Genomic DNA, 133,995 nt, shown 5'->3' with positions numbered 1-133,995 from the left:
TTGGAAAACACAATAGAGCTAGATCGCCTACCTCATTCCCCGTGCTTGGCCTTATGAATATTTATCAAGCCATCACAAGTGTGATGTTTCAATTTGAGCATGTGCAGTACAACTGTCCTTCCCCAAAAGCTGGTGCATGGGACAAAAGCAAAAGGCCAAAAATTGTTGGCGGTTTTAGTTTAGTGATGAACAGCAGTTCTGAAGATCTACACTAAGCACAAGATGTTCCTGGCTTTCATATTTTTGTTCATCTCCTAAGTGGTCTCCTGTTGGCTGGAACAATCTTACTATAAGAGGAGAGAAGTTATCTCTATTCCTATTTCTCATTCTCTGTGCTCCTTATGGCCTTGATGCAAAGGGTTGTTCAATGCTTTGCTGCAGGATTTTCATTAGTGAGAGTAGGAGTGTGTGTCTGGAGAGGAATGGAAACTCTCACTCACTATACCACTTCCAGTCTCCACCTTACAATCTATCCTGTAGGTCCATAGATCCTGGGGTGGAAGAGCGAGATAGAAGGGAAAATGAGAAGAACATTATTTTTAGAGTTCGTCTAGCTGACTCATCCGACTACTACTGGCTTAGTAGTGATGCTTGAACATCTTAAAAACAGGACTAGTCTTAAAGTGTAAGTGGCCTAGATGAACTAATGCCATGCTGAAGCTACTCTGGGGTACATTTGCAGTGTAAGAAGGACATACAGCCCCACATGTACAGCTTCAGGGCTGAACTAGTACTCCTAGGGGTCATGGGGTCAGTCCTTCTAGCACACTGGACTATTTATACTGGTGATGTGTTGTTTAGCTTGTCGCCCTCAAACATGCCTGGAGGTTTAGTGTGTGTGCATGTGTGTAACTACTGAGCCGAGTGCCACATCAATTATTCAAGAGAGGTTCCAGAAAAGCAAGATGTTTAACTGCTGGACCTTACTGTGTCTCATTTGTAGGGCTGATATAGTGAACACAGATAAACTGGCACAAATGCACACTGGCCATGTGGTATCCCAAGGGAGGAAGAAGTTTTAGGAACCTTATAATCGTTTGTATTTCTGTCCCTATTCCAAGGGTGGTAGCATCTATGTTTCAGGCATTAGGGCAGTGTGGCAGACTCTCTCTCTCTCTCTTTCTCTCTCTCTCACTCTCTCTCCATTTGTATCTTAAGGTGGCATTTTCTAATTGCTGAGATGTTGTATTTTCACTGCCCTACATTCAGCACTGCCTCAGAAGACAAAGGGGAAAAGGGAAAGAAAATGGGGGCAGCCTTCTACCTACTTTGTGTTCTCTCTGTCTCTTCGAAACCCTCATGTGCAATTCAGCGGTATTTGTGTTATGTAAGAAGAACATTTGAAGTCCCTCTATACAGGCCTCCCTCTCTCATGGCAGCAGCCCATTATATTCCCCACTAGAATCTCAGCGAGAAAGACGTTTGATATGAGGCAAAGGAAATAGATTGGCCTTATTTCCTGTCTGACTGTAGCCGCACAGGCACCCGTGTTGCCAAGATGATGCAGTCAATTGACGCTCAATTTTGTTTGAAATCTCACGCCTCTGTGGCGTCATTATCAGGTTCCCCTGGTAATCCACAAAGCCGTCTGTTTAGTTCCTGACAATATGAGGAGTCGTGGAGTCTGTTACTCGATTACCAAGGCTTGTGGGATGGGAGGGAGAGTAGAAAGAGAGTAAACGGAATGAAAGGCAAGCAGGGAGAAAAAAGGGCCCATATTTCTGATAGCATGAAGAAAATGTGAGGTGAGGGTGCAGGGAAATGGAGATTATACCTGCCCTCCCTGCTACGCTGAACAAAAGACTCAAACATGGCTCAATGGTAAGAGAAAACAGGGGTGAGAGGTGATAAGGGACAAGCCCTAGTCCCTTCTACACTGAAGAGAATGGGGCCATCGACCCCAATGTATGACCTTCTCATTTCCAGGAGGTGGTGTAATGATAGAGACTTGCTGCTGCACCCTGGCTGTGTTCAATAAGAGGCAGATAATTGAGAGCATTAACGGCTGAGTTGAATGACTGGGCAGAACTGCAGAACCCCCCCAGCACCCTGCACTGACCTGCAACAAGGTCCTGGGCAACACCTGCCCTCACCATTTACCCTCAAACACCCTTGTCTTGGTGTGTGTGTGTGTGTGTGAGAGAGAGAGAGAGAGAGAGAGAGAGAGATTTTGGCACGTGTCAGTCTGCTCATTGTTTTATATGTTGCTCCCATGTGAAATAACCTGAGCGGGAAAGGTGAGCTGAGATTCTTCTGAGGAATGAGACTACCTTACAGCACTGGCCACTTCTGTCAGTCTCCATATGTGCAAGGCAGACACACAGTTATGTCGACACACACAGGATGTTTCGAAACACACTTCAAAAAGGTAAAAAAATACCCCAAAATATAGCTGTTTCTCTCTGGTACATGAACTGCAGGGAAAAGAAAGAGAATGGCTTATGTGCTCCTATATACCCGTATCAGAGGGGGGTTTCTGTGGGGGTATGGGGGGTGGTGGGTTGAGAGAATGTGGACAGACTCCTAATACTTCTTCTGGCAGTGATAATCAAAAATAATAGCACTGGTAAAAACATTCCAGAGCAAAGGTGCCTGCCTAGAGAAGAAAGGGGATTAATGAGGGGGAAAGATTAGGTGCTGCCTGAAAGTAAAAGCGCAAGAGGGTGAGAGAGAAGAAAAAAGGTATAGTCTTCTCTCTAAGGAGCTGAAAACTGGTAGTGCTAGTGTAGGTTAGCTTCGCTCGGTTGTTGCAAGAAGAAGGCCTCGTTCACACAGGTGTGTTGACGCCTGCGGCTGCCTTGGCCTCAGCCCATTCCATTCAGACTGATTTGAACAATAACTACCGTATATCTTAAAGCAGGGAGTGGGGGAGCGTCAAAAGGAGATGCCTGTGAGCTGTGTTGGGGCCAAGAAAAACCTCGGCGCAGTTGTCAGAGCTTGTTGATATAGCAAGAAAAAGCAGGAGAGGTTTTTCTCGCTCGGCCCCTTTCTTTCCGCTCCTCAACCCCCTATCAACTCGTCTCCAGCAGATTCGGCTGGTTTTGTGCCGCAGGACAGAATGGGGAAAGCAGAATTGGAAGAACAAAGTCGTGCTGTACGAACCAGCAGCTGCTGCTCACAGGATCAAAGGCGCGACAACCCGGGCTTCCTGGCCTGCGCCACCACACAAGGTGTTTGACAGACAGTTAACAGCTGGGCCCACTCCTTCCACACAGGGGTAGGCTTGGACTGTCCAGCAGACTGGGGGGTGACATCCCTCAACAGGGTATCCCCTACCTGTTCATGGGTTTGTATCTAAATGGGAATGTGCCACAGGTGCTGCAGCTCTACACTGCCTCCCAGTCAGGTTTATATCTGTGTAATTGCCATGAAAGGGAGAGTTATAGAGAAGTTCTCTTTTCTACAGTTCTGGCACTACATAGCTCATGGCTGAGTGGAAAGGTTCAGAGCCACATTTTTTTTTTTAACATGGAGCTTGACTCCTCTGATGAATGCCAATCTGGAATCTCTGAAATGGTTTCAGTCATCGCAGCATGTCTGGAGACAGAGCCAGAGTCATTGCTTTGCTCTGACTGCAGCATGATGCTCCAGAGAAACAGAATGAGAGAGAGAGAGAGACAGAGACTGAGAGAGAAAGACAGAGAGAGTGCCGCAGTGCTATTGATTTATTTTAATTAGCAGCTCATTAAAACGTGTCAGTTTGCAAAACAAATATATAATTCTTTGTCTGATTTTCCACTTGGATCTTAATGACTCCTGCTGACGAGAAACTGGCGCAGAAAAATAGCTCAGAGAGACAAAGAGTGAGAGAACGAGTACAAATTCTCTTCATATGTGACAGAGAGGAATGCAGCAGGAGTTGGGGGGAGAGCTGAAGCCTGTGGAAAAAAGTGGGAGAGGGAGAGGAATGGCAGGGCCAAGGGAGGAAATGAAGCGGTGAAATCTGCCAAGGTAAGAAAAGGTGAAGCACTTTTCCTTTCTAAGAGGAGCAGCGGAGAACTATGTAAACACCACAATGGTCTGAACACAGGCTCCCACAGCCCTCGTCCAAAAGAGACACGCACACACACACAATCCTGCTCAGCTTGCGCTCCCATCTGTACTGAATCAAGCGACAGGCTGAGGTAATGCTTGCCGCGTTATGTCTCCCGACTCCTGTTTTAAGTTAAAGAAGAGAGAGATCTCATGGGCTGAAGGCATCGTCTGCACACTCCTCCCCTTTCTTCCAGCGTCACTCACTTTTTCTCCGCCCCTCCTCTGCACTGGCTCTGAATAGATCCTCTCAGATAGTTTATGATAAATCCACAGATAGGCACAAGCTGGTGACCAGCTTAAATTGTTACTTTGTCTGTCCAGCAGGCCGATATGAAATCTGTATTTACCCCGTAGCAGATTAGAGGCTGCCGGTGGCCTGCAGACACATGCCTGACCCTGTTAGTGGGTGATAATTGGGACATGTTTGCTTTTATTAAACCCACACTTCCCAGGTTTAATCTGTGTACACTTCCCAGGTCAAAGTTGAAACTGAAGCGATTTTCCCCCTTAAGCCATTAAAAAAAATCTTACTCAACAGTGACTTATTTTCTCTTAGAAGTGAGATTTAATCGACAGCAGACAGCAATGCTGTCAGAAGTTTAGTCTGAGAATGCTGAATTTTGTTTGAGGAAAGATTTTTGCTAGTATATACACTATATCCCTTTCCAGCCATTTGGCTGGATTGATCTTTACTTAATGTCACTCGTTGAACACATTTGTGCATGCTTTTTGAAGCTTCTCAGTCTGAATGCTGCCCAGTTAAATCCTCAGCTCTCCACTCTAGCACCTCCAAGTATCTCCAGATTCCTTGAAGCAATGTGGTCTTGCTTGGTTTTTTTGCTCAGTCACTGTAAACTTGTCAAACAAGGTTCGACCCTGGTTCTGATTGGGTAGGCTGCCATGATTGATTGGGGCACAGTAAGAGGGTGTCTCTCTTGGCTGGGTTCCAGGACAAGATGGTTTGACATGGGGCTTTCTTACAGAACGAATACTGATGACATGAGTTAGTTACCAGGTGTGGCCATACCACTATAGAGCTTGTCTCTCAATCTCTCGCGCATAGCAGTAATCCATACATTGTGGCGTTCCAATGACTCAGCAAGGCAGCCATCGCTGCTTTCCGAAACTCACGTGTAGGATTACTGCATTACCCCATGTGATGTGACATAGCAAGGCGAAAATTTAGTCGAGAGTGCAGAAGCCTGCTGCATAGCCTGTTTAACACGCTTGCCTGCCTGGAAGCTCCCCTTGGGCTGTTTGAGTTGAGATTTCTGGTTGGACAGAGAGTGTTGATGCAGCTCCATGCTAGAGTGATGTGAAGTGGACTCCTGCAGCTCTGTCTCCATTATTCCTATTTGCACTGGCGGTGGTTTGTTTATGGTGGTGCTCTAAATCTTAGTGAAAGTGATCCACTGACAGAGCATCACATGAAGGAAGGAAAGACTAACTTGGTTCTTCTGTGGAAAGAAGCAATTGACTTGTTTTCCACATAACACCTGTCTAGCTACACAACACCCTGCCCATATAGTTATACCGTGGTATATATATATATATATATATATATATATATATATATATATATATATATATATATATATATATATATATATATGTATATATACACGTTCATGTTCCTATGTCTTTGTAAATACTGCTAAAGATGGCCTCATTCAATTTTCTTTTGGTCTTTCACTCCTCGATTGATTTGTAAAAGCTGCCAGCTTAGACATTAAACACAGCCAGAGTGCCAGGCTTTTTTTTATCTCCTGCTGTAATGTACACATTCTGTTGAGTATCCAGAGAAATGACCTTTCAGTGACCCCTTCACCTAGCCTTTAATTATTTGTTTGAAGACAGCATGGAGTTCCCATGCTGGGTGTAGGGGACAGGGGGAGGGGTGATAATACAAGTCAGTATGCTCAGAGGGGAATGTTCAGCAGTGTGTGTGTGTAAGAGAGAGAGAAAGAGAGAGAGAGAGAGCCGGCTAGTATATAATGTTATGCAGGCTCAGGCTATAATAAGTACTCTACCAGATGTAAATAATAAAAATGGTAGTAAGACTTTGGAAGTACCCTGTCCTCGTGGCCGGACTCTGTACACATTTGGGACTCACATAGGGAGGTAGCAGTTGCGGTTAGGTCCCCCTGGCCTGTGTGTGTGAGTCTGTGTGTGTTTCGGCAGGCCTCTGCTCCAGTGTGCCAGCTCAAGCTGCTTTTCTCTGGAGGCCTGGCATGGGTGTTGTTCTAAGCACACCCCATTAGCAGCTCATGGGAGGAGGGAAAACAGTGTTATCAAGCCCAGCTCTGATAATCTCAATTGGCTTTACTCAAACTGATAAAAGGCGCTTTGGGGGCAGAAGAGGGCCCTGGTCAGCCCCCGCTGTGTTACTGTGGCAACAGTTTGGAGAAGGAAAACAGACGCTGTGGTGTTTGTGTGTTGTATTGTGCAAAGATGTGTCCAGTGGGGACGGCACTGACATGAAGAGGTCAATCCCGGTGGCAGCTGTTTAAGAAATACATGAATAACTTTGAGAAAATGTGTGTTTTATGTGGAGCATGTTTGTTCAAGGGCAATTTTATCTAGCTCTCTTTGCCAAGAGGCAGATAATACAATATAATAATATACAAATACACTAATATAATATTGCATTTGGGTTTATTAAACAAAAACGATGTCTAGATAAAACCCTGCTAACTAGTGCGTATAATTATTTCTCTTCTTGGCTCAATATGCTCTGATAGAAAGTAGGCATTCTCCTCACCTGTGAGGAACATTCCTAACATTACGTGTTTATGGTCCAGTTCTGGGAGCATGGTGAAGGGGGAGGGTGCACATGGTTCTGATTTGAGCCTTTGAGAGCTTTAATGCAGCGAGTTAAAGCTCTGTAGAGCTTGGCAGGCCTCGTTTTTGCTGTCTGTCCAGAAAATCCTGACAGGGGGGATTTTTTTTCCTGTGTTTACATGCCAGAGATTAAATCTCGACCTCACTACAGGGATAGTGGCATTTTCTGACAACAAAGACAGCCCTTAGAGAGGACATGATGCATGACTTTGATTTCAATTATCTCTGGGGATCATTAGGAAGTCTGTGGTTTAAAAATAGATTTCAGTATCTAATATTAGAGATATATGTATATATATAACACACACACACACACACACACACACAGGTGTGCTTCAATTGCTGTGCTTCAGTACAATGGCCTTTGTGAATACCAACGGATTTTTTCTTCAGTCGCCATGCCGCTCATCTCTTGAAGTCAAAAAGAAACATTCATTGCACTCGGAGCAAATGAGCTGGACTTCTCTTTTCCCAGCTGTGTATTTTGTAAATTTAAGCCTGTCACTTTGAAAGCCCAGATTACGGGCATTTAAGTTAATAGGAGAAGGTAAGGGCAGGTATCAGGGGTTCATGAGGGATTAGGGGCCCAAATTGATTCCAGTTCTCCTTTGCATCTAATGACCATTCCTGTAGCATTGCTCTGGGTGCGTTAGGCTACGTCTCCCACTGCTGTGCATTTAGGATAGCCTAGCCATGATTGTAACCTCTCTTTAATATCAAACACATGTTGGTACCTGTAGCCCTAACATCTCTCTGCAGTCCGAGTATGTTAGAAGAGTACCTTTTCATTCGGCGTGGATTGGCATGTCTTTGACTTGACACGGCCTTGGGCGTCCCATTCTGCCAGAAAGAAAGGGCTTCCCTGGCTGGCACTAACCTTGTGGTGACCCTGCAGGCTTTACAGTGCAAAGCGGCAGGAGAGAGCAGGGCCAGGGTGGCTTTGTGGAACTGCACTTATTTGCCGCTGCGGTGGTGATAAAACTTCAGACAGCCTAATTGATGGGCTTGCTGACATAACAATACCTCGTGAAAGCACAGAGGGGCAGTGCCTGGTCCTCGTTTAAAGACATCTGGGAGGGGAGCAAAAGCCCCCTACAATGCAGCCAGAGAGGGGGGCATGGAGAAGGCCGGTGAAAGACTGAAAGGAACCATTTGTGTCTTGGCCCTCACAAACTTTTAACTTATTCTGAATTTCTAATGAGCGATAACCCACTAAGAGTAACGTTTATGTGCACGAGAGGACCGGTGTGAAGGTGCAGCGTGAGGAGCCCCAGAGTGTCAAATGCACAGTGGCCTCACCACAACTACATGCAATGCTTGTGGAATGTCTTTGGAGTAGCCATAGTTACCAAAAGTAATCAAAAGCTTTATTAAGCTGAAGGAATACATCATAAGGGACATTAAAAGGATACCACTTTGGGCTCCCAAGCCGGAGCACAATCGCTCCTTTGTTGTTGTTTCTCGGTTTTGATTGCTTTTCGAGGAGCTAGCCGCTAATGCAGCCATAAAGTCATGCAAATGGCTTTGTCTTGATTGTGCTCTGTAATGAATATTTGTCTCCTTTAATGGTAGGTGATTTAAAGTCTCTGTTCTTTCCCCCTGTCTTGTCTTTTCCCAGGTTCATTAATGCCAGAAGAAGAATAGTACAGCCCATGATTGACCAGTCAAATCGAGCAGGTAAAACCATCGCTCTCTCTTCCTCTGCTCCCTATTCCAATCAGGTCTTTGGCAGATAAACATTCACACACAGTCTGCCATTATGGGACGAAGTCCTCCTCCTTTTCCCATCCTCTGCTTTCCTGCGTCCTCAGTGGGACATGTGCCAATATGACCAAGCATGTTAGCTGATGGCTCTAATTAGATGTTCCCAATCTAGCTTGTTAGAGGTACATTAGCACACATTCTCTGTGAAATGCTAATTGGCCACGAGAGTACTTTAGAGGAATGTGTAGAGCATTTAACTGTCTCTGTAATATGCTTCATAATATGCTTCTTGTAATTCTTAGTAATTAATTCGTTTTGAAAATACGAAGCAAGAATCCAGAGGGTTCTGTGTTTATTGATTTAGTTCTGATTTCTGCCTCTGGCATGCAGGTATCGACAGAGCTGCTATTTTTGTAAAAGGATTAAAAAGACTACACACTGTAAATTGATTAGACAGACGATGATTTGCCATATCTTCTGGAAACCCAGATGATTAAAAAGCACAGCGTGATAAACTCCAAAATGGTCCAAAAGGAATAGCCTTAAAGATATTGGGGGATTTTATAGACGTAACATTTGGAAGACGTCCCTTGAATTGTGAAGGGAATTGTGTAAACGATGTGAAACTTTTACTGCATTTAGATGTTCTGAAATGAATGCTCCTCCTGGCACGGGGGCTGGATACGTTTTGAATGTTTGAATGCATGATGTCGCAATCAGCAAACTTTCCAAATACAGCATGACTAACCACTTTTCAGTGTGTTCTGGAGATAACACACAAGTGCTCATAATAACAGCATGAGATTTTAGTAATATAACAGAAACTAAAGATGTGTGGGATAGATGATCCTGTGTTTTATCAGACAAATCAGATGCTTTCTGTTTTCACTTCACTGGAGCGTGTGTTTAATTTGTCCTTCTCTTGTGAACATGTGCAAGTATGTCCTGGACTGGCTCTGCAAGTTCGCATACTAGATCTTTGACTCATGAATGTATCACAATGTCTTATAGTGTGTTTGGGCTAGAGCTGGAATATTTGCTCATTGTCTGGTATGTCTTCTCTTCTTTTCCCCTCCTGTCCACGTTTTGACTACAATCAGGTTTTCTTCTTGATCCTTCAGTGAGCCAGGGAGCAGCATACAGTCCAGAGGGTCAGCCCATGGGCAGCTTTGTGCTGGATGGCCAGCAACACATGGGAATCCGGCCAGCAGGTAAGCTCATATCTGACCTTACTATGCCCAGTTACTAACCACTGTCTCAACTGGATCACTACTCACTCCTGGGTTAGTTCTCGGTCTGCTCTGCTTCTTCATGCATGCTATTTCAGTCTCACTGTGCCTGCCGCCTGTTTAACCTCATTCATTATTAATCTTGGGCACAAATTTCAGTCAACAGGTGCTTTTCTTGGATGGGGTGGAATATCCTTCATCTTTCTATTGCTGTAGCTGTTTCTCTCTAGTGGTGGGCTCTGTCCTGACTATCTGTGTCTCATATCCCTCTCTGGTGTTTCTCTCCTCTTCCAGGGCCTATGAGCGGAATGGGGATGAATATGGGCATGGATGGGCAATGGCACTACATGTAACCCCCACCTTGTAAAACAAAACTCAATGAAAAGGGGGAAGTAAGTACACCGGTGCTTTTTCTCAGCTTTTCCTTCCGTGTTCTTTTTTTTTTTCACTCTTCGAACCTCCATGATACTGACCCTAAATAACAGCAAACACATTCCACACATAACCATCAAACCCCTGGTGCACAGTGTGTTGGATGAGCCTGCTATGGTTTTATTAGGAGAGAAGGAAGTATTGCGATGCCCACCCTGGAGGAGCGGACTTGTGGCGCCAGACGCCAGGGGAAGAAAAAGCAAAGGAGAAAAGCACTGGCCACAAATTTATTTATCACAACAGTGGCATTGCTCTCCCCATCTCCGGCAGCCAATGCAAATGTTGGACGTTTAGGGAAAAAATAACATCTCCAGGGGCAGGGGCTGACGGGGAGAAATTAAGCAGGCTCCAGTGAAGCGATAAAGAAGGAGAAGTGAAACTGTCCTCAGAGTGACATAAATCTGTCTGGGGAAGGATTGATGCCCAAATTATCTTATATGCAAAGCCGGGAACGCTGCAGTACATTATGGTCCCTGGGCGAGATATACGGGCCGAGGGTGACACGACCGATCCTTCACTGGGAGGAACCCGTGTGTTTTGATTATTTTTTACAGGGAAGAGGGGAGGGGGCACTGAATCCCAAACATAAGACCCAGAGACAGGAGAGATGCCGAGATAAATTCAAAGGGACGCAGACGTTAAAGAATGGCCGCATATAAAAGGGGGGATTTCTCTTCTCTCACTCTCTCGCTTTTTCTTTCTCTCCAAGGCTAAATGGCTGTTGCCTGATTAAGACACCCATTATACCTCCCGCCAGCACCGTGGCACTGACATTTGAGAAATCAAGACATATCACATCCCAAAGGCGCCAGGGCAGAGGAAATTTTATTTAACACCTAAACTCCTCTGCTCAATGAGGCACAATATAATAACACTTACCTTGATTAAAAGAACCCTTTATATGTAAATAGGCAGTGGATTTTCCAAAGGGTCACCATGACGATTCTTCCAACAGCCTATTCCAAAACCCCCCTCTACCACCATCACTACCACCAGCACCACCACACTGCTAATGGAGTCAAAAATGCAGAGAGCAATGTTCCCTAAAACAGCCACAGAGAGACAACATTTGCTCAGCTTGGATAATTCTTGATATAGGCTATATACTTTCTAGACTATTTAATTACATAACATATTTTATGCTTCATGACCAATTACATTAATAGCTTAATACAGAGGAATATTACCCTCTCTTGATTTGATTACGCAGCCACACAATATGGTATATTTGGTAGTTAATTATCATCAGCCATTGAGCAGACTGCTCTGCTGGAGCAAGCAGAGAGAGAGAGAGAGAGAGAGAGAGAGAGAAAGAGAAAGAGAGTAGGCCAGTCCAGGCGGCATTATTGTCCTCAGATGGTTTTTACCACTCCTGTTAATAAAGGATGGGGGGGGGGCACTGCACAGATCTACTTAACAGAATGACTGCAGCTTACAAGACTTGAGATTACCAGCTTACAGTGTCAAAAACATCTGCTGGGCCTTTTAACAGGAGCCGATCTAGGTTATATGGAGGCGAATGCACTCCTGCTGCCCTCTCTGCCTAGATTGATTTACTTTTTTTATGGCTACGATAGCGGGCTTTTAAAAGAGCGTCGTAACAAACATGTGCATTCGAATGAAATGAAGTAAGGTGGGAAGCCAGTATTCAAAAATGACACGTCTTTCAACCAACAAGATCGCTCATTAATCTCACCCTCAGCTGCTCTTCCCCCTTCGAGTCCTCCTGTGTAATTTCTTAATTGCAGGGTACCAAGGTAGAGGAATGCAGAGCGTGAGCATGCCTGGTGACCTTGGGGCGACCCCCACTTCCCCCGCCTTAACTGGCCGTTGCTAATCCCCTAGGGGTTCACATTACAAAGCAGTGCAGCCCAGGCCTCCGCTGTCCCCTGGCCTGCTCCACACCCATACCTGCAAACCCATAGTACAACACAACAAACCTAGCAACCTCCAACATCCAGCAAATTTACATACAAGCTTCAGGATTTTTATTTTATTTTTTTTAAACTTCCTGTACATATTTCTGTTTTGTTGAGGTGTCTTCACATCCTTCATACGCTCTACGCTCTACTCTGAGCCATTTCCACTACCATAGTTTCCAGTTTTCCTTCGCTTTTGTAAAAGGTTTCCTTAAGGGGAAAATATCTATTATGTTCAGTTCTCATGTTGTGATAGCTAACTGAACCCCAGAATTATTTAATACTTTACTTAAAGGGATTTAAATCAAATACGACCACTAAAATCAGCTGGGGATTGGATGTATATGCAGGTTCCTTTGCATCTTGCCAGTTTGCGATGTCAGTGGATGGATGTGCAGATCACTTTACAGCATGAGAAGTGAGCAGGAATGTATCGGGCTGACTATGTCCCACAAGGCGCTGAAATACTGCAGTGTAGTTTTTCATGTGTCCTACACACATAGAGAGCAAAAAGACTCAGTGATGTGGATTTACTCTGCGTTTGATCGAATATCCTGTTTAATGCTTAGTGTGCTATTTGGTATGGAAAAAACATAGAACACATATCAAACTCCTCCAGTGTCTATTTTATTCTATTCTGTATTACAATCAGGAGACACTAGCTTATGTATAGTGTTGTGAGTGTAAGCAGGATTTCTAACCCTTTGGTCTTGGTGTGTTTTTTGCAGGTCTGCAGGGCATGCCAGGGGAGTACGTACCTCAGAGTGGTCCTATGGGCATGAGCATGGCACAGCTACCTTATTCTCCTCCACCTCCTCCTCCTCCACAGATGCCACCACACCTTTCTCAGCTACGACACGGACCCCCGCTGCACTACGTTCCGGGCCACGTGCCTCCTCACCACGCCATGCTGATGCACGGAGGACCTCCTCCTCATCCCGCCATGAGCATGTCTGCACAGAGCCCCCCTATTCTCACCCCCATCGACCACAGCACTGGTGGACAAGGCCTGGACATCCACGCCCAGTAGTGTAAAGGGAACCAGACAAGAGCAAGCGAGAAAACAACTTCAAACTTTCCCCCTGCCCACTCCACTAAAGCGAATTTGTTTGTGATTATTTTTAAGAACAGAATGAAAATGGAACAGTTTTGACCAGAATTAGACACTCGAAATATGGAATTCCAGATGAGCTGTGATAATTTTTTAAATCTTGTCAAATTTGTTACTTTCATCGATGGAGGACCAAGCTGACAAGAACACTTTGTAAAGTCTTGGGCTTTTGTTAAAGATCAACAGAAGACATTTTGGACTTATTGCACAATAGTGCAAACTGAAATAAACACATACACACACACACACCACACATGTACACAACACTCACTGATCCATGCTCTCGTTTGAACCATTTTAAAGAAATAATTCTGGAAGATAAAAAAAAAAAGACAAGAGACTCCAAGAGTTACAACTACTGTAGTATAAAAGTATAGACACTAAGTTAAAACTTGTGCATTTTGGTTGATCACTCGATTTATGTTTCCAGACCTAGTGCTAGAATTAAAGGTTAACCCCCTGCTTTTCACACTGTGCGTGCTGTTCCCTGAGGGAGAGGTGGTCTCATTGCAGCAATAAAAAAAATAAAAATAAACAAAACAAAGAAATAAATAAAGGAAGAAACATCTCTGAAAAACATTGGCACTAACACTAAGACCTGAGCAGGCAGTGGACCCGTCCCGATAAGGACCAGAAGTAGCACTCTACAGAGAGGCTGCTGAGAAGCCTGCTCTCTCTGTCTGATTCAACACCAACCTTTATTTCAGGCCCCTCTTTTTTGGTTCATAAATGAATGTTTCCCTGTAGGTAAAGTTCTTAGTTTGAATTGCCCAAGCACTGGATTGTGTTGGTTTTATACATTTTTATTTTATTTTTATTATTTTTTTTTTTTTGTATCATGGACTCTATCATGGAAGAGCCTATTGAAGGAAGCATATCCGTTGAAAAGCAACATCCCACAATAGTTTCCATGCCTCTGGATCAACACGCGCACCATATGGACAGCACAAACACTATGGTGGATTCTTTGGCACTTAGAGAAGCTATTGGTGGTTGATGCACCAAAAAAAAAAAACTTTTAAAAAAAGAAGAGGAAAAAAGAACTTAAATTATGAACTCAAAGCTTGGAAGAAGAGCTAAGAGAATATTGTAACAAACTTCGTACAGAGTTCAGTCTATTAATTGTTTCCTGTTAGATATTCTATGTGTTTACCTCAATTGAAAAAAAGAATGTTTTTTGCTAGTTTCAGATCTGCTGTGGCATTGATATTGTATGTCCATGAATTCCTTCCTTTTTCAGCACGTGTTCCTCACTAGATGATAAAGATGCTGTCCCCCCCTTAAGCTTTGTCAAAAAAAAATACATTAAATACTTGTATGAGGACTGTGACGTAATGTTTCAAAGGTGTTCAGTCACAAATGCTGTAATAAATATTTCATTTTTGATTTTGTTAGATTCCAGTGTGCTCAAACGTGTGTTGAAACTACTGCATGCTTAAAAGCGAATATTATTATTATTATTATTATTATTATTATTATTATTATTATTATTATTATTATTATTATTATTATACAGACTGGAGATTCATGTTGTATTTTGGCCATCATGGCTTTTTCGAGAAAAAAAACACTTTTGTATTTAAAACATTATGAGCTAACAGTTTTGCTGTGATTTATTGATAGAGCTGAGGCGTTAAAATGTAAATGAGTAAGTAAGAGCACATATAGCTGTCTCATTAGCATTAGGCTAGTTTGTTTTATCGGGGCTTTAGCATTAGCTGAAACAATGGCTGTTTTCTCCTGTTGAGTGTGTGTGAGTGTGTGTGTGTGTGTGTTTGAATGTGTGAGTGTGTGTGTGTTTGAATGTGTGAGTTGCTCTGAGGCGCCCCCTGCTGCTGGCACTGAGCTCTCTGAGCTCTGTAAGTCTTCAGTGTCCTGAATGTTTACGCACCAATGTTTTCTCTCAGCTGCATCTCTCTCTCTCTCTCTCTCTCTCAGTCCAGCCTTATTGTTTCATTTTTACAACAAAAAAAAACTAAACCCGATAATTATTTGATTTTTTTTATTCAGTAGATGAGACGTGCTTTGTGCATTCCTATTTTACTCATATGCACAGATTATAACGATGTTATACACAGATTATTAACGATAGTATAACTATATATATATATATATATATATATATATATATATATATATATATATATATATATATATATATATATATATATATATATATATATATGTATATATATACATAGTTATGCTTCATTTTTAATAGTAGTCTATATAAATTCATAAATTCATAAACTACTACGAATACTGCCCTATAATAATAATAATAATAATAATAATAATAATAATAATAATAATAATAATAATAATAACAATAATAATAATAATGCAGATTTCAGCTTTATAAAAACTGAATCCAAAAAAATATAACATTTATAATTAATAATAACTAAGATAAGAATTCAATACTAACTCTAATGCTTTTTGTCCCCTGGTTCGTTGGTCACGTTCGTTGATCTTTACAGATGTTCGTTTTTATTATTATTATTATTATAAATATCATGTAGTTAATTTCGGTGTAGTTAAATCATTTCAGCTCAGAAGAAACAGAAATACCAAAAGTTCAATTTGCTAAATGGTCAGATTATAAATGCACAGGCTACTTGCTTTTGAGTCCTGCTCCCAAATGTTTCTGCATTAACTGCTAATGATTAATGATTAATCTCATGGCGAATTAAATGAATAAAAAGACGCAATTGTATGAAACTTCCCTTTGCTCCAAAAGCTCCAATGCAATCCGTTGTATATTTCGTTCAAACAAACAAACAAGCAACAACAAAAAAAGACGCAATCTATATTTTTATTTTCTACATTATTTATTTTGAACATTAAGACATTTCCACAATAATTACTATAAATAATGGAACGGTAAAATGAACGTTTCCAATTATTAAACAAGTCTGCGAAACAGACAGAAACCTGAGATTATAAGACGCGCAGAGGGAAAAAATGGATTATTGTGAGGAGGAGAATTTTAATATTAATAGTTTTTTTTCCCTTTCTCCTTTTCTTTTGTGGGCAGACAGGAGGTAGATTGCCTTTGCTGCCTCTCGTTGCCGATTCGGGGTGACAGGGATGATGGATGATCCAGGCGAGCCGAGCAACCCCAGCCCTCCATCTCCTCTGTGGAGCCCCCCCCCCCCCCCAACCCACTACACACACACACACACACACAGACACACACACAATAAACAAGCGGCACCGGGAGCGCACAAAGACGGCGCGTTAATCCACTGTTAACCCGGAGTGTGTGAGCGGATCAGCTTTTACATGTGCCATTACATGCGCTAAAACAGGATGCGAGATACAATCTCATCATTCGATCGAACTTAGTTTCATTTGCGATTATTCAGCCATCTTGTTGCTTTCCAAACATTTTCATTTTCATAAGCGAAAGCAAATCCATTTAGAGGATGAGGTTTATCATTAAAAGAAATACAAAAAGACCACACTGTAAATACAGCTAATGAAGAAGTGGTGCATGCTGAATTCCTTTCTTATTTCCACAAGCAATATTATTGTTGTTGTTGTTGTTGTTTTAAAGAAATGACCGATTTATTACCTACTAAAATTTATTATTGGAACATTCTGCATGTTCCAATGAAACAAATTTATTAGTTTAATCTCTATATTATTTAGGACTTGTTTTCTGAGAAATCCATCCAAAAAAAAAAGAAGCATTTTCACTCTCCTTCTGCCATGAGGTGTTTCTGTGCCGCCGTGTGTTGTGTGTGTGTGTGTGTGTGTAAAGGGTAGGGTGGGGGGATTCCTTAGAGAAAAGGCCACATTTCGGTGATCATTTATCACTGTCAGCCTCATAATGATTCCCCCTGCACTCCCCTATTGATGAGGATAATTACATTAGCTCAGAGTGACTGATCAATAAAGCGCGGGGGGAGAAAGAAATGCTTTATTATAAACCAACCTAAAGTCTCTCCACGACGGGAGGTTGTTGCTTTCTTTCTTCTCCCGTTTTCTTTTGTCATTACAAAACGAGCTCGGGGCTGAATTCAGCTCTGGAGTTATATGCTAAACCCAATTTCTTTTTTTTTCTTTTCTTTTTTTTTTTTTTTGCTGGTTGCATGTGCATTCAACAAGCCAGATGCTGCTGCTGTCCACTGAAGAGGTCAGCTTTCTCAGCACAAACACAGCCAAAGCGCTCAAATCAGCTCGGTTTAAATCATTTCAGCTTTTCCTCACACAGTCCACCACTTTCTGTAATGTGTTTTCAGTGTTGTCTCTCGCAGTCGGTGGTGGACTTGTGTTGCTTTTTCTTTTCCAGTTCAACACGTAACTATAGATTATAATGCAACCTGAAGTATTTAATCAGTCTGTAAAAAAAAGTGGGAGATTTGTATAAACGAAAGATGAGCTGGACTCGGCAGTAAACACTTCTTGTAATGATCTAATGAGCTCCAAAAATATGAGCCTCACACAAAGCAGGCGCAACGTGTGTGTTTTAATTGTCAACAATTTATTCCCTGCAGGAATGTTGCTAACGTTTTAATAATAATAATTTATGGCATAGTCTACCAGATATGCGAAATGAACAATGTTTTTTTGTTTTTTTAAGAAAAGCGTATTCATTAATTTGAATTAATGAACTATTATTAACTATTATTATTATTATTATTATTATTATTATTATTATTATTATTATTATTCATAATAATAATAATAATAAACAATAACATTATCAACAACAACAATAATTATTATTATTTTTATTATTATTACTACTAAAATATTACTACTATCGTTGTTGTGATTATTACATATATTATTACACGCATTATTATGATTATTATTAATGAATTATTAATGGTAACAATAATAAAATATTTATATTTTATATAATAATAATAATAATAATAATAATAATAATAATAATAATAATAATAATAATTATTATTATTATTATTATTATTATTATTATTATTATTATTATTATTATTATTATATTTGTAGGCCATTTTTAATTGCACAAAAAATATGCCGTGGAAGGAAAGCAAAATATCAAGGCTATAGGCTTTTCCTCTGTATTTCAGATGTCATGAATCTGAAGTTAACAGAATTAAGAGTTGTACAGTGTGCTGTTTTATTAGGAAATGCTCAGAGGGCTAGGGAGAAGACTAAAACTATGGGATATTCGTCTCTTTCTTGTAGCTGAACATCAGCTTCATAAAGTTAGCTTTATAACTAGTAGGCTCGTGGTGAGGAGCTGCTTTTTCTCCATTCAGCTTGATTTCATCACGCAGTCTGTCTCACTAAAAACACTGAGCGACTCCTTTCCTCTTTCCCAAGATGGAGAAATTTCTCCTGAGTTCAGCAGCGTCGCTCAAACCTTACACACTGACCCAGAGCTAGTTAAATGGCCAGTCAGCGTTTGAAACACAACAAGAAATGTTAAATGTGAAAGTAAATAAAGTGCGATTGAATACAGCAGAATACATCTGAGCTGAGTGAAGCCTCGAGGATGGTGAGTGGTTTTCTCAAATCAACTCAGATTAAGGGAATTAGCTGATAGTCCCTCATTAGGTGCACTCCTTAGGGTGGCTCTTAGACTACTTTATAAAACTCGGCCAACATCCAACAACAGGCAATAATCACAGTTTTAACTAATAACCAGGGAAATCTGCAATAACCAGTGAGACTAACAGATACATGTTGATCACTTGTACATTCCTGTTTTTTGTTTGTTTGTTTTTTTTCAATTAAAATGATCCTTTATTTCTACCTGAAAACAAGAGGGTTGAAAATATGTTGTAGAAAGCTCAGGCTGTAGGAAAGTGAGACATTTCGCAAGAAGTGTAAATAAGAGTAAATACTGGCAGAGAGAGAGAGAGAGAGAGAGAGAGAGAGAGTTTAACATTATGGCGACCCCTTCTGGAGGAGAATATAACTGTGTATATGCTTCACACATTTTGTAACAGAATTTGAAGTCTCTCTATAGTTTCTTCAATATTGTAAGAAAACCTTGTGCTAAACTGCACTAAAGTACTGTGCTAAATTCTACAATTGAACAAATATTAATCGGATTAAATAAAAATCCCTTGTACCTCAGACAACTGTCCTTAGAAACCGAAAGTCCTTTCCTAACAATCCTCATTTACTGCATATTTAATCACGATTTTTCGGTGTGATTATTCTGTCCATTATGTTTATTTAATTTTTTTTTTAAATACAGGTAGGCGAGAAAATAGAAGATATAGAAAAACAGAATATATATGTAGTAACAAAAACGCTCACTTGCTCACTGGCTATGTGTTTGAGTATAGGCTGCTTAGAATCCATAAGCACTTAAAGTAACGTGAAACGACGGGTATTAAAACTATATCCTAATTATTAATCAGCTGTCTGTTAATAAAGAAATTCTTCCATACTAGTGATCTGCAGTGTTTTGATGTGTTAAACATGTTCATATGAGTGGAAAAGCGATTTATCAGCCTGTGTTAGAAACACAAGTGTGAGTCATGCAGCAGGCAGCAGGGAGCTACAGTAAGGAGCTGGTCATTAATCTCGGCCCACTTGAACATTATGACTGAAAGAATGGGATCAGTAACCATTATCTTCTCGGATGGCAGGGAACACTACACTACTCTCCTGATTTTTCCCAAACAAAATAATGTTCAGAAGCCGGGAAAGGCTTGCATGCCTCACACCTTATTCCTTATTTAGGCTAGCATGGAGCCCAAAACATTATTATTATTATTATTATTATTATTATTATTATTATTATTATTATTATTATTATCAACAACAACAACAACAACAATAATAATAATAATATATATATATATATATATATATATATATATATATATATATATATATATATATATATATATATATATATATATATAATTATAAAGCAACAATATAAAATATACTAACTTCAGTAATAATTATTAAACAAAATATCATACATAATATACAATAAATAACGTCATTATAATATATAACAATAAAATGTGTCATTTAAATAATTAATAAATAAAAAATAAAGAATAATTAATAGACTATAGGACGATATTAAGTTACAAATAATTATTATCATTAGAAACATATTATAAAATAATATTTAACGCTAACACCAATAAGAATAAGAATCTTTATTGAATACTGCATGTCGCAGGAAATAAAATAAACAAAAAGCAATAGCACAAGCCCTAGAGGAAAGGCTGTTGCTCTGTTTTAATGCGTCTCACAATTCATTTAGCTTTTTGCTTAAAGCTTTCGATGTGGGAATTAGCAGGAAGACCGACAGTCCGAGGATTTTCGGAAGTTTATTTTTGCTGCTCAACGAGAAGAAAATAAAAGCTTCTTACAGACTTAACAACTCAGTGACCAGCTTTAATCCTGGAGATAATGCCTAAAAATACAAGGACACGATTTAAGCGTAAACGCCTGCATTGATCTCTATGCGTTTATGCAGAGTTAGAATAAACAAACAAAGAAAATCGTGAATAAATAAACCTAGTTCACCACGGATCATTAAAGGTACAGCTTGCATTAGCACTCAGTAAATATTATGATTTAGATTTAGGTATAGTGATTATGGAGAAAGTCCGGCTGAGGCTGAGCTCTGAGACTGAACACTTTTTCCTTGTCCAGGAACAGAAGTGAAGAGTAGAGGAGTGTATAGAAGTAGTGTACAGAGAGGTATAGAGCTGCACAGTGGGCTGTGTGTCACTGTTAGAACAGCACTGAGGTGGGCACACTGTTAGCAGGTGGGAATGCTGGTGTTGAAAACCAATAGCTGGTGTCAAGAGCTTTTTTAGCCTATCCGGACAGCTCATAGCAATAAATAGCAACAAGAGATGTCCAAACTATGACATAAGGCAGCTCACGAGTTCAGGCAAGAAGTATGGAGCATATCAGGACTCATCCATTCTCTGAAAACAGAGTGAATCACTAATTCAGCAGCTGCTTTCTCAACTCTGTGCATTTCACGAGGCATCATTAAAAGGCAGATAAGCTCACTTTAACTAGTAATGCTGCATATCTTATCTGTAAACAGGACTGTAATTAATGCAAGTCTAATGATAAAATGAGGGAGTGTGGTGTCTAGACCAGACACACCTGGAGACAGGAAGTAACCATAAAAAAGTTCAGTTGATTTATTGTAAAATCTTAATTATACCTTTCTCTTTGGGCTATTTTGTCAGTTTATCGGTCAGTTAATCAGTTATGGTCTTTATAAAATTCCGATATGGAACACTTTTAGCACACGTTGCAGGTTTTTACATTTTAGAAGAATCAGAATGAGGTTTATTGGCCAAGTATGGTTTTACACTCACAAGGAATTTGGTACTGGCTGTGGATGACCCTCAAAATAAAGATATAAAAATAACTACACTATACATTTCATTTACAAATGACATTAACTGTATAACTTCAAGTTAATGTAGTAGTTTTCATATGAATGTTTTTTAAGTGTATATTGATTGGTGACAACACTAGAAATTAATATGATAATATTAAAATAATATACTAATTCACACACACACACACTATATATATATATATATATATATATATATATATATATATATATATATATATATATATATATATATATATATATATATATATATATAAAATAGCAAAAGAAAGAAACATGCTTCCTACAGCCAGCTGCATGAAACTTTAGTTTTATTCAAGTTAACCAGATTTCTTTGCTACTGATGGATTTATAATGCAGCATTTTTTTTTTCAAAGTCATTTCTATAATCATGCAGTTGACAGAACGTTATTAAACTTGTTTCAGGTCCAGTGATTTGTTAAAATATTCCACTAAACGTACAAAAAAAGTGCTTGTGGTAATTTAGGAAAAGATAAGGCTTTCAGTAGAACATGTAATTACTCACCAGAACCAAACCCAAAAATGTTCATAAAGCAGAGGGGTGGCTCGACACCTACAACTTCATTCCCCTCCAAAATAAGCATGCCATCCTCCCCTGGCCATCATCACACAAAAAATATTATGTTGCCACTGGCAACAATTTAATGAAAGAAGTAATCTCCCTTCTTAAACATTTCTGAAACGTGGCAGTGGCCACATGTAATTCCACATTGTCTCATGTCTGTGTTGAGAACGATACAGGATTTATTTTATGATGATTAATGATCATTCGGCTTGTTTTGGGGAAAAAAAGGAGGATACTTTGAACGTCTGTCTGAGTAGCCTGCAGCGTTCTGATAGCTCTTTGCTATCAGCAGGATTGGTAGCTCTGGCTGTTTTGGAAAAAGCTGGGGTTAAGTGTGCAGACACACGCAAACATGCAGACACAAACAAAGCATCACTATCGACCAAGAACATTTGTTTCATAGTAACAAGGCAGTGACAGCTCTCATCAGGAGATCTCACTCACAATTGTGAACTTGTGGCTTGGGCGCGCCACAGTTTGTTTTCCTCGTATCATATTCTTCCTCAGTTCCCTCACCAACTACAGAATCATATTTTCCCAACTCTGTGTTTTAGTCACGCATCTTGCTGAATGTCATGCCATCTACTGCTTGTCTACCAGTTTCCAAAAGTCACTCAGGTCTATGACATTTAGGAAGGTACAGCACATAGACCTCCCCCACCTGCCAAAGTCCAGCCCCCCCAACCGAGGTTAAAACAAGGGACCCTTTATTTGAAGCTTCCCTTCATGTCTCAAAAGTGTTACTGTAAAACAAACAAATCAAACGTATGAAAGGGTGAGCTGTGAGAACAATGCGCCCTTACATTCAGCATAAAGGCATATTATGCCTACTTTCTTACCGAAAAGAACTCCAAATATGGAAAAGATTTTATACACATTTTTACTTCTGGATTAAAAAAAAAAAATCTTACTTACTACATCATAGTTACATGAAACCATAATCTTAAAAAAAAAAAAAAATTATATATATATATATATATATATATATATATTAAACATAATTCTTTATGTTTAATATAATGGGTTTTTTTCAAATTCAGTATATTGACAATAATTCTTAAAAGAATAGATATAACAGAAAAAACAAAAAAATAACAGAATTTAAAAAAAAAAAAAAAAAAAAGCTTAAAAAATTCTCAGCTTACTGAAAGACAACACAGGCCACCAAGGTGATCTAAACATTCACCTAACAGATAAAAGAACACAAGAGAGATACTGAAAGACAGTCAGTACCTAGTATGAACTTCGCACCGCACTCTTAAAGCTACGATATTCCTCCCACAATTCTCTCAAGCCCTGGAATCAGATCACAGTATGATAGCTAATTGTTACTGAAGAATGTTTGGTCGGATCTCTTTTGCCTGTCTGCGAGTACCCCAGTGGATCCGAACTAAATCTATAGCAGCTCATGATCGCACACCTGCTGTGGCAGTGAAAGATAGATATGTTAATGGTGGAGTGCACACAGCTGTGCAGAGTGCTTACAACCTCAGCCAAAGTTAAACAACAGCTGAAATGCCATTTCGTGCCTGCACATACATCCCATCTGATTGTAATAACAATCTGGATCTATTCTCTCCTGAAAGATGTCCTCAAGCTTTTATTCCCTCGGCTTTTCTTTTTAAGCTGTACTTTTCTCTTAAAAGTAGGCTCTATTTTCACATCCAAACTGTTACTGCTTTTATCAAATGACACAGTTGCAAAATGAATAGATCCTCCTGAGCACAACTACACAAGTGAGGATCACAGGATGATTTATGGATATAGTGTGTAAAGAAAGATGATCTTTTTTTTTGTGTGCTAGAAGTCTGTATTAATTCTCTCGATAGTGTGTTAAGCATGCGGCCTCATGAGTTATATGACACTTTTGGTTTTTTTCAATAAATAAAGTCAAAAAGAAATAAGCAGAGTGTCTTTGTCTCTTTTAAGGTTCTAGAACATGCTTTCCATCGAGTCTTGGCCAGTCTGCGGTGCTGAGCGGTCTCCGTGCTTGGCCAGAGTCAGTAATGGAGAGAGCATGCTGAGCGCTGCTGTAGCCCATTACGTGAACAGCTCTCCCACATTAATAAGCAAGCGCAATCCTCTGTGGATGGCCATTCTTTGGCGTATTGTCTGAGTAAAGCTTATAGCTGCATGCATTTGTGAGATGTCTGGCTAAAAGAGCACAACAGAGAAATGGACTTGAATTTGATGAGACTTTCTTTAAGCCTCTTATCCTATACACAGAATGGGCAGTGCCCTTTATTCAAAATGATATAAGAATCAGAAGAAAAAAAAAATACTTGTATGGTCATGCAACACTTTTTTAAATTTTGTTTTATTGATCACGATGACCATTTTGATGACTATGATATCCGTGCATGCGACTTATTAGATTTAAACCGGTGAAAGAAGAGCTGGACACAAACAACAACATGAAGCAGGCCTTACTTGGAGAGCACTTTAACAAGGAGAATGTTGTGACAAGAACAATGAATCTAAAACTGGAGAGTGGAGGCTGCCTAGGAAAAACAGAAATAAAGACACAGTGTACTTTATCATTTATTTGGAAACCTGCAATTGCATCATGGAAATCTCAGCACCCGTGTCTCATCTCTGACCTTCCTTTGTAGTGACAGTAAAAAAAAAGCACTATTTGGTTAGCATTGTATGCAGAAACTAATTTATAGTGGTTGACCCAAGCTCCTCTTTTGTGCAACAGCCATCTTGAAAAACAATGGCAGGAAGGCTTGAAAGCTGAGAGGAACTGAATCTGCTGTTTACTATTTTTTTCGTCTTCTTTATTTCACGTTGCATTTTGCTCCCTTTTTAAAAATGCTGGCTTTTTGTGTCCAAAAGGAGCTGTAAAGTGATGTCTAAGCATTCCATAGCTGTGCAATAAGGCTCCGTTAACTGGACGCTGGGGGGCCGTTGTTTTGTACCGTTTGGAGGAATGGGCCCGACAGAGGAAATCATGGCCGCCCCATGACCCTTCTCTGACCCCCGGTGCTTGAGGCCTAAACGGAGTGGGGGCGGCTTTAGGGTTAGAGGTTTAAGGGTAACAAATCATGTAACACTTTATTGCCATTGAAAAGTAGAGCGGAGAGGTCCACACAGACTGAAGGAGTGCTGTAAGCTCTGAAGGGCGGATGGAGGGGGAGAGAGAGAGAGAGAGAGAGAGAGAGAGAGAGAGAGAGAGAGAGAGAGAGAGAGAGAGAGAGAGGGGTCAGGGATGGGTAAAGCTCCGCTGCACTCCTCCCTGAGAGGAGCAGGTCAGAGCAGGTCTGGGCCTGATTAACACAGAGTACAGGGAGAGAGAGGGGAAGCTCTTGATCTCGCTCATATCTCACCATGGTACTGAAGCTCCGAGGGCCCTCTCTCGTCCTTCATCCAGACAGCATGCAGGAGGAGTCTCCGGGAACGCCAGCCTGAGTTCACTACAGTCTAGGGAGATTGTAAACTGTCTGCTTTTTTGTTTGCTTTTTTACTTTAACTACATACAGTAACTTTTTCTTTACAATCTCAACTTGCTTGATAGACCTGAGCAGATTTTCGAATTTCTTTCCACAGAGTACTATGACAAATATATTATTCCAGGTTATATGACTTTATTTGTTTTTAAGGCAAGTTTGACAGTCATGTGAAAGAAGGTAAAAACAGAAAGATTAAATATCATCATTACTCAAAACTCGGCAAATCTACAAAATGTCCTAAATTATATTATATATATATATATATATATATATATATATATATATATATATATATATATATATATATAAAAAAGGGAAGGTCAAAAACAAAAAAGGTCAACAGACCACACCCTTATCACACACAGAAAGAGAAAGTGAAGAACATAAAAGCTGATAATGGTGGTGACCTCTGTGGGTTTGTATAGGGGGAGAATGACTAGGAAAAGGGCTGTGATAAGAGGTCTCCTCCTTCCTGAAGGCCCAAGAGGTCCAGTCCAGGACTCCAGGCTCCCTGGCGTGATTTTGCACAGAGGTATGATTCCAGGCCTGATCCCTGGGAGTTCAGCTGGAGTTCAGGGCAGATGTTTGCCAGTAGTTGTGCGCAGCAGGAAAACTAAATTGCTTCCGGATTCACGTCTCCACCAGCAAATGCCCTGTGACCCCCCCACTCCCTCAGCCTCAGTGTCACCCTCAGCTCTCGCGTCAGCCCTGGTCTGGGCCATGGCACAGAGTCACGATGTCTGAGGGGAAACAGTCTTTAAGAAGGATCCCTCGGTCCCGCTGGCAGTCCAGTTCTGCTATAAAGCCATACCAGTAGATGACCAGACCCGGGCCAAACCTGCAAATAAAGAAATCAGTTCAGAATTACATGCAATCAGGAACTGCTGCTTTAAAAGAAAAAATTCCAAGTAGATTTTCTTGGCTTGTTTAGTCAAATGATGAAAAACCACATGTGATGGGAGAAAAAAAAAAAAACACTTTCCAGAATAGTTGCCTTTGATCCACCCATTTTGGAAACATGACTAAGAGTAGAAAACAAAAGCCATCATCCGATAAGATCGGCAGACGACGTATAAGCAGGGTACCTTTACAGTGGAACTTCAACAACAATAATAATTCTGAAGAAGAACAACGCTGGAGATTAGTGGTTTATACAGAACGCTCACAGTGAGCATAGCACCCGAAGCCACAATGGAGGGAGCAGTCTCGCTCTAATCGTGCATCTGTCAGTGCAGTTGCAGTACAATCCAGCTGTTTCATTCACATGGACACTTAAAGTACAGCCATTTTGGCTTGGCTCACGTTGCACTTCTGGAGAGCTATAAATAACATCACTCACCCGCTTGCTGAGAAAAGCTGACAGTTTTCAGATACCTTTTTTCTGATCCATTTCTTATTCCAACTTGACAGCATTTTGTATTTTCCTAGTCACTTCATATATCTAAATTCTGCTCTGAAATCACACCGGTAATTATAGCTTTTTATTTCCAAAACAGTACTGCATTATTTCACACTTTTCATGCAATGATATAAATCATTTTTGGCAGTATTTACTACGCCCTGAAGAAAAGTGAGGAGCCCGTCCATCGAGGAACGATCACGGCTAGTTCTTTGAACTTCGAGATTCAGACATAAAGTTGTGTCAGAGTTATGATTCTTTTTTAGGTGAGTGCAGAGATACACATGAATCCAGATTATTTAGTGAAACTGACTGTCTAGAGATAATAAATGGGGCTTCGATGTCCCTACTGAGGCAGACAGGAAGCCGCCTGACGGGCTATGCGGCGCTACAGGAAGTTCAGCCCTGAGGAACAGTTCATAAAGTCCCAACTGTGATCAATCATGCCATCAGCGAAAATACTGTCATCTCTATCAACATCAGAGCCATGATTAGATACACTACACTGCATTTAGCTCTCGCACACCTCCATCACATCACTGCAATCATCATCTACACTATGGTTATTACAACTTTCATCATACACGCCCTCATCCCCTACTTCCTGACTGCTACTTCTTGCTATATCTATAAATAACAACCTGTTTGACCTGCATTGGACAAGTCGGGGCAACTGAACTGTGTAAATAACCTCAAACCCCAGCAGAGGTGCAGAGGCTTCAGTATGAAGAAAAGCGAGTACATGCGACGGCAGACCGGCATTCCCTGTTTTACAGGCTGTGATTTACAGTTCAGTATCTCTGGGCAAACACGCCAAAACTAACAGCCCTGGAGAGAGAGCGAGCCCAGATGCACTGCAAGTTCACCACAAAGTCACACATAGCTGAGCCATTCAGTAGAGCAGTCTATGGTGCAAATCCCCCCCCAACCCAATCTCCCCTCCCTACTCTGTAAGCGCCCCATATTCTTTTCCAGTGCTGTATGGATGGTCATTCTTTTTATGGAAATGTTATGGAAACAAAATCTAAACATTTACATTAGATAACTTTGGAGCAAGGTTAAGACAGACTTTTATTGAGCATCAGTGTATATTGCTCTTTTCAGCCAGCAAGACAGGGGGTGCAACAGGAAAAAAAAGGCAAGAAGGTTGTAGTGAGAAGGGAACGCAACCTTCTGAAAGGTTAAAACTGTACATCAACAGATAAGGCACAAGTGTACGATACATCATATCCCTGGGTTGTCAGGGGCGTCCAGGCACAAATTGAAACAAGCAAAATTATAAACACTGGGGAACGGTGTCACCAAGGCTGCACCGTGAGGAAATAAATGGAGTTTGAATTCTATTTTGAATTAATAAAAGTCCATACCAGGGGGACCTTGAAATAAATCATAGAGCTAAAAAACTGGTGATACAACGAATAGGTTGTTGGCAATGGAATGGGAGGAGGTGAAGGGCAAACAACAGGGGTCTCAGGTTAAGGAGACAGGCTTGTGACCATATCAAAATAAATAATAATAAAAAACCCCAATGAAAGGTTTCCATAAATAACATGGCAAACGACACAAGGATCAGATCATAATTGTGGTCTATTATGCGGGCCAGTGCTCCATCACCTAAAGCTGGCACCCGCGACGCTCCGGGAAAGTCGGTCATCTTCCAATAAACATCTAACTGCGTAACGAGTTGGTGAAATTGTTTGTGAAATGTAGCTAATTTGGAGCGTGCTAGCTTTGGCGGGCGGAGTAAGTGGGATGCCGTGGAGAGCGCTGCTGGCAGACACACTGCCATTAGCCGTAACGAGCGGTCTGCATTTGATTTTGAAGCAGGTGCCATGCTGGTTAAAACGGCAGCTTAATGAGAGCACAGCACTTAAGAACAAAAACCCAAATGGAGGTGCTGAGAGAGTAAGCTGCCATTAGGGCAGCCACCCCCCCCCCTCTCTCAATGCACACGTGTAATCGCAGCGTAATTAAATAACTAATTACAGCCCTCCATGGTGTTGTCTCCAGATCACCACAGCACCATTTAGCATGTTCTATAGAATACCTTTTTATCATAAACGCACCTAAGGCTTGAACCAAACCCCTTAAACTTCTGGGGCTGAAGTAAAACCTAAAAACTATGTAGTTCCACAGATTTTCTAAATGTAGCACAGCACAAAAGGTACTGCACAATAAATTCTTAGATAATCTTTCAAATGGCAGAATGTAAGCTGTCCACTACTCTCTATCTCACACACTCACAAAAAGATTTTAAGACAACATTTTAGGAGTTTGGTACAAATACACCTTTGTTACAAATTTCATACATCTGGCAAAGTGCTGACATCCATTACACTGAACCTGGACTTTTTATGTTGCACTACCAACCTGTACCACAACCTGTGGTGACAAAGTGTGAATATAAAAGAGAGAGGAACAGAGAGAGAGAGAGAGAGAGACCAGGGTTTGTGCTGTCACAGCTTTGGCCTGGCCTGGCTTTCGGCTGGTGATTAATTGGTGTTTATTTATAGGGCTTGAACTGGGTGATAGGGGGCGGGGGGCCGACTCAAGGCTGCAAGCAAGGCGATATCAGCACAGAACCTCCGTCTCGCATGTTTTATTCGACCAGCCTGGGGCCCTGGATACAGCAGCCCAGTGATAACAAAAAGCTTCCACACAAACAGGATATTTGAAGAGGCATGGCCTCGCCTGGACAGAACAGTGCAGGCGGTAAACAAGAATTGTGTGCTGGTCCACTCTTCATAAATATCACAAATAGCCAAACAGCCTGCCATTAACATCCACCAAGCTAAAGACAAACTCTTATTGTACTGGAAGCATTCAATTCTCTCAGGTATGTAAAACACAAACACAAGGTTGTGATGGGCTACACTTGGCCTTCAAATGAGCCCCAGACACCAGCAAAGTAATTAAGCGAGAACATACTGCCATAAAAAAAAGTCCCGTCCTTGTACAGGTGTAATTTTTGAAGACGTTTTTATGTCCGCTTTCTGCCCCTGTCAATGAGGTTTCAAAACTCGATGTGACGCAGATGCCCCTACTTGCTCCTTGTTTGATGGCAGAGTGTAGGTGAAATTTACACCCACAGGCATGGCTTGTCAATACAAGCGGGGAGATTAAAGAGGGACTTAAAATGGCATTTTATCAGCAAACCTTGGGCACCTTCACGACCCTGAGGACAAGAGCTGCCTTTGGTTTTGGATCTCATTCAACCACTGACCACACCAGCACCAGCCAAAGGCTCTGCCCGTCACACATATTGATAACCTCATTAATGCGAGAACGTAAAGACCCTCACCCTCATCCAGCATGTGGCTATAATTGTGTAAAACCGCACAGCGCTCATTATCCTCCGCTCATGTATTAATGACCACCGTGCTACTGGTGAGGTGAGATCCAATAAACGCCTGGCCTGTCTGTGATAATGACTAAGGAGATGGCACTTCCACTTTTAGGCACTTAATTTCCTTTGAAATGACAGGGTGAAAAGCAATGAAGACATTGGCCAATGCCAAAGGGTCAGCAATCAGGAAGATCTGATTGACTCGTCTAAAAATACAGAAAAATGAGACATGTACTAATGCATTTGGTTTTCATTAAAATGAAAAGCAAAAATGAGACCACAGATGAGAAACCATACATGCTTTCTTTCTCCATTTTGGGAGGCGGTTGTTTGTCTTTGAAATTGTGCTGCCGTGAAATGCACAGCTTAGATCTGCAGAGTCACGCTCTGACTCACTTGGACATGTGCTCGCCTGCTTTGGCCACATGGCAAACACAAACAACCAGCAGACCGGCCTATGATGTGTTCAGAGCGAGGACCAGGGGGTGGCTCAGAGCGTTCTGCAACAAAATTTTCTGATAAAAGTTCTACAGAACATGTGCAGATTAGCCAGCTGTCCTTCACACAGGAGCAACTGTGCCACTTTCATGACTGGGTTCTTCTGAGAATTGGGCTCACAGAGAATGGCTAACACACACACTCACTCACTCTCTCTCTCTCTCTCTCTCGATCCAAGTGTCAGACCCAAGTGTCATGTGACCTGGAGTGTAAGAGTGGTCTGTTCTGTTTCACCATAAATGCCTCAAGTAAATGGACCAAAACCTCTAATGATCTTAAGGACAGATTCCTTGCAATAATGTTTTTCAGTACAGATGTATGGTGGTATGGTGTGTGTGTGTGTGTGGGGGGGGGTAACCTCTGGTTACTGTCTATACAGAATTTTGCACATTCTCATGTGTTTGTGTGGGTTTCCCCTGGGTTCTCCACTTTTCTCCTACTGTCCAGAGAACATGCTGGTGGACTGGTGACTTGCCCCTTGGTGTGAATAACTGGGTAAATGTTTTTGTGTGGTGTCCTGTGATGCACTGATGTCTATTCATTTGTGGCTAGTACACAGTTATTCCTGGATCTGCTCCAGACTAGCATATCTGACTAGGATAATGAGAGGATTTTCCCAATCCAAATCAACCAAGCCGTTTTAAAGCAGTGAAGATCAGACAGTTTTGTATATTACCAGCTAATTTACAACAAACAAGAAAACCATCAGTGGGGACACAGAGATAAAAAAGCAGTGATGCAGGTCTATAAGGACAATAAAAAGTGCCTTTGGTGTTAATTAGCAGATGAGCTCATGTTATAGTGATTAACGGGTCTCTCTGTAGCATGACAAGGAAGAAGTTAGCATGATGATGAGCATCAGTGGGACTTTTGCGACAGTGTCAAGGGGATACGTGTTCCTTTAACCTGTTATTCTTAACTCCCAGTAGCTCTTGTCAATAATTAGCAAATCTCTCTTGAGGAAAAGGAACAAATCCTCCATTTTGTTTTGAGAAAGCCTGGCCACAAGACATGTCCTAATCCTGCCCTTAACCCTGCCTGCTAATGTGTTTCCAATTTATGATGAGCCCCTCTGCAGCCAGGCTGCTAATCAACAACAGTTTGGAGTGTAACCTAAGCCGGGTCTGGCTGGGTCGACCCAGGCGCCTCTGTGCTGGAGTGTCCAGCATCTCTGGTGCATAGAGACCTGTAGCAGACGTGTTTTGTTCAGATAAACAAGTCTGCGTCTCTCAGGCTGCAGGGTATGACTCTGGTGTTTAATGGTTTGGGTGACCTGATCGTGCTTGCACACACATGGGTGAAGGAGACTTTGAAAGCTCTCACCACACAGTCAAGTCTTTTTTTCCCCTACTTCTTCAGAGTGGCTGGATTTATCTTTTATTTACTTATTTAGTTTTATTTAAAAAAAAACAAAAAAACAAAAAACTGCTCCTTAGCTGGCTGCAAATTACTGCTTCATTTTTCCAGTTATTGGATTTGCATGGCTAAAAACGGAGGAGGACAGATAAATTACTGTTTCTTATAAATAGGTGCGAAAGTTAGTTGTCTGACACCCAAGGTGAAAAAAAACACGAGGAAGAAAAAGACCCCCCAAAATAAGCGCAAGCAGCGTAAAGACGGCCTGTGTGAAAACAGACCTGGCTTTCATCCAAATTGCCACCTTTGGAGGTGCACAGTGGTGTTACCGCCTCTAAATCAACATGTCAGCACCACAGCATCTGAACTTTACCTTCAGCCTATATTGCTCACAGCTATTCAGCAGCTGTAATGAATTGTAACTCCAGTCACCTTGGCGCAAAAAAACAAGAAGGCCAAAGAAAAAATGTGCAAAGAAAGAGAACGATTTTTCACCTGTAGACGGACAGGACTTAAATTTGTTGTTCACTGACAAACAATAATAATCACACTGGGCCATCAAGGGGGAGTCTGGTAGACTGAGGTCAAAAATTAGGGCTCAGTTCTGCCCCGTATCAAGCAGAGTGGATTTAAGAGAGAAATTTGTGCGCTAACTCAGCACCATGTTTACATTCTTGGGGGTAATTTTAGCCCCAAGGGGACATACAAGGGCCACGGTGTCATTTAGCTTCATCACTAACCAGTTGGCTCGGTGTGGGACCAAAGAGTTTGTGGGTGGTATAGAGATGCAATGCACCAAACACACCACACACACAAACCTAACATATAGTCAAAAAGCAAAAAAAATTAAAATCAGAAACAAAAGAAAATATCTTTCAATTTACGCTGTATTTAAGTACTATCTGAAAAAGTTCTCAGGCAATTAAACAACAGCACCAGCAAATAAAATATTTAAATACTGCATGGATTTTTGCCCTTTACTTCTAAGAATATTCCAGACCTATAATGACTTTTTCCAGATTTATAGCTACATTTTTTTTACACTTTTTAATATTTTGATTTCTGCCTAATTTAAAAAAAAAAAAAAAAGATTATGTGCATAAAACATAAAAGAAGAAATGTATTAAAGGCAGATTTAGCAGAAAAAAAGAGGAAATGTTAAAAGACCACAAATGTAGAGCATTAGTATCTTGATATTACCCAAATTTTTGGGCCAAAATATTTTTTCTTCATTTTCATAAAATTCCAGTCTTCTTTTCCAAGTTTGGAAATTATTGTCTTTAAGTATAATACTTTTTCCAGACATTCCAGATCCGAACGAAACCACTGTATGACATGGAATTTTAAACTCTTCAATAAACAAACTACTGGCATAACAATTTATTGATTCCAGAAGAGGAAAAAATTGTTTTTTTTAAGATTTAATAATAAATTACTATTTGAATGAAATAATATTTAAATACAGTAGTTTTGCCATTTTAACAAAGGGACTATGAGTCAAATTATAGACATTTTTAAACAATGCAGTCAAAAAGCCTTGCAAAGATAAAACCCTGCAAATGTTTTTAATTCCTTCACTCGCACTGTGTGGTATGATATACGGAGCACCGCAGTTGGCAGAATTATCTTTGATGATCTGCAGCACAAATCAAATTTCATTGTCGTTTTAAAAAATTTACAAAGCAAACAAAACATGAGCAGGACCCCAGTGACCAGGGCTTCAGCTCCTCTCATTCACAGCATCATGCGGCTTCAAAAACATCACCAGGCTCCTGCATGTGGACTGGCCACACTAATTAGCCAGGGGATCAAACTGGAAGTTAAATATTCCGAAACATGTAATGGAAGGACGAAAGGGTAACGTGCCGGGGTCAGGCTGACGCCAAACACTGGTCCTCAGGCAATATGGTATTGATTTTCACTCGTTTGGAGGGGTAGGGTGCTGTGTGTGTGTGTGTGTGTGTGTGTGTATAGAAGGGCAACTAGGGCGCTGAGCTTATGGACCGTCATGCTGACAGTTTAACCCTGTTTTCTAAAGAAAACAAACAGAAGGACGTCCTCATCTGATAGCACTGATCTGTGGATGACACCATGTTGCTCTCAACAATGTCTCTTTTGCCGAAGGGGAAAAGAGGCTCAGGGACGTAAACCCAAAGTATAAACCTAAAGCACAGCAGTAGGCCACAAGCTCTGACTACAAACAGCATCACGTGCTGCTTTACAGGTGCTCAGTGAACCAAGACAGAACTGAGTCAATTGCAAATACTAGTGACTTTCTGTAATTTTGCTTAAGGTCACTAAAAGGGCTTGAAGTCTAAAAAAGGGAGGAATATTAGTCAGAAATAGATCGCATGCTGTTATAGGAAAATCATCCAGTCCTCAATGGTGTGATATTGTCCTATAACGGCACAGTCCTGCATGTGTTATTGCCTTTACACAACAGTGAATTGTCAGTCATTACAATCTTTAATATTTTAATGAACAAAATATCATGCTGTGTAAGTGTGTAGTTACTCTATAGTCATACTTAATGCAAATGTTATGGAACGCCCACAAAATAGGTTAGTTTGTGTCATCATCAGGTTACAATAGCTATGAATAGTCATTGTGTTTTCTTAAAAATGTTACCAAGAATCAGGAAAGTGCAATGTTTTGTCCTTTAATACTTCCTGTACTGAACGTTATACACAGTGCTGACACTGGAAACTCCTTCCATACAGAAAGCTTCACCATTTGGATGATGCAATTTTATATATTAAAAAATCTGTTTATTTGCTTTAACCTTGTATTATTAAGTGAGCACTGTAGACATTCCTTGTGAATTTGCTGTTACTACAACAAGAAACAAGAGCATATCAGAATGATCAGTACATTTATGTTACTGCTGCACAAGCTGCGCTGTTACAGAAAAGTAAGCTACAGCCTCTGATTTGAGAATTTATCCTTGCTGTAGCACAACATAAGAGGATGAAGGGTATGAGCACAGACCCTGGCTAAAGATGGGTTAAAAAAAAAAAAAAGAAAAAGAAAAAGTTGCTTTCTTCTTCCCTATATTATCGTGCTTTGTCAAGGGTGGAAGGTCTGCAGCTTTTGGTCATTTTTCCCCTCTGATGACTTGAAAGGGGGAAAAAAAAACAACAGCCCACACTTTTCTCTTCAAATTGCCTCATCTCTCCATCAGAATGCCAAAGGGGACTCCATTAGCCAGACCCTACACAGTCCTGACCTCTCCTCGTCTCACACACCACCACCACCACACTCAATTTAGCTAGCCCCTTCTTCCTGAGAAGCATGTCCACGTCAAATTAGAGCGGGCCCCCATTGTCCTTATTATGGCTTGGGAAAATGCCATCATGACTGATGCTACGGGGTCCCTCGCTTGTCACTAGTTGTCAGCCAGACGTGGAGTTTGGATACACATAGCTGACAGGTAATCTTAATGTCTTCAATTAGCCTAATTAGTTGCGTCATAAACAATTTGATAAGTGCTCGGCCAATGCAAACAGATAAACACACTCACACTCCTCACACACACACTCCTGCATGATAGGCAAAGCACCAGACTGTGTAGATGTGTGTGTGTGTGTTAATGAGAAGGGTAATGGGTTTATCAGTGACGAAGTGCATGCCTTCTCCTTTGTCTCCCTGTGTCCCAGCATGCTCAGCTGTGCAGTGCTTTGTGCTACCTGGTCACTTCAAATTGTACCATCTCCTTTCATTAGCACATCGCCCAGTGAGAATGTGAAAGGCTGTGACAAAATTCATTTAAAGGGAGTGGGAGCAGATTGCCTGAAGCAGGTGCTATAAGGGAGATAAAACAAATGCAGGTGACACTGTGTGTGTGTGTGTGTGTGGATGTGAGTGAGAGAGAGAACAAGATGGGGTATTTTCTTTATCATCAATAGTGGAGAAGTGTGTAATCCCACATCCAAGATGGCTTTCTAAATAAACATTTAATTCATTGCTATATTTATAATGAATGTATATAAAATTGAAACATTTGTATGTTATCTCTTTGGACTAAAACAGAATTGAGAATATGCGACTGGATTCCTTTTTTCAAATTCTTCCTTATTGGGCTAAAAGAAAAGAAACAAATAAATGAATATATCAAAACGATCCCCATCTCATTTCATATGTATGTAAAGATTTCTTTTATTTACAACTGCTCGTTACTGACCGGCCACGCAAACCCCACCTATCCTTCACCAGGAAAAACATTCAAGCTCAAAACCAACAGATGATCAACTCTCATTCTAATTCGAATCCGTTCAAAGGTGCAAAAGCAAGCATTTTCTGACATGCCAACCGGAGCTGAATGTGTAAGAGAAAAATGACAAAGTACAGATAAAAAGATGAGGCCTGGAGGTAACCTGAGCATCGTGAGCGAGCGCCGGTCTCGGCTGTGCAAGCCCTCCAGAGCAGGTGCCCGATGAGAGCTGGTGTTATGCGCGTCACAGACAATTACAGGAGGAGGGACAGATCCACGGTGGACCCCTGTCTCCGCTCTTGACCCCCGCCTCAAGTGACGACTCAGACAGCGAAAAAGAAGGAAAAAAAAGGAAAGAAGGCCCTTCACAGGAAAGTTGTAATAGGAAATTGCTTTTGGCAACTATTTGTTCAGCACCAGAATCATTTTTTGTGCCAACACAGTGAGCCCCATTGGAAAACAGGGCAGGTCTCCCTAATGAGTAATCTATTTCAAAGCAGTCTTGTCTGGGCATGACAGTTTACTGAGAGGCTTGAAGAACTGGTAATTACCAGTGTTACGGGGCAATTAATGCATATTACACTGCGGCACTCACGGCGGTGACTGTCAGCTCCCCAATAAAAATGAGCACTCTTCAGCTAAAGGGTGACATTAATTGGACCTTTAATGACTATGCACAGGAACCAAGCCAAATAGGAACAAAACAGGGGACTCTGCCTGACTTCAGGAGTGGGGTGGAAATTGTACTAAAAATGAGATTAATTGCTGTTGAGAGACGAAAAAAAAAAGAATAGAGGAAGTATAAAAAAAGAGGATGAAATTATAGGCTTTGCGGAACAGGGGGTTCTTGTTGCAATGACAATTCTTAATTATCTTATATATTCTTTATGTTTGGGGAGGGCCAGTAATAGCTTCGGCGGGGTTAGATATGAGGTTAATGTGAGGCGTAGGGCACGATCTCGCATCTAAAAATGCCCAGAGGAATTTCTATTTCTATATTTCAGACTATATAAAATAAGTCATTCATATGTTAAAAAAAAAAAAAAAAAAGAGAGAGAGAGAGGGAGGAAGCGGTGATTTGCTGTCTCTCCAAAGCCTCTAAAGAGGGGGTTTGTTTTTGTGTGGTAATGAATGAAGAGCCACTTCAGCAGAACAGGGTTAAAAAAAAAAAGAAGCCTATTGTCTGTGCTATAGTGACCGAAGTGGAAGAAACTTAATTAGCAGTGGAATGAAGAGTGCTTCAGCTCATGACACCTCTGAAAAGACTCGCTCCTCGGATGCATCTTAAACAAGCCGCTAAAAAACAAAGTAGCCAGTTCTTTCATTAACACCGAGCAGAAATTTGGTGAAACTTCAGCGTTTGACAGAGTGTTTATTTATGAGCGGATAGCGCTGGCCATATTAAGTAGCCTTGATTAATGCTGTTTATCTGCGCACGCGCCACCTGAATATGCAAGCGCACGAATCAAAAATATTCACATGCAAAACATGCAGACATTTGCATGCATTTTTGATTTGGTGTTTCCGCAGCACTTAAAATATGCGGTAGGAAGGAGAGCAGCGCTGCCTGGTGCGCTGTCACGCCGCACACTCACACTGTCATTGGTGATGAGAGAACTTCCCAGCTTCAAAGCAGCTTTGCGTTCGAAAGGAGAAGGAGCAAATATTTGAATTGCAAAACCACATCATCTTCCGACGGGAGAAAATTCAAGACAACTTCCAAGAGTTAAAGACCTACATTTCCCCCGAACAAGCGAACCCTCAGCAAACTGTTAAAAGGAGGGGGCCTCTAACGTATTCTGTATAAGCACCTTCCTCGGTAATTTAGCGTATCCAAATTTGTGTAATGGGATGTGACACATTTCAGAGGAGGGCTCAAGAAGAAATATATAAATATAATACGAGGAGAGCACCATAAAAATGTTTTAAGTGAGCCTTGTATTAAGTAGAAATTCAGCGTATAAATCCAGGGTTCTCCAGCGACCTGACACAGTTTTGATTACGGACTGAAGTGTAATTACTTAAGCCATCCTTAAGGAGCGGAGGAGTTAGGAACTGCATGATACTCCACTGCCAGTTCTGTTCCATCACCAGCTACTGTTCCAAACCATGCAGGAAGCATTTGCTTACAAATAAAAAGATGGTTTACTCAAATCCATTTGCTGAGCTATTTCTACTTTTTAGTTGTAATGCAGGACTAAACAAAAGCCAGTTTCAAAAATCACATCATTCTGGGGGGGGGGACAAAAGGCTATAATACCACCCCCCATTACGAAAATATCCCCAGCCCCATCAAAACAATAAAAAAGTAAAGAAATAAACAAGCACACAAACAAATAAATAAAATAAGCAAACAAACAAACAAAAAAACCCAAACAAAAACTAACAAAAAATATCCCAAAACATTATGAAATTTGACATTTCTCAATTTTATACCAGAAATATGCCATTTAACACAAACACAATAAGACAGCCATGGACAGCATTTATATCAACAAATACCAAGAAAACACTCTACAACTGTGGGTAAAAAAAACATACTTGGTATTGCATTCATCTGTTTGTTTGCAAAATCAAAAACACTGCCAAAAACCATGTTCAAAACATTTTTTGGCTCTAAAATGTTAAATATTACCAAAAGCTCTCGTGTTTCTCCTTTGCTTGTTTTTCCATCATGTCAGATTCATTTTAGGACTGAAATTAATGAACAATCTCCAAGTGACCCAGATGTGTATCAGCAATTACTGAATAGTTAGTAGCAAGAATTGGCTAAATTACTGATTGTGTTTGTGCCTGATGAACTGCTAATATCAATCACTGTTGGCTTTTTAAAAATAGCAACAGGGTGATGGTAAAAGCCATGTAATGACACAGTGGCTGGAAAAAAAAAATCTGGATTTCTTCAGATGATGCAGATTATGAAGATTCAAAATTACCTACATTTTAGTTTCACAGAGAGAGAGAGAGAGAGAGAGAGAGAGAATCTGAGACAATCCAATAGAAGAGCTCAAGACTGATATGTACTATATCATGCATTTGCATTTTTTTAATTCATGAATATTTGATATCTAGACTTTGTGTGATGAAACAAGTAGGAAACTATTCATTTCCTGTTTAGCGTGATCCAAGAAAAGCAAAAATGAAATAAAAGAAGTTCCTTTGTTTTTCCATTTTGAAATAAAAAAATGAATGAATGGAATTTAAACATGTCAGGTCTGTGTACATTGCTCTTATAGGAAGGAATGTCCGTGTTGTGGCATATTCCAGAAAATGAGCTCCTTAAGTATATGTGGAAAATATTTCATGTGGCATGTTCTAACTGTCTCCATCCTGACACTGTCTGTCAATCATAGGTGGTTTAGCCAAGTTAACACTGATTTATAGCTAAATCATATGAATACCTACAAGGCAAGGGTTATAAAAGTTTAGTAATAAAGATCAGTGTGTTGATGGCTTCTAGCGTATGAAAGCATCCACTTGTAAATCAGAGTCGTAGCGCTAGTCCTTGGCACACAGGACATTACTACGAGTTATTCTGATGTACGCGTCCCCGCCCTGCCCTGTACTCGGCGCCCGGCCTAGGCACAGACGAGCTGGAGGCAGACACGGGCAGAAATCAAAAGCTTCAGTGATGGATAACTTTAGTGCACAATGACCTCTGTCACAGAAGGTTTGCCCTAAATCAATCTGAGCGATAAGGAGCAGCGCACACCTTGGTGTGTTCACGGGGGCGGCCCTTATCTGCGCCAGGAGGAAGTCTGAGTAATAACTAAAGACAAGCTACGAAGAAATCACTAAACCCAGATTGTCAAACACAATTTACAAAGTATATTCCCCCTCCTCCGGCGCTGCAGAAACAGTCATTATGAGAGAACGGGTGATAGGAGCCTGTGTTTGTGCACGAGGAAAAGAAGAAGATGAAGAAGAGTGAGGGACGTGGGGTCACACAGTGCTGCAGGGCCTCGAGAGAAAAAGAAAGCCTTGGGGCTTTGAGTCGTACATGTCGGGCCGCCACAGACTGCCTTCATTTGCAGTGATACATGTGGGGAGGGGTTGGAGGTTGAAGTTGAGAGGAGGGCCGACAGGAAAAAAAGGGACCGAGAGCTTCGAGGAGATTACAGCACTTAACATGTTAAGACCTTTCAGGAGTTTCCCCATTCATTCGAGCTCTTTTCCTTTTTTGGCCATTGAGTCTATAACTTTCCACGTGGTGACATCAAAAATGGAGCAACAGACCAAACATGACACCGAACATCGCAATTACGTGACCCCTTTCTGTCGAGCGTTTCAAAAGTGCGGCCTTGAATATGCTGATGAAAATCTGTTTGCTTTTTCATCCGAAATGACATTTGACAATGCTGGTAATATTTCAAGTAGTCGCACAAACATTCTTGCAGGCCATGCCATTTTTTCCATTGCTTGGACAGGAACAGGTAACCTCTGCTGAAAGTTTCCCATGAACCCAGGGATATGAATCGAAAACAAGACAGCGGAGAAAAAGAGGTCTGACATTTTGAGCCATAGTGTTTGGTTTCACTCAGGCGGCTAAGGCCAAATGTTTTGCAATCATTATTCAAGGAGGTTTATCCCTTTTCTGATTCAAACCACAACGAGTACTGAAAACAGAAGCGGTCATCTTTTCTGACCACAGCCGAGCCTTTAAACAGAGCCTCGAGAGAGAGACTGCGGACTGTCAGCGGGTCCGCGGATCGAGTTCCACTGCCTGCTAAACCCCATCACCAAATTAGGTGAGGTGCAGTCCTCTGCCCTCGTCAGTACGAACGCAATCAAGGAAGCGTATTTTGCAATATGATTCAAATTAATGATGGAGAAGAAAGACAAAACACTGGAGTAGCGGCAGCTTGATAGCCGTTACTTTTACATTACAGATACTTCACGTTTCATATGCTTTACTTTGGACAGAAGACCACAATGGGGAACTTTTGAGCGGGACGGGAGCTCGGTCTGAAGTTAATAGTTTTCACATTTATTACAAGCACAGAGGAAGAGAATGCAAGCAGGCAGGCAGGACAGTGATCTGGCATCAGCTAAACACAGCTGGGGTGAAACTGGCACGCGGCAGCTTGTGTCATGCGGCTTTCACCAGACAATACTGATTTTCTCACTGATTTCAGCTGATGTTATCATATATTCATTATATACGACATATATGACATTGTGATATCATCATATTGGAAAAAGTGGGTTTGAGGAAATTTTTATTCGAAGACAAAAATGGTGAAAAAAGTGAGAGACATGTGGAAAGATTTACATTTTTGATTTGTAACAGAAACAGATCTGTCCACATACTAAAAAAAAGACAGATAAAAAAAAAAAAAACACAAAACAACAACAACAAAAAAAAATGATACGGTGATGACATGCAGAGCAAGAAGACTGGATCTCTTCTGCCTACTGTACAAACCCATGGGGTGCACTACGGCCATGCTTTATGGCACTGAAAAGAACAAAGGCCACTATGGAGCCTTTGAAGCTTCATACCATTCATCTGAAGGAGCCGAACACTTTAAACTGATTATACATATGCCGTGTGTGTGACAGAAAGACTATGCTGACCTGACAGATATCAAACATTAGTTTGAATGGATGAGTGAAATCAAAGGTCACTGCTCGAGTTCTCATCTGTCTCTGATTAAGCTCTGACCAATGGCTACAAGGTTAGCTGTGTTTAAGCGACAAGGCAATCGAGAAGCAAGAGAGTTATCCGAAACTTAAACCAGAAATACGGCCAGGCGAGTGCAGGCCGCCCATTTTTCCTTGTTATAAGCGACACGACAGGAAAAATGTAAATCAGATATGGAATAAATATATATATATAAAATCGGTAGCACTGAATGAAATTTTATATGATTCGGGAATATTCGATTCGGTTCATTTTGTGGGATCTCTAGCAGTCTCGTGATGTGCAAGATGATAAAAATTAATCCAGGTATCATGACAAGAAAACTGATATCATAACATGGAAAGGTTGAGTTTAACAAACAGCACCGCGTACAGCGACATACGTTTCAGAAAAATAATATATCTTAAACAACAGTGCTAAAGAAATATTAAACAATTAATATTAATATTTCTAATCAAAACACAGAAAGTCTTCACAAATATGCAAAATACAAGAGTCTTTTTTTTTTTGTTGGAAAACCTGCATATGAACCTAACACAATGATGAAAGAGCAGAAATCCCTCCTTTCTGCTACACAAATGAAGAACACATTTCCCTTAATGCTGAGTGCAATACTGAAAGTGATTTGTATACCATGACATGTTTGTTATTTTGGAGACCTGTTTATAGATACTTAGCATGAGGTTGCTAATTGTGATATATACAGCCGCTCTCTTCGTAAGGCTAGCCGTGCTTTATAAACTGCCTGTTTGCTTGGATTACCTCTTAACCTGAAACTCTCAAAGGCTCTGTAGAGAAACAAATCAAACTCAGGCCTTCACACTGCGATCGCGTCCAACGAGGTCACCATATAACAACCGAGAAGGGAGGAGGAGGAGGAGGAGGAAGGAGGGGGGAGAGTCAGTCCCGACTGAATAACCCCACAGTGACGTTTATGGATACTGTAGCGCAGAGCCAATCCCCTGCACCACTGTGTTCCCTTGATGAGGACTGTCGAAACGAGCCAACATCTGCTCCTCGATTAGGACGACATGATGGCGGCCCGCTGTAATTGATGGTCTCGTCCACAGAGCTAAGAGAAGTCTGAGAGAGCTGGGCAGGAAAAGGGACAAGGCTGGGAGAGGGACAGTGGACCTAAAAGAGGAATACGTCCCAGTTATTTATAAACAGCCACTTGTCACGGACGACCTGATTCTCAGAATGAGCCGCCCACCAACAACATCTGCAGCTGGAAAACTGACCGGCTCGAATGGAGAGCAATTCCCATATCGTTTTTTGACAGTGCAAGTTCATTTTTTTTTTACATTTGAAATGGATAATATAATCCGACAAAACAAAACACAACAGCAGTCCACTCAGAAGGTCCACCAAAATGAAGAGCAGCATGTACGCCTGTCCTCATAAATATCAATGTGCCGGAACAGCCGCCAGCCTTAAAAAAAAAAAAAAAAAAAAAAAGAGAAGCTAATCACCCTCCAAAAGCAATCACACGCTTGCAATGGCATAAAAAGGAAACCGCAAATATGCAGTCTTTCTCTGACCATTTAATACACAAAAAGGTTCTCAGCGCATCCCTGTTCCTTCAGACCAAATGTCAGGGGCACGCTGGTTTACTGAGGAACAAAAGGCCAGATTGTTTCCATTCACTTGGCCACTTTAAAAGGTGTCTGTGGTGTCCTTGAGCCAGGCTGCAGCCTCATGCTCCAGTGCTCTCCTTAACCCTGCGTCTACAATAGCCGAGTCTTCACACGAGCCCAGCGCGAGAGTCGTTCCCTTCAACCGGCACGCCAATGTTTCACGCTTGACTTTGGCAAGTCATCTGACCGCTCTGATGGACGCCTGGAACCCAATCCGGCTGCGCACGTCTCGAAAAATCACATTTCGTTAGCCTTTAGAAGAAACACTGGGTGCCTTATTGTGATGGACTTGAGGACAGAGTATTTGGGCATTATGGAAATATTAAAAACAAATGGAATGAGGTAATAAATATGAAAGGATAAAGTTCAATCCGAATCAGATATTAACTGTGACAGAAATGACCAGTATCTCATATTTAGCTGGAGCAAGCCAGGGGAGCGTCGGGTCACGCAAACAATCATGTTTCTGTTCTGATTCTCAGTACTGATGTCAGTGGCTTTTTGGGATATGGTCATTAAGGTTAACTACAGAATATATAATACCATCATGGGAGAACCGTTCCAGTACCGGAGCTTGCCCAGAAATTTTTGGATAGCTAGGATTTAAAAGAAGCAAATGTATTTTTCTTAGTGACACAACAATTATGATCAAAAGCCGTTTCTTTCATTTTATTTTTTTAACACACACACAACTCTGTACATAACCTCCACACCCTAAAGACCTCCAAAAGATCACACCTAAGAAAATGCTTGCATTGTTTCCACGTTTTCTGATGCGAGTTGACATGTAAGAGATGGGAGATTCGTGTTTTTTTTCCCAAGCTCCAGCTCTATTTGTTACCAAGATACCAGAAAAATAACCTCTGGTGTTCACCGTCCCGCACTTCCAGATATCTCTGGAGTCAGAGATATGTGCGTGCTCAAAAACCATTTCAGCCATCAAAGTTCTCCTGTTAGATTGGGTTTTACAAAGAGGCATTTTAATAAAGTCACACTCTGCTCTCTGTGCTCCCATACAAGATCTCACCAGGATGACAAATGTTGCTGACTTCTGCCTGGAATGAAAGCCAGAAGGTCAACGAAAGGGGTGAGATGGAGGGAAAAAAATATAGGTGGAGGGAAGCATGGAAAATCCTACATATGCTTCTTTACCTTCAAGTGATGTATATCTCAACGTTTAAGAAAGCTGCGAGGGAGGGAAAAAGAAAACGAAATAAAAAACTAACTTGACACAAAAAGTTCCATAACTAAACAGGAATTCAATGGAAAGGCATGTTCCAGCTCCCAATTACTTGTGACTTTCTTTGCAACTGTCAGATAGAGATTTCAGAAATTGCACCCGTGCGCCTGTGTGTCCCGCTGCTCGTTTCCTCAGCACATCCTGCGCGTCAAAGCCGTTCTTAACCTCAACTTTAAGCGGCGAATTTGTATAATGCGCCGGCACAAACCCTCCAGAATAAATACGTGAAATGAAGGCTTAGCAGAGGCTAAATCCTGCAGCCGACGGCAGGCTGAAACGCACGGATTACATGCACAGCACGTTAAACAATGTGCCTAAATATGCATTGAAATCTGTAAAGCATGAAACCACCTTGTCATTCGCCATTAGTATTCCGAGTTGTCGGTCATACATCTTGCGCTTGGGTGTATCGCCGTGGTAAATGTCATGTGCTGAGGGTCACAAATTCCAAGAGGATTTCTTGATGTCATCTCCTGTCAACTTTATTCCTCCAGAGCTCTTAACGATTAAACTGTCACAAAGTGCTCGGTGTTGCACAGGGCCTGTGTTCGTGAGAACTCAGCAAAAAGGAAAAAATAAAATAAAATAATGGTTGGAAATATTGGAAGTAAAGAACTCTGTTCTGTTCTGCATGAAATGAGGCACAAGATGAAAACAACATGGCAAGTGGATCAAAACGTTGCCAGGAACATGCTCGCATTACTCTCAAGACAAAACAGAAAAATCAAAAATACAGCGAACCGCATGCTCATAAGCGGAACTCGGGAAAGTTGCGATTTAGGTTTCACAGGGAAAAGAATTGCTCAAAATTGTTGTGGCTTTTGTCTTTCAGGAGACTGTGTGTGTGTGTGTGTGTATGTGTGTGTCACAGATGCTGTCCTCAGGGCTCACCCTGTAATGTCCAGCCTCATTGGGATCAGTGGACATGAGACAACAAGAACATCTCTCTCTCCTTCTCCCTTTCTCTTTCTCTCCCTCTCTCTCTCTGTCTCTCTCTCTCTCAGGTGACACACTCAATCTGTTCACTCCTGCTGATGACCTTCTGCAGGTCAGTACACCTCTACCTACAAAATACCAATCCAGGCAAAAATAAACACACACACACACACACACACACACACAAACCAACAAAAAGCTTTCTGCTTTAAAGTCATTACAACATGTCTTTATTAATTATAAATTCCTGGCCTCACATTCAGAAGATGTGTGGGACCATGATGGACATTTCCATTAAAAATGAGCACACAGTCCACATTCTCGGATCAAAAAATTAATTCCGTGTCAGGGCTATCTGATTGACCAGCGCAAGACTAAAATGGAATTAACATCCCATTTCTCTATTAAAAAACAAAAAACGACACCATAAAGAACAAAAAATTAATTGAAAGAAAGTTTAAAGCGGTCAGGAACTGCCAAAGTGAAGGAATGTCAACAGAAATGTTAGAAATAATAAAAAAGAAATAGATTAAACATGTGAGACAGCGAATAAATATTTTTCCGATGACAATTTGAACAGTGTGATTAAAAAAGCAGACACTACACCACGACTTCTTTATTCCTCGTGAAGCCAGAAACAGCCGAGCGAGTCGGAGTGTGCGCTTATATCAACTCCTCCTGAGTGGTCAAACTGCATGATGTATATGACAAATCCAGAAGTCTTAACCCCATTTCATATGTGGGAGAAATGAGCCATATTGTCCCATTATATTGCCATAAATCATTTTTTTTCAACCTTTGACAGCTTTTTATCAGATCTAACCTTTTCAAGCCTCCATTAGGAGCGGTAACATTTTTAGCTCTGACAGACGTGCAGCACACACGGAGCGCACAGCTGATTAACTTCAGGCCGGGACGAGCAGCCTTCGCTCGTAATAAAGTCTTTTTCACCTCTCACACAGGAAACAACGCAATTACTGCCATTAAAACCTTCACATGCCAACTCCTTTTCTCTGATGAAAAAAAAATTGTTCAGTAGTTTTATTTATGTCACAGAGATGCTGAAGTTCTAACCTGATGCTGAATTTGATGCTGAATTTGTAACTTGATGCTGAATTTCTTTTCTGATGCTGAATTTGATGCTGAATTAGTATTCTAATGCTGAATTTGATGCTGAATTTGTAACTTGATGCTGAATTTGTATTCTGATGCTGAATTTGTAATCTAATGCTGAATTTGATGCTGAATTTGTATTCTAATGCTGAATTTGATGCTGAATTTGTAATCTGAAGCTGAATTTGTATTCTGATGCTGAATCCGATGCTGAATTTGTATTCTGATGCTGAATCCGATGCTGAATTTGTATTCTGATGCTGAATTTGTAATCTGAAGCTAAATTTGTATTCTGTTGCTGAATCTGATGCTGAATTTGTAATCTGAAGATGAATTTGTATTCTGATGCTGAATCCGAGGCTGAATTTGTATTCTGATGCTGAATTTGTAATCTGAAGCTAAATTTGTATTCTGATGCTGAATCTGATGCTGAATCCGAGGCTGAATTTGTATTCTGATGCTGAATTTGTAATCTGAAGCTAAATTTGTATTCTGATGCTGAATTTGTAATCTGAAGCTAAATTTGTATTCTGATGCTGAATTTGTAATCTGAAGATGAATTTGTATTCTGATGCTGAATCCGATGCTGAATTTGTATTCTGATGCTGAATCCGATGCTGAATTTGTATTCTGATGCTGAATTTGTATTCTGATGCTGAATTTGTAATCTGATGCTGAATTTGTATTCTAATGCTGAATTTGTATTCTAATGCTGAATCTGATGCTGAATTTGTAATCTGAAGCTGAATTTGTATTCTGATGCTGAATTTGTATTCTAATGCTGAATCTGATGCTGAATTTGTAATCTGATGCTAAATTTGATGCTGAATTTGTAATCTGATGCTGAATTTGTATTCTAATGCTGAATCTGATGCTTAATTTGTAATCTGAAGCTGAATTTGTATTCTGATGCTGAATCCGATGCTGAATTTGTATTCTGATGCTGAATCCGATGCTGAATTTGTATTCTGATGCTGAATTTGTATTCTGATGCTGAATTTGTAATCTGAAGCTAAATTTGTATTCTGTTGCTGAATCTGATGCTGAATTTGTAATCTGAAGATGAATTTGTATTCTGATGCTGAATCCGAGGCTGAATTTGTATTCTGATGCTGAATTTGTAATCTGAAGCTAAATTTGTATTCTGATGCTGAATCTGATGCTGAATTTGTAATCTGAAGATGAATTTGTATTCTGATGCTGAATCCGAGGCTGAATTTGTAATCTGAAGATGAATTTGCATTCTGATGCTGAATCTGATGCTGAATTTGCATTCTGATGCTGAATCTGATGCTGAATTTGCATTCTGATGCTGAATCTGATGCTGAATTTGCATTCTGATGCTGAATCTGATGCTGAATTTGCATTCTGATGCTGAATCTGATGCTGAATTTGCATTCTGATGCTGAATTTGTAATCCGATGCTGAATTTGTATTCTGATGCTGAATCTGATGCTGAATTTGTAATCTGATGCTGAATTAGATACTGAATTTGATGCTGAATCCAATGCTGAATTTGTATTCTAATGCTGAATCCGATGCTGAATTTGTAATCCGATGCTGAATTTGCATTCTGATGCCGAATTTGTAATCTGATGCTGAATTTGTAATCTGATGCTGAATCTGTATTCTGATGCTGAATTTGTAAACTGAGGCTGAATTTAATAATCTGATGCTGAATCTGTATTCTGATGCTGAATCTGATGCTGAATTTGATGCTGAATTTGTAATCTGATGCTGAATTTGTATTCTTAAACTGAATGTGTATTCTGACGCTGAATTCGTAATCTGATGAGTCTGAAGACATTGACTCCTTTTCTAACTGCAGACTCAGACAGTGAGATTTAGATTACTGCGCTGGTTCTAGTGATAACTCCTTCAATGATCACATAAATGTGTATTCACGTCATGTTTTCCATGATGACAAGTTTCTGTAGCTTTTTTTAGAAGGAGTCTGTTACAAAGCCGTAGCATTAGCTTTTCCCAGACAGAGGAAGGTCTTAGGGCAAGATGGTTGCATTTTTGTCTTTAAACCTTAAGTGAAAATAAGAGAGGCTGCTGAGGGAACAGCTGCCATAACGGTCAGGCTGCTAGATATTTTCACTATATAATAATAATAATAATAATAATAACAACAACTAACTTTTTCCCCACACATGTTCCACAACATTAAGTGTAACTATAAACCAAGTGCAGTTTTTTAGTATATATAAAAATTGGCAAACTGTGGTGGTGTAAGAGGAATAAAACACAATGGGATTGCTGTAAAACTTAAAATAATCAGCCATGATGTGGTAAGAGTCACTCCATATATGTGAGAAATAAAATGTGATAGTGTTCCGCTGTTATGAGAAATTATTTACCAATAGGTCCTGGTAGATGATTATTTTCCTATAACAGCACTTCCCAATTTATCCCTTTTATACACTGCACCCGGTTACAATTTTTACTCGGTAATCACAGTTTTCTTATTATTTTTATTGTAGAAATGATACATTATACTTTTAATTGTTCCTTTTTATGTGAAGACAGGCGAGTTCCTGTTCTCACATTACATCACACATTATAACAGCTAGCAACAGCTCTGCCCTCACCAGCCTCTCTCCATCTCTCTGGAACGGAACAAAACAAAACAAAAAAACAAAACAGCTTGCTATGTTACCAAAAAAAAAAAAAAAAAAAACAGAACAGAACAGAAAACCTGTAATGGAAAACTTGACATCTTCAAGCGTCACCTTGACTACTTCCATAAACGGTAAATAAAATAATCTGCACAGTATCAGCAATTGTAGCGTCTTTAGTGAAATACTGAAGAGACCATTTATCGATAAATATTATTTACAATTTATCAATCAAAGAAATGAACTCAAAATCGAGCAAATCCCCCAATATTTGGAACGATAGATGGATTTTCCACAGATTTGTGCGACATCATCACAACACACATCCAGAGTGCAGCCACCATAGAAAGCAATTTCGTGTCTTCCCAAATTTTGAAAAAAGCAAAAATCAAATGTTATCCTGGAGAGTCAGAATAACAAAAACAATTTTGTTATTAGTTTTAGATTCAGGATTTAATCCACCATGCACATCTCTATGAATGAGCTGTTACTAAAGAAGCAATATATTAGAACAAGTGCATTACCTAACATTAAATCAGGATTAAAGCTGGCACTATGGTCCGATTACAGAAAACTAATCAACACTTTCTGATCAATCAGATCAACAGCGAATTCAGCAGAGCTGTGGTATAACGTCCTATAACAGCACACCACGTGTCATGTTTTATCGCTGACTTTTAACATAGTGTGGAATAAAGCAGCATTTCTTCAACCCCAATGGCTCACTTTAGAGTCACCCACAAGGTTGATGATTCATTCTGTATAAACGAGCACATACATAACAGCAGGCGCATCTTTACTGCTCACAACCAGCAGCTTTACTAATATAAAAGCAAAACCCGAAAGAAGCAGCGGCCAGAGGAGGATGACGAGAGGATAACAGTCGATCCTTTCAGACTATACATAAGCGCTAGCAGCATGAGGATTAACATCTTGTCACGGCGGGATTGAAGAGGATGTTTGACAAACTGACCCAGTCCAGTCAGAGATGACCACTTCCTTATAAAAGCATGCATAAAGGAAAGCAAAAAAAAAAAAAAGAGGAGGCTCAATGGTTCTAATTCATAGCCATGAGTTACGTTTCGGAAGAAATGACATTTTATTTCCTTTTCGCTGTGCGTAGGTTTTTATTTACTGGTTCTCTCTCTGCCAACAACAGCCCAAGCCTGTGCTCGGTTCATGACGGGGAAGAACGTTAGCCCGGAGCCGCATTTCATTACATGCCATGTTTAACTATACGCACTTCTCCTAAAACACACACGAGGCTTATAATGTGCTTAATATTCACCATCAGGTGAATAATTTTTATCCAAGTCTGATAGTTGGAGGAGATGGATAACTCAATTATCAGCACATCCGTCACACGGCTCCCTGGCACAGCTAAGGCAGCAGCTAAGATTGATGGTAAGATGAGACCAATGGCTTCTTCGTCATCACATCCAGTCAGTGGGCCTGAACACGCTTTTTTCCCCCTCCTTTGCCTTTCTTTCCTTTTCTATTTTTTTTTCTATCTGCAGCCTTCATATGCGAAGCATCATTACCCCTCACTCCACTGAGGAAAGTGTATTACGAGGTTAGTGTTTTGGCAAGGCTATTGTTTGGATGATGAATATATTTGGTCAGGGAGAGAAAATTAGTTGTGTCATTTGGAGGAAAAATACAACACCATTTCTCAGGGATTTTTTTGAATTTTTTGCAGTGCTTAAGAGCAAACAAGAACGATTAACAAACGCTAGAAGTTCTGGTACTGGTTTAAAACCACAAAACATAAATAAGCTAATCAGTAGAGCCGTCACACAAGGGCGGTGAAGTAATTAAATGAGCGACTGTCACGTTAAGAAGGTCAGTCAATAGGAAAACCCAGCATGCTTTTCAGTGGATCACTGTCATTTTTTTTCTCCCCCAACACAACGAATGAACGAAGCTAAGAAGGCTACTTGCCTCCACATCAACCCATACCATAAATTAGAAGAGAAAGCGCGGGTGATGTCACCCGATCACTCTCATTGCATTGACATCAGTTCAGTGGGCAGTGCAGTGCAGGCTCTGTGTGTGTGTATGTGTGTGTGTGAGAAGGGGGGGGTCTACAACTGCTCAGCCTTAACAATGGGAGAGCGCATTCAAAATGTCAAATGTAAATGTCAATTAAAAATTACAAGGGAGCTCCAAAAGGTGCATTTTGAAGGGGCTGACATTTTTTTGACAGGTCAGAGTTTATCGGGTGAGGCAGCCCACAAACATGACGGCATGGGTACTGTCAGCTCCCTACACACATGAGCAGCAAAGCCACTGCTGAATGCTGATGGGAAGGTCCTCACCGTCATGTACAATGTATATCTATGTAGGAAAATCTGTAAAGCTAAAACCTCCTCTGCTAGAGCGCATCCATCATTAAGGCCACGGCTGCATCAGAGCCGCTGAGCAGTGCTGATAAATCAAACCGATTTTGGGTCTCATCAAAAAAAAATAAATAAAAGTAATGGCATAAAAAGATACCATTTTAGACATGTGTCACTTTTGACTGTTTTCATTCAAGTGTTGTCTCATTAAACGCAACGTCCCTCATAGTCTAGGAATGTTCCCAGCCGTGGGCCAGTATTTTCTGCTCAACAACTTTTTAAGATTTTTAATGGGGCCTACTAAAAGCTGAAGTGTTCAAAGTCTATCACCCTCCAGTGAGTTCTGAATCTCCAGCACAGCGTGCCGTTCCCGCGCATGTCATTTCCAAATAAAACCCCACAAAACGGAGAAAATAGCAGGCAGTTGATTATAACCTTGGCATCACTTGCCAGTTTGGGTTCGACTCATTGCATAGTTTTGTAGGAACCATCTTCACTGAGAAGCAGCATCTGTTACTGAAATCAAGGCCCTCAGAAACCATGGTACACAGACACTGAAACTACAAGGTCATAAAAATACGAAGACAGCGGTCATATCAATAGTGGGGACTATTTAAAGTAACCTTCTCAGATTGAGGACGTTAAAGACAGCTCCATGAAGTCAAAGGGCACTGCTTTATGCTCACTTCTAATGAAAATAATTACTTTACTAATCTCCTGCTCTGAAGGTGATGACCCAGTCATCAAATAACATTCAGGAGACATCATTAAGCTGACATGAGGGCTGCCCTTTCCTGCTCGTCATGTCACTGTGCTCTCCAAACTCAAAACTCAGCATCCTTTCATTTTAGAGGTGACTTATTAATCCATGGCTTGTGAATTCTGACTAATAGGTGTAATCTAAAAAAGCTTTGCGGTGTAGTGGGCTGATGGGAGGGTGTGGTGTGTGTAGCTGACTCTATATAAGGTTTCTGAGGTCAGGAGCTCGCGGCTCTGCACCAGCATGTCACAATGTGTCAGCCGGCCATCAGCCACAGCTTGGCTAGTGGGGGTGACCTTTCAGTTCTACACGTGTGAGCATTTCCCTGACTACACACACACACACACACACACACACACACACATATATACGAGCATGTGTGTACATATTCATCTATCTACCTATCTATCCATCTGTGTCACACACACACACAAATTCTACTATGTTTATATCACTCAGAAGTTTCTAAAAGTCTCAGAATTATCTAAATCAGCACAGCTCCAACAATAGTTCTGGCTGCAAAATAAATAAATAAATAAATAAATAAATAAAAGATAGATAAATAGAATAAAAAGATTAGATTTATTAGATAAATAAAATAAAATAAAATAAAGTAAAATAAAATAAAATAAAAATCCTAGGTTTATATTAATCAGTTATAGTATTTCTACAGTAACAGCAATTTCACGGGGACTTCTACAGTAGACATTCCACATAATCTGTTAAAATGCTGTTATTTGTTGAAGATTTCTTTTGGCTATTTCACGTTTATTCCACAACAACAAACTGCTAAAAAAAATATGATGCTTCATCCATTAATTGATAAAATAAAAAAAAAGGAGTAAAACACGGTGTGGCAGGAAACTTCAGAATAGTAAGAGCATCACACCCCGTTATTTTCCTTCTACCGAAAAACTATTCTCTTACATCTTATTCCATTTATTATGTCTCAGACTTTAAATATAAAAAGCCATCTCTGGGTTCTATTAAGACAAAAATAGATACACTGTGGTAAGTTGATAAATCTTTTGATGGTATCTCGCTATTTTTATCTTAATAGTATTCTTTCTTTTTTTTTCTCGTACATGTCCCATATTTCTGTGGGGTGAAAAATCATTTCAAGCTGCATGCACTTCTTCATTGTTGTATGTGAAGTACAACGCTGCAGTGATGAATCGTTTGGAAAGGAAAGCTTTTTCACAAACCAAATACAGCTGTTTACATGACCTCAAACGTACGACTTGCTTAGAAAGCCTGCTGTAGTTTGTTTGGTTTTAAAAACGATCATGCGTCTCACTCTCGGAGAACATGCTGAGACTTCATTCTGTCAGTCACACACATGCACATATGCACAGATGGAAATACAGAGAAAAGCAGCTATATGGAGGCATATGATGTCAATCTGTAGATGGACGATTCCGTAGCCTGCCTTCAGCTAAGAAAGCCGCAAGCCTTTCCTGTGGCACAGGCCCAGTCTTCTCTTATCCTCTCAGTGTAAGAAACCGAACCCTGTACCTACTCCACCTGACAGGCCAGCCAGTAAAACACCCCGTGGACCGAGACGGATTAGAGGTGGCTAATATAATGGTTCGTAGTCAGAAGAGGTTTAAATCAACCAGGAAATAGGACGGCAAGAGAAACTTCTATTTAATTTGTGCTTCCATCAACTACTGATATGCAGAAATGTCTGAAGATGATGCAACACGACTGAGGTGGAAAATACTACAATACCCAAAGTGCACAGATGTGGTTAATCTGTATACATAATGAAATACAAGCCAAACAAACCGCAACATAAACACGAGAGACTTGTAGATATTTATAGCACTGTGCTGTTGAATTCTGCAGTTTGATTAATCAGAAGCTGTTGAATAAATTTCAATAACCACAGCTCTGACACTTTTTGTATAGTTTCTATAGCAACAGCTCATTCACAATAATTTATACGGCAAACACATTCCACGTAACTGAAGGTTTATAATAAATAAAAAATGTGTTGTTGTTTAACAACAAAAAAAAATTGTCATGGTGAAGTTTCTGTAAGGAGGCAGCATTTAATGGGAGGAGTCTCTAGTGTCAGTGCTTTGTATCAGTCTAAAGTGAAGCAGATTTCAATCATGGAAGAGAACCAACTTGTTTCTCAGACATTCCACAGCATTAAGTCTAACTAAAAACACATAAGAACATTGTGTGTTTCTTTATGAACAAAAAAAAAAAAAAATGTAATTGGTGGCAAATTGCTGTGATCGAAGAGGAATAATTACGTTCCAAGAAGCGTTGTAATACGAAATAGAAAATAACCTTGTATAATGGTGTTGATAATGATTTTCCTCAAACTACACACATTGCTGTGTTTTATTCATTTCATATTCTGTATCTTTACATAAAGCTATTTAATAATTCGGTATATTGCACGTACACTGCTGTTGAGAAAATGTGTGATTAGTGCGCAAAACAATTATAAAATTATCATAAATGTAATCTATACATGTATATAAATGTAAACTACAGCCACCTGTTTAAACAGTGAAATATTTTGTTATTTAGAAAGTGTTCGGATTCAACACATACAGTATATCCCACTTTCTACCCCATGGGGAATGATTTATAGGAAAATGCAGTTTCTATCACCTTTTCCCTGCATATTGTCAGGTCAGTTTAATAATACATATATACATAATTTGCATACAAGATATGGAAAAGCTAGTGTGGTGTAATGTAACATTAAGTCAATTCATACACTCAAGGACAGACTGAATACCTCAAGCTCTATCAATGCTGTATAAATGACATCAATAAAAATACAGTGAAAGGTAAGGATGTTGCGTGTAGAGTTAAGAGTAGAAAAGTGATCACAGGGATATGCAATGAAGTTTTCTAAGAACTACTACTTTTTACCTGTTCCAGTAACTCCAGAACTGCTCGTTTAGATAAGTGTGATGACTGTGCTCATCTCCAAACGAGGCTTTGCTCTCAATCCAGTGGACAACGTGGCCTTCAACAGCTGCGAGTTTAAAAAAAAAAAAAGAAGAAGAGAGAACTCAGTCTTGGTCAGTGTTTCTGGACTCAGTTTGCTACGGCATTTTGAATTCAGACAGAGATGTGTAAATCCATCTAACTTTATCAGGAAGAAAAGCTTCTCCTGAGGCAACATGTGGTATTTCTTTGCAAGATGCTTTTATAGTTTGTATTCAAAGGGAAAAAAAACAAAAAAAAATAAGACATGAACTGGTATTATTTTAACATTAGCTTGACAGTCGGGATTGTGTGTGATATAACTCTAGGCCTATAATAGTCACTGCTGACTGACCAAGTGATTCTTTTCTTACTGATTTGCCAAAGACTTACCAATGGGGACTTCTAGAATAATGTCAGGGGTCTTGTCATAACCCTTGGCCCGTAGCTGATTCTCATCTGAGGGCAAACATTTCAGGCAATTACTTAAATCATACTAATCAAATTCAGCAAAAAGGAAGTGGACTTTATGCCTAAGTGACAAAAGTGACCTTTATCATATTCGGGCACTAATAATAAAACAGCATGGGGTTGCTACTCGCCTCCAGATCACTGACCTACTGTGTGCAAATGGAAAAGTAGGAGTAAGACAAGTGTTTTGAAATATAAAATAAGGTAAAAAAAAAATCCTCACCTAGCGCTTCTCGTACTTACTCATTTCTATGGCGACTTTCTAGCAAGCATGTAATACAACAGACACCACAGGCTTTTTACACACACTGAAAACATCACACTTTACATCTGCCAATGATTTGCAAACACTGCACAAAAATCCATCAGGGCAGGTTGGCGCTGGAGAGCATTGAGCTGGTAAGCTTCATAAAAAACAGAAAGGACATGGCTGGCATTATAGTGGCTGAAAGCATGACCCTTGTGCGCGTGTGCCTCAGTCATTGTCCTTGACTCCTGGCGCGGTTCGACCATTATTTGCGGAACACCTGATTTCTCCATTAAATCTCAGGCTGACCAGGTCATTCAATTCCAGGGGCTGGCCTCTCCGTCTTCAGCCAAGCTCGACTAATGGGCTGAGGGGGAAGAGGGCTGAAGGTCTTGGACTGTGAGGGGGTCCGGGCTGTGTGGTCTCTCTCTCTCTCTCGACACCTGCCGGGCTGTTGACACCGTCATGCGGCGCCGATCGCCTTTTTACATCACCGTTGATTAAAATTAATGGGCCATCCCTAGTGTTGGGGAGCTTATTTCCAATCCATTTATCAGCCGGGCGAGGCCGCCTCTGTGACCCCTGTGCCCCAAACTTTGACAGTTTTAGAACAGTCCTCGCGGCCGTCTCTGCTAAGGTCAGCACTCGGGGCCCAAATAAATGATATCTTCTTAATGACAGAAAAAAGACTGATTCGAAAAACCCTGCTTGCTGTTCTGTAGGGTATTGAGATGGGAAAGGAAAAGGAAATTTCACACCTGGCTACTCACAACCTTAAGTTTAAGTCTTCTGATGCTGAGGCTGTGGCAGGGTTGGGAGAGAGCAGGTCAATATGCATCTGTCTATTGTATTTATGGTACAATCTATTCTGAAAACGAGTGCAAAACAATTACATAAAGAAGATTTTTAACGTACTTTGCGTACGTTTACTATAAATTAAAGTATGAAGAGGTCAATGGACAAAAAACCCCAGTGGCTTTAATTCACAGGTAATAAAAGAACAATAAATCTTCATGGATATTGCTGTTCACAAATAAAAGGAAATAGGAAATGCTGGTGAAAAACTACTTACCTACAAAGGAGAGATTCCTCTCTCTGAGTTTCTCGCGCAGGATCTCCTCATGCTCCTGACCAATAGCGCTGATGAGGCACAGTTTAGGAAAAACAGGAAGTAACTTAAGAGTTCAATTAAAGAATTAAGTCAGCACATGACACCTTTCAGCCTACTTCGAAACAATTATTTGAGTAAACACGCTTCGACTGATACAGCCGACTAATGCATGCTATTTTAATTTTAAATGAAGAGCAAGAGGGAAAAAAAGGCAACTTGTCAAATTTGACTCATAAAATGGGGACAATTTTACCTGCATGCAAGGTTGCTATGGAAACGCCCAAGTTACTGAGCAGTGTTGCTGTGGCAACACCAGAAGTGTATACTATTGTCTCTGTGTGTGTGTGTGTTTTAATATAATATGGATGCTGGGGAATAGCAACTGCAATAAAGTTGAGAATCGATAGGATTGTGTGTGAAGGGTTTTTTTTTTCCCCCAGCCACTAAACGATACTTAAGATGAAGATCACATTCACCTGGAATTGCATTTGAAAATGATGAAAAGTGCCACAGTGCATTAAATGGTGTACTTAATGCAAAAGAACAGCACAACAAACTTTAATATCAGATGTGCAACGGGTCGGGAAAACGTCACTCCGTAAAATATCAAACTAGGACAGTATATAGCATACACTTCAGGTTGTTGATATTTATTTGACTGATAGGTACTTAACATTTCCAATTTATCAGATCAGGTCTGATTTCATGCTTAACTCCTGCTAAATGAGCTCATGTGCCTTTCCGCAGAGACACGCCACTGAGACGAGTGACTGCCTGGGTCATTACGGGGACGTCTGGGTGCAGGCACTGGAGCAAGTCCCCTGATGTCATGGTGCAGCGCCAGAAGAAGAGCGAGTGGGCTGGTTTGATGAACCCTCAGAGGAAAAGCAAGTGAATAAGGAATAAAGCTGGAGGGAGAGGTGTGAAAGGAGGTAAAGAGAAAGGACGATGATGGTGGGCAGGGTGGGACAGGGTTCATTGGCCAAGAACAGACAAGCCTAGCGCAGTCCCCAGCTGCCTGGTTCTAAACAGCCTGCAGACTGACCAACACCACCTCCCTCTCTCACAATCTCAATCTCTCTCTCACACACACAGACAAAATAGTCTCATGGGTGCAGTATTTAGATGATGACCCATTTCTGACAGCCCATAACCGTTCGTCTCTGATCACTCCGACTGCATCGCTGCACTGATATGTAGTACAAACTTATGAGTGGGTATGTATGAGTGGTATAACTATCCTGAATCGCCTTCTACAGTCAGATTAGATTTTGCATTTAAGCAGAAGAGAAAGATCATTCATTCACTGCTCAGAAATATGATAATGAAAATGCCATGTTCAACTAAAAACACAACAAAGCAACAAGGAGCTGCTGCACAAAATATTAAATACAGCAATGTAATGTCATTTAAAATGATTTATTATATTACAACATCTGGATTTTTGTGAATAATACCCAGCGTGTCTTTTTTGTTTTGCACTTTAGCTCTGTCCTTCACCAGGTCAGGTATTCTAAATGTTGTCTGCAAGCCGTAATACGCAGCAAAATTGGCTTCCTAAAGGGGTTTGAATCAGGGTTGAATCGTGTTCTCTTTGCAATCAAACCACACCAGAGCGCTCTAGGAAGTGGATTGAGAGCATGTCTGACAAGCAGTCTCTTCACATATGCACTGTTTAGTCCATTTGAATTGAACCCTGCTGCTCTGCAATCTTTGGTGCGGTTCTTAAAGCAGGTAAGACCACCGCAATTGCACTCTGGTGTGGACCAAAGCATCTGACTGAGATGGACTAGGTCTGGTTTCAGTCAAACTCTGACTGCTTTGTGGAAGCAATTTGACCCTCAGTTGACCAAACACTGCTATGTACTGTAGTTTATAAAGAGCATTTTTTTTTCATGTTGGTAAGCTGATATATGAGGCGAAATGGAGCTAAAGCTCTGCACGAATATGATGTAATCTGGATTTCTTGACTAGAAACATAGGGAATGCTGGATAGAGTTTACGAATGTTTTTAAACAAGTTCATTGCATAATTAACTAATTATTAATCTGTTCTCCATGTTAAGTTGACTTCTGTGATTTTTTTTTTTTACTTACTCTTGCCAAAGATTGAACTTTTTCCATTGCACAATTTCCGAGCAACGAATAAAATAAAAGTATTTTTTCATAGCTCTGACCCTTTCCACATGCCCCACCCCACCCACCCAGTTTATTTTTATTTATTTTTTTTTTTTGGGGGGTGGCTCAAGTCCCAGTCATTCAACACTAGATAATTTTACATTCCTACTATAGAATTCAAATGGAAACTCTAAGGAAATCAAAATGACCCTGATGCTCATACTCAAGATCCTTCCAAACAAATAGAGCGCTCAATAGTGTACAGCTGTGTATCTAATGCATTAGATTTAGGATGAGTGTGGTTCCTCTCAAGGTTTCTGCCTCATTTTGTGTCGGGGAGTTTTGTCTTGCCGTCTCATCTGGCTTGTTTATTAGGGACAAAGTTAAATCTATATCTGGAGTTCAATGTCTGTTAAAAGAGCCGTATAAATAAAACGGAGCTGAATTAAAACAGTCAGTAAGACAGACTCCAATTAAATAGAGAGTGAATCAAAAAAAATGTAGTTAGGCAACTCTGATTCTAATAATAGGTGAGAAACAGAACAAGTGGTGTGTAAAAGTATGAAAGGGGAAAGGATCGAAGGATGAAGGACAAAGGTCTATCATGGTGACCTGACAAGTACTCTCCAAGGTGCTGATCTCCCATATCTCCCATAAACACACTAGAGGACGAAAATAAAGAGAGCAAGTGAGTTAAAAGGGATTTTACTTTAAATCTGTGAAATAAGTGAATTTGTCAATAAAAAGCTGGCTTGGAGAGGTCCGGCTTCCGGTATGCATCTCATCTCAGACAGCCATGTCAGCTGAGTCCACTATACTGAAATGCTGTATAAATGAAAGAATGATAAAAGAATGATGCACTGCTTAACCTAACACACACACACACACACACACAAACTTCAGGTGAAGCTCGACACATCTCATCTCTGTGAATAGCTCCTCGTCAACTTTAGGCTTAAAATTTTATGGGAAAGGATACTGTTTGATGCAGTCGACCAGCGGTCCATAACAGCAGTCATTTATGGTGCACTGAAAAAGAGGGGGAAGAAATATTGCAGCGTGGCTAAGGGGGGGTTGAAGCGGGGCTCTGTGCACCCGTTAAACAGATAGCAGGAAGGGAGGCAAACACTGGATATGACTTCATGCCACGCACCAGTACAGACGCTCGCATGATGCTATTAGCAAATATGAGACGCTGGATTATTTACTGGTGCTGGGTTCATGGCTAGTCGAGTTAATTAACATGCATATGTGCAAACATCTGAAGGCACATACTGATGACATCATCAGCTCCACACGGACAGCTCTGCTGCATCATTAGTCACTAGTTATACTTTTATATTCAATGAATAAAAGTGATAGAGATGCTGAATGTACCTGTTCCACATGTCTGGCTAGATGCACATCAGGAATTAAAGATGGCTCCCGCAACATGCTGTTCAGGACTTGCTTGGATGCTGAAAATAATAATAATTTGAAGAAAGAAAGAAATCAGAAACAATATCACTGCTGTGTAACTAGAGCTTAACAGACAGTCGGAAAAGAAACCTCTTGCCCCAAGTGACTAGGTCATGGCACTGATATATCACTGTTAGCGCAGCTATAGACGCAAATACCATATTTTACACCACTTACTCTGACATGTTCTGTACTCAATTGGGTGGAAGCTCAGAGCCGAGTGAGATTTCGCGCAGATAAATGCTTCGGTCGTGTTATGAAGGATGAATATTTTGCATCTCTCACCCCATTCCAGCAGCACTAACGTTATAAATCACATCGGTAGGCCATTGGATTGATTTCTTATTACTGCAAAGGCAAAAATCCCTAAGTCATTTTTCACGCACATTCCGATTAAATGGATTGTATCGCCGTGTGACGAAATGGCGGACGTGCGCGGTTCTAATGATGTATACATGTGGTCATGAAGAATTGCTGCTGCTGCCTTGACACTTCCAGGAACGTTTCTATCTTCTAAAGAAGAAGAGTGGTGAGAGAGAAACGGAGGTAGAGATAGAAAGCAGGCAGCGGAGATTTGGTCCCATAGCAGATTTTAGGAATACAGGAATGATTAGAGTAAAAGAGATGTGATGAAATAAAGAAACACTTGAAGCACCGCTTTCAGGTCCCTCCATGATCTTCATACCATGCATGCTTTTATTAACCATAAACCTCTTTCTCTCCTTCCAGCTCTCTCTGAGGTGCTGCTCCTCACGTCTCATTCCAAACCCCAGGTGGAGAAATGACAAATACGAGGTGTACGCTGTGATCTGCCGCTGCTAGAGAGACAGAACAAAGCCCAGTCAGCACTCCTCTCTCCCTTGCCGGAGCCGAGCCCAGGCCTGCGAGGCACCTTATTTCTCCTCTCATTTTTCTCAGAGATTGGTACCTTCACAACGCAGATCTATACAGCGCTCCTGTGCTGCTCGCCACTGAAGAAAGAGGGTTATATTTTCCCCTTGAGTTAGGACACCTCATGACAAATGATAATGGATAATCAATAAAGCGGGAAATATGAGGCAGCAAACTTTATGAAGCCACGAGACATATTACTCCCCAACAACACTCGTTTCCCTTAACAAAGTCACTACTCGACTGTGCCTAATAATCTGAAAGAAAATCAAAGGACCCGCAACCACATCAGCAATATTGGCAACTTATTCCACTTTAATGGCATTTTGATTGATTTTTTTCCCTCCTAATGGTAGTTTTATAGATTTGACGCTGCTCCTGCAAAACAGTACTGTGTAATAAACCTCCCTGAAGGCAAACACCAGCCATTAAAGCTCTTGTCTTACTAGCACTCATAATTGGAGGTTGACCACCATCAAATTTTGGTGCCTCATGCACACTCCACACACAGATCACATTTCAGCTTTTCATTTGCCTCTTTTTTTTCGGTTTTCGTGGGACATAATAGGTTTTCCCTCCGTTTTCGGAAGGACAGGGTTAAAAATGATTGCAAAGAAGGTGACCTTGGAGCTGACATTGTGCCGTTTCAGCCATGCGCTGACCTGATGAAATCCGAAGGCCAGTGTGCTAATAAATCAGGCTGCTTTTAAAATGAGTTTAGCCTAATGCTCATTCATCACCGGCCGTAATGCCATTTGCAGCCTGGGATCCGCCGTCGCGCCCAAACAGCCTAGTAAATAACAACAGAGCCGAACATCCTCGCATCACTGCAGCCTCGAACATCAGCATACATTTATTAAAGACGCCTCCGCCTTTCTCAAACACACACACACAAACACATACACACACACACCGCAAAACTCCCCCTGCAGCACAATTTCACAACACACAATAGAGCACTGTAAATACACACCAAATTTATTGTAATTGTCCCGTGTCGGCATAAATTCTGACTGAGGTATCCTTATCTGAGGAAGCGTGCAGTGGAGGAGAATACTAAAAAGAGCAGCTTCATCTCCTCTGGGACTTGTACGTGAACACAGAACCAGTGTTTACCAACAAAGAAAAGGAGAAAACACCAGTGGCTTTATCAGGCTCTGATGAAATGATGAATGGCACAAGAGAAATGAGCCTAACCTTGCATGATTTCTCTCCCCTTTGTCCTATCATTTATATCTTTTCTCCTTCTCCACCAGGATGAAAAAGTCATTATCTTATCTAGGGAAAAAAAAAACCTGGTAGAAACCTCATTAGAAGCCAACATTTGTTGAGGTAGGACCGTAATAAACAATAACGGATGATGATCGTTATTGCCCCTGACACTGATGAGCTCCTATGCAAGTTTGTTTATTAATTAAAATACCCCCCTTTTCTTAAACAACCTCCCATTCCACATGACAACATACCCCCACACGGACGGTTCCAGCGCATAAGCCATTGAGCTGCAGAGGCACTCGTACATCAAACTTCATGGTGCAAAGGAGAGACGGGGCGCTGATAACGTGCCCCGATAAAGCTGATTTTCCATGATGAATCTCGGAGCATATAAATTGGCTAATATCTGAAAACATTTACAGATACTAGAGGAATTGACTACTTGTGGGACATGATGGATGAGCCTCTCAGAGCCCGGCGGACAGCTCTGCAAATCTCGCCCTGGCTGACTAAAGCCCTCATTTGATTTTCCAATTTACTTCTCTTAAATCTATCCTCCCAGTTGCTCTGTCTGGGGAGGTGGAGCAGTGCTCCTTTCTTTCCTCCACCTATTTATGCAGTGCTGGTTGGAGGTGCAGGTTGGGTCCCGGCAGGGTTAGTGGGGCAGAACTGATCTGCCTCGGCCCGATTGGGGCCGATCGCGGCGAACAGCTCGGGTCTGGGTCAGAGCTTCTCACAGCCTTGTGCCTGACTCCAGTTCCTCTGCTCGACGGTAATTAGTATACACGTCAAGGCGAGTGCTACCCACCTGCTTACCTCACTCAACCCCTCCACCACCACACACATTCATACCACATCTCACCACACTTAGGCCTCGTTATTTCTCCTGTTAACGAAGACAACGTGACTCTCATTACTTAAAATGAGCTGCACTGCAATCTACTGTATCTAGGATAATTACAGCCAATACTGTGATGCTTTCATAATATAATTCTATTTTTCATCCAAAATCTATTAGTAATATTTCGTTTCGGTCCCAAAATGAGTACCTCCACGTTCAGGACACCAACAATGTGACTCAATAAAGCTCAGGTGACCAAACCCGAGATGACGATAAATCTTAAACAAGTCCAATCACATTGCAAGAAAGGCTGTAGAAGAGATCTAATCTCATGTAAGGCCTTGGGAAAATGGAAAAGGTCAAATAGCTCGCAAAATTGCCTTCTCAAAAGAAAAAAAAGTGTAGCTAAATCTAGCAGCACTTCAAATCATGTCAGAAACGCAAGAGAGGAGGGTGGAGGGAGACTGGGAAAGAGTGGAGAGAGAGAGAGAGAGAGAGAGAGAGCGAGCGAGAGAGAGAGAGAGAGAGAGAGTTGGAATGACTCCATTAGTGGCTTTTTAGGTGCGTTTTAACGCAGGACCTCAGTGACCACATGATAACTGCTGAGCTCCAGATCTCAAAAAGAAACAGTATAAAACTGCAATTAAATAATTAGCATAATTTTATATTACATTTAAATAAATTAATAAATAAATGTTTATATGTATGCCCATATACATACACACATACACACATATACAGTATACCACCACAGCCCCTCCCTGTCCCCTTAACCTCTCATTATAGAAATTATCATCATCATATTCCATACATGATGAAATGTATTGCCTTATTTACAGGCACACCCAACCAATCGTGGTTGCTGCCTGCCAGTTTAGCAGTTTGGGGAAATCACACACGTACAACAAACAGGCTGCAAGAGATGAGAAACAATTTAAATCTCTTTATTGATTCTAACCAAGTGATTGTGTATATATTCCACCATCCCAAAGGTACAATTTCTATGTCTCCTAAATGCAAAAGGGGAAAGAAAGGGAATAAAAATAATGGTGCTTGGGTAATGGCAAGTCGCTCACAGACTTGGAAGCAAGGTCCCTTATATAGAAGTCTATTGATCCATGCTGTCCGCTGGGGGGGAGAGAGCGACAGAGAGAGAGAGAGAGAGGGAGAGAGGGAGAGAGAGACATGTCAAGTCTAGGCAAGTGGGGGTAGGGAATGATGAATGTGCCTGCCAATGCCACTGAACAAACCTGTTAGCTAATTGCCACCAAAGACAATTATCCTTGCATTGCTTCATAATGGAAACACATTACAAAACTCTAATATACACACAGGGAGATTCAGAGATCTGACCGCACAGCCTATGTGTGCTGAATTTCACTGCCCAAGGCCAGTCAGGTCAGCAGTGAGAAGGGGGAGGACAGGCTATAGATGTCAAAATATAAGTCATCCTGACCACATGGCCTAAGCAGTGATGTCCAACACCATCACCTGATGTACAGAGTGGAAAAAAATTAGCTGCAAACAAAAATAATCCAGGGTAAAAAAAAAAACAAAAAAACACGGTGACTGTTTAAAAATGTTAACCCTAAAAGCATGACTTTGCCCATGACGTCTGAATCACAACAGCTTTTTCCCCTTGAGCTATCTGTCCAAGGACCATCTGAATCCTCGCCCTCGCAGTGTTTTCCCTCACTGGAACGCTGCCCTAGTCTCCACACTATAGCAGGACTACTATTTTGACAAGCGGTGGACAACAGTGGGTCCAACGCAATCACAAGCCTGACAGTGACAAATGACTGTGCTGTGGCCGAGTTGAAAATAACACACATCCACTTTAATCTCTTTCTTGATTAAATCGAAGGCGTGCGGTTTTGACATCATGTGATTCTCTCATAAAGCACTGACTCCTGGTTTGGCGCTGGGATGGGACGTGTCTGCTGGAGTGATACGGGGTCGGGGAGTATGCATGCGAGTGTGCACATGTGCTGTATCTTAAAGATGGAAGGATTGGGAGATAGAGGGGGAGGGAGGGGGGGTGAGAGAGAGAGAGAGAGAGAGAGAGAGAGAGAGAGAGAGAGAAGGAAAATGAGAGAGAACTCTACAGAGAGTAAAGGGTAGAGAAAGTGTGAGAGGAGGAAACCACCACAAATGCATTCAAATGAATGCTCAAAGGAAAAAATAGGATGTCAAATCCTACTGACATCAAGGAGCAAATAAAAAAGAGAGAGAGAGAGAGAGAGAGAGAGAGAGAGAAACGGTGTGGAATAACAAGAACAGAAAGGCAACAGGAATGCAAGGAAAAGGCAAGATGGGTAGACGTGCGCCTTTTCTCTTAAATTGTGCATTTCTAGACTAAAGAGATATCTTTGGTAGTGCATGAGATTCACAATTCAATCCTAATACATCAAGATAAAGCAATCAAGGTTCATTGGGATTTCTTGTGAATTATCTCAATTTTAATTTTCATAACCTGCAACAAATGGGATCTTTATTAATACTTTCTTAATAAATTCTCTCACGTTCAATAATAATAATAATAATAATAAGAAGAAGAAGAAGAAGAAGCAGACTTATTGTATTGTAAAAGGTTTTACATTGGATATTTAAGGTTGTAGTCAGTTTACTCCAAGGGAAATGACATTTCATTCTTATTAAACACGACAACCTCAAATTTCTTGAAAAACCTTCTCCCCCCTCTTTTTAAGAGCACCCATTATCCTTCCTTCTTGCCCATCAGTAGTATCTAAAGAGGTTTCCTTTATCTCTCATTTTCTTCCTCAATTCCACTGACTAGGGAGGAAAAGTAGAAGAGGGAAAAACAGGGGTTATAAATAACACTGATGAAATGGAGGAGCATTGATCTAAACAGCAGTTAAGTGGTGGGTGGGCTGCAGAGCACTTAATTGTCACTCATGTGCTGCAGGTACGACCGCCGCTGACCTGTGTGTCTCACAATAAAAAAGTGCAGATGCAAAATAAAGTGCATCTACTCACATGCTGAGCCTTGGTGCTCCTCCAGGAATCGCTCCAACAGCAGCCGAGCCAGCAGAGCCGGGGACAGGTCCACCTGGGGGACAAAACAATACGCTATTATGTACTAGAGTGCTAATTTTAGAGAGATAATCTTTAGTGATAATCATAGGGAGATATTGTAACTCAAGTGTTTGGCACAACACCAGTATCAGTGGTGTCTAAACTTCTCCAGAAAGAGCCGGTGGTGTGGGTGCAGGCTTTCATTCCACTCAAGCAGGTGCTACACCTGATTCCACCTGTTCACACAACTGATCTTGGCTTTCAAGTTGACTCAGATGTGGCTTCTGCATGGCTGGAATGAAAACCAGATAAGACTGGACACCATTGGAGGACTATAATAATGCCAAAAACTAACTGAGTGCTAGGACACAAAAATTTTTCTGACATTCATTAGTGTGTCTGAGATGATACTATTTTCCATTTCTGTTGACTGTGTCAAGAAACATAAGCTTAATTAATGAATAAAACTCCTCACCTCATTTACATTTTACATTTAATATGGTGTAATTTAATGGCAACTGCTTCCCTATAAATGTATTATTCTAAGTTAAAGTTATAGCACATACACTATATTGCCAAAAGTATTCGCTCACCTGCCTTGACTCGCATATGAACTTTAGTGACATCCCATTCCTAATCCATAGGGTTCAATATGACGTCGGTCCACCCTTTGCAGCTATAACAGCTTCAACTCTTCTGGGAAGGCTGTCCACAAGGTTTAGGAGTGTGTTTATGGGAATTTTTGACCATTCTTCCAGAAGCGCATTTGTGAGGTCACACACTGATGTTGGACGAGAAGGCCTGGCTCTCAGTCTCCGCCCTAATTCATCCCAAAGGTGTTCTATCGGGTTGAGGTCAGGACTCTGTGCAGGCCAGTCAAGTTCATCCACACCAGACTCTGTCATCCATGTCTTTATGGACCTTGCTTTGTGCACTGGTGCACAGTCATGTTGGAAGAGGAAGGGGCCAGCTCCAAACTGTTCCCACAAAGTTGGGAGCAAGGAATTGTCCAAAATGTCTTGGTATGCTGAAGCATTCAGAGTTCCTGTCACTGGAACTAAGGGGCCAAGCCCAGCTCCTGAAATGGTGTGGGGCTCCTCCCCACACCATAATCCCCCCTCCACCAAACTTTACACTTGGCACAATGCAGTCAGACAAGTACCGTTCTCCTGGCAACCGCCAAACCCAGATTCGTCCATCAGATTGCCAGATGGAGAAGTGCGATTCGTCACTCCAGAGAACGCGTCTCCACTGCTCTAGAGTCCAGTGGCGGCGTGGTTAACACCACTGCATCCGACGCTTTGCATTGCACTTGGTGATGTATGGCTTGGATGCAGCTGCTCGGCCATGGAAACCCATTCCATGAAGCTCTCTGCTCACTGTTCTTGAGCTAATCTGAAGGCCACATGAAGTTTGGAGGTCTGTAGCGATTGACTCTGCAGAAAGTTGGCGACCTCTTCGCACTATGCGCCTCAGCATCCGCTGACCCCGCTCCGTCAGTTTACGTGGCCTACCACTTCGTGGCTGAGTTGCTGTCGTTCCCAAACACTTCCACGTTCTTATAATACAGCTGACAGTTGACTGTGGAATATTTAGGAGCGAGGAAATTTCACGACTGGATTTGTTGCACAGGTGGCATCCTATCACAGTTCCACGCTGGAATTCACTGAACTCCTGAGAGCGACCCATTCTTTCACAAATGTTTGTAAAAACAGTCTGCATGCCTAGGTGCTTGATTTTATACACCTGTGGCCATGGAAGTGATTGGAACACCTGATTCTGATTATTTGGATGGGTGAGCGAATACTTTTGGCAATATAGTGTATGTGCTATGATGGACTGCATCCAGGGATTACATTCCCACCTCATTCCAGTGTGCTTGGGAAAGGCTCAGGATCTACAGTTACCCTTTCCAAGATAAAGAAGTTACTGAAGATGAATGAATGAAGCTATGTGCAACTGGTTATCCTTATAAACACAGAACATTTTTGTTTTAAACAGAGCTCATAATACATTTTACTGCCTAGCTGCTACACAACCTTTACCAGGGCCACATAAAATTTAACTTCTTTCCAACTTATATTATGTAACTTATTGACACAAAGCAAATTTACAGATCTCCAGATACAGATTCAGATCCCTAATGAATGAGCCAAAGATGAAGCATAATTACAGAATACAGGTGTAGAAAAGTAAAGAGAAATAGTACTGTGTTGAAATGATGTTCAGTATGAGCATATTGTGAATAAGAGTCCTGGGATGAGTTTTAGTACATTCTTTATGATTATAACCACAGATCTTAGCTACACATATACAGCATTTAGGTGAGATTATTCACTGAAGTGAGCGTGATACTTCCTTGGAGAAAAACATCTGTTCTTGGAAAGGGGAAATATTTAGGGTCTCCATGTGAGAGCATCCACAACAGCAAATGTGTGACACAAGCGAAGAAAATATAGAATATCAGGAAGATTTGGGCAGTCGATTCATGCCAATACAGTGTTGGTTTATTTTAAAACTGAGACTAGTATTAAACTTTCCATACTATTTTAGACAGATTTTGTAATGTAGCTTAATGATCAATTTTATAATGAGTTAAGGGGGTTAGCAAAAGGCGGTTAAGAAGGAAAACTGACTACTAGACTTCATTCTACAGTACATTTACATTACATTTCTTGCATGCACTTATCCAGAGCAACTTCGGAATCATCTAATCTTTTTTATACAACTGAGCAAGTGAGGGTTAAGGGCCTTGCTCAAGGGTGGAGCTGGGATTCAAACTTCCGATCAGTAGTCCAACACCTTAACCACTAAGCTACCACTTCCCCATTCTCATCATCTAATGATCAACAAAATGTGAAGTAAAGTCACTAACACAAAGAGATAAGAGAAAGCCTCATGGTTTGTTCTTCATACTCGCCAGCAATGCCCTGTAGAACACCCACACATAATGGACAGTAGGACAAAACAGTGCATCTAGTTGCCATGAGCTGATGACTACAAAAGTCTTACCAGTGCCCAACTCTGCTGTAAGACAGAGACAGCGTCAGACTCGCATCCGAGGCAGTGCAGACATAGCTGAGGCCGGAGCTGATGGCAGGGCCTGCAAACACTCACTAACTCAAAGCTGGGAGGAGACACCGGGAGCGGAAAGGCGCTTTGAAGGCAAAAACTTGAAAAGTATGAATGCTGGCTGGAAGATCAAGACTGGAGCTGACATGGAGCGCAGCACCTATGGCTCATTTAAAACCCTTCTGTGGGGAGAAGCTGACACACCAATGGCAGCACATCCATGCTTATTCCACCTCGTTCTCTCCCTCTCTATCTCTCCCTCTCTTGCTCTCTCTCCATCAAATCCTGCATCCCAAGGTGGGCTGCTGGATAATTAACATGTTCCAATAAGTTGTTTCTTGAAGAAAACAACATAGCGGCAAATTAATTAGTGCATGAAAGCAGCTGGAGCGATTATATATACCATAAAAAAGTGAAATGCATGTGAATTTGGCTGGAATAAGTAATATTAGTAGATAATACCCCTTTCCTCTTTAGTTCATTAAACATCCCCGGTGTATTTTTCACCCCTCTGCTGTGAAGCTTGGAAAGAACATAGCCAAAAAGCACTTCTTCTGCTTGTTAGCATAATTGGGACCCCAACGGCGGATTCCTGCTCAGCATATAGCTGGATTGTAGTGTTTTATCTCCTCTCTGATCCTTCCTGGTGTTGCTTGAAGCAGTCCACACACACCACAAAAGATTTACTGGCGGTGCTGTTTGTTAACATCTCCATAATTCTGCATAGAGAATGCAGCCCTGACAACAACCGAACGTGTCTATAATTATTACGGCAGTAAGGAGACCGTATTCATCTTCATTAGGGGCTTTTGCTTTTGCAGAGTATCCTCTTGTCTACTTTAGCCCGCAGGTCTCTTCCTCTCTCTAACCCACACAATTGTGGCTTCTCTTCCCCCATTATCTTCCTCTTTTCCCTCTCTTTCTCTCGCACAGACACACACATTTAAATATCACAGGATAAGGAGTTCATAGCCACCACAATAACCCACATCACGAGTGACACTTGAAAAATGGCAACATTACCCTTGGTGGGGCAGCCTGAATAAAGACTGCCTGATTAGTTCAGGTACTTGCATTCCCCTAATTTTCATATTAATCACAAGCCCATCTCAGTCTAATGCTGGACTCCGGCACACGTCTGTGAAGTGTGAGCAACATTTACAGATGCCTGAACCCTGAAACACTCTCCATGTTCATCATTCACAGATGAACTGATGTCACATCGGGAAGCTAGAGGCCATGGTGAAGGCAAGGAATTAAAAATGAACCCACAGCTATTTTGACATAATTGGAAGCAATGAGAAAAATAGCAACAGAACTGGAATTTTCTGGAATAGTGATCCCACAGGTGCTTTATGAAATTAAAGATTAAGGGAAAAAACCAAAACAAACAGATTTATTCTTCTACTCCATTAAACCTATACTCAATGGAGTGGATATACCATGCAACATCTGGCAACACAGACACATGCCCACTGCAACAAGCTAACAGCTTGCTCTCACACATTTAGAAACACATTCCAAGGATAATAAAAATGCACAAGAAATTGACTATGTGTGCCCTTTTTCTTGGGTGACCTGAGCTTTAAATTTAGGGCTTTGTAAAGGTTATGTGATTAGGAGTTATTTCACCTCCACCTCATTAGGTAAAAGTGCACCCACTGACTTTTTGTGTGATCTGCAAGTTGTAATATCTCATTATGCAACCTATATAGAGCTGAACAGTGAACACTGACCACACATGCTTCCAGCTGCGTTCCTTACAGAAGTGGACGCAAATCAGCTTTCATTATACGCTCACATTTATACGCTAAAAATACTTCATTATTAGAGTGAATGAAACCAATCATCTACACGGAGGAGAATATCCATTTAACAGACTTAAAAATCCACCTTGAACCACTTGTATATTAATCTCTGTTCATTTATAATTAACGTTTCGATCTCCAAGATTTATTTTGTAATGAAATTCGGAGTTTTTTTCCCCTCGATTTAACCTACATTAGCCACAATCCCATTTGATTGACAGATTTCGCCCACACTTCATCTCTACCTAGATTAGAGCGATGCAGCAGCGCTTTAGTCTTTTGTTCTGTCCTGCTTGCTCACCTCCTCATCTGTACACATCTGTAAACTTCAACTTTCATAGTGACACTGCCGTCTATGCCACTGTGCTTGTCATCTTAGATTGCTAACTAGACGAGCCAAGTCTCTGCTATAACATATTTGCATTGAATTCTGTAACATTAAAGCCGATGCTTGCCTTCTCCATTACTTTTACATTCGCGTTCTCATTCTCATGCCTACCATTGAATCACTGCTGTGATTACACAGACTAAGATGACTCTGGTCAGTTGGTCCTGCTTTAGGATTGTGAGTAATACAGTGCCACTTCAGTCATTTTTTTGTTTGTTTTTTTGCATTATAGCTTCCACATGAGCTCACTTCAGAAGCTTTACACACGGATCACAGACAATTAATTTTGATAAAGGATCAATGACAATGACAATTTTACTTCCAACACCCTCACTAGCTTCATTAGCTTGCTGGCCATAGGATAAGTTTCATGTTTTCATTTTCCCCAATGAGCTGAGATCATTCTTATCAAGATTTACTGACTCATAAACGTTTACTGTGTTTTCAAATGCATTTCTACTCACCAATCTAGAAGCTGATTAGAAACCTATGCAAAAATGTCAATTACACAAGATGAATAATGGAGCTGGTTACAAATACATGAACGAGAAATACTTATAGATAACAACAGGACCTTATTTAGTACCTGGCTTCTAAAAGATGAGAGAATACATTCATTATATTTTAGAGGAAAAAAAAAAAAAAAATTGAAAATCTAATATTAATTCTAATATTAAATATTAAATCTTAATTAAATAGTTTTTAACAAACAGTAATATTCCAAAACTGTTTTAGGCACAAGTCAAGTCATTCTGTTTAGCTAGAATAATAAATTGGAAAAGTTTCTGAATTACAGAAAATAAACACAAACAATAAAAAGACCACTACATTAAATCCGGTCTCAGATCTCTGCTTTGAAATTGTTATTATCTGAAAAATGGGTGATGATTTAGCGTGCTCCTTTCTATAACAACATGCAGAAATTACTCAGAAAGTTTGTTTGGAAGAATGTTTGGAAAAAATCTCGAAAAAAATGAATTAAAAAAATAATAATAAATAAGAGGTTGATGATGTAGGTTGCTGGAGGAGTTTTGTACAGAACATAACCTTGCAATTTCAATGATTTGTATTTTGAGGTTGAGTACTTTTGTAGAAGTGGAGGATCTTTATGAAAACAACACACTTATTTTTTTTTATTTTGTGTTTAATATCTCTTCAGCAGGAACGGGTCATCTGAGGCGAGGCATGATCATTAAAGAGAGGATATTAACTCAGTTCATCTTGATTCTCACTGCTATTATCAGAGTAAACATCAAATTTGAGGTTTTATGGGATGCATTTTAAGAGGCCGTGGCGATGGAGAGGGTGGGAGCACAGCCCCCATTTAATGGGACACGCCAGAGACACTGCAGGGTCTTTTCACTAGCCATTAAACCCTGAGAGTAACTCAACGTTAATTGTTAATTTGCTGACTGGATGCAATGCACAGGAGACACTGGCTAGTCAAGGAGAGGACTCGTTCATTCTTATTAATGCGAAATGTTGGAACTTGTTGGCTGCGTGTGACCCTTTACCTTTAACGTTTTTGCAGCGGCAAACTATTTCTACCACACTCAGACAAAACTTCCCCCAGTCCAGTATTAGGAGCATAAGGGAGCATATGGGCTGTTTTCCAGTACTGCAACTTAACCATGATTAATAATGCTTTGAATGAAATTCAGTAGAATTTTTAGCGAACATTAATAAAGCCTGTAGCTGGAAAGCTGGTCAGAATACGTCACGCACAGATATAAAGTCGCTCAATAATTCATGTAGACCTTTGTGTGTCAATCATTTATTGTTTCAGAAAGCAGCGTTTATGAATGTCAATTATGATAATGACAGAAAAAAAAAGTATTTTTACATCTGTCTGAGGAGGATACGGCCTAATTGCATTAAATAATTGGTTAATAGGTAGGACCATTTGCCCAATTTTTATAAGTACTAACAGGCAGGGGAAAAATCTGAAACACCGATTCAGTCTTTGAAAAGATGGAGCATTCAGGGATAATTGTGTTTGTGCCAAAATCTGCTGCAGACCTGCCAGGGCACTTCAAAAGAAAAATAAATAGCTAGCTATAAAACTGAAACGGGAAGAAAATACACAAAGAAAAGAAAGAAAGAAAGAAAGAAAGAAAGAAAAAGAGAAAGAGAGGGAGCCAGAGAGAGTGAAAGACTCGAGAGGGTTTAAGTCATTACCTCATTGGCTAACGCCAGCAGGACAGGGTCTGAAGGATGCTTGCTGGCTTGACTACGGTACCTTCATCACAAACAACAAAATAACGATCGTGAAAAAAAAAAAAGTCAACAGACATGCAGATAGAGGACAACAAGAACAGGCCAGCCAAGACATGCTGATGTCCCGTAGGCTTTGGCCTCTACGGTATTTCCAAGGCTTTGTGTGGTTGAAACGGTACAGCTCTGAAACCTCAGACTGTCCTCAAATCAGACAAGCATGATCATTAACAAAACGAGGAGGCTCTGCCTCCTCCCAGTCACAAACCACAAAGCCTTCCGAAGATCCCACGCAGATAATGTGTGAGGCTTCTAGTTACGTAAGCAGGTTACAACTGCAGCTTCTGCTTTACGTTTTGCAAAAACAACAAGCTTAATAGGCTAGCAGAGGCTAATTACGATATGCAACAAAAATGCTTCCTTGCCTTCAGCCACTTTGCTTTTGTTGTCTCCTGATCTGATTTTTGAAAGCAATTGCAAATAATAGGCCGCCATGTGCCTAATCAAGGCAAATGTCCAAGCATACGATATTTTTTTTTCTTCTTTCAGTCTGTGTGCACATTTGTAAGCTTAGCAGGTGCGAGCGGGGATCTGGGAGGCCTGGTGATTTGTTTAGAGGAGATTATATCTGTCACTGGAGCCCACCCACTCACACATACACACCCGTCTAGTGATTAGTAGGTAGAGGGGACCGATTCTTACCTCTGGTAGTAGTCTTCGATGACATCTGCGTGATGTTTTACAAGACTTCTTTTCATTCTTTTCTGAAAAAAAGGTGAGCAATGATTTTTTTTTCTTGTTCCTTCTAAATAAGCACATATTATACACCACTCATAAGCCACACAGATGTAAAATAAAAAAATAAATAAAAAAAATTATGCTATGCATAACGAAAATAAAAAACCTTTTTTTTTTTTAATTTGGAATTTTCCTATGTGAGCAAGCAACATTATTGAATCTCAGCAAGTTGTGCTCAAAGGGGTTTGATGTGAGTAATGACAAAATCATTCTCCCTTGACTTAAACCTTCAATTAATTTCCACTGCGATGAAACCACAACAGATTAAAGCCCCCTCCCTGCTGCACCTTTCAAATGCCTTATTTTATATGATTCAGTTGCCATCTTAACCAGGGGAAAGAGTGAGCATGGCTTAAAAACAACTTATTTAAAAACTACAAAAAAGCAATTCCAGGGGGACACGCTGCATGAGTGACACCTGTCACACGGATGATGAATGACTCCATTTTGTGCCTCTGCAGCCTTCTGCCACTCCCGGCATCGGCCATTTATCATCATCGGCTGTCAGCCAGGGAAAGCGGCAGTGACAGTGCGAGTCAGCAAACATTTAGCACACGGAGCCGCACTACACGGGGAAATTATTATTGTCAGAATAATAATGGTTTAGCATAATTTATTACAGGTCCACCAAATAAGCAGGGGCTAGATGTTATTAGACAGATGGATGGGAAGGCTTGGCAGGATTCCACCGAGACTCAGGCAAGGCCTTCGTCGTGTGAGTGGGGAGAGGAGGGGAGAGAGAGCGAGAGGGGGGGCATCCTCCGAACCAATCAGAGAGCTGGCAGTTCAATTACAAAGAAATAAGGGGACATTCATCATTCAATTAGGCACCTGTCAGGCCTCACAAAGGAAGAAAACTTCTAACCTGGTACTCCAGGGAGAAGATGCTCAGAAGAGTGGACTGCGAGTGACTGGAACAAATAAAAGAAGGACAAAGTTAATTACCAGAGTGCATTGCACAGAGACAAAGGAAGAGGGGCGCTTCAAAGCCGCGGCCGGCTGCCCTGTAATCTAAAAGAACATGAAAACAAGTGTGGCAAAGTTGTTCCAGATGAACATCTCGGACAAAAGGTTCCTGCTGAGATGCGTCGTGAGGGGAGGGAGGTAAGGTTACACAGACTGGGGATGGTGTGAAATGAGAGAAAATACAAGCACTCCCACTCCTCATATCACTGTCCACTGCATCAGACAGATGCTACAGTCCTTCCTGTCTGCAACAAGCACAAAGAAAAGAAAGGCAAAGGCATAGACATGAAGCAACATCACATATCCATATGTTAACAGGAAACAATATACTGATATTTACTAATGTACATTTTATTAGCATTGACTGATCTTGTATCGAAAGGAAAGTCCTATTTTTGACCCCAAAAGGTAGTTGGTACGAGCAGGGGGTTTCAGGTTGAGGGAAATTTGGCCACACTCTCTGCACTGGCATATGGGACATTCTGGAACATTCCCACTGAAACCAATGGGCTTTGAAAATGGAAACTTTCACAGCAGGAAGCTGGGACTCCCAGGAGTCACTGAATTCCATGGGTTGCCATAAGATACATTCATTTCCAGCTACACTCAATGTCAAACACCTGGCCATGACGTTGGACAAAGGACTTCTGACCCGCTGCTGGTATTCCCTTTACTAACCAAAAACCAAACTCTTGCAAGCAATTTCCCTAAAAAAACCAAACAACTCTCCAGCTCTCCATGTGCCGCTCCAACCGTCTCATGTGGTTTTGTTTCCACATCCTATCTCCACGCAGCATATACTGTAAAACCTAATAGACGTCTCTTTGAGAGCAGGAATGTAAACAGAGACGAGAAAGCCAGGTTTTCTACCTGCCGTGAAATATCAAGTCCATACTGATCTCAGTAATCAATCTGGACACTTACCAATAAAGAGACGGAGCACTTATATTTAGATTTTTCTCATTATATTCATAATCAACTCAATAAAAGCTGACTTGGAGACAGAGTAGAAAGAAAACACATTACAAATCCATGGCAGAATCTCCTGTGCCGAACATCAACAACTCAGCACAAATGTCTCATACAGGGGGGGGGATAAAATAACATCTTTCGTGAGCACATATCTCTAAGGAAAGAAGGCTGGCACAGAATTAATTTACAATGAAATGCATGAGTCAAGGGGTCAGTGCAATTAAGTGGGCCATTAAACGGTCAACTGTCAACATGTGAACACTTATGGGAAGGGAAAAAAAAAAAAAAAGTCTTCCACACTTCAACCTTGCACCTGAACATTTCAACAACATTACTGCTCAATTCTCAAGACATGACCGTCCCCTCTGCTGAATCCCACATCTGTTAGGTTTTAAATGGATTACTCTCTATAATGATCATGATTACGCCCTAATTGCTAAATCTTTGCCCTGTTAAGTTTAAAGGGAGGTAAACTGCCCTAAATATCTGTGAAAACATATCTGTTTCAAATACTGAGTCAACCTGTGGCCAAATATTCTCCTATGGTTAATACAGAAACGTATAAATAAGGGGGTTAAAGAAAAACACCTACGTTACACACAAAACACATTCAGCAGAATACGGCTTTCTAAAATCAACACGTATAATGTCCTTTCTACCGGACAACCATCATGACTAAGCTAGGTCAGGCTTTTCCAAAATGACGACTTATTTTTGTACGATATACAGCAACACATGCTGTACCATAGACGGCTCATCTCAGTAAGCCTTGATAAAACTCTCTGGGTTTTACCAAACCAGCTTTGGGCTCTGACTCGGGGTTGGTGAAGATTATAGAGAAATTGATTTGAGACACTTGGAAAGCTCATCATCACAAAACCGTTCAGTGGGATTTCAGAGCTGTTTCTACAACGTCAGGACTGTTGTCCACACGTGTACTGAAGCAGATGATTGGACGAGTGCTTGTTTTATAAGTGTATGTGATATAGACTGCTCTATGAGCAAGACAGAGTAAATACAGTTGTAAAATATCACATCAATATTAAATACAGTATATTATTAAGAGAAACAACTGATTTCCATGATTTTGGGACCTACTTAAAATATACATCAACATGATAATTGTAAAGAAGATTTTTACAAAATGACATTATTATCTAGAACAAGGCTGTTACAGTGAAGCAGCGGATTGTGGATGTCGAATGGGATCCTGACACATTACTGTCAGTGTTTTACATGTTCACGCAACAACCAGAATGTGCTGGTAGGTGGACTGGCTGTTATAAAATGCCCTCAGGTGTGAATGAGTATATGAACATGTGTGTGTGTGTATGTGTGTGAAGTGGTGGTTGTGCCTGGCATCTCGTGCAGGGTGTATTCCCGCTGTCCTTGCACTCAGTGTTCATGGGATAGGCTCTGGATCTACAGCAATGCTGATAAAGTGATTACTGAGAATGAATGAATGAATGAATGAATGAATGAGTCATGTAGATACAAGTGGTATAAGTGATGTTATTTTTATAAGTGAATAGTCTTCTAGTTGTAAGTGGAGCTCAAGGGAATCTGTGAATGAATGAATGAATGAATGAATGAGTGAAGATGTAAGTGATTGCCAGTTTTATAAATCAGTAGTGTTATAGTTGTAAGAACTAGTAGAGCTGTAGTTTAACTCTCTTGTGGAGTTCAAGGGAATGTGAGAATGAATGAACGAATGAATGAATGAATTAATGAATGAATTAATGAATAGTCATGTAGATATTAGTGATAAGTGATATTAATAAGTCATTTTTATAAGTAAATAGCCTTGTAGGGGAGTTCAAGGGAATTTGTGAATGAATGAATGAATGAGTCATGTAGATACAAGTGATATAAGTGATAAGTCATTTGTACAAGTGAATAGTCTTCTAGTTGTAAGTGGAGCTCAAGGGAATCTGTGAATGAATGAATGAATGAATGAATGATCGATCATCTCAAATACAGAGCAAAAACGCCTACACCGGTTTTATCCATCACAATGTTACAGAAACTCACTTGAACATAATATCAAACTGTAAGACAATTCCACTACATTCAAGCCAGGAGACAAATACTAATAAATAACAACAACAACAAAAACAACACATGATTAAGTTAGGTTAAGTGTCTGATTTAAAAAAAGACATCACGGGAGACCATCCTGGCTATAGACAGAAAACAGGTTGCTAGATGGTACAAATGTATTACTCTATATATAGAGTAATAAACTTTCTTCCATGTCAAGTGTCAATTAATGCATAACGAATAACTAAACCCTGAAGTGAGACATCCTGAGACTTTGGAGAGCTCCGAGTGAAAACAGCATAACTTATCAGAATGTCTTACCGCTACAGAATCTATATTTCCGCTGTAGAAATACATTAGTCCTGTAGTTTACAGCGGCTCCGGTGACATGGATTCCATGAGCTGTGGCTCTCAGACCACACGCCAGTTGCTGAATACATGTAAACCTGATACATCATAATTCACTGGATTCTACCCGCTGTAGAATAGAATTTACAGCAGGAATGCAGGAAACTAGACCAAACAGACAGATGTAATTTATTACGCAACTGACTGCTATGCTGTTCTTCCAATCGGTCATATTTATCTTTATTTTCCTGAGCCGGTGTTAAACAGGCAGGGAGAGGCAGAGAAAGGCAGTGAAAGTGCACTGAAAAAAATGAGAAAAGTGAAAAGGAGAAAAAGAAGAACCTGGTTCAGCTAAAAAAAAAAAATAATAATAATAATAATAATAATAATAAAATTAATTAAAACTACAGTTTAGGAAATTATTATTATTATTAACAATAATAATAATAATAATAATAATAATTGCATAAGTGGATTCAGCAGTATATTTACAGCATGTAGATTAAAAAAAAAAAAATCAGGAAAATACATTCAGTGGAATAAGAATGAAGAGAGCTATTAGAAGGTCATAGAACAGCATTAAGCCTATCGCCTCTAGCCTATAATTTCAAACAGGGAAAAACAGAAGGTCTGCAATCAGATCAGTGCCTTGGAAATCATTCAGAACGTAATTACCCTTCTCTCCAACCTACGACATTCCATTAATATGCATGGGGCTGAATATAGCATTGAGGCCAATTTGATTAAAATATCCCACTCAGACTGTTCCATGGTGTCTACTTAACGCTACTGTCACCCGAACAAGTTAAACTCTACTGCCCTGATCATACCTATACACACAAACTGCATGCTGCGTAATTGGGTATTTTGAGTCTAATTAAATTTTCATCTTTTTTTATTTTTTTTGGAACCACTCATGAACAAAGCAATAGTACATGATTTTAAATGGGATTTTTTTTTTTTATTATTCCTGATGTCCTTACTAATTCTTAATCATTTCAACCTTCGTCCCCCCTTTTTTTTCCTTTTTCTTTGCAAATGATTAATAATAAAAAATGGCAGCGATTAACCTAATGAATACCACCTGGCTAATGATATCCGTCTCATATGTTTCAACAATAATTAGCGCTTGCTACATCTATTTGTGGCAGGGCAGAAACTGCAGCGAAGCATAGCAAATTTTATTCCTAATGATTTAAGGATGGGCTACAAACAAAGGCAAAGACTGGAAGATTTGGTATGGTTGGAATGAATTAAAGCAATGCTGACATTTATGAGACTCGGTAGAAAAAAACAAAGGGAAAAAAAAAAAGAAATGCTTGTCTCCTGATATGACTGTCAGTCAAAAGCCATGCGGAGCAGTAAATAAACTCAACACTGGCTGAATTTGACCTGAAGTTGGACTTGCTGCTCTAAGCCTATTCCTTCGGCTCTTAAATCAATATTTTTGCACCACTGCATCTACTTTTGCTTTATGCTCCACATATGTAAATTGCCCTAATTATACATGCTGATAAGAGCAGGGGAACATCTGTTTCAGCCCAAACAGCACCGTATGAAGATAAAATGCACAACAGTGATAGATTTGACACACCAAAACACGCATGTTCTGGCTAGTTACGTTAATTATGCTTCAAAAATATGTTTAGTAAAACTGCAGAAGAATAAACTTCTTAAGAGCTTTTACACAAGATTGAGTCATCTATCGCTTTCCTATAGAACTACTTATGAGAAGAGGCCTGAACTCATCAGTGAATTACTTTTTATTTAACATTTGATAGAAATTTGGTATCATTAGAGATCGTAGCAGGAAAAAAAACAATTGACCATAAAAATTCTGAGATCACTAATTTTATTTTTTAAGGCAAAGGGCAGGTGTGATTTCATAATAAGCAGCTTATTATAGACTGAAGCCACTTTTGGGGGCATAAACTTATAGCAAATAGTTAATAAGGTCTCTGCTTTTTGCAAGTCTTTTAAACCGTTAGCTATTTAACAGTACAAACCTCCACAGAGCTATTTAAGTGTGTGTGTGTGTGTGTGTGTGTGTGTGTAGTGGTTCTGATCCAACTATGCTACAGTTTTAAAATCATGACCATTTTGCTACAACAAAATCATTAACATTACTCCGAAATCTTATATAAAGTAAGGCCTTGATTACCCATCAGACAATGAAAGAAGCAGCACACGAGGCTGACCAACTGTCTGCTCCCTCAAGGACGGCCACATCACTTTTCCCCATTTCGCGCAATTTGGTTCAATCCTCTTCCGCAACTGATCCCAGTGTGCAAACTGATCCTCAGGCAAAAATCCCATGCAGTAGCTGTGCAACTGTACTACACTCGCAGCACATTCCCAGAGCATTGTGTAAGGCAGTGGGACGTGACACATTTCACCCAAAGCTACATTTGTCACTGCGTGGCATAACGCTGATGATTTTAAAAAGCTTCTCTCTGCCAATACATCCAGAACCTGGAGAATAAATCACCACAAGGTGAAGACATGAACAAAACGATTCAAAAAGCCATCATACTATTTTACTTTTTTTTTTTTTTTAAGGTGGCTGTTTTAAGACTGCTTTCAACAGATGATTTTCCAGTCTACTGTGAAGAATAATGGGTCTTATAAGAAAATGTGTCTTCTATTCTAACCAGAGCGAATCAAGAAAGGTCCAGGAGAAATGGCTCTGCACTGCTTCAGCTAAGCGAAAGGTCTTTCTCATGTCCACCGTCTCTTTCTCTCTTGCCCTTGGCTTTCTTCCTCACTCCTAACCACATAAACAATCCCAGTTGTGTGATGAGGCAGTGTGCATCCCTGACAGCACAGCGCTCCACTGGCCAGGCCAAAACCACAAGCCTAAACTGCCAGTTCCACTTTTTGTTTGCACCGTGAGACAGAGACGTGTGGTCTTCCACAAGAGAGAAATGCCTGGCCAGTAGCTCTGGGAGCCAGACGGCCTGCTAGCTAACGTAACGACCGAGTTTTTACTGCACTCACCAAGCGTCCTAGTCAAAATAGCAGCATCAACACTAAACAGTGACCAACATTAAACAACAACAAACGTCAGTCATTTTGGCTTGAAAACTTGCTTCTAACAATTAATTAAACAATTTGTTTGTTTAATGCATAAAAAGCCAAAATGAAGGGGGTCTCATGAATTTTTAGTAACCCTGAGAATACGGAGCCTGGTTAACATATAATTCAGTCCTATCGGATTAACAGGCATGTAATAGAGAGATAAACACCATAACTGCAATAAATAATCAATGAGAAGCCCCTTTGCTTCAAACCCCAGCTTGAGCATTACCATCGAAAACAAAGTGTCTGCAGCCAAGAAAATCAGCATATCAATGGCACATGCCACAACAACACTGGCCTCGGGTTTACTCCAAAGAGCACACTAGATAAACCCCAAATAACAGAGAAATTAACAAATGCTTGACATTTGCTCAACATCCATTATTCTGACACTTCTTCAGAATTTCAAAAGGCTGAGTGCATGCTTAATCAACATTCATATTCCCCAAGCGAGCCACTGGCACCATATTGCAGCCCGCCTCGGCGCTGATGAAAACGGCACATTAGGGCCCGTTTTGAAAACGTTCAGGGACTCTGAACGGATGTGTGAGGACGTGTGGGTTGTCTGCACGTGGAAATGGGGGAAGAGCGTGCGCGCTTTTTCTCTTTTAAAGCACGTCCAAGATGGGAGCATCTGCAGCGGTCTATTCTCTTCCAACTCCAGCCGGCCAGCTCGACATCCAAACTCGACAGACATATGCAAAGTGAGCTGAACGCCATTGGAAAGAGGGGAGTGATCATTACACCCAAATTCATTCATAGCGGTGGGCAGAGGGCTAACGGAGGCGTCTCACTCCTGGGACAAAGACCAGAGGGGAATGACAGTGGTCCCACATGATCCCAGTCAGCCAGGCGAGCTCCGAGAGAGCATTTCCAATTCTAATATCTAGCGAGAGAGAGAGAGAGAGAGAGAGAGAGAATGGCCTGTGCCTGATGTCACATCCCACCACTGGGCCATCACGCCATCATCACGCCCCCCCGTTCTGGTCTCATTGTAGTGGCAGGACAGGCCGGCCGAGCAGGAGGTGTGCTGGATTTGCATGGCTCTCCATTGTGAGCGGGGGAAAAGTGACAGCACCGTGTCCAATTCTTTTCCCTTCAGAACGACTCGAGCCCGGCAGGAGAGGCCAGGCTGACAGATGACTCCCAACATCTGTGTTACGTGAGTGATACAGATGAGGGACTTTTCACCCCCCCCCCCCCCCCCCCCTCAGCCAAATGCATAGTCAGGGCTCAGGCACCCGGTGCAAATCAACTTTAAATGACCAAAAAATGAGACTGGATTCAAATAGATTTGTTTAGAACATTTTGTATTTATAATTAAACAGATTTTTACTGTGTGCACAAAAAAATGCACATGAATATCAAGATTCATGACCTTTTTATGGATATTCAGCCATAGAGTTGAATAAATTGCATACTTTTAAGCAATATTTTAGACCAAAATCCTCTAGCTTTTAAATCCAGGGGAACCTGAATAATATTTATAAAACTTCACAGATTTTTTTTAATGTCAACTAAACCATCACTCTTGCTATGAGTAAGCAGCACATCGCTCTAGGAAAAGTACTATTTTTTAAGTAGAACTGTCTGTTTTTCAGTGTCAGTCACTGCATTATACAGCTTCAAAAACTAGCAGGTTTGCCAAAATGTTAACTCCATAGTTCTCCACGAACATTTTCTGGAAAAGGTTTTAAACCATTTACTCAAAAGGCAAATGTACTACATGCATGTATTTACAAGAAATGCATTTGTGCAGCTTTGGGTGCTGTAATGACATGATATTCACAGCATGCACGTGACACGGGAATAATACGGGAGAGTGATTTTAAGGGGATGGGATATTCTTTCATTTAGTCCATGTGGCCATGCGTTCAGCATGGCTAGCGGGTTGAGCCGTGTGACAAGGCTGGAAGATTGGAGGGATTCTCTGCTATGATTCTGTGAGCATGGCATTCCCAGCAGGGACAGGCTGCACGAGGAGCGATGAAGGACAGAACTCGCTGTTCCCTAAACCGCCAAAAAAAAAAAAAAAAAAAACAGGCAGGCTGCCTGTCTCGACTCCAGCACTGACTAAGGCCCTGGGCTTTGAGGCACAGCGGAGGGGGGAAATCACAGCCTCTCACTGCCGTGCCTCAGCGCATGCTAAGAGATGATGGATGGCCTAGTCGATATGTTATGTCTTAAGAGCCTGATTTCCTGCCAGTCCAATCACTAACCCTCCAGAGCCCGGCTCAGCTGATTGGACAAGCAGAATAATTTTGCAGGCTGTGAAAAACACTACCGCCGCGCCTGTCTGTCACGTTCTTAGATAATGTTCGTGTTTTTAAAATTGCGAGGCCTCACTGTGATGTTTTTTTTTATTAATTTTTTTTTATTATTTTTTACAATTTTAAAATATGAACATAAACACAAAAATGAATCAAAGTCTCCTAACACAAGCATTTATTGGCATGCACAAGAATCCAAGTGCAGTCAAAATAAAAAAGAAGAAAACTGCAAATATGAGCCAGATTGTAGTTTTAGTACAACTGCCTAAAAACAAAACACACAGATTTATTGGGGAAAAAATACATGAAAATTAGGTCATACATCAGGCCAGTCTGTAAGGACAATGGGATATAAAAAAAAGTGGCTGGGGGATCGGCCTAGCACATATCATATTCTATAAAACGCTGACGCCAATAACAAAGGCATGTTCACTGTAGGCTGTGTGTCCCTTGGGGACCCAGTGCCTTATTCTAGCAGTGATTACAGCACTATGAAACTAGGAAGCTCCCAATTCATGCGAGTCTCTAAGTGACCTCTAAAGGAACGGGGCTGCCTCGGAGGCCTTGGGGGATTACATGTGTTACATTCAATAAAGAGCAGTCCCTCATTGTCAAGGAGACACACAAACAAAGCCATTAACCCCGGCTTATACAATACATCCTCGATAGAGTATACGGCTATGCAATAAGTACAAAATATGAACAAGAATATATAGTGGCTTTAAAATGAGACTGGACTAATGTTGTGACGTATCAAGGCAAAAAAAATACACATTTACGATTTATACTGACAACTAAATAAACAGCAGCACTGTGTCCAACAATACAGACTCATCATTATTATCATCATCATCATGCTTAGACCTGATCTGAGTTTATAAGCATTTATTTCAAGCAAATGAATTTCAATTGTCCTCAATAGATTCTTTTTTACCGAAATACCAACCAAACTATTTCATTTCCAATTTTAATAGCTTTTAATTATAACGTTCACAGAATCACAGCATTTAATTACAACTGGATTATTTATCCTGTTCATATTCAGGGAGCATTATTAACAATATCTTCACTTCAACCCCATACGTCCAAGCGCCTGACCTGCCTTTTGCTGATTTTCAGAAAGTAGATGAGGCTAAACATTGCATGTGCGTGTAACACTAGTATTTAAAGCCAGCAGAAGAGCCGGGGTCGAGTCGGAGCATTATTCAGCACGTCACCTGCGTTTCCTCACACCAGAGCCAATGCAACATCAGTGTTAGTAACTTCAATTTTCTCTCAACGCTAGCACGACCTCTTGGGCCATTCACACAGGTCCCGCAGATTTCAAGATATTTGTTTTTCATTTCATTGATTTTAAAGTATTTGAATGGATTTATGATGACACCAATCTGGTATGACTGATGCACTGTAGCACTAAAAACTGCACCATGTAGCTCTATATATGTAATAACATGCTGCTGTGTAGAGCATTAATAGAAGCCAGGAGTTTCATTTAGAGAAAATAATTACTTAATTAATCTCAAATAGCAATTACAACACAACATTCAGTCCGAGTCATATTTTGTACGTGAAGTCCAATAAACTAGTTACTGATAATGAAGCGATGCCAAAAACATCCATTTGGTGAATCTATAAAACTAAGCTAAGTAAAGCCAAGGCAAGCTGCAACCTAGCCGTCTGTTTTTCCTGAACTCTAGTAGTCTAGACGGGAATTTAAAAGCGAATGCTCCCCCGTACCCAAAATCAGTAAGTGAATGGCAGTTAAACTCTCAGTGGACTGCGCAGCACATTCATCAAAATGACATAGTGCAACAACTTCAGCGATTATCCTAAACGCTCTGGTTTGGATTTGACGTGAAAGCTCTTACCTTCTTGCCACTTTTAAATATACTTAGCTGGAAAATAAGCATCACCAACCACTAAATTACAGTCAATTAAGTCCTAAATCCTTCAAATGTTCATGCTTCTTTCTGAGAGCTTAAATGGGGAAAGCGGTAAGTGAGGAACAAAACAGGAAACTAATCAGTGACAAGGAGGTGTGATGCGGCCCGACACAAATAGCACGTCACGTATTTTGTTCCTTTTTTTTTTCCCCTACCCATAATTTATAAAGAAAAGACAGAGCATACTTTGAACAGCCAAGAAATTGTCTCTTTAAGGAAGCAAATTTAATCAAACATTTAGCCATTCATTCATCTCAGATCATTTCATTATTCTGGTGAGGGCTGTGGTGGATATGTGAGGCAGAAATACACCCAGGATCAGATGCCAGTTTAATCACAGAGCACCGTACACACTCATATTCACACGTGTTTACATGTTAGAGTCACTAATCCACCTTCTGGCATGTTTTTCTTCCGGTTTCAGTAAATAATACTGCAAGTCGGTGTGGTTTGCAGTGAGGCATTGACACCCGTTCATCACACGAGATCGATCTTCTATCGTCCATCTCCTCAAACGGAAGATGTTTGCGCCTCAGAGGCTTATCTGTGTGTCAAGTCCACAGCATCAAAAGAACACACAAAACAACGGAGACACTACACAGATGCAGCGAATGGTGTATGAGCTAATGGACATGGTTGTCATCAAATGAAAGAATGTTTTACCTTCAGCAAACAGCTGGTCAGTGTCATCTTGGTGCAGGATGACTTTTTCCAAAGCTACAGGAAGTCTGAGCATGTTGCAGACACAGCCCATCAAGAACATTTATAAAAACCTATCTCCGGTTTATATGAACCTACAAATTTGCTCGTAGACTGGCACCAACAGTGTTCTAAAATGTTTCACGTAGCGTGATTTAAAAGACATCATTTACCGCTTTAGAATCAAGACGATGCTCCTCGATGACAAAAAGGATTTAAAAGCATGACATCACAACCTCATTGAACTATTTATCTCAGTCAGGAAGAAGCTGATGGAACTCTCAGACTTAAACAGCATAAATATGCTCTCCTGAAAGACTAAAAGGAAATGTTTTATGCAGTGAATTTATGCATGTTCACCATCTTGGCCAACATGGTTTTACAACACAGCTCAAGTTGCTGTAAAAAAAAAAGAAAAAAAAAAAAGATTGGAGTAGGGTTAGTCTTTTGTTTTGATTTTATTCACATTGCCATTGCTTGTTTGATTTCACACAATAAATAATAGAGATTGTCGTTTGGCTTGTAGGGCAGCATGGAAGCTGTAGTGGGTAACGTTGCTGCCTCATCGCTCCGAGATCTCCGGTTCAATCCTAAGCCCTGGTCTCTGTACTGGTCTGTGTGGGATTCCTCAGGGTTCACTGGTTTCCTCCTACCTCCCTAATTTATGCCAGCAGGTGGGCTGGTTATGCTGAATTGCCCCAAATGTGAATAAGTGTGTGAACAGGTGTGTGCACAATGCCCTGATATGTCAAGGCATTTCCCTGCCTTACTCCCAGTGTTCCCAGACCCTGACCAAAATAAATCATTTACTGAAAATGAATGAATGAACTAACAGGAATGTATTGTATGTGATTGTTACGAGTGAACAGTCATGCAATAGTGTCAGTGGAGTACAAGTGAGCATGTACACTTACTTGGGAAATCGGTCCTTCAGCATCTTCATACACTGCCTCGTAGGCCGAAGCTGCTCAGTGAACTTTGCGATCACTCTGTATTCTGCTCTAGAGAGCTTCATTTTACTAGTCTATCACCATTTCGATGGAGAGACAGAGAGCAAGAGAATGTTCAAGACTTGTGTTGGATTGCAAGGATAATATTACAGCAATAAGTAGCACATATATTGATAATGCTTTCCCTGGGGTATATTTACACAGAGCTGTATTACTGTAGATAACTTAGGCTCTTACTAACAGTGAGAACAGTAAGTGCGTGCATGCATTGTGACAGTCAATGAATTTAATGCAGATCGTCTCAGTTATTTATCTTTAAGATGATGCTGAATATAGTCCACTTTATACTGCATACATACACCATCCTTCACATTTACTGTTGTGACAGCGCTGTGTGGGAGAAAGGAGCACAACTATACACTTGCACTGAACAGCTTCAGAATATTATTTATATCTCATAATATTAATACCGTTATTGTTAAAACCGACATGGACACACGGCGATTATCGGTTAGTTTATCGATACGTGCTTTATTTTATTTGGTAAATCAATACACGGCACGTTAGCGAAGAACACAACACGTGAATTCCAAATACATCACTACTCCCTTTGTAGGTGCACTATGTAGGGAATTCAAACCGTCAGCCACAGACACTATCTAGCAGACTTCACATCCAATAGAAACTCATATGAGACACAATCCCAAACTGCTAACTCACTCTACTTTCTCCGTACGACCACGGACAGCAAAAATCACTCGCTTAAATCTCCACACGCCTTCAGGAACAGCACGTTAACAGATATATAATCGTGCACTGATGATAAATGATCAAAAAAAATACAATTTTGAAGTACCAAAAATCTTCGCTATTCAAGGATATTGCAGTACTTCCTGGATAGCTCCCGCGAAAGAGTTGAAAGGCGGGCGTCACAAAAAAAATCGCCTTTCTGATTGGCTGAGAGCGCGAGGCTTGAGTAAAGTCGAAGCTGATTCGTCGGAAACAGTACTCTGTAATAAAGCTTAGCAAAATAGGCGGAGTAGTGAGAATTCCTCCCTGGAGAGGTAATAGCAGGTAAAGTTTGCAGATGATTATTATTATTATTATTATTATTTTTATTTATTTATTTTTATTTATTTATTCATTTTTAGAAAGTAATGTAATCCTAAATATACATGATACATTTTGGTTCTCTGCGAGAAAGGACACGATCTCAAAATATATTTAACTAATAAGGTTTAAATAGCTAGCAGAATATTAGGAGATTTGATCATTACTTTAAGGACAGAATTATTAAACATGAACTAATATTCCACATAGGAGTTTAATTTAATTTCTGGTGATAGCAAAATCCTTTTATGAAATCACCTTAATGAAATAATGTCATGCACTGTGCAATATTTACCTGCCTATAGGCATCATGTCAGGCTTTAGGCTCAGTGATGGAGATCAATGTTAATGTGTAGAAATGCTTTGTATAGCTAATGTGACTTAGTGATTTTAATCCGGCAAGCAGTCATCTCACTAACCAATATGTTTTCTTTTTTGAGCAGGAAAAACAAAACTATTTAAAACACCATTTTCTCTTTATTTCTTGTGGGGAAACAAATTTATGAATGTTTAATTCAGGAAAAAACTGTGAGAGAGCGTGGAGTAATTAAACATTTAACTCTGCATAGAGGAGTTTTCATTTTAAGGTTAGTGCTGTCAGAAATCCTTTCTTATTTCTGTATTACAGTTCTGTTATTTTCTTTACAATATCTCTAACTTTAGAAATGATATTAATATGCTTTTGTTTTCTTTAGACTGACTTCCCCAGACTCCAGAGAACTCGAATTACAACACGAGTGTTAAAGGTGTGTAAATGTGTGCAGTGCATCTCAGTTCTGCTCTCTATCTAACGTTGCTTTATTTTGTAGAAATTCCGAATTATAACAAATCCATATTTAGCTCATTTATTTCCTATAGTTATACTAAATATTTATGAATAAATGAATAGCCTTGCATAGTTAAGTGTGAAGTGACATTAAATGATTCGGAAGAAAAAAATCTCCCTCAGGTTTAGTAGTACAGGGCAAAAACTTTTTGCTTTGCCAGTTTCTTTGTGTTATTTTTATTATTTTTAAGAGGGTATTTAAGATATTTGAATCTACAGTTTGTTTTTAATTCTGACACAGCATTTCATGTGTGCCTAAAAATACCTCACAGAAATATAAATATGTTATGATATGTCTTATGTGCTAGAATTGTTATAACTCAAAAGCATTCACCGACAGCATGAGTTCGTTTAGGCGTGCCGTTCCTGATTGTAGTCACGTCTTGCGTGTGCGTGTGTGTGTGAGGTGATGGTCAGGACTGTCTGCTCTCAGTCTGAGCATAGCAGATAAATATCTGGGATGTTAAGGCAGCATTAGTGTCGGTGGATATAAAAGGCTGAGGTCAGGCAGGACTGCGTCTGTTTCCTCTTTCAGGTATCAGAGAATCAGAGGTCGGGGAAGCGGTCTGTGTAATAGGCATAAAAGGATCAGTGTAGTGGGGTGGTTTGAAAAAAAAAAAGATAAAATCAAAGCGTTGTAATGGCTCTAAAAGCAGGGATCAGAGGTGCTGGGTTTGGGTGCAAGCTGGCCGGAGAGTCTGCGGTGTGTGTAAGGCTTTTGGGAGGAGGAGGAGGAGAGAAAGGGGGAGAGAGAGAGTGAGAGAGAGAGAGAGAGAGAGAGAGAGAGGCGACATGTAAACAGGCCAGTGGTACACACAGTGCCGTTAACCAGCTGTGAAGCCTGCACACAGTGGGAGATGAATTTGCAAAGGATGTTTCCCTGTGATATCCAAGAGACGCTCCACTGATCTCTGCTCCTCGGCTCTCGGCACACTATTGTAGTGCTAAGCACTGCGTTTCTAATGGCACCCCTACACCTTAACGTCTGGGATGCAATTATATTCCCTCCTGCATGAGAGGTGCACTATCTAGCACTGTCTAGCTTCTGCTTTGTGCAGTTTCTTTGTGTGTGTGTGTGTGTGTTCTTAGGTAGCATAAAAATAATCCTGCTCATCAGGTTATTTCTATTATTTACATTACTGCTCATTTAGATTTATATTTCCAAATATAATTGCATTAGTCATGTTTCAAGAAATGACGTATATGCTTTTATGTATTTCACAATTCTCCCAGGAATTTTCGGAGATATTGTATATTTTGGTCTAGTGTATTATTACATAATGTTTTGTTTCTGCTCTCACGCATTCTTAGTTTTGAAATTCTGATTTTAACCCCCTGTAAGCTAGAACCCAAAGCATCAAATTATTGAGAAAAAAAAATGTATCATTGACACACAAACACCCCATGTAATTTCATAGCAATAATTTACACCATAAAGTACAAGACGTGTTTGGGGCAGCATTTTAAAGCAGGAATAATTTTTCATTAATTTTATTAGCATTTAATGAAGCTAATTAGATGCCAAGTAATTAAACGTAATTGTGCTCACAATGGCCTCCTCCCTTGTTGTAAATTGCCTCAAAAAACATGTGTATTATGAAGAAATTTATTGGATTAATCGGGGATAGATAATGCTTTTGGATGGTATTTCATCCTGAATGGGAGAAAGCTGAAACAAAGACTGCAGCACAGGCTCATTAATCTTTGTCAGAGGGAAGCTCCGGTGCCATTTGCATGAGTGAGGTGGCAGAGCTGCAGAACGGCCCCCAGATTTCTCCAAACTGTTAACGGTGCGTCAATCAGGTCTAACCTAGTAATACACTCTCTAAGGAGAGGAAAGGGCAGCCCTTCAGTCGTGGCCCCGAAAGCAACCATTTCTGCTCAGCACTAATTACTCTGACATAAGGAAGTTTAAAGAGTATAATAATAAGAGAATAATAGCGGTATGGCTCTTTTTTTTTTTAAAGAAGCATAAATAGGCTGGAAATCTTCTATTGCTCTCTATTTTTTTTCAGCACATTTTTTTTATTTATTTATTTATTTATTTATTTATTTATTTATTTATTTATTTATTTATTTATTTATTTATTTATCATATTTGTTTATTTATTTGCATTTTTCCTATTTGTTTATTTATTTGCATTTTTTCTCTTTCTTTCTTTCTTTCTTTCTTTCTTTCTTTCTTTCTTTCTTTCTTTCTTTCTTTCTTTCTTTCTTTCTTTCTAAATTATTTTTTACATGTTTATTTATTTATTTATTTATTTGCATTTTCTTCTTTCTTTCTTTCTTTCTTTCTTTCTTTCTTTCTTTCTTTCTTTCTTTCTTTCTTTCTTTCTTTCTTTCTTTCTTTCTAAATTATTTAATCTATTAATCTATTTATTTATTTATTTATTTTAATGTTTTTCTTTCTGTTTATTTATCTGTCTGCTTTGTTTGTTTACATATATTTTTTTCTCTTTGTTTATTTATTTATCCACTTGTTTGTTTGTTTGTTTTCCTTTGTATGTTTTTTACTTATTTAATTTTTCTACTTTGTATGGTTTGATGCAGTTGATTATCCCACACAGGTAAATTCAGTGGAAATGAAATGCCTCAAAAAATCCCCCTCATTCTCTTAATGCAAAGCAAACTTTACCTTCACTCTCTTCTTTCTTTCTTTTATTTATTACGATTGTAACAGTGTACTGGAGGTCATCACCGAGGCATTTGAACCGATAATTGGGTTCAGTTGTGATGCGGCGTGTGGTTCAAAAAAAAAGAAGAAGCAGCATCTCTCCAAACACTGATGTCTTTGTTGAGTTCCCACACTGAGTTCTAATTATCTCAACAGGAACTTAAAACAGAGAATTTGAAATCTGCAAAATAGGCACGCTGTTCTGTGTGTGCATGTGTTTGTGTGTATTCGAGAGAGAGAGAGAGAGAGAGAGAGAGAGAGAGAGATGCAGGCAGGCAGTCAGGCAGGCGTGTATCTCAGTGTCTGGGCTGCCACTACCTCTGCCGCCACGGCTCACGCTGGGTTTTTCTCTCCCCCATTCCTAATATCCTGGAGGCATTTTTCTCATTATCAAATATTGTTTGATGTCTTTGTTTCTTGATGATTAACCGTGGTCACCAAACACTGGTCTGGATTGTTTAAAATTTAATTTTCATCTCTGAAGTGCCCAGAGAGCGTCTGACTGGTGGGGATGCACATATTTTATGTATGCTATTTTTCACGCTGAAACGTCAAAAAAAAAAAAAGAAAGGATGCGATGAAAAAAAAAAAAAAGAGGCTGGTAATTTTCCAGGAGCATCATTAGAGTATTCGGAACGTAATTTATCATCATTGCGCTTGTCTTTTTAGGCTCAGTAAATGAATATACGGCTGCGTGGTGCTTCACATTAAAGACGGAAGCGTGAATTACCTTAGCGCCTCCTTAGTGAGCGGATCAGATTTTACACGCACTTAAAGGATTTTTGTTGTTTAGTCTCACTTAGATTTTATGTAGCAATGAAAAAGATTGGATTCGCAATTATAATCCCAGCTGCATCCCAGTTCTTTTGGAGAGCGTGTGCATGTAAACACGTGATAGTTGGAGAGGCTTGGAGGATGGATGGCTCGGTTAAGTGATCCAAGATTCATGATATATTTATGACATTGTAAGCAAACAAATAGGGGAGAGACACTCTGCGGTAATGTCACCATGTCAAAGCCATACTGAAGACGTGAAATATCTCCGTATCTCGGGGCTGAATAGCCCGCCATTGTATCTGCCTAATGACATTATCTAGTAAAATTTGGAGAGAAAGAGAAATGGCAGAAATGAACAGTACCATTGTCTGCCGTGTTATTTAAACAAATTGCGAGTGAAAAGGCAGCGAGGGAGAGAAAGACAGCGAGAGAGGGAGAGACGGCTTGGTAAATGAAAGGTTACGCTTTGCCCTGTGTGTTTGTATTGTCAATAACTGGAGAAGGCTGTCAAGAAAGTGGAGAGATAAAGGTCAATAACTCTGACAAATGTGTTTGTATTTGTACACTCCCGCTGATAGCACCGCGCCGCCCGAGCCCACGTTTCACACTCCGCAACAATAACACAAATATTTCCGCTAATAATAGAATAGTAATTATTTTAACAGAGCAACCTGTAGCTACAGCTCAAACCAGCAGAATGTCACTCAAGTGTATCACAGGGGGGAAAAAAGAAGGCATCGGATATTCGTGACGATGAAGTGCAAACAGACGACGATTACGTTTCCAGATTATTTCGTGTATTCTTCCTTTCGGCTGAATAAACATGCCTCCCGGTGAATCATGACAAATTCAGTCCGGAGGTTAAAAGAAAGAAGAAGAAGAAAAAAAAGCACTCATGATAACAAATGCAGATTCCACATGTGCTTCAGGTTTTATGATTTTTACACACATCACTCTCATGATGATATGTTCAGTGAGTTTAGTGTTAGGGGAATGTGTATTCTAATCGCTTTATTAGCTCTAGGATCAGTATAGGCGTATAGTGGAGTGATCATTTTTTAACAGTCACAGCGTAATGGTGGACGTCAGAGGAATGGCTCGGCGCTGATGCTGTTTTAATTGCTGGATAAGGAGCCATGTTTGGTGTATGTGCTCGGTTGCTATAGGGACCCCGGAGCTTTCGTGACAGGTTTATCTGGTGTGTTATGTAAAAGGAGGTGTTAGCTCTTACGGTTAGGCCACGTGCGCAGAAACAATTTCGGAGAACATCAGCTGACGCGTGCGTATGCAAATATATGTGTTTGAACAAGTCGATATATTCCATGTTTGCTTGTTGAATGTCTTTTAGATTTGTTTGATTTTTATTCGTTTGCCATTTTTCAAGGCTGGCCTGAAAGCATCATGCGTGTTATGTATTACAATATGTAATATAATGTCTATTTTTTTTTTAATTTAATTTTTTTTTTTTTTTTTTTTTGGAGTGTTTATTCTGAAGTTTTTAGGATTAATATGCTGTAAATGGTTCCATCTATTTTTAGAGTGTTTATTGTTAGGTTTCGAGTAAATGTAGAAGAAATGGTTGTGTCTATTTTTGTGAGTATTTATTGTGGTTCCAAAATAGTTCCAATTTTAGTTTGTTGATGCACTTCATAATGAAGCCTTGTTTTATTACTGAAGCCTAGAACTTTCTTTTATGTGACTAAAAGAAATAAAGTGAACCAGGCAAAATAAAAAAAAAAAAAAGAAAAGATAATCTGAAATATATTTGTTTCTGTACTGTTGCGAGCAGGTTTATAAAGCCGAATGTGCTTTTAGTGGAAATATTAATTCCACGGGGAAAGCAGGATTTTCCTACCTCCTCTTTTCCCTCTGCCGGCCGTATTACTCGCTGGTTTACATTTCATGTGATTATGTAAATGCAGAGCCGTTTCTGTGCATTATGGGCCGGCGCATTGTCAAGATCTTTTGCAAAGCAGTCAAGTAGCTATTTCTGTATTCTGTTATTATCTGAGAGTGCAACAAAGAAAGTCTTTTGTTTGCAGTTTTTGCTGCACGGCTCCTCTCTCTCTCTCTCTCTCTCTCTCTCTCTCTCTCTCTCTCTCTCTCTCTCTCTCTCTCTCTCTCTCTGTCTGTCTCTCGTTCATGACTTGCTACTGTCCCCTAGTGGCAGTCAGCTCCTTTCCTTCCCTGGTTTGAGGTAGTGGAAAAGACTTTTGGAGCTCAACTGCTTCTGTGTGTGTGTGTGTGTGTGTGTGTGTGTATGTGTGTGTGTATGCCCTCCTTCCACTGGTTATCAAACTCAAATATTTGAAGCACATATTTGTCGTATTGCATGTCAGAGGGCTCTAAAGGTCCAATTATGCGTGTGTGTGTCCACAGCGGTTTACCTTTCAATAGGCAGCTTAATCAGTGTCAACAAAAACAGGAACCCCGAAGCTCGCCATCTATTGTGGGGCTGTAACTTGTGTCAATAAGGCATTGTTTTCACCAAGTGACACGTTGAAAGCCAGGCGAGAATGTTATCAGACCTGTGGAATAGGGCATGCTGATAATTGTGCTAAAATGCAAGTATGATTATTTGGACAAGCCCAGTGTAAATGCTGCAGGGGAACAGCTCGGATATCCACCCACCATTCTGTAACATGCTTCCGGCATATAGGAGATATGAGCAAAGTTGAACTTTACAGTCAATCACTGTGATGGGATTTTACGTAATGTCAAAATGGCAAACGTTTAAAATTTTATATTTATATTTTTTAAAAATTTAAAAAATTAAAAATAATTTAATAATAATTTAAAAAATAATTTTTTTAAATAATATTCATAGTGCAATTTAATAATTGAGGCTGTGTTTAGCATATAACTTTATACTGTTAAGTAAAAAAAAAAGCATTTGGTCTGAATTGATCATATTTATGAGTGCTTTGCTGCGCAGAATTTTGAAGCTGCCTCTAATAATGAAGAGTGCTAACCGTCTCAGCTGACAGTTCACGGATGTGAAGTCAAGTCACTCATGTCAAATGACCAATTAAATGGGGTATAGACGATGGCACGCTGGCCTCTAGTGCCTAAAGCCTCTTGGGAGAGAGATGAGATGAGAGTCGCCTTCATTCCTAAGCCATTTAAGATCCCCATCATTATTCATTACAATGCTGCACCATGAGCCAGTTTGAGATGTGTTTAATTGTATGTCATTTATTTAAAGCCAAATATAGAAGCGGATAAAAAAAGGGGTGTAATTTATAAGATGTTTTCATTTTTAGATATTTTAATTTATTAATTTTATGTGTAATATTTTTGTCAAATTAAAAAAATTAATTATGATTTTATTTAATTATATTATTATAAGTATTTTTTGATATATTATTTGTATTTATTCATATAATAATTTAAACGATAAAATTAATAATAATAATACTTATATTATAATATATATATATATATATATATATATATATATATATATATATATATATATGTAAATTGACAATAAATTTGGTTCAGCTGGCTAGGAAACTATTGTGTCCAGTTGTAGGCATGACTGTTTCACACCTGTTCTAGTGTCCAGAGAATGAATATATTTGCTTAGTCTTTAAGATCCAAATTAGCTGAGATTGATCAAACGTCGTGAGGATTAACATCCCATTTCCACACACAAAGCTGACTTCTCTTTTTTTGTTTGCCGGATCGTTGGCTTTCAGCGTTCACCTCTGACCCCAGACGTGCTGTTTCAAACCGTGGAGAGCCTTCACTTCTACAGAAACCCTGCGCAAATAAATCCCATCTTTTCCTCCTGGCCTTGTTTTTACCATTCTGTCTCTTAGAACTCCCCCCCCCCCCCCCCAATACTCCACTTTAAGTCAAGCAGATCCATGCTACATTAAAACTCAGGATTTTTTTTAATTGTTTTTTTTTTATATATATTTACATCCTTATTACTTTAGATTCACTTGTCTTTGAGTCAGGGCTCTTATCTAAATTTAGTTGTGACATGTCTGAAAGTCAGTGTGCTAGATGAAGATTAATTACAGCCGCGTGAGCAGGAAAAAAAACAAAGCGCAGATCACAAGCTTCCTTCAGACCTGTGCGTGGTTTACATGAACACACAGGTGCACATGTGACAGAGTGTGTGTGTGTGTATGTGAGAAAGAGACTTCCAATAAACACATAACTGCTTCATTGGTTGTAGAATTTCACTGAACATACTGCAGCACTTGCAGATATTTAGGGTCACATCAGAGGATAAATATTTTGACGAGGAAAATGGAGGCCAGACTTTAGACACGTACATCATGCCGGGACATGCTCTCGGGCATTGCCGTATGCACTGATGAAAGCGCTAACGACTGAGTTTATGAAAATAAACTATTTCATTCTATAAGGACTTTTTTTTTTCTACAGTTAAATATATAGGTAAGCGTCTTGCATGTCAGTACACGTGTGCGAGGTCATGCAGCTCTTCATTTACAATGCGTCTTACGGACCTTGTTAATTTTTACAGCCCAAGTTAATTTTCTATTTTGTTAGGGTGTGAATTTCAAGGCAAATTGATTCTGGAGGAAATATATATTGTAGAACAGGCGAGATTTATAACTGTGCTAGTTATGGAAAAGTATTACTGGTCTCGGGGGAGGCCCAAATGACTCTTTACGGCTGGGGTGAGGACGGCCTAGCTGCTGATGAAGAAACCGGTTTCTTCATGTCTGTTGTATCGGAGTCGCTTCTTCGTTCTCTGAAGCGTCTCCTTCTTTCTCCCCTTTCCTCTTATTGCCGTCCTCCTCCTACCTCACTAGCCGCTAGCCAAAAACTAACTCCTCTTTTATTGCACCATTTCAGCACCATACTTTTACTTTAAGAAATGAAAAAGTATTACTGGTATAAATGGAAAAGTATTACTTTTAAAAAGTAAATGTTGCAGTTATTTGGGTTATGATTGCGTTGTTATTATTATAACCTTAATTTGTAGGGTTTTATAAATGTGAAGCTTAAGGTACCACATGTCCTCAATTTGCCTATTAGGATTATGACATATTGGAACTAGCTCTTGTTAAGGGAAAGGCCAGAACTCATGACAGTGGCCTCCTAAAAGGCATTTTATTGAATGCATCCCCAATACGTGATAATGTGACATTTTAAAAAATGGTTGACCTTTCCATCAGGATAGCACCTGCGTTTGCACCTGGTACTCTCGCTTGAACTCATTTATTCACAAGACAGAGAGTTGCGAAAAGGAAAGATTTCTGCACAAGCTTTATCCTCTTCCTATATAGCTATTTTTAGAGAGTTGAACAAATTTAGGTGTATTTCACATCTTAAGAGTTTTTTTTTTTTTTTTTTTTTGCTTACAAAATTTGATCTGAAAGGATGCAGCCGTCATAATGAAGGAATTATAAGTGTGTCATTTAGAGTTTTTCTCCTACCAGGAACAGTGTTAAAATAATTAATAAAAAGCAAAAAATAAATAAATAAATAAATAAAAGGAGAGAGAGAACAATCACTGACTATAGGGCAGAGACTTCCTGTAGTTTAAATTTATCTCCACAATGAGATTTATTGTTTTAGCTATAAAAAGACATAACTCAACAAAGAAATAATAAATCTCTGGCAATCTACTATTTTCTTCCCACCGTATCAGAGCCAAAAGAACAGAACAGAACAGAAAAATGCCCTTTTCCACTTTATTTCGTTAGCATTTTTTAATTTCACTGTGCTAATTGAATAGCGGATTATAAACATGTGTACAGTCCTGATTCGCAGTGATTTAATGAGTTCGCTGGCAGTGGCCCATTCATCATATCTCCTAATGAGCTGAGATACACTGACAAGTCAGTCAAGGCTCTGAGTGCAGCTCTGTCACTTTGCTTTAGCACATGGTGCTAACCAAGATCGCAGCTCAGATAGAGGAGGCCACGTTTTGCAGTCGGTTTGTGTTTCTTTGTGTGCGGCTGTGAAAAATGTGCATGTGTGTATACATGCGGATCTGGCAGTCCAGGCGTAAACATGGCTGTGTTTTGGTGGGACAACTTTTCTTCTTCCAAATGTTTTTCTCTTTGTAAGACTTTTTTTTATTTTCAGTTAAAGCAACAGCCTGCCTATGAAGATACTGTATCTCAGAGCCTAATTTTACTTATTAATATTAACACATCATAGGAGTCCTGGCTCAAATGGCTTCTTTTTAAAGATAAGATAAGATAAGATGAGATAAGATAAATAAGATAAGATAAGATAGAACGTTATTAATCCCAAAGGAAATTCTTTTGCCAGAGTCTGCTTCAGATTACAAGGGAAATAAATATAAATGAAATAATCAGTATACACAAAATTTATACAAAAGTACAAAAAAGGGTCTTGGGAACTAAGAACCTATTGCACATGGTGTGGTGTTGCACATGATATGATGAAAAAGTCAAATATAAATTAAATTTACCAAAACAATTTGAACATGGTGCCTGGTCTGTACATATGGATTTAATAAACTGACGTTTGTATGCTATATTTTACACACCTTATTTTTTAAGAGCACAAGTACAAGGGTCAAATGGAAAAAGTGTGACATAAATTGGAAATAATCTTTTATGCAGACCTGGAACATTTACACTGATAGGTTATGTGGAGGAACAAATAAATAAATTGCAAATAAACAATGCAAAAATGAATTCAAAATGAAGTTCATTTAATGTAGATTACATTAGAGCAGAGTGATATAACGATATCATAATATTATCATGAAAACATTTTTATGGGATATATTGGTTATCATGATAATATTCATAATATTCATATTCATTAATATACATTTTTTATATTAAAATTAAAGGGTTTTTTTTCGTTTCCTTTTTTTTTTAATAATTCCAAATTTAAGGATAAAAGTTTGCACTTAATCTTTAAAATTGTAAAAAGTTGTTTCAATCTGACATATTTGTATAATCAAGAAGTTATTTTTATATGTATTTAAGATATTGTTTTTATACCTGTGTCATTGCTGAGACACACTAGCAGGAAGAACTTTTTCAGCAGCATCACTACATCATGCATCACCAAAAAGGTTCACCAGCCTCTCGTTCCATCTTATCTGCATTTCCCTTGCCAGCTGCAGAGCCTAAATGAAATTTATTAGGCTTTGGAGTAACTAATCATTTCTGTGCGGTAATTACGGATTAGCCTCTCATCGGGGGATGCTGCTGCTGAGGGCTGCCCGGGTTTTCCAGTTGGTATAAGAGCCTGTGGAGGCGATGGGTTTGCCAAACCTTCATACGCTGATGTACAGTTTCAGAAGACTCTGTGGCGCTCCTGAGCCTCGCTTTGGACTGGCGCTGGCGTTTTCAGTGCAACATTAATGATGTCGTCTCGAAATGCTGCAGACATGTTTGAGGGATTTATGAAAGAGAGGCTGGGTCCCTTTAGACAGGAGCAGAATGCACCATCTCTGGAGCTGCTGTGCTGTCAGAGAGCCAGTGGAGTTGTGCTGTAAAAGAAAGTCTCACTTGCCAACACATGTGCCAGGAAGAGAAGCAGAAGAAAATAGAAATAGCAGATAGCTCCAGAAGAACAATGTCTTTCTGTTTTTGACGAGGAAACTTTAATGATGTGCTGCTCTGAAAGCATCTGGTGATGAATACCCAATTCTCCAACATGCATGCATGGACATATGCAAACATATACACACGTCCTGTAGATCCAAACCCACCGGTGCATCTCTGTACTCTCCAAGGAGCGGAGCTTTCCCATAGCTCTCTTCTGACAGGAGCCCACAGTCGTGGAGTTTTCCTGCTGAAAGGTGCGTTATTACTCTTCAATGCTTGCATATAAACCAGCAGAGAATTTCACTGTCAGGGTTTCAGGGTCTCCGAAATCCCGCGTGTCTGATTTCATTATAAATAAAACTCAAAACCATCAGGCAGCTGCCAGAATCTCCGCATTAAAAGTTATTAATGCAGCATTTTTTTCTCCATTAATTACTTTTCACTTCAAGGGATCGCAACAAATTCAAATGAATTTACTGTAAATGATTTGTCCAGAAATAATAATAAATAGCATCAATCACACCACAAAGTAATCCACCATGTACCAAATCAAATCAAAGATCTGTTTACAGTAGGTAAAAACGACCTTTTAATCCTACTTTTTCCTTCTACAACCCCGCAAGATGAGCGGCTTCTATAAGGTTTAATATGCAGCCATGTTGTCAGTATGATTTTTATAAGGTGTCACACACGCAACAGAATTTTTTTCCATACAGAACATATAAAACACTAGTATGACACGCCTGACAGTTTTACCAATTTGTCAATATGAAAATAACAGCCATCAGAGGATAATGGCGAAGGAGGCGATCACGTTCAAACTCAGGCCTTTTAAGAGCACTAGGGCTGGCCCTTCTCTGCACTAATGGAGCACAGGAAAATGGCCGTGTCACTCCTGTCAACGTATGGTGCTTTAAACCAAGACGGTGGTTGCTTTCCACCCAGGCCAATAATTCCGTGCCATTAAAAGTGTACGAAGGAGGGTCTGCGAAGGAATGGCTTTACACGCTCTTCGACAGAGTGCTTGAATGCAATCCCCAAGCCCACCATCACCCCCTCTTAGCCCCCCACCCATCCCCTCCTAATTCCCCATCACTTTCTCACAGGAAACTTTTGGCATGGGTTGAAAGCATAACGACTGGTTGCGCTACTAAAGTGATCATAAAGTCAATCATGTGGCCAGAATTACCGAGCAATCTCAGTCAGGCGCTCCTGCTTTCACTGCCGTGTCAGAGGTGCTGCCTATATGTTGTGAGTGCACTTGAAAGGTAGGTGGCTAAAACAGGAGCCGACCGCCTACAGTGGATCCTTGTATCTTTGACACCGTCGTAGCAAGGAAGCAGCTGTCCCGCAATTATCCACATTATAGGCATTCAGAGGTGAACTAATGATTCATCCAAACTGCAGAGAAAACAATGATATTCCCATGTGCTATTAGCCAGTGCCTGGTCTTTACTTGATTATTGGTGTAGCTGCTGTTGTTTTACACACGTGAATGTGGGTTATATTATCTGTAGATTCTAAGGTATGTTTCACATTTTGTTAAAATAAATACTGAAAGAAATTTTCATGTGTCCAAGGCTGCCTAGTTTATTGCTTCTTAATTATTATCTAACTGTTGGGTTGTGCAAAATTCCTACAAACCACCTTTATTTTTAATGTTCTGTGATCATTTTGGCTAATTACAGATATGTTTTCTTTGTGCAATTTTTTTTTTCTTTTCTCCTGTAATTAATCTTGCTGGTGTGAATTATTTTAGTCCACAGATAAAGTTGAGTGAATTTGCGTGTATTGTGCAGCTTGACATTCTCATAAAATTAGGTTTCTAAGGAGTTCCTTGGAGATGTAAAGATCCTCCTCTGTTTAAAGACATTGGAACGCTCTCTGATAGGAAAATGCTCTGTTGTAGTATTCTACATAAAACCTTTATAGGTTCCCCAGAGGCCCAGCTGACCCGAAAAAAAACTTTTAGTTCAGTTCGGTTAGGTTTCTAGATGCAATGTTATCGTTACCAAACTCTGTTTTTTCTTCGGAATAAAAAAAGTCATGATTCATGACGTTATACAGGAAAAGCACTGTGACTAAACGAGCAATTTTACTTATTTTTAATGGTGCTGTATATGTCACAGTTTAATCATACATGAAAACCCAAGACAACTGTGTAAATTATCCTTTCTCTTCAATCTCAGCTGGCGTGCAGTATTTATACCTCTTACACCACAGTGATTTGCCAGCTAATGCAATTTGTATTTATTAATGAATGACATTTATACTTTCTAACTGTTTATAGTTGCATTTAATGTTTCACAATGTCCACAAAACAAGTTATCACTTACATTATAGTGGCTATAAACAGTAGCTCCCTCACCATCTTCGGTGTTTTCTCTCTGTTGAAGTCAATAAATGGAATTAAATTTGCGTCGAGTTTCGAGTACTGAGACCGAATGTTACCGAGAAAGCAGAAGGTCCTCTGTCTTGTTGTCTCTCGTGTGGCGGAAAACGTACTGACCATTACAAAGCACCGACACTTGAGTCAAAAATAATCGAACAATTATATTTATCTGTTTATCTGTTGATTACAAACGTTACAGTAGGTTGTGGAGGTTGTCTGCCATACAGGTTGCTGTAGATGGGTTTTTACTGTAGAAATGAATTAATATTCTTGAAACTTTCCGACCAATCACATTCAAGCATCCAATACCATTGGTATAAAATGATAAAATTAAACATTAATCCCGTACCACATTTGGTCACATGTATAAGATTCTGAGAAGCTGATCTCACCTTACAAAGTGAAAGCATTGAAGTGACTGTAGAACTTGCTTAGCTGCCTGTGTTTAAACAGAAACAACGACTAAAGTGATATCTTTACTTCTATCTATAGGAAAGGCAGTAAACAGAGTTGGAAACTGTGGTTTACATTTAAATGTTGAAGTAGGATGTGATCAGACTATCAGTGAGAAGAATTGGTGCCCAGCTACTTGGAGAGGGATATTACAGTTGGGTTGCAGTGCAGTACACACTTGCACATTTGAGAGTTCATTGCTGCAAAACCCACAGATGAGTCATACTTCACCATGTCCTCAACAAGTCCTCTGCACTGAGGTGTTCCCGTGTTTCTTTTTTTTTTAATGCTGTGGGTGGCATTTTGCTGGCACGGATTGGGTTCGCTTGTAGAATTGGTGCCAAGGTGCAATGGAATGTGTAATAACAGTGTGCACTGAATAGCTTACAAAGAAACTTTATGTTGATTTTTCCTTTACCTGTCACTCGTCTGTAGTTTGCATTGTAGTAAGAGTAAATACCCCGCAGCTTTCCGAGACTTCACATGAATGTGACAATAACAGTGAAATTCCGCGTGAGAAAACGCAATGCCTGAGCGCTGAACCTAAGAGCAGCGTGATTGGGAGTACGTTTTCAGTGTGGTGACTGACTTTGTCAGCGTATGAGTTTTACATGTTCTCTCTTTGTCTGTGTGGGTTGTCTCCAGATTCTCTGTTTTCCTTCAACCTCCCAAAACCATGCTAGTCTAAAATGCCCCAGGTGTGAATGAACGTGTGTGTGCATGGTGCCCTGAGATGGACTGCAATCCCTTTTAGGGTGTGTCCCATTTAGGGATATGCTTCGGATCCGCCGCAACTCTGACCAGGATAAATCTCCAGAGATATAGACAATTTGTGCTCTGTTTGCATCTTCAGCCATGCCCATTTGAAATTGTCAAAGGACCAGACGAGGTTCTTTCCAACCCGTAAAAGTTGCACTAATGTTAAAACCATGTGCCGTCCCTTGTGTCTGTGTAGAGTAGACAGTGCAGTGTGGTTTTATGCATACAGATAAACATGGGCTTCTGGGCCTGTCAGTGCCTGCTGCAGGGGGCCTACACTCCTCACACTTAAAACAATGTTGCTCTTCAGTGTGTGTGAAGAGAGTACGAGTCAGCAATGGGAAACACCTGTGGAGGGGTGAGGAGGCACACAGCCAAAGTTCCACAGAGCAGTGGCGCAGGCTGACCCAAACCCACTGGCCCATGAGGTGTGGAAAGGAGGAAGTGTGAGGAATTTGGTCACAGTTTTGTCTCATTTCTCGCACCGTAAACACAGCAAAGGAGCTCGCCCCTCTCGGAGGTTTTGTCGGCCCATCAAGGGTTGTGCACCATAGCAAACGTATTTAAAGAGTCGTTGCTCTCTATTGTAGTGTAAGAGTGACTTTTACTTTTGTTATAGTGACAGAGCAGTGTGTATGAGAGAGTTATGTGCACGGGAATGGACCAATTAAATTTAATTATTCCCACAGTTTTAGTTGGATATTAATATTGCATGCTGTCAGAGAAATGTCTCCATGTCGAGTTGATGTCTGCATGGCCCTCGTGAAAGGAGCCTGTGTGGCATGACGACATTTTGATTAAAAGCATTCGTGCCCTCAGCAGGCCCCCCAGCTTCAAAGCTTGTTTGAAATGATTGTGGTGAAAAGAGCTCAGCCTTTTTCCAATTGGAGGATTTTAATACTTATAGCTGTACTATGTAATGCTTCTATATTTAGTGTTTACAGTAAATCCTGAAGCAAAAAACATCAATAGTACATTCAGTTTTACAATTTTCCTGTGTGTTGCTTTGGGAAAGTCGGTGTTATAATGATGTTATAATAATGTAATAATAAAGTTATAATAAAGGTATAATAATAATAATAATAATAATAGTAATTCAATTCCGTTTTATTCATCTAGTGATATTAACAATAAAGCAGCTTTAGAGAAATATATATTAAGGATATGAATTATACGTTTTAAATTTATCCTTCATGAGTGAGCCAGAGGCAACATTGGCAAATGTTGAGACGATATTAAGAGAGGAAAAAAGGGAACCCGTCCTCATCTAGATGTCACATTGCTATAATTTTTATTATTAACTATAATAATATAATATATATATATATATATATATATATATATATATATATATATATATAATTATATATTATTATATAATTATGTATGATTATATGTGATATATATATATATTTATTTTTATTATTATTATTATTATTATTATTATTATTATTATCAATTTATCTTTTTCTCTGGGTTCTCCGGTTTCCTCCAACATCCCTAAAAACATGCTGGTTGGTGGAATTGATCTGCTATATTTCCACTAGATGTGAGTGAATGTGGGAATTTTTGTGTGTATCCAATCCCGTATAAACCCATCCAGTGTATATTCATGCGTCTTGATGAATCATACATCAGGCTGTAGATGAACCACAAGCCTGATCAGGATAAGGCAGCTACTGACGATGAATGAATGATAATACGGTTTATTTCTGAAGCACCTTCCAGTTTCTGCGGATTAGCTTGTTTTGCTTCTGTCCACTTCACAATGACTTTACATAGGTGACAAACCTTGATATTGTGAGCCAGTACAAACCAAATGAATGGTACTATGATGTCTTTTAATGAATAATCAGTGGAGCTGCATATTAAGTAGAAGTCACACCAGGCTATTAGCTTTTTATCTGGAGATGTTTCGTTTTAGATTATATTATCATATTTAGATATTTTGAGACAAATCTTGCTAAATCCTTTTAAGCCTGTATTGTTAGCTGTAATGCCAAGCTGTATTACTGTATCATATGGCATAAAACACAAGCTCTCGAGATCGTCGTGAGATTTTTTAACATTTTTTTTTTTAAATTATTGAAACTAAGAACCAGTTTTTTAACCCTAGGTAGTTTAAGCCACTCTGATCCTGCTGTGGATTTAGCGCTGTTGATAATGGCTGCTCCGGTAGTGATTACTGTTTGAGTACAGTAGTCTGCTCATATCTAATATTCCTCACTGTCATTAATGTTGAAACAGTGCTGAAGCCAGGTGTTAGAGTCTGCATAATAAATCCTCTATCAGTAAATCATGACAGTGAAAAATGTCCAGAGTTTGACATCCCTGTAATTTGAAATCATTTTCTATCAGCCATGTGCAGGAATTGTACCACAACTTCCCTGACAGTGTAATAAGTGCCTTTTCTTCGCACTTTCTAGCGAAACTCACAAATATGTCAACCGTATGTTTAAGTTAGCCCACCTGCCTATGATTTCAGCTAAATTAACTAAATTAGCTAAGATATGTTTTACTACGAGTGTGTCAGAGTCACCGCTGGGGAACATATCTCGAAAAGCTCAAAGCCATTTGAGCCGCACAAACACAGGCAATAATTAACGGCTGCATGTTTGTTATTAAGTTCCAGCCACTGCGTCATTCACAGTGCTTCAAGCCTGTAATGGAGGTGAACTTTAAAAAGGTCCCTTTAATTGCAGACTGAGGCCCCTGATCAGATTATGTATTAGTCTGTATATTGGCCTCCTCATTATGATTAGAAAAGAGGAATGTGTCTCATGCCGTAATGCTGAAGTAATGAGTAAAGGTCATCGTAATGGGATTCAGCTTAGCGAGAACCCAATCCACTTCCTAATGAGAGGGACAGACACTGCCTCACAAATATATAAAAAAAGGTTTTAATTGCATCCTTTTGTTATTTTCTCCTTCCCCCTTTTGTCATACTCCCAGGGGAATAATCAGCAGCTTGTATGGTTCTAATATTTTAATGAAATGTTTCTTTTGTGTGAAGCATTGTTGCCTAATTGTCATCGTGATCAGAGCTAAATATGAAATAGGCCTACGCACATATTTGAGCTCCACATCCCCGCATCATCATTGCTCACTGAAAATGATTTTCTGCCTTAGACTCGTGAAAAAGAAGAGCTTGGAAAAATGCTAATAAACATTTATGACAGGCAATTTGATGTGGCAAATAACTAAAGTCAAGATATTGTGTCTGTTAGTCTGTGTGGTTATTGTGTGTGTGTGTGTGTGTGTGTGAGGGAGCAGGGAATAAAACACTTTAAGACATGCTGTTAGAAAATAATCAATGACACCCAGAAGTTTCCTGTAACAGCACATCCTGAAAGTTTTTTCTGCTCCTACCACAGCAGTTGTGAAGGATTATAGTTCTGAAAATGTATTAATGATGGCAGAATGGCATGTTAGCTTCTCTTATCACATAGTTATATAGACATTATTACCTAGCTATGTAGATTTATATATATATATATATATATATATATATATATATATATATATATATATATATATAGTCTATATTACTATATATTTTTTCTTTCCTATACATCAGAACATGTAAAGGAAAGCACTGACACTGGAGCTGCATCCAGAAAAAAAAACTTTTCTTATTGGCGAAAATTATGTTTTTATCTTATTCAACTATTATGTTTTTATTTTATTATATTTTATTTATTTATTTTTTTTATGTTTTTTTATAAGCCCGATGCTTTAGATCCCTGTGAGTGATTTATAGAAAGGGTATATACAGCTCTGGAAAAAAAAAAAAGAGACCACTGCCCAATCTCCAGATTTGAACCCTATTGAAAACCTCTGGAATGTCATCAAGAGGATGATGGATGGTCACAAACCATCAAGCAAAGCTGAGTTGTTTGCTTTTTTGCAAAAAGAGTGGTATAAAGTTCCCCAACAGCAATGTGAAAACCTGGTGGAGAGCATGGAGCCAAAACACATGCAGATTTTATTTGAGTTATTAAAGCTCTGCAAATACTGCATGATCTTGGGTTATTTTGATGTGTTGTCATTTCCTTTAAATATACACTCTAAATAACAATAGTTATATTTTAAATTTAGGAGAAATATTGTCAGCAGTTCACAAAAAATGAAACAAAACTGTTCATCTCACCAATACATGACCTGTAAGAAAAACACATAAGAAACTCATTATTTTTGCAGTGGTCTCTTATTTTTTTCCAGAGCTGTATACTTAAGAATATAAACTTAAATAAATTAAAAAAAACGATTAAATTTATATAAACTTAAATATAAATAAAATATTATTTCAATTCTGACCAATCAGATATATTTAGTGCTTCACCTCTTACAGATGAGAAACCTTACTCCTGAAACTTTCTCCTGAAACTTTTTACTACACGTACTATAAATATCTCAGGTCAAAACGTCATGGGTAAACATACTGAAATCCAGAATTGACATTAACTGCTAGCAAGTAAACACGCCGCTGGTTAAATATAACCTGCTGTACAGTAAGTGAGCAGTTTCTGCTGAGGGCTTTTTGTCTTTGAGGTTGTTTTGTCTTTTTTACGGTTGAATGGTGCCTCTCGGAGTAAGTAAATGTAAAAGCAGGTTATAATAGCATAAATTAATCCCCAAATATCAGCTCAGAATTGTTGCCCTGCTGCGTCCTTTCTACCTCTCTTCCTTTCTCTCTCTCCACATCTTATGTTTTCTCCTGGTCTTTTAAAAGTACTTTGGCTCTTGCTTTCTGTCACAGGGCACACGCTATACTCCACACAGGCAGAGGTGACGCCTTTTTTTGCACCCAGCCATTTTTGAAGACTCATTTCACGGCTTAATTTCCCATAACTGCCTGGCAACATCATCGCCGGTTAAGATGAAATAATGATAAATAATTTTAAACTGTCAGACTGAGCTGCAAAAAAAGTACTTTAAAGGCTCTAGCTTTGGCAGAGTGAAAAGGGGGGCAGCGGGAAGAGAATCGTTTAGCTCCAGCTCAATAAGGCTCAGTGCACTGCATTAAAGTGTGCTGGGTTTTAAAGGTGATAAAAGACCCAGGCAGAGAATATCACTCTGTAGATAAGAAAGTCGCTCTCCCTCCATCGGCTACATCCCTTTATTGCATCTGGCAGCAAATTAAGGCTGGTGTGAGGAGGGAGAAAAAAAACAAAACCTCAGGCGAGGACTACCTTCAGTGGATCGCTGGCTTCCTCGACACTGACATTATTCTAGGATTTTAGATGTCCTTCGATGATGATGATGACGATTAACTATAAAAAAGATATAGGCCAATAAAAGTCCAAAAAGGCAGGTGTTCACTGTAGGGACCTGGGGCTATGTTACACATGCTCCCTGCCTCTAGTTTTCCTCTGCATTGATTTTTTCTGGCTGATTACCTTTCTTATTTATGTGGAGTGGACTGAATATGAATGATATGGAAGTTTAGTTTGTAGCTTTAGTTCGTATGAATAGGTAGGTCAGCTCGGTTTAGGGCTGCCAGGAGCTATTTATTGAATAAATGTAAATTTTATAATTTTATATGAAAGGCAAAAAAATCCACATTTACAGTCACGTTTTACATCTAGTTAGATAAATTAAATATATTAAAATGTATTCCCTAAATGATGCTTTTTTGTAGAGAGATAGAGAATGGTGTCTGAATAAATACCTTTTATGGGTATCAAGTCAGATCTTCTTCTTCTTTCGGCTTTTCCCTTCAGGGGTCACGACAGCGAATCATCTCTCTCCACCTATCCCTATCTTCTGCATCCTCAACACTTGCACCCACTAGCTTCATATCCTCATTTATTACATCCATATACCTCCTCTTTGGCCTTCCTCTTTGCCTCCTGCCTGGCAGTTCCATGTCCAACATTCTCCTACCAATATACTCACTCTCCCTCCTCTGAACATGTCCAAACCATCTTAATCTGGCACCTTTATCAAGTCAGATAATCTGCGATAATTTATACTTATAGTTTAATATATAAATATATTCAAAATTAATGTTAAAGAACTACCAAAATGTCTCAAAGGACTTCCTTATGTTCTCTGGATTTGTAGTCTACAGTGTCATTATGTCATATCCTGTGCAGTGAGCATACATATGTATATATATATATATATATATATATATATATATATATATATATATATATATATATATATATATATATATATATATATATATATAGTGAATAAAGACCACATTGAAAATCTGGGATTTTTATTTTTATGGTTTTTTTATTATTTTTTTTTAAAATTGGAAATAAACAGAAATCATTTTGAAATATTTAAAACAGGGAAATGATTTATATCCATGATTCTGCACTCTTTCTAGTTTTTTTGTTTCAATCTAAGCAAATGTGTGATAATGACCACGTTAACTGTTTTCTACCAAAAGTCAGATTTTCCCTCTTGCATAATCTGTGCTCTTGAAAAATGCGTTTGGGATTTGGTCTAAAATGGATCGGAAGGTTTTTTTCCACAAATGTTGGAGTCCATGCCATTGAGTTCACCCTGTCAGTAAAGCAGAAAGGTTCCATATCAAATACAAACCCTGAAATTCATGTAAACAGTACAAAGATTTGTTTTTTTGCTCAAGTTCTTGTCAATAATGTAATTTATAATGAAGATTGCATAGATATACTGTATTTATTGAGAATATGCATACAAGTAGAAAACATGCAAATGCACTATAGAAGTCACAGGAATGAACAAAAACAGAGAGAAATAGGAAAAGTCCAGATACAAAGTAAATGCGAGTCTAGAAGTTTGTTGAATTTGCTTTTGTGTTGCAAGAGCTTAACAAACTAATCCGTTAAAGGTCGATTAGTTGAGCGTGATGTTTATTTAATGTTTATATGTGTTCCAAAAGAGGTATTTACCAGTCCTAGTGCTGTCACAATTGTTTGTGCTGCAAACCTGCTTTTTAGGATTTTTAGGGCATTAGGAATTGATTGCATAGGCATGAACAGACTGGTCTGGTATTATCTGTACCTTAGAAGTATTATTATTATCTTGAATGAAAATATGTGTGGTAATAACTCTGTCATTTCTGCCATTAGATTAAAAATAATAATTAAAAAAGCATTTATGTGTGTAGAAGTGTTATTAAATTAGTCATTACACACGTGTTGACAGCTGACTGAAGCATGCACCCTGTGTTATATAGTGTAAGGTGTGTATAATAAAGGAAGCGGGTGTTTAGGTACGCTGTAGTCCTGTACTTTCCTCTTCTCTCCAGTGGGTTTGGGGAGCTACGCTGCTGGCGGTTTTGTGATGTGCCACACACTCTGTGATCCCCACCGGAGACACACACACGCAGCAAAGACAAAACCCCACAGATGCAAGCAGGAAATAATCAGGGCAACGTTCAGAGAAGTGCAAATATTTTGTGAGCACTTGAAAAAACAACACACGTTAAACAACAAATCCTCCACCCTGGCAGCACCCTAACCTTACCCCCGAGTGCATTTGCATAAAACATTAAGCTGAACAAAATGATTACACCTGACAAGCCGAGTTGGAGGGAAAGCATCGCCGGTGGCAGCAAGTTATGTGCGAAATCGTGCAATCGTTTCTTCGTCGAAGAACTGTTTCAAGACTGGCTTTTCTAAGCAGCGTTATGGCGCGGGCGAGCGATTAATCTCAGGCTTTTGTTTTTGTCTGGGAGCCCCTCCACCCCTCTGTGTCCCTCCTACAAATCCAATTAATCAGCCTTAAATCAGGTTACTCTGCACCTCGCTGATAGGGCATTGTGATGGATATGCCAAAATTGATCTGAGGCACTGTGTTTTTATGCGGCTGCGCTCTGTAAAATCGTGCCTCCGCTATTTTGTATTATGCTCCTAAATGTTTGTCTTGTAATGCAATTAAAGCACACACGTACGCCTCCCCCGCATCCCCTCATCATTGTTTTCAGCATGCAGCAAATTCACATGCAGTCATGTTCTGACAGTACCATTTAACCCGAGGTGAAATGAAATAATTCTGGGAGATATTAAAAGAATCAGAGCGCTAAGGTTGTCACGCTGGTTCATATTCGAGAAGATGAACATCAAAACATTAATGTGCTTCTTATTTTTTTTTTCCTTTCCACTTGAGTGACTGATGAAAATCCTGAGTGTTTGAGCACTGGGATGAAGGATGACTCCTAGATAAAACCGAGAGAAAGAGATTATTTCACACTTTCATATTCTCTCCCGGATGGGGGCGGGAGGTGGTAGTATTTGGCAGAATATTTGCAAGCACAAACTTAAGGAATGAGTGGTGATAAGAGCTGACGGCGACAGAAGCAGGCGTGATTTTTAGCATGACAGACGGCGTCAAAAACCCCTGTGACGCTGTCACACTGACAAACTTTTCAAAGGAATGATGCGCAGACGTGCGGTTAGTGAAGTGTGCTGCGAGCCTCGCTTACAGTCTTGGCCCCGCAGTTAGGGAGTGTAGACTCACGCATTCCACAGTTCCTCAGCATACCTACAGCAACAAACCTTAACCCTTTTTACCAGGACTCGGACGAAATCCACTCATCTGACACTTTCAATCAGTATAAACAAATGAATTATTTTATCTCTGCAAGTCTGATAGGAAATTAGTCAAGACACTGTTGCCTTTCAACGTGAGATGTGTCTATCTTCACATAAGCTTACACAGAATTTTGGTGGTTGAAGATAACACCAAATTTTAGATATTTAGGAACAAGCGCTTGGGGCATCTCAGAGAGCAGAAATGGGTTTGACATCACCATTTACTTAGAAGATTAAACATTTGGGTTGTTGTTGTTGTTTTTTTAAACATTTCTGTGAATATTTTTGAGCTTAGTACGGTAGATAAAAACAGAAATATTTATAAAAGAAAAAAAACCTACAAATCCTTAAAGCACTTAAGAATTGCCCCTAGTAAGGTAGGTCAAAAAAAATACTTATTAAAATAAAAAATAACTACACGTTCTTGAAGCAATAAATAAATCCAATGCTGAATAAAAACAGACAAAAAAATCATTTTCTGCCCTCTGCTAAAAAGAGTCAAACACATATCAGCATACTGCTTTTAATATCTGACCAACACCTAAGCAGCAATTGAATAAAAGTATTTTTACTAGTGCTCTCAGACTTGTATTTGCAGTTCAGCTTTTGTGTTTAAAAGCTGAATATCTGTTAAAGGTGTGCGTTGATGTTTATTCAGTCTGCAGTAGCGTAACTTCAGAGATTATTTAATGTTCTTATGTGTTTCAAAAGAGCAATTTACCAGTCCTAGTGCTGTCACAATTGTTTGTGCTGCAAACCTGCTTAGATTTTAGGGAATTAGGGAACTGATTGCATAGGCATGAAAGGACAGCTTAAGAATGTCTGGTATTATCCGTACCGTAGTAGTATTATTATCTTAAATGAGAATATAACGTACATTTCTGTCATATCTGCCAGTCAATTTATGTAGCTAGAACTGTCTTTGCATTGCATTTAGCCATTTCGCACATCTGTTAACACCTGACTGAGGCATGCACCCAATATCAAGTGCACATGAAATAGAAAGCAGCTGCTTTGAAGCCTCGCTGTCATATTCTGCTTTATCTGTGTTTAGTAACTGCTTTATCTCGGTCAGGGTTGTGGAGGATCCGGAGAATGTCTCGGGAATGCTGGACACGAGGCAAGAACTTAATGGGACACAACTGCAGGTCAGCATACACACACACATTCACATCTAGGAGTGATTTAAAGTAGCCAGTCGATCAACAGGAGGAAACCAGAGACCCTGGAAGAAACCCATGCAGAGACGCACAGAAACTCCCACTGAGAGGGAAAAAAAAGCTTGTTGATTATATATGATTCATATCCATATGTCAGTTTCACATAGTGACATTGACGCATCCAGCATGATTCAATCACGTATTTTCGAAGCCATGAATTAACTCCAACACTAAGATGAGAATCGAACCCACACCACTGGTGCTTTTCTGTTTTAATTGTCCTCAATTAATTACTATAGTTATATTTCCTGTCAGGGCCCAGATCCTTCGAGAGGTTTTACACTTTAACCGGTTTACATTAATACTACATGAAGTGATCCCGCTCACTCTGCATCATCCACTCTAGTCATTAGAAACTTGTTCAAATATATGAAAGAATGTTTTGTTGAGAAATGTACTATTTTTATGTCTGCGTATGTTTTATTTTTTTTTGACTGATTACATATTCCTTTCTCAGTGTAGACTGTAACCTGAGCTCGGGATCACGGCAGGGGGCTTGGAGCTGTGAGTTGTCGTAAATTGGTTATGATTCTATATCTATGAAGGTACCTGTAAGTGAATGTTTTGAGACAGGCGTGGGAGGCAGCATATATCATCACACTGCTTACGCTACAAACATATTATAACAGTCATTAAATTTAAAAGTCTGTTTAGTCAAGACATAAAAAGTCAAGTTAGTCGAGACATAATCACCTTCTGTTAGGGAAAAATAAGTATTCCTGACTAGAAATAAAACCCAAAATATATACAAGTAGCTTATCTGTCCACTCTAATCTTCTCTGTTTTTTGTTGGCCACCATATTTTTTTTATCAGACCGGACGACACACAGGATTATGGGAGAGCATGCACGGGAGCATGCATGCAAAAATCAGTCAGATGCACCTAATGCACCTAAGAAAGCAGACATTTCATTCGGACTTGATTGTACCATAGACATCATTTTTAGATGATGGAAACATTAATTATGTAAAAACCATAAAACAAAAATGCTGTATGAAATATATAAGAGCCTATATGAAAGGTCTCTTGGAAGAATTATTTTATATTTCTTATCAAAGATTTCTCTCTTAAATTGAAACTGTATAAAAAGCATTATATAGTATGAGGAGAAATAATTACGCTTTAAGACATTAAAGCCTATGGATCTGTGACTGCTTTACATTCAAAGTAGTGTAGCAGTTGGTGCAGAAAATTTCATGTTTGTGCGCACACACACACACACACACACACACATCTTCATTGAATTTCTCTTTAAAGGGTTCTTTAAAAGTATAGTGCACTCATCTATCTTTTAAAGAGATTTTTTTTTTATCCATGCCTAAACTCTGCGTAGCTTTTACACTGACTGTGTGATATTTGTGTGGTGGTCAGAGAAAAAAAACAATAAACATCTGATGTTGCTGAGGCTGAATTTCAGGCAGCGATAAGTTTTTCTGCCTAAACCAAACTAACTTTTAAATCCTAATAAAATATTTCGCTTGCCTTTGATCAGCAGTGATCATGTGGTAAAGAGTCTGTTCGACAAACACAGTGGTAAGACAAGTCAGCTTGCCTAACGCTGTCTAAAACCTTGCTAGCTTTAAGTGTGATTTTTTTTCCACACGGTGAACATCTCGCCTTGATCAAGTAATGAGATAGCTGCCTGCGATAGTGGAGCAGACATAACCTTAATCAGGTGAGTAGCAGCATCAGATAGCAGCTGTCCAAACATCTGAATGGAATCTTTAAATGCAGATTTCTCTTTACTTTTCCTTTCTCTTTACTTATTTTATGTTGTAGTTGATATGCATGTTACCATATAGGAAAATGTCTAGTTTTCACAGCTATTTCTAATAGCCCGAGAAACCCTTGCTATCCAGGACTACTGTAGAAACAGGAACCGGTTTGCCTCTGTTATAGAAATGTGCTTTTCTTTTAATCTCGCCTGTAGTTTTACAAGAGCACTAACTCTCCTGACCTCATCAGGTCTAGTTGGGTCTGAAGACCATTACTCTAAAAATGAAACAGCTGGCCTATTGTTTTTGCATCTTGCCAGCTGTGTCTATTTTCATAACCCATTTTTTTCCCCTTATACTCAGCTACGGCTTTCTGTAAAAGTAGCGAGATGTGTTTTGAACTCTTATCCCATGGCCTGGATGCTGGAGCGCAGGCAAAGTGAAAAAGAGAAAAAAGAGAAGTTTGTAATCACCTAATCCAAACATACACTCACAGAATCTTATTACACCTCGCGACGGTAATAGTGTTTGCAATCAGCACAGCGCCGAAACTGATTCCCTTTTGTCTCGATGCTGGCCAGATTTCAGCGTGGCTGTTGAAGAGTGATGTGTTTGTCTTGTCTATCACACTCTATGAGAGGTTGAAAGTTTTGATGCTTAGTCAACAGGGAAAATAAATTCTCTGGCACCAGCTACGCTGCTGCTTCATGTCAGCTAGCCTCCGACGGCCGAGTCTGTGACATCAGCACTCATCTGTAAAACTAATGGCTGCAAAGGGGGACTCCCCCGCCTTCTCCTCGCTCTCCCCCACCAACCAGCCCACATGTAAACGGACATTAAAATGAAACTTGAGCCTGGCCCTGGAATCTGTAAGGTGTACTTTTTTTTCCTCTGCCATTTTTTTTCTGCTAGACGCTGAAAAAAGCGAGTAGGTCAGGGAAAGGTGAGTGCAAGGCAGCAACAGCACCCTGGGTGAACCGACTGAGGAATCCGAGATTAAAAACTCCAGAAGTGGAGTCCGAGATAATCGCAGGATCTGGAATTCACAATAACAAACTGGCCATATATCTACCTGTCTCCGGCCTTCCTCTGAGGGAGAGCCACAAGGTCATTGAAATGGCTGCATTCCATCAACAGCTCTTTCTTCTCCTGCTGGTCTGCTGTACCAATGAAGTGTCTAGAAGGATTGAAAATGGAGTCCCAGAAGCAGCACCTTGGCAGTTTAACTCTTCCCTGACAGGAGTGAACATTCAGTGTGTTTGCTCTCGCACTTTAGCAGTAAAAGTCGAGACTGAATGTGGCCCATGCCAGCTTGTCTTGCTAGAACTCATCATCCTGATGTCTTGTAGTTGGACAGCAGAAGTAGTGCAGTTGGTAATGTGGCTATGATTTACACAGTGGGGTATTTTAGTTTCTCTCACTTTCTCTCCCTCTTTCTCTGCTTCTCAGGGGAAGTCTATTTGAAGAGGTGTAATATTATGATAACTGGGTGATTTACATGGAGCCATGTCCGGATCCCCACTCTGACAGCTTCATTGCATATTTTTGTTTGTTCAGATTATTTGCTTTAGCTCAAGTACTTGCATATATCCAGACCTCTGTCATCACCTGCGGTTCACTCGCTCTTCCAACTCATCACAGCCTACGGCATGATAGTCGTGTATGAAGCAGTCTCTTTCTGAGACACTTTTGACTTCAGTCATCATGTGAACAATTTTTTCATTATATCTAAGATGTGTAAATAGCTTTGAGCTAGAAAATCCAGATGAGTGCGATTGTATTCATCCTGTCCAGAGGGACACGTCGTCCTAGAGGAATCTTTAAAGTGGATGTGAGACTGACACAAACACGTATCTCATACAATGAATTCACCTGTAAATTGTGAAATAATACACACACAATCATATTACAGCACTGTGTATTGATTTTCTAAAGGATAACCTCTGAAAACACAACGAGTCTTACTCCACATTTTACGTCTGCCAGAGCTCCACTGCTTTTACCTTAATTTATTGATCAGTCCAGCTGGGGGAAAAAAAACTCAGTCTGCCTCTAATATTCCGCTTATGGCCATATTCACATTATACGTGTTCCAGTTGAAAATTGAATTGCAGTAAAAATTGACTTCCCGCTTGGCCGTAGTTATAAATTTCATTCAGATCGACAGTCACCAAACAGGAAATCTATTGCCCAGCATTTAATTATTGAGACCATCGATTGACAAAGTGATTTATTTGCTGTATTTCTGCTAAACGGCTTAATTGAGCATAGACTTTGCTGGCCTTTTCTTCTTTAAAAAATGCACTGCAGTCATCTATAATTTTCGATCAACAAACTACGAACTGATTGGATTAAGAGAAACACTCTGGCTGATATTTGCTCCAAAAAATGTTTTAGAGCTGTAATAATGATGATTTCCAGCTGAGAATTATTTCATCTGCTATCTCACATCTGTGCCACCTTTTTATCAGTAACATCACAATCACAATGGAGATTCAGTTAAATTCTGTTTAAACAATCTATAGAAAATATAATTCCCCATTATATTTAAGTGTTCAAATCAGTTCTGATTTGATCAGTGGTTCCAGGAAGCATAGCCTGGTCTGTGAATCTTTTCATTTTGTTGCAGGAAATCCAGCATTATCAAAGTTATTCTAATACATATTGAGTTCTTATAGTTATTAGCCTGTTTGACTACTCACTTGTATTGAGTGAGTTTAATCCAGACCTCAATAACTCAAAAACAAGTAGGACTATAAATAATGTAGACTTGGACCTAACGTGTTCTTTTGCTGGAAAGTTTAATAATAAAGCAAAACAGCTCTAGAGTTTCAATAAATAGCCTGAATATTACTCTACATGTTTGAATAATGAGCCTAATATTTATATTGTTGGATAATGTTCATAAAATAAATCCGTGCCGAAGGGGTCTGTGAAATTTATTTGACAGTTAAAGAGGCCCATAGCCTCCAAAAGGTTTGACAAGCCCTGATCTAGATGACCCTTGAGTGAACTGTAATTTAATAAACAAATAAAAGGGCACAGTCTTTGCTGTGGATGAACATCTCAGAAATTGACATTTACAATCCCACACTGCATTTGTGTCGCTCTCGGTGTACGTCACGTTCCACCGTTCTTCAAAAGCAAGCCGCACACCATCACCCAGCCGCAGAAAATCCACATCATCTGTCCCACAGACCCACGATGACGAAGGCGGAGAGAATGCAGACCTCGCTTCTGTGGTGAGATGGATCTTAAAAAGAAAGCTTTCGCCACAGAACCCAGGCCGTGCTCATCAATAACCGAACGGCCCACACTGGCATGCACATGTGCCTGCGCTACGGCCTGCTCTCTGCAGTGCAGTAATTTCACATTCAACCTCTCCAAAGGTTAGCTTACTCCATTACTCACTCTTTCATATACTCACTCACTCATTCACACACTCACTCATTCATACACTCACTCATTCACACACTCACTCATTCATACACTCACTCATTCATACACTCACTCATTCACACACTCATTCATACACTCACTCATTCACACACTCACTCATTCAACACTCACTCATTCACACACTCACTCATTCACACACTCACTCATTCATACACTCACTCATTCACACACTCACTCATTCATACACTCACTCATTCACACACTCACTCATTCATACACTCACTCATTCAACACTCACTCATTCATACACTCACTCATTCATACACTCACTCATTCACACACTCACTCATTCACACACTCACTCATTCATACACTCACTCATTCACACACTCACTCATTCACACACTCACTCATTCACACACTCACTCATTCATACACTCACTCATTCATACACTCACTCATTCACACACTCACTCATTCATACACTCACTCATTCACACACTCACTCATTCATACACTCACTCATTCACACACTCACTCATTCATACACTCACTCATTCATACACACACTCATTCACACACTCACTCATTCACACACTCACTCATTCATACACTCACTCATTCAACACTCACTCATTCATACACTCACTCATTCACACACTCACTCATTCATACACTCACTCATTCACACACTCACTCATTCATACACTCACTCATTCACACACTCACTCATTCATACACTCACTCATTCACACACTCACTCATTCATACACTCACTCATTCACACACTCACTCATTCATACACTCACTCATTCACACACTCACTCATTCACACACTCACTCATTCATACACTCACTCATTCACACACTCACTCATTCACACACTCACTCATTCACACACTCACTCATTCACACACTCACTCATTCATACACTCACTCATTCATACACTCACTCATTCACACACTCACTCATTCATACACTCACTCATTCACACACTCACTCATTCATACACTCACTCATTCACACACTCACTCATTCACACACTCACTCATTCACACACTCACTCATTCATACACTCACTCATTCACACACTCACTCATTCACACACTCACTCATTCATACACTCACTCATTCATACACTCACTCATTCACACACACTCATTCATACACTCACTCATTCACACTCACTCATTCATACACTCACTCATTCACACACTCACTCATTATACACTCACTCATTCATACACTCTCTCATTCATACACTCACTTATTCATACACTCACTCATTCACACACTCACTCATTCATACACTCACTCATTCACACACTCACTCATTCATACACTCACTCATTCATACACTCACTCATTCACACACTCACTCATTCATACACTCACTCATTCACACACTCACTCATTCATACACTCACTCATTCACACACTCACTCATTATACACTCACTCATTCATACACTCACTCATTCACACACTCACTCATTCATACACTCACTTATTCACTCATTCACTCACTCATTCATACACTCACTCACTTATTCACTCATTCACTCACTCATTCATACACTCACTCACTTATTCACTCATTCATTCACTCACTCATTCATACACTCACTCACTTATTCACTCATTCATACACTCACTCACTTATTCACTCATTCATACACTCACTCATTCATACACTCACTCACTTATTTACTCATTCATACACTCACTCATTCATACACTCACTCATTATACACTCATTCATACACTCACTCATTCATACACTCACTCATTCACACACTCACTCATTCATACACTCACTCATTATACACTCATTCACACACTCACTCATTCACACACTCACTCATTCATACACTCACTCACTTATTCACTCATTCATACACTCACTCATTCATACACTCACTCACTTATTCACTCATTCACACACTCACTCACTTATTCACTCATTCATACACTCACTCATTCATACACTCACTCACTTATTTACTCATTCATACCCTCATTCATACACTCACTCACTTATTCACTCATTCATACACTCATTCACTTATTCACTCATTCATACACTCACTCACATTCACTCATTCATACACTCACTCACTCACTCACTTATTCACTCATGTATACATTCACTCATTCATACACTAATTTACTTATTCACTCATTCATACATTCACTCACTTATTCACTCATTCATACACTCACTCACTTATTTACTCAGTTCATAGACTCACTCATTCATACACTCACTCACTTATTCACTCATTAATACACTCACTTATTCACTCATTCATACACTCACTCACTTATTCACTCATTCATACACTCACTCACTCATTCAATCATTCATACACTCACTCATTCATACACTCACTCACTTATTTACTCATTCATACACTCACTCATTCATACACTCACTTATTTACTCATTCATACACTCACTTATTTACTCATTCATACACTCACTTATTTACTCATTCATACACTCACTTATTCACTCATTCATACACTCACTTATTCACTCATTCATACACTCACTCATTCATACACTCACTTATTCACTCATTCATACACTCACTCACTTATTTACTCATTCATACACTCACTCATTCATACACTCACTTATTTACTCATTCATACACTCACTTATTTACTCATTCATACACTCACTTATTTACTCATTCATACACTCACTTATTCACTCATTCATACACTCACTTATTTACTCATTCATACACTCACTCACTCACTCACTTATTCACTCATTCATACACTCACTCACTTATTCACTCATTCATACACTCACTCACTTATTCACTCATTCATACACTCACTCACTTATTTACTCATTCATACACTCACTCATTCATACACTCACTCACTTATTCACTCATTTATACATTCACTCATTCATACACTCATTTACTTATTCACTCATTCATACACTCACTCACTTATTCACTCATTCATACACTCACTTATTCACTCATTCATACACTCACTCACTCACTAATTCAATCATTCATACACTCACTCACTTATTCACTCATTTATACACTCACTCACTTATTCACTCACTTACACACTTATTCATTCATTCATATACTCACTCATTCATACACTCACTCATTCATACACTCATTTACTTATTCACTCATTCATACACTTGCTCACTCACTTATTCACTCATTCATATACTCACTCATTCATACACTCACTCATTCATACACTCATTTACTTATTCACTCATTCATACACTTGCTCACTCACTTATTCACTCATTCATATACTTACTCATTCCTACACTCACTGACTTATTCACTCATTCATATACTCACTCCTTCACTCATTCATACACTCACATTCACTTTTTCTATTCAATTTCACTTACTCACGTATTCACTCTCTAATCCACTTACTTACTTATTCACTAATTTTTCTCACTCACCCATTCATACACTCACACACTCATTTATTCACTCATTCATACACTCACTCACGTATTCACTCTCTAATCCACTCACTTACTTATTCACTCTTTTTCTCACTCACTCACCCATTCATACACTCACTCACTCACTTATTCACTCATTCATACACTCATTCACTTATTCACTCATTCATACACTCATTCACTTATTCACTCATTCATACACTCACTTAGTCACTCATTCATACACTCACTCATTCATACACTCACTCACTCACTTATTCATTCATACACTCACTCATTCATACACTCACTCACTTATTCACTCATTCATACACTCACTCACTCACTTATTCACTCATTCATACACTCACTCACTTATTCACTCATTCATATACTCACTCATTCATACACTCACTCACTTATTCACTCATTCATATACTCACTCATTCATACACTCACTCATTCATACACTCATTTACTTATTCACTCATTCATACACTCGCTCACTCACTTATTCACTCATTCATATACTTACTCATTCCTACACTCACTGACTTATTCACTCATTCATATACTCACTCATTCATACACTCACTCACTCATTCATACACTCACTCACATTCACTTTTTCTCTTCAATTTCATTTACTCACGTATTCACTCTCTAATCCACTCACTTACTTATTCACTCTTTTTCTCACTCACTCACCCATTCATACACTCACTCACTCATTTACTTATTCAGTCATTCATTCATTCATTCACTTACTTACTTATTCATATACTTACCCAAGTATTTATTCACTCTATAACACACCTGTTCACTCACTCACTAAATCACTCACTCACTAATTCACTCTTACTCACTTACTACATGTACACACTCACTAATTCACACATTTATTTACTCTCTCTCTCTCACTCAGTTACTCACTCATTCATTCACTCATTTACTTTTTCACTAATTTTCTCAATCACTCAGTTTATCCTCATGTATCTGTACTCTGTGTATGTAGGAAGTTACAGATAATGAAACAGCTTTCACATGCTGGGATCCGCCAGACGCAGCAATCAGCAGTTGTGGAATCCGATCCCACTTTAGCTCGCATAAAACTCTGTTCATGTAGTTACTACAGCATACGCATTACATTCTAGCATTGTATGACAAGAGCATAAATATATTTAACAACATGAACATCAGATTGATGACAGCGAACTGAAATAGGTATCAGATGAACCCCTTGTGGAGCCACATAGCCAAGCAGTGACTCCTGTGGAGGCTATAAGCAGTGAATGTAAAAAGCTGTTTAGTTTGTATTAAGTTGCATGCGATGCTTCAGAGTGCTGCTCTAGTTCCCCGTTGCTGCCAGACAGCTAAGCAAGCGAATGCTAAGAAGCACATTATAGCATTAAGTTAGTCCAATTTTCCAGCAGTCTTTAGTTTACCCCTTTTTCCAGAGGCAAATAGGAAAGAGCCTGGCCCCTGTGGCACTGAGCAGGGCTGCTCTGTACCGCCATGTGGTGATCTCACTGAGCCTGGCTCAGGCAGAGAGATTAATGGCAGTCCAAGCGAAAAGCTGAGGCCCTGGGTCACATCTCAGGCCCAGGATCAGGCTCACTTCAGGACTGGAAGAAATTAGCAGAGAGAGTGAAGCGCATCACAGATCCCCCACCAGCATCATATTGAAAAGAAGGGAATCCTCCTCACATCCGGGGAAGATAAAGTAGGAAAAATGGAGCAATGTGACAGGTAAAACACAGCTCCTGGCAAGGCCACGGCATGAGCCGAGAACTACTTGCTAGTGCATGCCTACACACACACACACACACACACGAAAGGGAACGGGATATGAGAAGCCGCAGAAGGTGAGGCCCAACATTAACCCCAGCTCCAGGCCTGGATGAGTCCTGGGGCTGTCTGGCCTTCATTTGGCTCTCCTGGGTTTGATATGGGGATATCATGTTTAGCTTACCCTGGGGCTATGCTGCCATTGAAGCAGTGCAACAATTTGGCTGGTTTCCAGTTTACCTGTATGTGTGTGCACGTGCATGCGTGTGTGTGTGTGTGTGTGTGTGTGAGTGAGAAAGAGAGAGATGGAAAATGAATTCTTACACTGATTACATTAATGCAAAAACATAAAATAGAAAAAAAAATCTAAGTATCATGCATTGCATTACTGATTTATAGGAATGATTAGTATGCATTCATACAAACAACTACGCTTGATATTTTGCAAGTCATTTATTAATGAAAGGAGTAAATTCTCCCAAACTAGCACTGCATGTAACTGACTAGAGTCTAGGACTTGAAAATGATACACTAACCTGCAGAGTACTTATAAAATATTAGTTTTGCATACAGTTAGATCACTTGCTACATACCTGACACACACTCATCAGTTAAACCGACATTTTTGGCAATCAAGTTGTGATATGATCTCATTCTGTTATGAAATGAATTAATTCTACGCAGTGAAAATGAGTTCCACAGTAGGAACCTCCACAGAGCTCCAGGGTCCCTGGTTCGACCCTGACGTCTGTTCGGACTTTTCTATGCTCTCCTTGTGTATATGAGGGCTTTTTCTTCGTTCTCCATTTTCCTACCATTGTGTAAAAACATGCAGGTAGGTGGATTGCTAAACTGCCCATAGGTCATGATTGTGTGAGTGTGTGTGTGTGTCCTGCAACTGTTGTTGTATCCAGTGCACATTCCTGCCTCGCACCCAGTGTTCCTCGGAGAGACTCCAGAGCCTCCATGACCTGGATAAAAAAATAATAAACGCCTGATGGAAAATTCTTGCTTTTATGTCTCACATGCTTGATTGTGCATTGGGGTTTATGGGGCATTATGGGGTATTATGAGATATTACAGGGTTTATTTACATGTCTACAGTCTAACACAGTTAGGTGATTTAATCCATCCATTTACTGCCAGGTTCAGTAGGTATGATAATGAAGGAACTCACCAAATTGCATTAGATTGATCTTCACCTCTTTATCCAGTCTACTAATTTATGCATCGCAGCTAATCTCGAATCCCTGCTTCATTACTGAGCTCCATGTCTCAGGATGGAGGGTGAAAAAAAAAACCCTCCTTTCAGCTATTTGCACCTTCATTTTACGTTCTCACTGGTGCTGTGTTTCGATGATAATACGTGGATGTTTAACAGCCGCATGTGTTATATTTATGGAGTATTTCATAAACGTGATTTGTGCTGTATGTCATGTGTAGCGTAGCAGCCTGGTCTGGTTGTGTGCAGTGCGAGAGTTGAGGCAGTAAAGCGAGGTTTGGCTGTGATAGTACTTTAGCCAGGCGAGCTCTCCCTTGAGTGCCCTATAGAGCAGCGCTGCACTGGCTCTCGGCTTGGGTTTCACGCCAGACCTTTCTGCATCCCGCAGTTTATGGACATGCTCAAGATAGACTGGCCAGTCAGTTTAAAATTGTCTGTAGGGAATACAGAGATGTTTCCTACTGCACGCTGTCCTTATCCTCGGTCTTTTTTAAAAGGAGGCGCTCCATAGAGGCCAGGGCATCGAGCATGCTGCCTTGATCTCTAAATACGGACTTCCGGCCGGCTTATCTGTCCGTTTTTAAAAATCAACAGGAATTTAGTCAAAACTGAAACAATGATGATCAAAGTTTAAGAGTAAGGTCATGGGTATTTTAGATTCACGTGATGAGGTTAAGGGCAGGGAAAAATAAACATTGTAGCATGTTTTTTTTTTTTTTTTTCCAGACGTTCACCATTTCCTCTGCTCCCTGAACCCACTGTGCCACCGCCCCCAACCCCCACCCCCCCATTAGTCCTTCACATTATTTTTCTTTCTTAGTATCTAACATTAATGACTCTCACACTGTGATGTTGATGGACATATACTAGCATTACAGATAAGCTGTGGACACGTGGAAATTTTCGTATAGATCTGCGTTCAGTCCGTTCCCTACAGCATTCGTCCTTGATGCAATGCATCTTCCAATATATTTTCCCTCTCAATTTTGACCATTTACCCTGGTGTAACATTTTCCTTAGACATCTCATAGCTTTGGCGTTTGGCAAAATACACCGAAGCCATGAAATGCAAACATCGGGTTTTAGTCAGTCACGGAGAAAATATGGACGGCGAATAAAATTGTGATCATTTCTGGGATGTTTTATGTTATGGCACCATCACTCTTAAAAGTTGCTAACAAGGCACTCTGAGAGACGGCTGGTGCATGGAGAACTGGGGAGATGGAAGCACTTTAGTAAGATAAATCTATCACACTGCGCATGAGGTCATCAATTCCACATTTCCGCCTTTTTTGATGAGCGGAGGTGGGCCTACACAAACAGTCCCTCTCTCCCCATAGCAGGAGACTGAGAGGACTCTTCTCTTCTCTCCATCTTCTTAACCAGACGGAGCAGTTTGGGCCTGTGCTCTGCAAACCTGACACAGCTAAACAAGCATATTAAAGGCCCAGAGAGCAACAGAGGGCTTTTGTCCTCCACAGTGCAGAACGTTTGCTTTGGATTTCTATCTCTCATTTCAGTGGCTTGCCAAAACCCATGCTGCATATTGCACAGGGAAAGTATTTTAACCTGGTGGATTTCCAGCACTTTTATTTGTGGAGGAAATGAGCACATTTTGGCTACTGTCTATATGTTGCTTTAAAAATGTTCATTTCTTGCTTGTCAAACAGTTATCGCTTTCTTTTTATGCTTTTACGATGTATTGATTTTACTCATGCACTTCCTGTTACGCATATGATTTTTTTTTTTTTAAGCAGGTTCTTATTTGGCATGCTGGAGATAAAAGTATTTTATTGTGACCGAATATGATGTAAAGCTTTTACAACTGTTTGTGAGTGATCTCCTCCCATCAGCTGTCTTCTCAGCCTTGCCTTAATCCAATCCCCTGTGCCTCACATTCCACCAGCACTAAAAAATACCACATTTGCACTGATACAAGATACAGAGGATCAGTGTGTCCCTAGGGCAGATAGTCTTGGAGGGAACATTTCCTTGGATCTGTGGATTTGTGCTGGAACATGCAGGACTAATCACAGCACCTGTGGCCTTCATGACATCGCTGCGTGTCACGTGACCAGACAAAGCTTTGAGCAGCCTGGCCAATCAACACCTCCTCCTGACCCCACATTAACCCATGCAAGAAGAGATCCATCTCCTAGCCTTTACTCACTTAGGCTCATTATTCAAAAAGTTCACGCATGCAAGCAAACGGAAGACTCAAAATTGCAAGAAGGGTTATTAATGATTATGTAGTGAACAAAAAAAAGAAACAAATTGAGAAAACAGCAAGACTGATGATATGAGCCAATCTGCTGGCCTGACGCAGAGTGATCCCACATGCAGGCCTGCTTGTATATCTGGGAAATATTATTTTGAGGTGATGGCTCACGTCCTCCTCAAAGCAGGACCATACTGGGCCTCTGAAGAGTGTAATGTGGAACAGAAGGGCAAGGTTTCGCTCATTGTCCAGGACATTAACCCCAATCAGCTTTGGGAAGGCATCCTGACATCAGAGCGGGTGGAGACGGATGAGAGAATGGGAGATAGGACAGGGATGGGATCAACATACCCAGGATTCTTCCCTTTCTACAAGATTATGCCTGATTGGCTCATCTTTTATGATCTGTACTTTGATACTCCTGGCGTCAGAATTAGAAATGATTTAAGGATACTTATTTTCAGCCTTTTTTTTTGCCTCCTTTAAGCTGTTAGCTTTTGGCCCGTGTCCCTCCAATGACTACATCCTCCTAACATCTGTTTAGGTCTTTCTCTCATGGGAACTCTGAACACAGAGCTATAGGATGTGAATATATTTACTATAGGATGTGAATTATACTTACTTTACATACATTTACATTCATATATACAGTACATGCCACAGGATGTAACTGAATAGGAGCTAAACTGAAAAAAAGATACAAACGGCACACTACTTAGAAATTCTACTTGTTTATTTTGTTTTGTTTTGTTTTGTTTTGTGTGGGTGTTTTGGTAGCTCTGTGACTGTTGGATGCAACAGAAAAAATCACAGACATTTTTAAACTCATGCAGAGACACAGTCTGTCAAGTTAGCAGTTAGATATGAATCTCATGGGACAAATAAATATCAGGTTTTGTAGCATGAACATAAGCAGTTGAGCATTGCATTTAATGTTCAGTCATCCTTAGTAACTGCCTGCTCCGGGTTACATTAAGCTACTAGTTTTGTTTCAATTTTGTGAAATACAACCAACTCAGTTTGATAGAAAATATAACCGTGGGTTTACAGCAAAATTTCCTATCCTTTCCGCACCTAATTTTATTTTACCTTCTGCTGATTATAAAAACTCTAAACCGCAGTTACACATTTCTGTCATAAAATATATGGTTTACGTTACAGCTCAATTTCTACTTTATTACTGTGAGTCAACTGCTGCTTCTCCTTAGTACATACTCTAGAGACAAATCCTTCTTGTGTACATGGAACATGTCATTAATCAGAGCCCGAGGCTCCTATGTCTCCTTGTCCCACATGTCTGTCCAATCTCTGCGGGCTCGTCCCCCAAATGTCACCACTGATGACAGGTAAAGAAGCCCTGAAAGTCAAAGTGCCACTGTCACTTTTCTGATGAGCATGTCATGTATGCTTTTAGCAGTGTGCATATTCATCAGACCTCACTCCGCACTCTGCAGTGCCCATGGATTAGGCCAGTGGGCAATTTTATTCCTAATTACATCCCCCTCCAATGTCCTCCAACACCCCTGTGGCATCGGAAGAGGTTGAGGCAACGCCAAAGTGGATGCCAGGACTTGTCAAGGCTGGCACGGTGATTGCTCTTATAGCTCATCCAGCACAACTTTATTCTGTCTCCTAAGGGAATCCGCTCCTTCCCGCGCCACTCCCCATTTCCTGAACCATCATATGCCGTGCCATCATACGCCATGTGACAGAATGGCCTTAAAGAGCACTGTGACTTATTTTGATTCGCCGATCTATCGTAGTTATGTCTCCTCTCCAAGCCCCTCACCGTACAGCATTACCCATTGTGGATTTAGCAATGCAGAACTTCCTAAATATGACTAAGGCCTCAAAGAAACATCAACAATGTCCCACTGTGATAGTGATCCATTTGACAGTTTGTGCTTTATGAGGCAGCAATCCATCTTTTTTCCACGTGCCCTCTCATTTGAGAGGCCACACTAGAGCGTGCATCAGTGCTGACACACCAATATCCGCTTTGCACCCCAGTGGGGTGAGAGGCCCTGGCCCAAATCTGTTCCTGCCCCTCTTCCTACTTACTCTGCCCTCACTAGGCCTGACTTCCAGTGGCCATACACACACACTTCCTGCAAATACACAGAGAGAGTTGACTGAGAGCATGTGCAGTCATTTTGAAAGTACTGTCATAAAGTGCTGGTAAACATGTTTTGGTTTCATACTGCACTGCACTGTAGAATTCTCAAATCTGATTGGTCAGAAAGAGTTGAAACCGCAAAGCTCAGACACTAGATCACATTTTAATATTAATACGCTTATTAAAATTTTAATACGTTATAATTGCTATAGAAACAGCCAAGAGGCGCTTGTATGGTGAATGCTCCATATAATCTAATACAAAATAGGCACAGATATAAACATATAATAAATATAAATATTACAAATATAAACATGCAGATATTTAGTAATCATTGATTTGAGGCGTTGAAAAAAATGTTTATGGAAGGGGTTTGGGTGTGCACTTTTTTGAAAATTACAAGTTTATAACAGGAAAAAAGTCTAACAATAAATGGATAGAAAATTTTCAGGGAAAAAATGTGTTAAAAAAATTTAATAGAGCACTTGGAGACATGCTGTTTTAGGGAAAGGAAAAAAATAAATAAATAAATCAAACCTAATCAGCACTGAGGTGGTAACACATCCTCCAGTCACTGATTATTTTTCTAATGCAGCACACCCCTTTATGTTTTATTCCTTACTCATTTTTTAGAATCTGGAGCACATCATCGTACATTGTGCCAGTTACTTGGTATTAAATTTTATATTCCCAGGGTATGTGCGGGATATGTCCGTGTGTCAGGACTGAATAGTGAGCCACCTGATCTTCAGGTTCTGCTCCTCTTGCCCTACTGTAATCTATCCATCTATCTGTTTTCTGTTTAGCACATAGCTTCACGGAGTATCATTTAGCATGAAAGATTTAAGAGTTCTCGCTTTCTCTTTCCTCTGTGTTTCTTTCCTTCTCTCTCACTGCTGCCAAAACATTAACAGCATGGGAGCACATTTTTTATGAAAGCCATTGCACCCTGACCCTCAGTCGTCCTAAGTACTTTTATCCTACCTTGAACATTTTGTGAAACTCGAGTGACCCCTTCATTCCGAGGTTAACTAATAACGGAGACGCTTATGAAAGATGCTTCCCGAAATGCAACGTATTGAAAAATGTTTCCTTGTGTTTCGCATAGCCTCGCTTTCACACGTTAATGGCGCTCACGGTAGTTTGCAGGAGGACGCGCTCTTTGTGCCGCACAGTAATGTGTTCACCCCCAACCGAGAGCGAGGATCCACCTGCACTGCTCCTAATGAGTAGAAAGTAAAAACAGACAGTCTCATGATTCACTCCAGGTCCGAGGGCACATCCTCTGCAGCTGGACGTCGCAGTTACACATGGCTGTCTCTCAAGGACGTGGCGTGACAGGATGGATTCCCCAAACAAATGGTAGATTTGTTTAAAGTAAAACTTCCAGCCGTGTGAAGCCTCGCTATTCCTCTCACTTACAATAAGCTAAAAAAAAAAAAAATATGTTGGGGGAAAATAATGAGCAGCGTTTTACTGACACAACATCAGTTAAATAAAGGTATAGAATTAGGATAAAATATCAGAACTGATATACAATTAAAGGAATAATAACACAGCCTGATCACTGAACAGGTTTGAATTGATGCATTTTTAATGAGATTATGCATCAACACTGTAAAACAATTCTGTAGAAACAGCTTGAGACTGTAAAATACAGGGAGGTGATTTACAGCGTATAGGTGAGTATTTATCATTTATGCTTAACAATAAAGGTGGCCACTGAAAATTACCCCTATTAAAGCATCTAATCATTTTAAAGTGTCCATGGAGGATCTGCTGTTGAAGTCTGATTGGTCAGAAGGTGTTGAAGACAATAATGCTGGCTGATTTTTAAATAAATCAATAAATAAAATATTTATATTAATGCACTCTTTAATATGGTCTCATTTTTGTATTAGCATCTCATTCACAGGAAGGCATTATATAATTTAAGGCTAATTAATAAATTGAGAATAAAAATGATATGGCTTTCTATAAGGTGAGGTTTTGTTGAAGGAGTCTCACTGAAGTTTTCCACCATGGGAAAGTCTTCAGGATGGAGAATATCGTGCCTTTGTGGTTTCTCAAAACATAACAAGTTTATTTTTTTTGTTTTATTAATATCACGTGTGAGGAAAAAAGAGACAGTCCTAGTTAAGCTGCTATAATGTAAGCAATAACAGAAACTTTTATTATCGTTATTATCGTCGCAGAGATCATTCATGCCATGCGACATCATTCACTATGTTTTATTCTTCACATAAATAAGGAGCAATAGTACATTAGTATTCTGTTTGTGGAATTAATTTGGTACGTTTTTTTTAATAGAAAATTTCTTGGGACTGATAAAAAGTGTTATTTTTTCTGGTACTATACATAGCATCTCTGCAAGCAAAATAAAAACGTGCATGAAATGCTGCATGGAACTATTTCTCAGTTTAGTATGAAGACTTTGTGCGTTTTTGCGTAAACTTGATTCTTACTTATCTCAGACTTTAGTCAGCTCAGCGCTTCAGACTGGTGTATCGGCGTGATTCCCTCCACCGCTCTCCTCAAGATATATATTTGTTTTGGCTTTTATTTGCGTGGACCTGCAGTGCTGAAAGGATTATTCTTTTTTTCTGCAAAAGTATTCAATGCACAGCAAATATTTATGACACCGTTCATGGCGCGGAAACAAAACACACAGTTGTGCACATTCTCAGTTAATCAACCGTTACAAAACAAATGAGCAGCGGGAAAAAGAGAGGGACAATTTAGCCGCTGGACAAGTTGATCCCAGAGGAAGTCCCTCATTCTTCATCGAGTGACATGCTGGAACATGAATCTCGAACTTTGTTTCCACTGGACTTTATTTAATTGTCTGCAACAATGATGTCACCTAAAGACGGACATGTAAAAACAGTCAGGCTGTGGGTGACCAGGATGAACTCTGCTTTTGTCTAGCAGTATATTCAGAAAGCAATCTGGGGAAAACACAATATCTTCTTTGTCAGCACTTAAGGTCTATATTATTGTGCCTCAGGATATCCTTTTTCCTGAGAGGAAGTATCGCTCGCATCTTTATTTTGCTCACACCTTTTTGAATGGTAAAGTTCGAAAGTGCTGTAATAAGCCATCAATCAATCATTCATTCCTAATAAAAAAAAAAATGCTTTAATAATCATTTATAGCGATCAT

At 39.8% G+C, this 133,995-nt stretch overlaps 2 protein-coding genes and 1 long non-coding RNA gene across 17 annotated transcripts in view; 2 read left to right on the top strand and 1 right to left on the bottom strand.

Annotated features, from left to right (window-relative positions):
- meis2a (Meis homeobox 2a) overlaps positions 1-14,667 on the top strand; it is a 67,713-nt gene extending 53,046 nt beyond the window's left edge. For 4 of the 10 annotated variants that reach the window (XM_058400114.1, XM_058400113.1, XM_058400111.1 and 1 more), the window contains exons 11-13: positions 8,495-8,553; positions 9,681-9,791; positions 12,889-14,667. In XM_058400114.1, coding sequence (XP_058256097.1) covers positions 8,495-8,553; positions 9,681-9,791; positions 12,889-13,190 — 472 coding nt within the window. In that variant the 3' untranslated portion in view covers positions 13,191-14,667. Of the gene's footprint in view, positions 1-8,494; positions 8,554-9,680; positions 9,792-10,103; positions 10,202-12,888 lie in introns of all 10 variants that reach the window. The other 6 variants (XM_058400120.1, XM_058400118.1, XM_058400119.1 and 3 more) reach the window with 3 other exon arrangements.
- Positions 14,668-25,986: 11,319 nt separating this feature from the next.
- On the bottom strand, positions 25,987-89,599 carry cdin1 (CDAN1 interacting nuclease 1). Of its 6 annotated transcripts, none has more exons than XM_058399935.1 (12): positions 89,512-89,599; positions 88,620-88,729; positions 76,255-76,300; positions 75,294-75,355; positions 74,556-74,616; positions 67,071-67,143; positions 61,046-61,125; positions 60,648-60,697; positions 57,513-57,580; positions 56,116-56,181; positions 55,666-55,771; positions 25,987-26,506 (listed from the first exon to the last, which is right to left on the bottom strand). In XM_058399935.1, exons 2-12 carry the CDS (start codon positions 88,718-88,720, stop codon positions 26,371-26,373), a joined length of 849 nt encoding a protein of 282 aa, XP_058255918.1. In that variant the 5' UTR covers positions 88,721-88,729; positions 89,512-89,599; the 3' UTR covers positions 25,987-26,370. The 6 variants fall into 6 exon arrangements, with proteins under 6 accessions (XP_058255918.1, XP_058255919.1, XP_058255920.1 ...); XM_058399936.1 differs by lacking the exon at positions 89,512-89,599 and adding an exon at positions 89,376-89,511; XM_058399937.1 differs by lacking the exons at positions 88,620-88,729; positions 89,512-89,599 and adding an exon at positions 86,932-87,008.
- A 682-nt stretch (positions 89,600-90,281) lies between these two features.
- Positions 90,282-115,801, top strand: LOC131359709 (uncharacterized). The gene is made up of 4 exons (XR_009205806.1): positions 90,282-90,352; positions 90,461-90,511; positions 114,779-114,851; positions 115,381-115,801. It is a non-coding gene; the product is annotated as an uncharacterized LOC131359709 (long non-coding RNA).
- The last annotated feature ends 18,194 nt before the right edge of the window (positions 115,802-133,995 follow it).

Source organism: Hemibagrus wyckioides, linkage group LG09, assembly GCF_019097595.1.
Source record: "Hemibagrus wyckioides isolate EC202008001 linkage group LG09, SWU_Hwy_1.0, whole genome shotgun sequence".
NCBI classification, from domain to species: domain Eukaryota; kingdom Metazoa; phylum Chordata; class Actinopteri; order Siluriformes; family Bagridae; genus Hemibagrus; species Hemibagrus wyckioides.
The sequence above is the reverse complement of the archived record's forward strand: the minus strand, read 5'-3'. Positions and strand labels throughout refer to the sequence as shown.

Coding starts and splice junctions, on each gene's coding strand:
- cdin1 (XM_058399935.1), bottom strand. CDS start 88,720: ATGAAGCTCTCTAGAGCAGAATACAGAGTGATCGCAAAGTTCACTGAG. Junction 75,356..76,254: donor TCTTCTCCCTGGAGTACCAG/GTTAGAAGTTTT, acceptor CCTTTTTTTCAG/AAAAGAATGAAAAGAAGTCT. Junction 55,772..56,115: donor TATTCTAGAAGTCCCCATTG/GTAAGTCTTTGG, acceptor TTAAACTCGCAG/CTGTTGAAGGCCACGTTGTC.